We start from the raw sequence: 121,896 nt of genomic DNA, 5'->3' as shown, positions 1-121,896 counted from the left end.
AGTCGCACATATGCAGTGTAAGAGGTACTCGCTATTTTACCCTCCATAAACACTAAAAGTGACCGCAGATTGTAACTGGTATTCCCCTAAATCACGAAGCCTGGGATGTGTCCTGTGTGTTGTTGGCGAATGCATTCCAGAACAGACCGCTCACCAGGTCTGTGCCTTATAGGTGTTCTTCGATGAATCTCATACAGACAGAAGCAACAATCTGAAACGAAAGTTCCTCCATTTAACTGTATAGTCGTTTATTTTATTGCACAATCAAGATTTCCGCCCTTGGCCGTTTAGATGTACCACGATGTTGGGCATGATCAGATTTCAATGAAAGAAATCACATCTAAATAGATTAAATTTTCTCATATAACGCAGGGTTCACAGTATAAAAAACGAGAAAACATTCACAATATGCCTGGTAGGAGTAAAACAAGCATGTTTACTATACAGTGAATAATTGTCCTATGTGTGTGTGTGTGTGTGTGTGTGTGTGTGTGTGCGTGTGTGTGTGTGTGTGTGTGTGTGTGTGTGTGTGTATGTGTGTATGTGTGTGTGTGTGTTATCACAAATGTTTGTCTTGTTTCTGCTAGACACTTGGTGAAAGTGGTTTTGTTCCAGCATTATATAAGCAAATTTAACTTATTTCGATGAAGACTTTGTTTATAAAAGTCCTAAGATGTCCAAATTTGTGGTACCTGAAAATGGTCAAAGGCCAAAATCATGATTGTTAACTCTTTTCGTCCGAACAGGCCTCAGAAGGGTCAACGTAACCGAACGACCGCAGTGCCATCCTCAGACGAAGGCCTCAGTGGATATGGATACGGTAGGGCACGTGGTCAGCACACCACTCACCCAGGCCAAGTGGCTCCATTCAATGAAGTAGCTCCTCAATTGACCTTACAAGGGCTGAGCGCATCCCGCTTGGCAACAGCGCTCGACAGAGCTCCATGGTCCTCCGTCCAGATGCTAGCCAAGCTCGATAGCGCTTACTTCCGTGTCCTGACGGGAACCGGTGTTACCACTGCGACAGGGCCGTTGGCAAAATCAAATGGTGGAACATCCATTTAAAAAGTTTTGCCTGACTATGGCAGCAGACCAGGGTAAAATTAAGAACCTACTCTGATCACTGAAGACATCTTCCAGCCGACTGTTTCACAACACCAGAGAAGCCGTTCATCTCTATGTCATAGTGTCAGTAGCGAGAGGCACACGTCATACTGGTCCTGCTGCAACTAAACAGTTTCCAGCGGTCCTTGGTGACGCATAAGGTAGAATATGGGCCCAGGTTTCTCCCCTGGATGAATTTCGGCCGGCCACTGCTGCTCGATAAGTGCGTCGTAATTGAAGTGTGTCTGTACTGCGCGGACCTGCAGAATCTGGTCTGAAGGTCAAACAAGATTTCACAGACCAATGTTGAAAGCAGAGACGCACCATTGATACACTGTGCCCAACATGTGCAGCATCCGTCGATTCGTCCGTCCAGTTCCTACAGATCCACAATGCGATGCCTTAAGTTGTTCAACAGGCGTAGATACTTCCCTGCGGCGGATGGTTGTACTCCTGAATGAGTGTTCCAAGCACTTTTCGCCCTTAAATCCAGCACTGTCACTAGATTCAGAGCTAAAGCAGAGGGGCCACAGGCTGCTCTCTCGTCAGCGCCCACTGATTGCTGATGACCGTTACAAATAAATCACTAACACTACAAGCCCTCAGTAAGCACATGTTATATTCTGGTGTCATTGAGCAAAGCCCTTGAAGATGTTGCATCTTTCTTGGAATTGTAGTTTGGCTTGAACCCCGGCTTGAGCCTTAGGGAAATGCTAAAAATCCCTTACTGGTAGGCGTTTGTTGATTGACGTCAGCTATAGTACGAAGGCCTACTTCAGTAGAAATAACCAGATTTAAGCATGCAACTTAGGAATGTATTACAGTTCCCACGTTTCTTTACTACAGGGGCCACCAGGACGTGATTAAGACAGTTTAAATCGCACTCTGACGCGCTAAGGAAGTCCTTTATCCTGAGTTCCATACATGAATGCAACGAGAAGCAGCCCTAATACACAGCACAACCACAAGTACAGAGATCTGCAAAGCGTGGGCATCTAACGATCTAACGATTGATCCTATGAATGATGCAAGTACGTAAATCGAAGTTATACAGCAATAGTGAAAACAGTAGAAATGTAAACAGTTCATACCTGAAGCCGGAGTCGTGTGTAGTGCAGGTGCCGTCGTTGCTTCTGGTGAGTCATCAAGACCTCCTTGAACCACCAGTGTTGATCCATCAGAAGGCTGTGTTGTCACTATTGGTGTGTATGTTTCTAACTCCGGCGTGCTTGTAGTTTCTAGAACTGGCGATTAAGAGACTAGATATTGTACCAAATAAAACGAATAATATTGGAATTGTTGAGCAATAGTCATCAAAAGACGTTTGCAAGATACTAGATGGTTGTTGAAACCATTTACCTAAAACCATCAGGCGAAAATGTTTTTCTGCCGAGGAAGGTTCACCTTCCAAAAACAAATGGTGAGGTGCCAATGATTGCTGCCAATCCGGCTTTGCATTGACGTATTGTCTCTTTTTCGATTTCGGGATTTGTGACACTCTAAACTGTATTTAGATGGTTGCGGATATGAGAATTTAATGTTAGGAAATGAATATTTCAGAAGTAACATGTTTACGAATAAGTTATTCGTGCTAGTATTAATCAATTTCTTATGTATCTCGACTAACAACTTCCTCCCCGTTCGACATTGGTGGCACTACCTTCAAAAGGAATACACAGTCGATCACCAGTGATGTGTCGCAAGACTACACTGGTTTAGCGGCTTGATTTGAAAGACTACAGGCGGTTGTAAGTTCACCCTCACAGCAATCCTTTAACTTATAAGCCTGTCATATGTCTATCTGGCTATGCATCCGCTAAATTAATCATACCCTCTGACTGTAGTTGCTGTTCCTAGCCTGCACTGGAGGTTATCACTTTAGTGAGAATCTTAGGTAAAATTTGAATACTGAAATAATGTTATGAAATGGTTGCCACGTAAATTATTGACGGCTGATTAATATATCGACGCAGGATTAATCTTGTATAAAAATGTCAAGAATTTATAGATCATAAAACACAAGTAATGGAAAAGACAAATAAATCATTCACGTATGGCAACACAAATAGAAACAACAAATAATTAGCATTCCAATGGGTGGCGTTTGGTTGGCAAAGAGTACGGTTTATCTGTTTAATCTATTTGTCCTGGCTCAAAACATGGAAAACGCAATTTAAAATTATCTAACGCTGAGTAGACTTTGAGGAATTCGTTCTACCCAGAAGTTATTCTGTATTAGTGCAGCTGAGAACAAGTGTCCAGACTGTTATTATGTTTGCCTTAACAAGCTGGAGCAGCAATATTATACCTCTTTCTCGATGCTTAGCGCTGTCTCATGTCACGGTTGTGGCGCAAGCGTCTGCAGAGTTGCGATGTGCGTCGCTATAATCCGTTATCCCTTGCACGAAATATGCAAAGTCGTGGGCAATATCTATCTGATGGCGTCCTGCAACCTTCCAGCATGTGACGCACCTGTTCTCTAGTAATACCATTGGCCAATTTGACTCACTGATATAGCAGTGCACACAAAGGGATCAAACGTCAAGGTGGTAGACCTGATGGGAATAAGATTATCCTCGGCAAAGCGAGTTGTCCAAGGTGACTGATGTCTAAATGGTGCTGATAAGACGTCACCACATGCTCCCCAGTCAAGTCGAGTGACCATGTGAAGTCACCTGTGTCCTAACTACAAGCGATTCACAACAACAGTCAAAACCAGCATCTCCTCTCCAGACTGGAGTCTGAATCAGAAACACCATTTCTCCATTTGTTCTTTTCCATCAAACCTCGGTAAATTTAAAAGCGCATCCACGCAGCTCCCCCCACAAAGATTTTATGCCAATCACAAGACTCCACAGCTACCATGGCTTCTCTCTAGCTCATTTGCTCTACCTTCCAGTCAATCCTAAGCAAAGGTAATGATATTCTTTTCCCTGCTGGAGAGGCAGCCAGTCACTGACAAATTTCAGTACCGGGAGGAGAAGATGTTACGCTCCCGAACTGTCTTCCCACAGCCACTTCAAACAGTGTGTTTTTATTTTCTCATAGGTTTCAAGTGATATATATTGCAGATGGGCTGATCGTTACACATGTCCCGCCACGGACCTCGTCTAAACTGTGAGAAATGCTTTTGTTTCCCAAAACAGACCATTTGAAATCCACCATAAATTTTGCGTTCCATCCTAAAATTAGTCTGAAGGCCTGAGGCTTTTGCAAAAAACTCGGTAGGCAGAGGGACAATGACACCTGATGGCTCCATAGATAGCGTCAGATCCGCGGTGAACATCGAAACTCGTGAATCTTTATGTTTGTTAACTCTTTACACAAATTGGTATTTACGACACTGTCAAAATGCCTAGGCTAGGGGCCTCACTTCCCTCCGGCACCCCCGTCCCTGACGTGGCCAGAAACACCTAACAGATAGATCCTGGTAGCCAGTTTTTCGCCTCTTCGGACAGAAGCATTCTCTGCACATCGGTGCTAGAAATTCTTGGGAACAGCATTCTATCCCTGGTAAGTGCTTTCAGGTGTTCGTCTCCCTAACAGCTGCACATGGCTTCGAAGCCACAAATGTCTACAGCAAGGTGCTGTAAAACGCTATTTCAAAGAGAGTTACCATATACATACCGAATCCATTAACAATGTACATGCTCCCATCAATGACTGCACATGTTGATAACTTCCTTTCGTCTCAAATATATATATATATATATATATATATATATATATATATATATATATATATATATTACGGTGCCATATCAGAATTAAAGAAGAGTGTTGTATATGAGAATAAGTGAAAGACTCACTTCCCCTCTCTCAGTGTCCGTGGTGTTTACCATTGGCCGCAGCTCTTTTCTCTTTGTCCAAGATGCAGTATTACTTGTTACACAAACATACGGACATTAATTCAGTATTTGGTTCAGTAGAACGTATTATTAAGAAATAAAACCTAATATATTGAGAAATTTTTCCCTAGTGATGTGTGCCTTGTAGTGACACAGCGAAGTCAATGGAGTTACATTAAATGTGTTGTGTTATACTTGTTCATAAAGTGCAGGGGTTTCTTTAACTCTCTTCACTTACGTTTTGAATTTTGAAGAATTACATTCCACGCAGACTGCTTGCTCCTTTTATAGAATAATTTTGCAGCGCATTCACGTGGGACGTGGGAATCCTAATAGAAGTTCGAGCCTTCAGGGACTCGGCATTTGTTTACTAAGTACGGGCTTGGCTATTCCGGGATTCTTCAGCTGGGAACTGGTAGGCACCACCAGTTCCCTTTCACCATAAGCTCTGAGCACGTTTCAGCGAACACCACAGGGCGCGGTGATAGAACGTGTTTGTCTCTTGGAATGGGGATCTTGGCTTGACCACCCGGATCGTGAGGATGGTAAAAACATCTATACAAAAACCCTCTATCTCAACGTGTGCTGCGCACTGATGAGATGCATGGCTGTTACGGTGCATCAGTCAATAGCGGGCGACTTCAGAGGAACCTGCCGCAGCTCAGTTGTATAACGCTACCCAGACACGAGGGGCTCTGTGTGGGTGGACTTTCCTCCCTAACTGTTCATGGGAACACCATGAAGAATAGATTTCATTCTTCTAATCCCAAAGGTTCGGGTGGGTGTTGGGCAGTCTTACCACCCAAATCCTAAAAAGGCCTCATGTGGCTAGTCCACTTAGATCATCTCTGACTATCGATGACAATATCCACAATAATAGACCACTTCCTGTATGGATAGTGTTTATGTTGTTATCAAATGTGTCGAGGATTCTTTAGAAAAGCTGACGCCATTTTATGTCCATAAAGCACTCAAAGGACTTGCTTGGCCACTCAAATCTATCAAGAGGCTACAGAATGGTACTCTTCTGCTGGAGACTGTGAAGGCTTCCCAAGTACAGAACCAACTGAATGCCAAACTACTTGGGGAATATCCCACCACTAATGAGTTTCACATTGGGTTAAATAGTGTTAAGGGTGTTGTTACTTCCCAGGACATTATGGGTATCGATAGGAGAGAACTACAAGAGGAGTGGGCAGTTGCACTGGTGATGGACGCCCAAAGTCTTATGAAGAGGGTTGATTGGGATCTCCATAGGTCAGCATAATTTATTCTGACATTCAGTCATCTCAGGTTGCCAGACTATATTGAAGCAGGATTTCTTCACCTTTAGGTCAGACGGTACGTCCCCAATCGAACGCACTGCTTCAAGTGCCAATGCTTCTGTCATACCAACACGGATTGTAACAGTTGGGTTACATGTAGCTGATGTGGCAGCATAGCATACGAACAGGGTTTCCAGTGCACTGCGCCACCCAATTGTGTTAATTTCTCCCAGGTCCATCTAGTTTGGAGTACGGATTGTCCTGTCTGCACTCAAGAAAAGAAGATTCGGGAACTGAAAGTCACCTGTACTCTAATGCAAAGGAGGAATTTAAAACCACTCAGACACCAATTTTCGTCAAGTCTTTCCCCTCCATGTTGATGCAGCCTGTCCATCCAGAAGGTCAGTGTTAGCACCAAGACTGTGACTCTTAAGTAGGGCACATATACCTATAAATGTAGTTAACATCCTGTACTGCGGGTCCCTATCGCTAAAGTATTAAAGTATTAGCCCCATCATTGTCAGAAAACCCTCACAGCAGACACTGGATGAAGTTCCACATGGTGTTTCTCTTCCATCAGCCTTGTCAACGTCCCCCAAATCTAAGCTGGGGTCGAAGGCCAAATGATCAAAGCAGTTCGTTCCGAAGCCAACAGACCGTGCTCTCGTCTGATGGATCTGACAGAGATAATCTCATCGCTGCTATGACCCTTGATGTTTGCCCAAGTGTACCAGCGAGTCCCTCAGGTGATCCCCTTTGTTGCCTTATCGCCATCGCGATATATCAAGAAGGGGAAAGACAGAGTAAATCCTCACCTTTAAAATGGCTTCGATACTGCAGTGGAATATCAATGGGTTCAGGACTCATGTGGAGGAACAGAAACTCCTAGCACAGGCGCGCCCCTTGTGCTTGTGTTTTGAAGAAACTCATTTCAAAGATAAAGACGTCCCTGTGATACAGTGTTATATGCTGTACATCAAGGATGACCTACAGGAGCCAAGGGAAGGGTCACCATGTTCGTCCTGTGCTCTCTCCCTGTCTACTGACCCGCAGGTAGTTACAGTTGTAATTCATTTCCATTAGAGTTTTACAGTTTGCTCGTTGTATGTACCTCATGATGCTGTAGCCTCTGAAGCTCTTACAGCTCTTGTGAAACAACTCCCCAACCCATTTCTCTTCGTGGACGACGTTAGTGGCAATCACGTCTCGTGTGGCTCGACCACTAGTTGCCCTCGAGGTCGTGTTTTGGAGAGCCTCGTGATGTCTCATGTGATGCGCATTCTCAGCACAGCTCCTCCCACTCATTTCTGTTCAGCTAAGGGCTCATTGTCAGCCACTGATCTCTCTTTCTGGCTGCCCACACTCACAGGCTCTGCTCAGTGGTAGGTCACTGACAACCTTTATTCTAGCGTAACATTCCAAACCGCATCCCCTTACTGGATGGAGCCCCACCTGCAGAGAAGCCACTGACATGAAGGGTCAGCATAGCTAATTGGAGGCTCTTCCGACAGCTGGCTGTGTTTGAAAGCTGCGACAGCGTCCAGGAATGGGTGTACCACATCACACGAGTGGTCCATCATGCCGCTGACCAATCAATTCCGCAGTCCCCTGGTCATTTTAGGACGCAACCTATGCCTTGGTGGACCAAAGACTGCCCTTTAGCCATTCGGAACAGTCATGTGGATTTCAAAGCCACCCTTCGGCAGACCATCTTATGGCCTTTAGAATGGCGAGAACCAAAGTCCGACGTATGATTAAGGAGAACAAGAAACGGTCATGACAAGCGTTTCTGGTTTCCATCAAACGTTCCACTTGTCCTACGAAACAATGGGAAGAAATCAAGAGTATTTGTAGTAAACACAGTCGTTCATCAATAGCAGCAGTGCTGGCACGGCGATGTCTCCAAACAGCGCCCAAAGACATTTCTCAGACTGTTGTTGTCGTGGTCTTCAGTCCTGAGACTGGTTTGATGCAGCTCTCTATGCTATTCTATCCTTTGCAAGCTTCTTCATCTCCCAGTACCTACTGCAACCTACATCCTTCTGAATCTGCTTAGTGTATTCATCTCTTGGTCTCCCTCTACGACTTTTACCCTCCACGCTACCCTCCAATACTAAATTGGTGATCCCTTGATGCCTCATAACATGTCCTACCAACCGGTCCCTTCTTCTGGTCAAGTTGTGCCACAAACTCCTCTTCTCACCAATTCTATTCAATACGTCCTCATTAGTTATGCGATCTACCCATCAAATCTTCAGCATTCTTCTGTAGCACCACATTTCGAAAGCTTCTATTCTCTTCTTGTCCAAGCTATTTATCGTCCATGTTTCACTTCCATACATGGCTACACTCCATACAAATACTTTCAGAAACGACTTCCTGACACTTAAATCTATACTCGATGTTAACAAATTTCTCTTCTTCAGAAACGCTTTCCTTGCCATTGCCAGTCTACATTTTATATCCTCTCTACTTCGACCATCATCAGTTATTTTGCTCCCCAAATAGCAAAACTCCTTTACTACTTTAAGTGTCTCATTTCCTAAAGTAATTCCCTCAGCATCACCCGACTTAATTCGACTACATTCCATTCTCCTCTCTCAGACGCTGGTGGAAAATTTGGCACTTACTGCTACAAATGGCAGCTAGGATCCGGCGTCTCGTCCCTACCATGCGACTGCAGAGAGGAGAAAGTTTTACTTTAGAGCCAACGATTCCGAAACTTACAACTACCCTTTCTACATGTGGTAGCTGGAGTCAGCTATGTCCAAGACTCGTGATACCACATCCAGTCAAGATCAGATCCGGTACTGCAAGCTTAGAAATTAGCCAGTAGCATCGAAAGAAATCATCCTTGAATGTTTTAATCCTATGTGGCAGACGGGTATTTTCCCCAATTCGTGTAGAGGGACAATTTTGATACCTCTCCTCAAACCAGGAAAGGACCATACATATCCCAGTAGCTATTGGAATATCGCCATAACGTGTAGGAAAGATCCTGGAGGAAATGGTTAACGTCACCTGGTCTGGTTGTTAGAGACCAGACATCTCCTTAGTCGCTCTCAGTGTGGATTCCGGGGATTTCGGTCCACTGTCGACCACCTGGCTCTGCTAGAGGCGACTATACAGCAGTCTTTCCTAAGCAAGCACCACTGTGTCGTATCAGCATATTCTTTGATATCAGTGGAGACACTGTATTCTCACACAACTGCGTCAGTGGCGCCTTCGTGGCCACCTCCCCATTCTCATGCGGTCCTTCCTGTCTCACTTCTAGGACCCGAGTTGGTGCCTCACTGTCAGATCGATTTGAACAGGAGAAATGTGTCCCTCAGGGCATTTTTTTAAGTGTTACCCACTAAGCCATAGTCATCAACAGTATCACATTTATGATATGGAGTCCAGTACAGTGCTCCGTACTTGTGAACGGTTTTTCTGTTTTCTGTTCCTCCTCGGTGTTGCCACAGCGACTTGCCAGTTGCGACTTACACTGCGGGGTTAGATGAGTGGATTGCGAAGACAAGTTTTCAATTTTCTGCAGATAAGTGTATGTGTGTGTTCATTTTAATGGTATTTTTACTTTACCTGTAATGTATGCGAGGGACTCCATGCTACATTTTAGAGATTCAATGCAATTTCAGGGCCTTATTTTTTTACCACAGTTTGGCGTGTCTGCCACATCTGAGAGAGCTGAAAGCCATATTTGTTTCTCAACATAGTCACCCTGGCGATGAATACGCTTCTCCCAACGAGAGACGAGTTTGCCGCCACCGTCAGTGTACAATGTTTGAATATTATTGTCGGAGCATAAGCACACCTTAGCTCGTACTGATTCGACAAACTGAAAGTAAGTCTTCGAAGATATTCTTAAACCACTGAAAATAGATGAAAATTAGATGGGGCCAAACGTGCTCTCTATGGAGGATAATCAGTGACAGAGAACGCTTGTATGTGGTCTGACATTGTCATGCAGAAGGAGATTGTGTTCGATGTAAGGATGAACTCTCCGAATTCGAAACTCGACTGCAGCATGGTGTTTCTCACGCACCCACACAGTTACGTTACACACCACCATGTTACACGCTAAAATTCCATATCCTCTCGCATCAGGGGAGTGCAAATATGCAGACACGGGAAATGAAGATATAAAATCTTAATAACATGAGTTATATATAAAAAGCTGCAAGGTTTTCACATAAAAAATTCTGAGGCCTCATCACAGCTCCCTTGTGCATTCTGCATGCCTTTTCCATTTCGGGTGGGTATTTTGTCCACATCTCCACTGATTTATAGTTCGAAATCAGAATGATTGCACTGTTTAATACTTCCTGATTTGGTGCATCACCTGCGTCTTTACAATCCGAAACATGATGTTAATTCTCCAGAAATACTTCAATATCAGATATGCTCAGTAGTGTGTCTGAGATTTCATCATCTTGCAAAGAGGCTATTATGTTGAGAAAAAACATAATGTTTAAGAACTCTAAAGGGAGGATGATAATGACGTGAGAAGAAGTGAATTTGTAAAGTGATGTGGTTACAGCAAAAACACAGGACTGGCGTTCCCCCATCCCTTCTTTCCACGGAAATAGACATTCTGTTGTTCAAAACAACGTTGACATCATTTCTTTACACCAGACATACTGTAATTTTTCTTCTCTGTGAATATACTCCAATAAGGGGTAAATAGTCATTATTAAAACATTATATTTTAAATGTTGTTAACGAGCAAGAACCCTTGTGAGTCAAAATATAATCAATACCTTACGACTGTTAAATTCTGACTGTAATACTGGATCGCCTTCGTCCTCCACATCGACGACAATTACTTCCTCTATCACATCATCAGACAACCCCTTCCCTCGAAGAGGGCTTCAGTGGAGTCTTCCCACAGATCTGCTCGCTCCTCTAAATTTAACGGTGGGAATGCCATTGCATTCATAATATTATCACCCTTGTCTTTAAAGTCACAGAAGGTTGGTTTGATTTTCTATATACTGAGACAATCCTCCCGACGGTCATTTCTTTTTCTGATTGTAATACTTCGTTCCTTCAGCCAGCCTTAAGGTGTTTGCATTGCTTTATGCCTGCATTTCCCTGAACATTTTTGTAATTCCTTCTCTTTTCGGTCACCTGGAATTTTTCTTCGGTTGCACAAGGTTTCTTTACAGTTACTTTCCTTGTACCTATGACTGTCCGATATTTATGACTGTCCATTTCAAAGATGCCAACTCCTATTCAATTGAACAGCCTACATTGCTATTCCTCATCACAATATACACGTCTTTAGCTAACTTCAAACGCTTCTCATTACTCCTCAAAACTTCGGTATCGGACATGCTTCCAAACAGATACTTTTGGACGATGCTCTTAAACTTCAGTCTACTCTTCATCATTATTTAAGAGTGTTCTGAGTCTACATTTGTGCATAGGTTCGCCTTACAATACACAATCTGATTTCGCTCTAGTGTGTTCCAGCTGTAATCTTCCCCTGTATTTTCCAAGTATACTACCCCTTCTGACTTTTGAACTGATTATTCGCTATCAGAATTTGAAATTTAGTGCAAAATTTCCTCCTCTGTCATTACTACTGTCAAACTCATATTTTTTCGCAACCTTTTCATCTACTCCTGTCTCTAAAAATCACATTCGAATCGATTACCATTATTATACTTACATGTTTCTTTATATACTGCAATATGCCTTCAATATTCTCACGAACTTCCAAATTCTCTTCATGTACAGATTTCACTGCTAGAAATGTCACCTGAACTGTGGTTCTGGATTGCTGTCGAATCTGTAAGGAACAACCGTATTACTGAACAACTCACAGTACCTCCCTCTTGTCCTACCCTCAGGTTATACTATTTTCTGCTGCTGTTGGCATTACCCTACAGTCGACTCACCACACATCCTTACGATCTTTCCATTCCACTTTACTCATCCCCACTATATGTAGACTGAGACTTTGCCTTTTACTCATGCCCACCTCTCTTTTGTCAGTTCCCACCCGGATATCCAAATTGGGGTCTAATCAGGAATCTTTCACCAATGGAGAGATAATCTTGCTATTTTTTTCCGTTAAATGCCACATGTCCTATAGATGCACATTATGTGGTTCTAACACAGTTGTTACTGTTGGTCTCTGCATCGTCATGGTGATAATTGCTGACCGTTTCGGCTTTTAGGAGAAATGTCATGCCCAGTGGCAAAGGTTTGCCCTGAGTCACTGTCCGCCCATCCGCCATCTTTAACGACGCAGTTGACAGACAATGGACACTTTCCTGCTGAAATTTATTCAATACTGAAGCTGTGGCGGGGTTTTAACCCGGACCTTGGATGTTTCGATTACTAGCTAAAACAGTACGAATACTTGTTGGACTCCATTGCCAGAAGTATCACAACAATTATTCCCTGTAATTATCAAATCGGTCGTTACTGCACGGCGATCACTTACTTCAAACTGATACATTTACCCACAACCATGTTGTTGTAGTTGTAGTCTTCAGTCCTGAGAGAGGTTTGATGCAGCTCTCCATGCTACTCTATCCTGTGCAAGCTTCTTCATCTCCCAGTGCCTACTGCAACCTGCATCCTTCTGAATCTGCTTAGTGTACTCATCTCTTGGTCTCCCTCTACGGTTTTTACCCTCCAAGCTGACTTCCAATGCGATATTTGTGATCCCTTGATGCCTCAGAACATGTCCTACCAACCGGTCCCTTCTTCATGTCAAGTTGTGCCACAAACTCCTCTTCTCCCCAATTCTATTCAATACCTTCTCATTAGTTATGTGATCTACCCATCTAATCTTCAGCATTCTTCAGTAGCACCACATTTCGAAAGCTTCTATTCTCTTACTATCCAAACTATTTATCGTCCATGTTTCACTTCCATACAAGTCTACACTCCATACAAATACTTTAAGAAACGACTTCTTGACACTTAAATTTATACTCGACGATAACAAATTTTCATCTACATTCCCTTCCATTTCCAGAATATTGTCCTCAAGTACGTCGCCCTTGTACAGACCCTCAATATACTCATTCCATCTTTCTGCTTTCCCTTCTTTGCTTAGAACTGGGTTTCCATCTGAGCTCTTGATATTGATACAAGTGGTTCTCATTTCTCCAAAGATCTCTTCAATTTTCCTGTAGGCAGTATCTATCATACCCCTAGTGAGATAAGCCTCTACATCCTTACATTTGTCCTCTAGCTATCCCAGCTTAGCCGTTTTGCACTTCCTGTCAATCCCATTTTTGAGACGTTTGCATTCCTTTTTGCCAGCTTCATTTACTGCATTTTTATATTTTCTCCTTTCATCAATTAAATTCAATATTTTTCCTGTTACCCAAGGATTTCTACTAGCCCTTGTCTTTTTACCTACGTGATCCTCTGCTGCCTTCACTACTTCATCCCTCAGGGCTACCCATTCTTCTTTTACTGTATTTCTTTCCCCCATTTGTGACAATTGTTCCTTTAAGCTCTCCCTGAAACTCTGTACAACCTCTGGTTCTTTGAGTTTATCCAGGTCCCATCTCGTTAAATTCCCACCTTTTTGAAGTTTCTTCAGTTTTAATCTACAGTTCATAACCAATAGACTGTGGTCGGAGTCCACATCTGTCCCTGGAAATGTCTTACAATTTAATACCTGGTTCCTAAATCTCTGTCTTACCAGGATATAGTTTATCTGATACCTTCTAGTGTTTCAGGATTCCTCCATGTGTACAACCTTCCTTTATGGTTCTGGAACCAAGTGTTAGCTATGATTAAGTTATGCTCTGTGCAAAAATTCTACCAGACGGCTTCCTCTTTCATTTCTTTGCCCAATCCATAGTCACCTACTATGTTTCCTTCTCTCCCTTTTCCTACTCTCGAATTCCAGTCACCCATGACTATTAAATTTTCATCTCCCTTCACTACCAGAATAATTTCTTATATCTCATCATACATTTCGTCAATTTCTTCATCATCTGCAGAACTAGTTGGCATATAAACTTGTACTACTGTAGTAGGTGTCGGCTTCGTGTCTATCGGTACCACAATAATGCGTTCACTATGCTGTTTGTAGTAGCTTACCCACAGTCCTATCTTTTTATTCGTTATTAAACCTACTCCTGCATTACCCCTATTTGATTTTGTATTTATAACCCAGTATTCACCTGACCAAAAGTCTTGTTCCTCCTACCACCGAATCTCACTAATTCCCTCTATATCTAACTTTAACCTTTAACCATAACCCATGAAATTTTGTAACGTATTCACGGAATCACCCGGTATACGCACTGAAAACTTTTCGAGATTGCCAATTACTTGGAATCAAGATGGATACCGATTATCCACTCTCATGTATAGTCAGTGACAGTACCTTCTTCTTGATACGTTGTGTTCCCCAAAACACACCAACTCTATGAAGGGGACTGGTGGGAGCGAACTCGATGTTGACTAATGGGAGATAGATTGTAAGTTAACTTCCCATGCACAGATTACTGTAAAATCACATGAGTCAGCTCAGAGTGCACAACATACTACCCACGAACTGGTGGAGCGATCTTATTAACCTCTACCGCTGGTTAGACCAAAAGGGACAGAAATGTAGTTGCCGGATATATTCATACGATAATGCAATGACTACTTGAATCGCTGTGTCACAGTCACGGTGGATTCATAATTTAATGTTATCACTGATTTGATATTTGTATAATGAAGTGAACTATTTGTGTTAATGCTTAACTGATGTGTTATACGACACAACAACGATGGTCTTGTTACTCGTATTTTGCTGACCATTATAGTCCTTTTAATGTTTGTTGGATGTGATGGGTTACGAAATGTTGAGATATGCAAGGTATATAAATCGGAGCTGTTGCTGCGTCAGTAAAAGGGGCAAAAGAAAACAAAATGTGTACCTGGTGCGGGAGTTACTGGTGCTGCTGCAGTTGTCGTTACTTCTGGGGCAGAAGGTTTCAATTCTGACCCAGTCGTGGATGAAACTGTGGTAACTACTGTTGGCGTTGGTGTTGTTGGCTCTGCAACAGGGGATAAAGTGTGTACTTAGCAAACATAAGACTATGAACTGTGCTGGAACTACAAGGTAATTACAAGTACATTGTAAATTGCCTCGAACTCAAGCCACTCGTAGGATCACTTGCATAAATTTATGTTAATCCAGAAAATGGATGGTCAGTTACGGCTTCCATAATGAGGAGGTTGCTGGAAGGGACTACTGTTAGTAGCAGTTTCATTTGACGTATCATGTGCATTTATCTGTAAAGTCCAAACCGTGTAAAGTTTCTCTATTAAAATTGTTTGTTAGCATTTGTATTTATATGATCTCATTCTACATAATAGCATACAAATGAGTGGACCTTGGTAAACCCTGTGAATTGGAGAAGCGATTTTGGCAGTTGCCGGGCCCCAAAGCGCTATCCGCTACTTCTGCTGATTTATTCGAATTCCTCAGTAGGCTACTGTTGTTCCTTGTTCCTTACGTTTGATGTTTTTGTAGATACTATGTGCACTTAATCACTATGTGCAATGGATATCATATTTTCTGTCTGTGTCAGGTGTTAATTCCTTTTGCAGTGTTCTGATAGTAACGCACCCCTTGTTTTAAAGACACTGTTGATTCTCAAGCATTAGGTGAGGCAACCTTAGGGACTGAAACATGATTTGCACTTGGGCCTAATTTTCTTAAAGCAAATGTTAGCAAGGATGCAAATTTGGCAATGAACCGTTGCGTTCTGTAATAAAAAAGCGTCTGCGATGATGTAAATGATTTAGCCCCTTGTAGGATTACATGAGAACGTTGATATTGATACCTCTGTAGTAACACAAGTTGAACAAGTTCATAGGGATCATTCCTTCCAGTTTTCTTCTACAACCGACAATGCAGGAATGCAGGAATATTTTATGCACGGTTTTAATACATTTACTGAGTTCAGCAGTTGTCATCACGAAAAGTAAGGCATTAAATTGTTACTGTAACATGTAAGTTTTTAAGTAAATAAGTTAACCTGGCAGTTTTCATTCCATAAGACTTTTGACACATGATGGAGTTGAGCTACCATTGATCATGGAGACAAAGTAACATGATTTAATGCGTTGTGGACTGGAACCTGGAACCCTATGTTTCACAGGTAGTATCCTACATTTCCTGCAGGTGAACACGAATTGGTGAACACCTTTGGAATTTTTATATATATATATATTTCTTTCTTAAATTATAAGTCATCCGTCTTGTGACTATTTTGATGCGGGCTGTCACAAATGCTTCTCCAGCGCTAAATTATTCTTCTCATATTATCACTTCAACGCTATATGCTATTTTTAATTTTTTCATAAATTCGACTATCTTACACCAATTGACATTGTTGTATGCTTTTCTATGTCGACACGTCCTATGAGCGAGTCTTCATTTTTCTTCAGTCTTGTTTCCATTATCAAATACAACATTCAAAAAGTCGCTATGGTGCCCTTACCTTTCCTAAAGCCAAACTTAACGTCACCTAACAGATTCTCAGTTTTCTTTTTCATTATTCTGAATATTAGTCTCGTCTGCAGCTTGGATGCATGACCTTTTCAGTTGATTGTACAAGATATTTAGCACTTACATGCCCTTAATTGCGTGGATGATATTTTTCCTAAAGTCTCATGGTGTGTCATCAGAATCATAAATTCAACACATCGCCCTGTACAAGGTTTTGTTTGTTTTGGTTAGTATAGCTAAGTGTCGGATAGACCATGAGTGACAGAGCAGCTTCTGTTCCTGCTGCTAAGAAGGAGAGTACACCATCCGTTTGTTGCATATTTTTACGAGCTTCAACCGGGAGCGACTGCACTAATAGGAACTGTCATTGCTGTGAACATATGCATACTGAGTTCACAGCTCCAGGCTGCACTGGCTTCCGTCACACAGCTTGACGCTGGTGCCAAGGGGCATAACTGTTGGGGGTTAGATGCGGGTACGCGAGAGACTTCAAGCAAGTCCCACGTATCCCCCATTCGGTCCACTGCTGTGGACCACCCTGTTCCAGACGAAGCTTCTCGGCCCGCAAGGTCAGGGCGTTCACAGAGGGCGGGCTTGCTGGTAGTTGGGAGATCCAGTGTTTCGCGCGTAATGGTTCCCCTTAGGAACAGGGCTGCCAAGGAGGGGAAGGAAGCCAGTGTGCTTTCAATGTGCATACTGAGGGAGTCATTCCGGATGTGGAAAGGCTGCATCCGGGTGCCATGAAGAGTACAGGGTGCAGCCAACTGCATATTGTGGCTCATGTCGGTACCAATGATATACGTTGCTTTGAATTGGAGGAGATTCTCTCTGGTTTTCGGCGGCTAGCGGAAATCGTAAAGACTGCCAGTCTTTCTAGCAGGATTAAGGCGGAGCTCACTATCTGCAGCATCTTCGATAGAACCCACTGTGGTCCTTTGGTGCTCAGCCGAGTGGACGGTCTGAACCATAGGCTCAGACGGTTCTGCGACCATGTAGGCTGCAGATTCCTTGACTTGTACCACCGGGTGTAGGATTTCCGGGTTCCGATTAATATGTTAGGAGTCCCCTACACCAAGGATGCTAAACGGGTAGCGGGGGATGTGTGGAAAGAACTGGGCGGTTTCTTAGGTTACAGGGCCACAGGGAACCACACAATCAGTGACCATCTAAAAGGGGGCAGGTAAAACACAGAAAGTTAGTTGTATAAGCGATCGGTATTGTAGTTGTAAATTGTAGCTGTGTTTTGGAAGAACCAGAGCTCCAAGTCCTAATAGAAAGCACTAACGCTCAAATAGTTACAGGTACAGAAACCTGGCTATAGCCGGAAACAAGTTCAGGAGAAATTTTTTCTAACGATCTAACAGTGTTCCGAAAGGATAGATTAAATGCAATTGGTGGAGGAGTATTTATTGCTATCAGAAGTAGTTCGCCTTGTACTGAAATTGAAATAGATAGTTCCTGCGAAATAGTAGAGATAGAGGTTATATTGACAATCGGACTAAATTACTAATAGGGTCGTTTTACCGAACCCCCGACCCAGAAGATACAGTTACTGAACAGTCCAAAGACATCGTGAGTCTCGTTTCAAATAGGTACGCCTCTCATACAATTATAGTTGGTGGTGACTTTAATCTACCCTCGATATGCTGGAAAAAATCTACGTTTAAGGCCGGCGGCAAGCATAAAACGTCATCCGAAATTTTACTGAATGCTTTCTCAGAAAATTATTTTGAACAATTAGTTCATGAGCCCACTCGATACATAGATGGCTGCGAAAGCATACTTGACGTCGTAGCAACAAATAATCCTGGACAAAAAGTGAGCATCGAGACGAATACAGGGATTAGCGAGCACAAGGTAGTAGCAGGTCGGCTGAATACCGTAACTCCTACAGCCATGACAAAGAAACGCAAAATATGTCTGTTTAAAAATGCTCTTAACGCCTTTCTAAGAGACAGGCTGCACTCCATCCGATCTGATCATGTAAGCGTAGAAAAGTGGTGGAATTATTTCAAAGAGATAGTGTCGACAGAAATTGAGAGATATATATCACATAAATTAATACGACGGAACTGATCCCATGGTACACAAAACGGATCAGATCGCTGTTGCAGAAGCAGCGAAAAAAGAACGCCCAATTTAAAGAACGAAAATTCTAAAGACTGCGAAACTCTGCTGAAGTTCGAAATATAGAGCGTACTTCAATGCGAGATGCTTTCAATAATTTCCACAACCAAACTCTGTCTCGAAATCTGGCAGAAAACCCAAAGGGATTCTGGTCATACATAAAGCACACCAGTGGCAAGACGTAATCAATTCTTTCACTGTGCACAACAACGGTGAAGCCATTGATGACATTGCCACTAAAGCAGAGTTCTTAAACACGATTTTCCGAAACTCCGTCAGCCAAGGAGAAGAAGTAAATATTCCTGAAATACAATCAAGAACAACTGCCAAGATGAGAAACATAGAAATAGATATCCTCGGTGTCACAAAGCATCTTGAATCACTTCATAAAAGCAGGGCTTCCGGTCCAGATTGTATACCAGTCAGCTTCCTCTCAGAGCATGCTGATACAACAGCTCCACATTTAGCAATTATATACAACCGCTCTCTCACAGAAATATCCGTACCTAAAGACTGGAAAATGGCTCAAGTCAAACCAATACCCAAAAAGGGAAGTTGTAGTCCGTTGAATTAGAGGCCCATATAACTATCGTAGATTTGTAGTAGGGTTTTGGACCATATACTCTATTCGAAAATTATGTTAAAACGTTAAAAATGCCTTCCTTGGATTATGTGTCAAGTTAACACTGTCCATTTTCCACTATTCTGCACACATTTTCCGCTTTCGAATTACGAAATTCATAACCTAACATTAAACATTTTCGTGACAGGAATATGCATTTCACGTCATTCAAGAGAAAAAAATAAAACATATATTAAGACAAATTACACCTGACGATAGACCCACAGTGTCCGAAATGCATCGTGTAGTTAATAAAACACGAAATGTTGTGACTGAAGGCGTTGTTTAATTCATACCTAAAATATTATGAAGTACCTCGGAGAAAACGATTTATTGACATGTAGTCAGCACGGATTCAGAAAATATCGTTCTTGCGAAACACAAATAGCTCTGTATACTCATGAAGTAATGAGTGCTATTGACAAGGTATGTCATATTGATTCTGTAGTTTTAGATTTCCAGAAGGCTTTTGACACCGTTCCCCAAAAGCGTCTTCTAACCAAACTGCGTGCCTGTGGAATGTCGCCTTAATTGTGCGATTGGATTCGCGATTTCCTGTAATTACAAGAGTAATTACCACCAACATATCTCCCATTAGTTAACATCGATATTGATCTCACCAGTCCCAGAGATAGAGGTGGTGTGTCCTGGTGATCTCAGCGTATCCTGAGAAATGTACTGTCATTGACTATACATGACAGTGGATAATCGGTATCCATCTTCATTCCAAGTAAAACTTGATGTTACAAAGTTTAGAGGGTGATGGTGGTGTGTAAATGTATCAGTTTTGGGTAAGTTATCCGCATCCAGCAACGACCTTCTCGAAAGTAATAGACGATAGTTGGTCTGATACCTCAGACAGTGGGGTCCAAGACGTATTGCTACTGTTCGATCTATTATGGTAGGGTAGACAACTTTCAGAGGTGACAGTGCGGACCAAGACAAGAGAAAATATCTACGAAACGTGGGTTCTAAGGTGTATGCTTTAAGAGTAATTACCACTTGCTCATCTTCGCAAGTGGGAAACACATCTCGTCTATTGAATAAGTGCTCATCACCCTTGAGGTGTAGAATTTAGTGTCCATGTTTAATAAACAATTTGTATCTACTTGTAGCAAATGTGATTAACAGTACTGAAGATGGACAAGCGCTCAAAACTCTTGAGGTATGCTTTCAGAATTAACGTTACCAGACGTTTTATCTGGTTTTTGTCCATACGAACATCTTTAGAAGTTTTCTATCCTAAAATTGTAGCAACAACAGTACCAGTACATTTTTTCCACACATCCCCCGCTACCCGTTTAGCATCCTGGGTGTAGGGGAGTCCTAACATATTAATCGGAACCCGGATATCCTACACCCGGTGGTACAAGTCAAGGAATCTGCAGCCTAAATGGTCGCAGAACCGTCTGAGCCTATGGTTCAGACCGTCCACTTGACCTCTCAACTACACTACACTGTAAAATCGCAAGAGTTGCCTTGGAACTGCACATAATACAACACAAAAATAATTGGAGCCATTTTATCACCCTCTACCGCTGGTGAAACCACTAGGGACGGAAATGTAGTTGCATAATCTCTTCATACGATATTGCAATTGACTATTTACACAGTCATGGTGAATTCGTAATTTAATATTATCACTGATTTTATATTTGCTCAATTAAGTGAACTATTTGTGTAAATGGTTAACTGATATGTTACACAACACAACAACAGTGGTCTTGTTACTCGTATTTTGCTGACCATTGTAGTCCTTTTAATGTTTCTTAGTTGTGATGGGGTATGAACTATTGAGATATGCAAGGTATATAAATCGGAGTTGTTGCTGCATCAATAAAAGTGGCAAAAGAAAAGAAAATGTGTACCTGGTGCGGGAGTTGTTGGTGCTGCTGCAGCCGCCGTTACTTCTGGGGCAGAAGGTTTCAATTCTGACCCAGTCGTGGATGAAACTGTTGTCACTACTGTTGGCGTTGGTGTTGTTGGCTCTGCAACAGGGGATAAAGTGTGTACTTAGCAATCATAAGACTATGAACTGTGCTGGAACTACAAGGTAATTACAAGTACATTGCAAATTGCCTCGAACTCAAGCCACTCGTAGGATCACTTGCATAAATTTATTTTAATCCAGAAAAAAGGTGGTCAGTTATGGCTTCCATATTGAGGAGGTTCCTGGAAGGGACTACTGTCAGTAGCGGTTTCATTTGTCGTATCGCCGGCCGCGGTGGTCTAGCGGTTCTGGCGCTGCAGTCCGGAACCGCGGGACTGCTACGGTCGCAGGTTCGAATCCTGCCTCGGGCATGGGTGTGTGTGCTGTCCTTAGGTTAGTTAGGTTTAAGTAGTTCTAAGTTCTAGGGGACTTATGACCTCAGATGTTGAGTCCCATAGTGCTCAGAGCCATTTGAACCATTTGTCGTATCATGTGCCATGTATTTTCTGAACCACAGGAGTATTTCGAAACATAGAGACGAAATTCGAGAAATAAGAGGTTAGATTGAGGATTTCTTGTTGGGGATGATGCTGAGCTTTATTTTCGATTGTGAATTATTTATTGGATGGAGAGCGTTGTGTTTGCCACATCTGAGAGTCCTGAATCCCAGAACCGTGAAACCACTGAATATCTTAAAGACCCTTAGCTACATGTCTTGGGGAGCGGACAGGTCGCGTCCCGCCAGTTTTATTGGGCTGACGTGCGTTCGCAGCTGGACTACGGTGCATGATGTATGGATCATCGAGGACTTCCTACTTGAAGATCATTGACGCTGTCCACCACGAGGTGCTGTGGCTGGCCACATGTGCTTATAGGACCAAGGCCGTACCCGGCACTGTGCTGAGACCGGGGAACCGCCACTTACCAACTGGCGGCGGCTCCTCCTTCTGCATCGGGAGTATAAGTTACTTGCAGCACCGACCTCACTAGCACAGCGTACGTTACTTGTCTACCTTTGGAGGCCGGCCGCGGTGGTCTAGCGGTTCTAGGCGCGCAGTCCGGAACCGCGCGACTACTACGGTCGCAGGTTCGAATCCTGCCTCGGGGATGGATGTGTGTGATGTCCTTAGGTTGGTTAGGTTTAACTAGTTCTAAGTTCTAGGGGACTGATGACCACAGTAGTTGAGTCCCATAGTGCTCAGAGCCATTTGAACCACTCTACCTTTGGAGCGCCTATTTTCCAACTGTCCATGAGCCACAGTGCCGTTTGGGATCCGCAAGCAGCGTGCGCTGTGGTCCATCGGTGGTTGGCCAGTACGGCCCCAAATCCAGGGTTCTAACAGTCTGCCGCCCTGGTTACTGGAGAAGTCCAGAGCGATGTCAGATTTGGTGCCGCACAGGAGGGATACCACTCTAACTGCCGTTTTTAAAGCGATGTTTTCTGCCGTTTTATCTGAGCAACACGACAATGGAGCTGTTTCAGCAGATGAGTCGAAACAGTGGGTTTCTGTTGGTTGTTCTCCCAGAGCGTGTTCTCAAGGTCCGACTGCCTCAAGAGTTTACTGTCGTTGATGCAGAATTGTCTGCGGCTTTCGTGCAGTGGAGCAGATGAGACGTTCTTCCAGTACTAAATTTCTTGTCTGTTCCGATTCTCTACGTACACTTGATTTGTTGTAACGTTGTTACCCAGCAAATATAGTAGTCCAGACCATCTAGGATCCCCTCCTCCAACTACATCGACTGGGGAAGTTTCTGGCATTCTGCTGGACACCAGGAAACATCGGCACTGAGCGCCCATAAGCACCAATTCACACACAGTAGATGTTCGGCAGTAAAGTACAAAGTTTCTGTATGAAATATTTGTTTCACCATCGCAGTAAATTAATAAATTTATTAACCCCACGGTACCAACTGTATAAATGTTTGCGCTCAATTGTCACATTGAATTAGAGTAGATTACATAAAGTCTTCGTTGCATATACCCAAATATGTGATGGTTCTCGTGGGTGTGGGATGACACAGATTCATGATTAGTGGTATAGTTTGCTAGTATGGTTATTTGGTTCATTACGATGGTCATTAAGAATCAACTTTACCTTATGATTCTGACCTACAGCTATCATGAGCTAACCTGCACCAGCCTCCAAGTATAATAAATGTTTCCTTTTTCTCCAGTTTCAGTTTATCACTTTGTACATGTAAAAGTGAAATACAATTTCCAGTCACAAAAACGTAATTACCTCTCAAAAGTATGAATATACTCCACAAGGATACACGCTTACTTCTGTTAACCTAATGTGCCCTTCACAAGTACGAGATCGCCCAAGAATTGTCACGAAAACATTCCCCACACCATAACACTCCGTAATTCTGTCTGGACACTTCCGTCTATTTTTTCTGGTTCTCTTCGTTGTACACATTAACGGCCTTCTGCCTAATGTAGCGTAATGGGTGATTCAGCAGAAAAGGACATCTGTCACTATTCAGTAGACGTCCAAATGCGGTTTTGGTGTGCAAATTCCAGCCTTGGTCGCCGATGAACAGTAATCGGCATGGATGCTTGAACCTAGCATTTACTGAGGCGGGCTATACGCAGCAACGTTTCCTGAACGGTTCTGGAAGAGACACTGTTGATAGCCCTGGACTCACTCTGGCCGTCAGTTGCTGAACATATGCACGTCTTTTCTTGCTTAACACAACTCTGCAGCCGTCGTTCTTGCCCGTCATCTAAGGCCGTGGTACACCACAGTTGCCTCGGCGGGAATTTCAGATATCGATATTTTTTTCCATACACGATGTACTTTAACCACGGCTTCACGACAAAGGTATAAGAACTTAGCCGTTTCGAAGTGTTTCGATTCTTAGCCTCAAACCAACGATTATGTCCTTTTGGACGCCAGATAAACTGCTCCGTTTCTGCATTACGACAACGACTGCACTGCTAACTGCGTCTGCCAACACAGTTTATATCCCCTCCCCCCCTCCACCACCCCTCACTGCTAGCGCTGCCACCTGCCGCCTGTAAGTGGCTATAGCACACTGACGCCACGACGTACATGGCAGTGGAAACATTAGTGTTAGTGGAACGTGTACTATTACCAGATGTACATTGACGCCTTACATAGCAGTGGCACCATTAATATGAGTGGAACATGTATTATTACCGCATGTCCATGGATAATTAAGCATCATATCCCAAAGACTGCATAAAAACCTATAAGCAACAGACAGCTTACTAAGTATCGCAGCACTAATGTTTGAGGATCTGACATTATGTGATATAGAATTAATCGGTACCAGTTTAGTTAACGATGAAATACAGACCTCGAAGTATGCACAGTGGGATAACTGATCGGTAAGCCCTAAGTGTCTCTCTAATTATAAATGGAAAATAATACACAAACGCATGCTCTGTTATTTTGTTTAACTCTTTCAGATCCTCTGCCTACAACTGTGTAAATAAAATTTTACAGCGTCTGAGCTGCGACAGAAGCATTGTTTCCCAATGGAAACCTGAGGTATACATTTGTGAATTTTCAACATTTTCACCACGCGCAAGTGCTGTCAGCTATTTAACATCTCTATGAAAATGTCAGCGAGTCAACATAGCAGTGTACAACAGCTCATGTCATCAGTACACACGGACGTGGTTGATTCGCTATATTCCAGTAGATAATCGAATATTGGTATCGTCATTTTGCATTGTATTTATTGACTGAAGGTTTTGGTGTTTAATACAACAGATAACATTTCGTAATTAATTTTTTAGTTCATAAAATGAAGCCAAGTGTACAAAGTATGTTTTGAAAACGGTTAAATATTTTTGTATAAATCTTGCATCTAAAGTCATTAGAAAATCACCTAAGAGCATCACCACATAAAGAAAAATTTTCCTTTCTCTAGAAAACATTCAGGTGTGGAAGGATTAAGGAGCATTAGTCAATCATGCACAGAATGTTTCAGTAAATATTCTTCAGTCTCATAATGCTTGACACATCATCAGAGACTATGTAGAATCAGATAGTCATTTCTGAGCTAAACAGGTTAAGAAACCTGAACTGTTTAGCTAGTTCACAATGCCATAATCATGAGGGCTAACTTGTACTTCAGCCAATGGTGGCAAAAGTCGACTCACTTTCAGCCAGAAGTATTTATATCCTTCTGCTCTCGACATTAGCAGTGTAACAATACAGTATCTGTGTGCGCCGTAGCTGTTGGAAAGATATTGTCATGTCATGTGAAATCAGTGAAACTATGTGTAGCATCAGTAATATTTGAGGGTAGTGGAATTCATTCCTTCCTCTGCACCATTTTCCTTGCATCTGAACCATGTTTTTGGATTAAGTACACAGAGGTGTTTAGTTCCAGATTCACCAAACCCCACCCACACCAGTAGTATATCATTTTACGATACTTTCTCACTTCAGACTTTAAAAGAAATCGGATTAAAACAATGACTAAGAGGTGGAGGCAGGTCAGAACCTACATATGTAGTTGTGATTCTTTATTAACGTGAAAATGGAGAAAATTGCATCGCCGTCCAAGTTTTAGATCATGAGGTACTACATTTTTGACTGACCCATGCACAGATGAGGACTCAGAACTGTATTAAATAATGATGAAGAGTAGACTGAAGTATGCCGGCCGGTGTGGCCGAACGGTTCTAGGCGCTACAGTCTGGAACTGCGCAACCGCTACGGTCGCAGGTTCGAATCCTGCTTCGGGCATGGATGTGTGTGATGGCTTTGGGTTAGTTAGGTTTAAGTATATCTGAGTTATAGGGGACTGATGACCTCAGATGTTAAGTCCCATAGTGCTCAGAGCCATTTCAACCATTTACATCGTGTGATGTTCCATCATTCCATCTCTTGTCTATAAGTGAGACGATGAGGACTGCGCGGTTTCTTAATGCCTCAGTGTTGCGAATATATTGTTTTACAGGAACTTGGTCATAACGGATGGTTAAGGTTTTCTTTGTCCTCTGAAGAATATCGTGTTTCTTCTTCCTTGCATCCTACACTTTCCTGGTGTTTTGGTCTTAAAGCCCCACATCATAGAATGCAAAAATGATACTTCAAAGAATACAGAAGTGTTGTGGCAGCTTATAATTATAAATACAAGCATGCATAGCTGTTTCATTCGTTGTGGTTGTGCTGTGTTGATCGGAGTTTGGTTATGCATATGTGTGATCTAGAAATTCTGAGGAACACGTTATTAACTTCTGCAATTGATGTAAAGAATGCACCACATAAACAATTAAATAGCACTGGACCTCAACAATTTGATAATAATTCACGATATTTATTTCCTATTAATTTACAGGTGCCAGAGTATTGTTGTCTTAGGGTAATTTATCGGCGGAGCTAATACCTTACAGTGCAGCATACTGCAGCAGCACTGTGGGTTAGGAAAGTGAGTTTAACAGATGGAAAATATATGGACGGACTCAGAAGACGCAGTACCAACAGGCAACTGTGCCTTGCACATGAGTCATGTAGCCCTATTAGACTTATCCTTCCAAGTATCTCCCATAGTGCTTTATTGATTGTGATTTGGGCAGTTAACTTCTCTACATACAAGGCAATGTATTTTTTGCGAGTAGTGCTAATCTTGCCGCTGTGCCCGAGTGATTCTAGATGCGTCAGTCTGGAACCGCGCTACCGTAACGGTCGCTGGTTTGAATCCTGCCTCAGGCATGGATATGTGTTATGTCCTTATGTTAGTTATGTTTAAGTAGTTCTGCGTTATAGGGGACTGATGACATCAGATGTTAAGTCCCGTAGTGCTCAGAGCCATTTGAACCATTGAACCAAGTAATGGTAACTCTCTATAAAATTCTAAAGGTGGCAGGGGTAAAATACAGGGAGCGAAAGGCTATTTACAATTTGTACAGATACCAGATGGCAGTTATAAGAGTCGATGGGCATGAAAGGGAAGCAAAGGTTCGGAAGGGAGTGAGACGGAGTTGTACCCTCTCTCCGATGTTATTCTATCTGTATATTGAGCAAGCAGTAAAGGAAATCAAAGAAAAACTCGGAGTAGGTATTAAAATCCACGGAGAAGAAATAAAAACTTTGAAGTTCGCCGATGACATTGTAATTCTGTCAGAGACAGCAAAGGACCTGGAAGAGCAGTTGAACGGAATGGACAGTGTCTTGCAAGGATTATATAAGATGAACATCAACAAAAGCAAAACGAATATAATGGAATGTAGTCGACTTAAGTCGGGTGATGGTGAGGGAATTAGATTACGAAATGAGACACTTCAAGTAGTAAAGGAGTTTTGCTATTTGGGGAGCAAAATAACTGATGATGGTCGAAGTAGAGCGGATATAAAATGTAGACTGGCAATGGCAAGGAAAGCATTTCTGAAGAACAGAAATTTGTTAACATCGAGTATAGATTTAAGTGTCAGATGTCGTTTCTGAAAGTTTTTGTATGGAGTTTACCTATGTATGGAAGTGAAACATGGACGATAAATAGTTTGGACAAGAAGAGAATAGGAGCTTTCGAAATGTGGTGCTACAGAAGAATGCTGAGGATTAGATGGGTAGATCACATAACTAATGAGGAGGTATTGAATAGAATTGGGTAAGAGTTTGTGGCTCAACTTGACAAGAAGAAGGGACCGGTTAGTAGGACATGTTTTGAGGCATCAGTGGATCACCAATTTAGCGTTGGAGGGCAGCGTGGAGGGTAAAAATCGTAGAGGGAGACTAAGAGATGAATACACTAAGCAGATTCAGAAGGATGTAGGTTGGAGTAAGTACTGGGAGATGAAGAAACTTGCACAGGATAGAGTAGCATGGAGAGCTGCATCAAACCAGGCTCAGGACCGAAGACCACAACAACATCAACAATGCAAAATCGAATTAATTTTTAATACGAGAGGTATTACTGATGTCTAGGGTCATGACATCTATAGACTGCTGTGTAATATTGCACAGACACGCCGTATTTTTGTTATGGAGCTTGTAGTGGTGAGGTTTTTCTTTCTTGTTTTTTTGCTTCATTTATTGGTAAAGCCCAAAATGTGTATAATTTCTCTCATGAAATTGTTTGTGAAAATTTCTACTTCCGTGATCTTTTTGTACAACCTCGAATACTAATGTCTGGACCTTGGTGAAACCTTTGTGTTTTAGACACGATTTTGACGGCTGCCTGGTCCCAAAGCACAATCCGCTATTTCTGCTGATTTATCCGCATTGCTAGGTAGACCACTGGTTATGCGTTGTTCTGTAAGTTTGATGTTTTTGTAGATATTATGTGCAGTTAATCACTATGTACAAGGTATATCATATTTTCTGTTTGAGACACTTATTAATTCCCTTGCAGTGTTGCAGCACTAACGCACCCCTTGTTGTTTTAAAGCCACTAATGATGCCCGAGAACTAGGTAATACAACCTTAGGGACAGAAACATGGTTAGCATTAGGGCCTACTGCTGATACAGCAAATGTCCCCAAGGATGCCAATATTGGCCATGAACCCTTGCGTTATGTGATACAAAAGCGTCTGTGACGAAGTACATGATTATTCCCCTTGCAGGGTTAAAGGAATGCGGTGATGTCGAGACCTCAGCGGCAACACAAGATAAAACTCTTAGTAGGGATCGTCCCTTGGTGTTTCTTTCAACAACAGCAAGGAGGCTATATGAAAGAATATGGAAGAATTTTAAGCACTGTTGAAATATATGTATTGAGTATAGAGGTTGTCAGCACGAAAAGTTACATGGGCTTCAAGTCTTACTGTAAGATGTACGTTTTTACGTAAGTAACTTAACCTGGCAGATTTTATTTCTTAAGATCGGAGACACATGATGGAGTTGAGCTAACAGTGTTCACAGCAACAAAGTAAGATGACTTACTGCATTATGGACTCGAACCTGGAACCCTATGTTCCACAGGCAGTATCCTACAATTTCCTGTAAGTTAACGCGAGTTACTAAAAACCATTGGAATTTTTATAGACATATTACTTTTTAAATTTATCTGTCATTTGTCATCTGTCTAGTTTGATGTGGCCCATCTCGAATGCTTCTCCACCGCTAAATTGTTCTTCTCAGAGTATCATTGAAACCTTACGTCCTATTTATACTTTTTTCAATTTATAACATCTTACACCAATATACTTTGGCGAATGCTTTTTCTACTTCGATACGTAAAATGAGCGTCTCTTAATTTTTCTTCAGTGTTGCTTCCGTTATCAAACACAATGTGTGAAATGTCTCTGTGGTGCCCTTACCTTTCCTAGAACCGAACTTAACGTCACTTAACTGATTCTCTGTTTACTTTTTCATTATTCTGAATACTACTCTTGGCAGCAGCTGGGATGTGTCAGCTGTTCAGCTGATTCTACAATATTTTTCGCACATATCTGCCCGTAATTGTTTCCTAAAGTCTCATGGTAAGACGCTAGAATAATAAAATCTACTCAGCGACTTGAGTAGATAATTGTTTGACATTTCCGAAAACAATTTTAGAAATTCCAATTGAATGTTAACTTTCCATTGTGCCTCATTTGATCTGAAGCTATCAAGAGCTCTTATAACCCTACTACAGTGTTTATTATGTACATCCAATCAAGATCATGGGGTTAAAAAGCCCCATTTTGTTTCAGGTAGATTCACTTCTACACACTTGTGTATTCAAATCATAAATACAGTTCTTATTTAGATAGTTCAGTGTATTACTTCTTCAAACTGCATAATACAATAGTACAGTATCATAACCATATATTACAATGATTTGCGTTTCTGTTTTTCTACATTATTCCTTTTACCGAGAGTGTTTACACGTGTATCTAAGATGTTCCCTGAAAGTCATATATTTTTGGCACTCATCGGACTGCATTGAACTTTAATTTTCAGTTCTTTTTTTCCATAAAGACTACGTCTCCCTCTCTTCTTACTCCTAGCATCAATTTCTTCTTTCTGCAGTGAGTCTATCAACATTTGATCTAGGGAAAGGTCCTCGGCTCCTCATTGTCCAATAAATCTGTTGCTTGCAAAGCTTTTGGGGGAACTGTTTTCTTCACTTTAGCTTGTTTGCTTTTCGTTGAAGGCGGGTGGGCAAGGGGTGGGGCGTAAGTAGCGAGAAAGAGTAATATTTAGATATATTGATGATATCTGGGAACTCCATATTGTCTAGTGTGACGACAGCTCCTATCGTAGCATTGTAGTGTTAATATAAGCTTTCATTTGGTGTTATCACTGACATCGTCATCGTAAAGCAAAGTGCTATGCAGACTAACATATTTGTTTTATCTTTCTGAGGAATGCTTCAAGCATTGTGCCACTAGTGAAAATAAATGTTGATAAGCGTTTATTTTAGTGTGAAGTAAGGCTCGTTTTCATTTACAATGAGGGAAGTATCATTCAGGGCGCTGAAAGCCAATACCTCTGGTGTTTTGTAAACAAAAGAGACAGTATTAACATCTTACATCTTATTCTTGTCTACATATTTCATTCTCAACATAGCCACCCTGGCGACGAATACGCTTATTATTGATACCGTCAGTGTAGAATGTTTGAATTTTTCTGATGGAAACATAACCACACATTTCCTCAAACCTATTCTATAGTATGAATATGAAGTTCTCGAAGGTGTTCTTAAAGTTTTGGAATGAGATGAAAGTAAGATGGGGCCAAGTGTGCTCATTATGGAGGATAACCAGTGACAGTGAAGCTATGGCACTGAATTCCTGCAAACGTCATAGCGCTTCTGTGTGGCATGACATTGTTACGCTGAAGGAGAGTCTGTTCTATGTGTGGATGAATTCATTGAATTCTAAACTAGATGGCAGCGTGGTGTTTCTCACGCACCCCCACACTTAGGTTACCCACCACCATGTTACCCGCTACAATTCGGTATCCTCTAGCTGCAGGGGAGTGCAAATATGCAAACACGAAGCATGAAGATATAAAATGTTAATAAACTTAATTATATATAAAAAGCTGCAAGGGTTTCACATAAAAAATGCTGAGGCCTTTTCACCACACCCTTGTCCATTCTGTATGCCGCTACCATTTGAGTAAGTATTTCGTTTACCACTCAACTGATTTACAGTTCCAAATCAGAATTATTGTACTGCTTAACGTTTGCTGTTTAGGAGTATCAACTGCGTCTTCTGGTGAAGATATGGTGTTACAATGCGAAACATGAAGTTAATTCTCCAGAACTACTTCATGAATATCACATATATTCAGTAGTGTGTCTTAGGTTTCATGATCTTGCCAAGAGGCTATTATATTAGGAAAAAGCATAAAATATATGAATTCGAAAGGGAGGGAGGAAGTGACCTGAGTAAAAGTAACTGACATTTTAAAGTGATGTGGTTACAGCAAAGACACAGTGACTGCCTTACTCCATCCCTTCTTTCCACGTAAATAGACACTCTATTGTTCAAAACAACGTTGACATCATTTCTTTACAGCTACCGTACTGTAATTCCTTTTATCTACAAATATACTGCAACAGGCTGCAAATAGCCTTTATTAAAACACTATATTTTAAACGTGGTTAACGAGCAAGGATCCTTGTGAGTCAAAACAGAGTCAACACCTTACGACGGTTAAATTCTGACTGTAATACTGGATATCTTCTCTGTTAAAGGCCACACGTTATATAGATACACATTATGTGGCTCTAATACAGTTGGTTCCATTGGTTTCTGCATCGTCATGGTGTTGATCCTTGCTGACTGTTCCGTCCTTCAGGAGCAATTTCATGTCCCAGTGACAAGAGATTGCCCTGAATCTCTGTCCGCTCATCCACCATCTTTGACAAGGCCGTTGACAGACGATGGACACATCTTATGTCCAGTAACTACGGCAAACCATTGGTGATGAATTTTATTTAAAACTGAAGCAGTGGCTAGGTTTTAACTCGGACTCTGGATGTTTCGATTACTACACTCTACCGCCAGAACTCTAGCCCGCTATCATCTTATCCATAATTAACCTACACAATCAGAAAATGGAGAGGAGTCTACAGGTGCACTATAGAGAAACAGTCCAAAGCGATGAGTTCCTCTTATTTATGTCCACAACATTACTGAGATGAGAAACGTTTCCTCACGGTAGGAGAGTGCTCTGAGATCGACACTATAAATATGCGTGTAGCGTTTTCCTTAAAACCTCTCTGATTGGTCATCTCCATGAAAGGGATACTGATTACGAGAAGGGAGGTAAGTGATGACGTCATAGAAAGGGTTTGGCATGTGACGTCATGTGTAAGGTACAAAGCGCAGTACAGTACTTACGCAGAGTGTGTCCGTTATGATGTTACCTACACTCAGGGGTGGCAGAGAAGAGTTAAGTTCTGACTGTAACACAGTATCGCTTTTATTCTCAACACCAACGACAATTTTTTCCTCTATCACGTCTTCAGACAACTCCTCCCCTCATAGAGGGCTTCATTGGACTCTTTCCATCTATCTTCTCGCTCCTCTACATTTAATGGTGGGAGTCCCATTGCGTAATTATTGTTGTCGACATTGCTATTAGTTTTTATGAAGTTTGATTTGACTTCTCTATATGCTGAGACAATTCTCCCGACGGTCATATCGTTTCTAATTTCATTACTTCGTCGCTGTAGCGATTGTTAAAGCGTTTGCATTGATTGATACGGGGTTATTACAAATGATTGAAGCGATTTCACAGCTCTACAATAACTTTATTATTTGAGATATTTTCACAATGCTTTGCACACACATACAAAAACTCAAAAAGTTTTTTTAGGCATTCACAAATGTTCGATATGTGCCCCTTTAATGATTCGGTAGACATCAAGCCGATAATCAAGTTCCTCCCACACTCGGCGCAGCATGTCCCCATAAATGAGTTCGAAAGCATCGTTGATGCGAGCTCGCAGTTCTGGCACGTTTCTTGGTAGAGGAGGTTTAAACACTGAATCTTTCACGTATCCCCACAGAAAGAAATCGCATGGGGCTAAGTCGGGAGAGCGTGGAGGCCATGACATGAATTGCTGATCATGATGTCCACCACGACCGATCCATCGGTTTTCCAATCTCCTGTTTAAGAAATGCCGAACATCATGATGGAAGTGCGGTGGAGCACCATCCTGTTGAAAGCTGAAGTCGGCGCTGTCAGTCTCCAGTTGTGGCATGAGCCAATTTTCCAGCATGTCCAGATACACGTGTCCTGTAACGTTTTTTTCGCAGAAGAAAAAGGGGCCGTAAGCTTTAAACCATGAGATTGCACAAAACACGTTAACTTTCGGTGAATTGCGAATTTGCTGCACGAATGCGTGAGGATTCTCTACCGCCCAGATTCGCACATTGTGTCTGTTCACTTCACCATTAAGAAAAAATGTTGCTTCATCACTGAAAACAAGTTTCGCACTGAACGCATCCTCTTCCATGAGCTGTTGCAACCGCGCCGAAAATTCAAAGCGTTTGACTTTGTCATCGGGTGTCTGGGCTTGTAGCAATTGTAAACGGTAAGACTTCTGCTTTAGCCTTTTCCGTAAGATTTTCCAAACCGTCGGCTGTGGTACGTTTAGCTCACTGCTTGCTTTATTCGTCGACTTCCCGGGCTACGCGTGAAACTTGCCCGCACGCGTGCAACCGTTTCTTCGCTCACTGCAGGCCGACCCGTTGATTTCCCCTTACAGAGGCATCCAGAAGCTTTAAACTGCGCATACCATCGCCGCATGGAGTTAGCAGTTGGTGGATCTTTGTTGAACTTCGTCCTGAAGTGTCGTTGTACTGTTATGACTGACTGATGTGAGTGCATTTCAAGCACGACATACGCTTTCTCGGCTCCTGTCGGCATTTTGTCTCACTGCGGTCTCGAGCGCTCTGGCGGCAGATATCTGAAGTGCGGCTTCAGCCGAACAAAACTTTATGAGTTTTTCTACGTATCTGTAGTGTGTCCTGACCATATGTCAATGAATGGAGCTACAGTGAATTTATGAAATCGCTTCAATCATTTGTAATAGCCCTGTACTTGTATTTCCCTGAACACTTTTGTACTTCCATCTTTTTTTGGTGAATCAAAATTTTTCTTATTTTGCCCAAGGTTTCTTCTCATTAGCTTTCCTTGTACCTACGACTTTCCAACGTCTGTGACTGTCCACTTCAGAGATTTGGACACCTCTTCAGTTCAAGGGCCTGCAGTGGAATTCCTCTTCTTTATATCCACGCCTTTAGCGAAATTCAAACGCGTCCCATCGCACCTCAGCACTTCAGTGTCCCACATGCTTCGAAACAGATTTTTTTGGACGATTCTCTTAAACTTAAGTCTACTATTAATCGGTATTTAATATTGTTCTGAGTCAACATCTGTGCATGGTTTCGCCTTACAGTACTGTATTTAAATTCGCTCTGGTGTGTCCTAGCTGTAGTCTTCCCCTTTCATTGGGTACTTTCAAAGTATACTACTACCTGTGACTCTTTAACTAATTATTTACTATTATAATTTGAAATTTAGTGCAGAATTTCCTCCTCTGTCATTACTACTGTTAAGCGCATATTTTTTCGTAAACTTCTCATCTATTCTGTTACCTGCAACCACATTCCAATCGACTATGAGTATTATATTTTCGCTTCTCTTTATGTACTTGAATATCCGTTCAATATCCTCATGTGCTTCCACTATCAATTCACATGCAGCTCGCACTGCTCGCATTTTCACCTAAACTGTGGTGCTGGTTTTGCTGTCGAATCTGATGAAACCAACCCCATCACTATACCTCTCACAGTAACTCCCTCCTGCATCTTGTCCTACCCTCTCGTTCACTAGTTACGGCTGCTGTTGACATTACCCTACATTCGTCTCACCAGAAATCTATACGTTCATTCCATTTCATTATACTGATCCGCACCATATGTAGATTGAGGCTTTGCCTTTTTCTCATGCTCACTTCCCTTTTGTCAGTACCCTCCCGGATTTCCAAATGGGGGCCTAATCAGACCTCTGAAAGTTTTCTACTCAACGATTGTAGTTAAAGTAATACCAATATGCCTTGCACTCCACTGAAAGAGGTATCAGAACAACTGTCGCCGATAATTTTCGACATTGTCGTTGTTGGACGGGGATCCCTTCCCACAAATTGATTCATAAAAATGGTTCAAATGGCTCTGAGCACTATAGGACTAGATTTCTAAGGTCTCAGTACCCTAGAACTTACAACTACTTCACCCTAACTAACCTAAAGACACCACACGCATCCATGCCCGAGGGCACGTGGTTCCAGCCCGAAGCGCCTAAAACCGCTCGGCCACATCCGCCTGCAAACTGATATACAGGGCGTTTCAAAAAGAAAGAGCAGATTTCAAACATTTATTTCTCAAAAACTACAAATGATAGAAACACAATTCAAACGTTTCTTGTCAGAGAAAGGTTCAAAGTTTTTCAATGGTCCGCGCAGAAGTTCCATGCAAATCCGCAGTGGCGCTGGCGTTTGTTTGTAGGAAAATGGCGACGACACCACAGGAACGATCATTTTGTGTGCTGCAATTTGCAAAGTTAGAGTCCATTGTTGGTGTGCAACGTGCATTCCGCCGTCAATTCAACAAACAGCCGCCTCGTCATAAGCAAATTTATGAGTGGCATCACAGATTCGTAGAAGATGGTTGCATCTGCAAGCGAAAAAGCACGGGTCGTCCACGCACATCGGATGAAAATGTCGAGCGTGTCCGTGCAGCTTACGAAAGGAGCCCTAGAAAATCCACGGCACGAGCAAGTCACGAACTAAACATGTCTAAAACAACGGTATGGCGCGTTCTGAGTAACCGTCTGCACATGAAGCCGTACAAACTGCAGTTATTGCAAGCATTGCGTCCTGACGACCACAACAAAAGGTTCGAATTTTCAACTGCAATTCTACAGGACATGGAAGAGGACAATTTTGCCGAACGATTAATTTTTTCAGATGAATCAACGTTTCACATTTCTGGTAAAGTTAATCGGCATAACGTACGAATTTGGGCGAGTGAAACTCCGAGGGACGTTATTCAACATGAAAGAGACTCACCAAAGGTTAACGTCTTTTGTGCAATTTCGGTAAACAAAGTTTATGGACCTTTCTTTTTCATGGAGAAAACTATCACAGGAACCATTTACCTGGACATGTTAGAAAACTGGCTATTTCCTCAACTTCAGGAAGATTCAAATCACTTCATCTTCATGCAAGATGGCGCCCCACCACACTTCTCTGAACCTGTACGACGGTACCTAAATAACACCATTCCAGGACGGTGGATTGGAAGAGCAGGAGCACAAGATCAATGTCATCGTCTGTGGCCTCCCAGGTCACCAGACCTTACTCCCTGCGATTTTTATTTGTGGGGGTACATAAAGGACTGTGTTTATGTCCCACCTATGCCCGCTACTCTTCAAGAGGTACGACATCGAATTGTTGCGGCCGTGAATTCGGTAACTAAAGACCAGTTGCGTCGTGTGTGGCAAGAAATGAGATACCGGTTTGATATTTGTCGTGTAACAAATGGTGCTCATATTGAGGTACGGTTTTGATATTTGTTGTGTAACATTTGGTACTCATATTGAGTGAAGGACCGTTGGAATTGTGTTTCTATCATTTGTAGTTTTTGAGAAATAAATGTTTGAAATCTGCTCTTTCTTTTTGAAACGCCCTGTATATACTCTTCTCCATCACCCATGAAAGTCTGTGACTTCATCAAGGAATCACTCGGTAAACGCACCGAATTCTGTACTAGAATCCAAATTACTTCAAATGAAGATGTCTACCGTTTATCCACTCTCACGTATAGTCAATGACAGTACCTTCTTCAAGATACTCTGTGTTCCCCAGGACACACCACCTCCATGAATGGGACTGGTGAAAGCGAACTCGATGTTGACTAATAGGAAATAGTTTGTAAATTAACTTCTCATGCACATATAACTCTAAAATCTTATGAGTTAGCTCAGAGCTGCACAACTGCACGAGTAGGTGGAGCGATATTATCAACCATACCGCTGCTTAAACTAATAGGGACACAAATCAAGTAGCAGGACATCTTAAAACTATCTTGCAATTGGCCATTTAAAACGTCGTGTCACACTCAAGATGGATTCATAATTTAATGTTATCACTGATTTGATATTTGTAGAACGAAGTGAACCATTTGTGTAAATCGCTAACTGATATCTTACGCAAGACAACAATTGTGGTCGTGTTATTTTCGTTACCACTGTCGTCCTTTTAATGTTTATTAGAACTGACTGGGTATCACATATTAAGGTATGTAAGGTACGTAAATCGGAGTTGTTGCTGTATCAGTAAAAGTGGCAAAAGAAAACAAAATGTGTACCTGGTGCAGGAGTTGTCGGTGCTGCTGCAGCTGTCGTTACTTCTGGGGCAGAAGGTTTCAATTCTGACCCATTCGTGGATGAAACTGAGGTAACTAGTGTTGGCGTTGGTGTTGTTGGTTCTGCAACAGGGGATAAAGAGTGCAGTTATCAAACAAAAAATAACGAACTGCGTTGAAAGTACGGGGTAATTTCAAGTACATTATAAACTGTTTCGAAATGAAGCCACTCGAAGGATCTCTTGAACTGATTTTCTCTCGCCGTGAGTTTCTGTGCAATTTCACATCTGTTTACGCTTAACACAACTCTGCAACCGTCGTCCATCCCTGTCATCTAAGGCCAGTGGTACACCACAGTTACCTCGACGGCAATTTCGAATATCGCCATTTTGCCATTCACCACGCACTTTAAACACATCGTCACCGGAGCAGTTCAACAACTTTGCAGTTTCGGAAGTGTTTCCATTCTTAGCCTGAAACCAGCGATTATGCCATTTGGGACTCAGATAAACTGCTCCGTTAGCGCATTACGACAAGAACTGCACTGTTTACTGCGTCTGGCAACACAGTATATATACCCCCGCCCAACCCCCACCACTGCTAGCGCTGCTACCTGCCGCCTGTAATTGGCGGTTTGCACACTGACGCCGTATACAGCAGTGACAACATTAATATGAGTGGAACGTGTATTATTACTATATGTACTTGCAACTTGGTTGCAACACAGCGTTGAGTTGTCCAATGTTCACTGTCACATTTTTAATAATCCCAAATACTGCGTTAAACCCTTCAAGTTACAGAAATCTTGCTAAGTATGGTAGCACTAAAATTTGAGGATCGACGTAATGCGATATAGAATTAATCAGTACCATTTTAGTTAACCATGTAATACACACTTCACCGAGCGAGGTGGCGCAGTGGTTAGACACTGGACTCGCATTCGGGAGGACGACGGTTCAATCCCGCGTCCGGCCATCCTGATTTAGGTTTTCCGTTATTTCCCTAAATCGCTCCAGGTAAATGCCGGGATGGTTCCTTTCAAAGGGCACGGCCGACTTCCTTCCCCGTCCTTCCCTTATCCGATGAGACCGATGACCTCGCTGTCTGGTCTCCTTCCCCAAACCAACCAACCTAATACACACTTCGAAGAATGCACAGTATAGATAACTAATCTCTAAGTACTTGCTGCCTCTCTAATTATAAATGGAAAACAATACACAAACGAATGCTGGGATATTTTGTTTAAGAAGCATTAGGCCATGATGTATAGTATGTTTTTTGTGAATATTCATCTGTCTCATTATTGTTGAAACATCATCAGCGGCTATGTAGAATCAGACAGTCATTTGTGACTGAAACTGGTTCAGAAACTCAAACTGTTTAGTTAGTTCACAATGCCATTATCATGGGGGCTAACTTGTGGTTTAGCTGATACTCCCTCTGATTCTCGAACTGATTATTCACTATTAAAATTTGAAATTTAGTGCAAAATTTTCTTATCTGTCATTGCTACCGTTAAGTGTATATTTTTCCTTAACCTTTTCATCTGATCCATTCTCTCCATCCACATTCCATTATTATATTTTAATTTCTCTTTATGTACTTTGATATCCGTTCAATATCCTCATGTACTTCCACTATATCTTCATATGCAGCTTGCACGGCTTTCATTTGTATCTAAACTATGGTTTTGGTTGGTGTCGAATCTGATGAGACCAAACCCATCAATGAACAGATCACTGTAGCTCCCGCTTGTCCAACCCTTACGTTATGCTATTTTCTGCTGCTGTTGACATTACCCTGCATTCGTCTCAGCAGCAAGCCTTACATTCTTTCCATTTCACTTCACTGATCCCTACTGTATGTAGCCTGAGCCTTTGCTTTTTTCTCATGCTCACTTCCCTTTTGTCAGTTCCCTCCTGGATATCCAAATGGGGGCCTAATCAAGATTCTTTCACCGATGGAGAGATCATCGTGATATTTTTTTCTGCTGAAGGCCACTTGTCCTATAGATATACATTATGTGGCCTTAAAACAGCTGTTCCCATTAATATCTGCATCGTCATTGTGTTAATCACTGCTGCCTGTTCCGTCTTTTAGGCGCATATTCATGCCCGAGGGGCAAGAGATTGCCCTGAATCTCTGTCCGCTCATCCACCACCTTTGACAAGGCCGTTGACAGACGATAGAGACATCTTATGTCCAGTGCCTACAGAAACCATTGCTGATGGGTTTTATTCAAAAATGAAGCAGTGGCTGGGTTCTAACCCGGACGCTGAATGTTTCGATTACTGGGCGTAGACGCTACCGCCAGCCCTCTCACCCACATTCATCTTTTCTGTAATTAACCTACACAGCCAGGAAAGGGAAACGTGGCTATAGGTGCACTGTAGAGAAAAATTCCAAAGCGGAGAGTTCCTCTTATTTATGTCCACAATATTACTGAGATAAGAAAGTTTTCCTCCTGATAGGAGACTACACTGCGATCGATCCTCTAAATATGAGTGTTGCTTTTTCCTTAAAAGCTCTCGAATTGGTCATCTTGAAGCAAGGAAAATTGATTAGGAGAGGGGAGGTACATGGTGAGGTAATAGAAGGGGATGTGGCTTGTGACGTCACGTATAAGGTACAAAGTGCAGTACAGTACTTACACAAAATGTTTCCGTGATGATGTTACCAGCTCTCAGGGACGGAGGATAGGGGTGAAAGTACCTATGTGAGGTAAGGGAGTCTGGTCAGGAAACAAAGAAGTCGAAAGTTACAAACAACAATCACTGCTACTTCTGACAGTTGAAAATATATACTGGTACTATTGTTTCTATAATTTTAGGATTGCCAACTTCTAAAGATGTTAGTATGTACCAGAACATAAAGAAATGACTGGTAAACATGAGTTTTGAGCACTTGTCCACCTTCAGCTCTGTTAAGCTCCAAGCCCTTTGCTCTCCGTGTTTTGGGAGAATATAATATATATAAAGCAAGAAATAATTATTTACTAAACATTGACTCTATAACGTACACCCCAAGGGTGACCAGCACTTATTGAATAGATGAGATGTGCTTCACAGTACCGAAGATGAACAAGTGGTCATTGCTCTTTAGGTATGCGTTTTATAACCCACATTTACTAAACATTTTCCCTTCGTCCGTACAGCCATCTCTGAAAATTGTCTACCCTACAATCATAGCTAAAACAATACCAATACGTCTTGGATTCTACTGTCAGAGGTGTCAGAACAACTATCTTGATTAATTTACGACTTGGTGCCGCATGTTTGGGGAACCACTGCCTCAAACTGATACATATACCCTACTCCATCACCCATGAGAGTTTGTAACATTATCATGGAATCTCCCGGTATATGCACCTAAGAGTGTTTGAGAAAGCCAATTACTTGGAATGAAGATGGATAACGATTATTTACTCCCGTGTTTAGTCAATGAGAGTACTTCTTTTCAGGATACGTTGTGTTCCCCAAGACACACCACCTCTCTGAATGGGACTGGTGAAAGCGAACTCGATGTTGGGTAATGCTAGATAGGTTGTAAGTTAACTTCCCATGCACATATTACTCTAAAATCGCATGATTTCGCTCAGAGCTCCACAAAATATTAACCACGAGTAGGTGGAGCCAGATTATCAACGTTTACCGCTGGTTAAACTAATAGGGACAGAAACGAAGTTGCGGGATATCTTCATACGATGTTACAATTCACCGTTTAAAACGTCGATTCACACTCACGGTGGATTCATAATTTAATGTTAACACCGATTTGATATTTACAAAATGAAATGAACTATTTGTGTAAATGGTTAACTGAAATGTTATACAAGACAACAAGTAAGATATTGTTATTTTCCTGATAATTGTAGTCAATTACTGTTTGTTGGATCTGATGGGGTATCATCTGTTGAGATATGCAAGGTATGTAGATAGGAGTTGCTGCTGCATCAGTAAAAGTGGCAAAAGAAAACAAAATGTGTACCTGGTGCGGTCGTTGTCGGTGCTGCTGCAGCTGTCGTTACTTCTGGTGCAGAAGGTTTCAATTCTGATCCATCCATAGATGAAACTGTGGTAACTCCTGGTGGTGTTGGTGTTGTTGGTTCTGACACAGGGGATAAAGAGTGCAGTCATCAAACAAAAGATAATGAACTGAGTTGGAACTACAAGGCAATTAGAAGTCATTATAAACTGTTTCAAAATCAAGCCACTCGAAGGATACCTTCCATAATTTTATTTTAATAAAGAAAAATTGTGGTCCGTTATGACTTCCATAATGAGGAATTTTATGGAAGGGACTACTGTCAGCACCAGTTTCATTTGACATATCATGTGCTATATAGTTTCTGAAACACAGGAGCATTCCGAAACGCTTAAATGAAATTCGAGAAATAGCTGATTAGACTGAGAATTTCTTGATAGGGATGACGCTGAGCTTTATTTTGGGTGGGTAGTTATGAAGTGGATGGAGAGGGCCGTGTTTGCCACACTTGAGAGTCCTGTATTCCAGAAACCTCAAACGACTGAATATCTTAAAATCTCTTAGCCACAGGTGTTGGGGAACGGACAGGGCACAACTCCGCCAGTTTTATAGGGCTTACGTGCGTTCACGGCTGAGGTCTTCGTACTTGAAGATCATTGACGCTGACCACCGTGGGGGCTCCGGTTGGCCACATGTGTTTATAGGAGCAGTCCCATACCCAGCCCTGTGCTGAAACCCGTTAACCGCCGTTTACCATCCCCTGGCGTCTCCTCCTGTTGCATCAGGCGTGTACGTTCCTCGCAGCTCCGCCTTCACTCGCGCACCACACGCTTCTAGTTTGCCTCTCGGGTTCCTTTTTTCCAACTGCCCACGAGCCACGATGCCCTCTGGGATCGGCATGCAGTGTGTGCAGAAATCCCTTGCTGTCGGTACAGTATGGCCCCAAATCCAGGGTTTTAACCGTCTGCCATCCTGGTTACTGGAGAGGACCAGAGTAATCTTAGATTTGTTGCGGCACACGATTGATAGCAATCCTACTCCCATTTTTAAAGCGATCTTTTCTAAAATTGTATCTGAGCACCACCACTATGTCGCTGTTTTTACAGGTGACAGAAACAGTGGGATTCTGTTGGCGGTTCTGTTATTCTCCCCGAGCGTGTTCTCAAGGTCCGACTGCCTTAAGCGTTTACTGTCTTTGATGCAGAATTATCTGCGATGTTGCGGGCAGTGGAGCAGATGAGACGTTCTTCCAGTACTAAATTTCTTATCTGTCCTAATTCTCTAAGTACGCTTCATTTGTTTTAACATTTGTACCCAGCACCTAAAGTAGTCCATACCGTCCAGGATCCCCCTCCTCCAACTACATCGACGGGGGAAGAGGTGGCTTTCTGTTGGACACCAGCGCCCATAAGCACCTTATCCGACAATATAAAAATTCGGCAGTGAAGTACAAAGTTAATGTATGAAAACACAGTTTCACCATGGCAGTAAATGAAGAAATTTACTAACTGCACAGTACCATCTGTTTAAATGTTAGTGTTAATTGGTCACATTGGATTAAATTAGATTAGATGCAGTATTTCTTCCACAGACCCAAAAATGTGATGGTTACCGTGTGTGTGCAACTACTGAGATTCAGGATTAGTTGTATATGTTGCATGTACGGTTGTTTGATTCATTACGATATTCATTAACACTCTACGTTACCATATCGTTTCGACCTACAGCTATCATTAGCAAACTTACACCAGCCTCCAACTATCTCAAGTATTTACTTTTAATTTCAATTTATAGGTTAGTGTACACGTAAAAGTGAAATACAATGTCCAGTCCCAAAAATATGACCACCTGTCAAAGGGCTAAATATAGTCCCCAAGGATACATGCTTACTTGTTTTAACCCAATGTGTCCTCTAGAAGTACGAGATCGCCCAAGAAATGTCATGAAAACATTCCCCTTACCACAACGCTCCGTTATCCGTCTGGATACTTCCTATCATTTTTTTTATTTTTTCTTGACTGTACGCATTAACGGTCATCTGACTGATGTAGCATATAGCGTGATTCAGCTCAAAAGGGCACCTGCCGCCACTCAGTGGACGTCCAAAGGCGGTTTTGGTGTGCGAATTCCAGCCTGGTCGCCGATGAACAGTAGTCAGCATGGGTGCTTGATCCAAGCATTTAATGTGTAGGGATACACGCAGCAACGTTTCCTGAACGGTTCTGGAAAAGACTCTGTTGATAGCCCTTGGCGGACTCTGGCTCAACACTTCCATGTCTGTTCACGCTTAACACATCTCTGCAGCCGTTCTTCATCCCTGTCATCTAAGGCCCGTGGTAAACCACAGTTGCTTGGCTGCAATTTCGGATTTCGCCTTTTTTTCATGCACAATGTATGTTAACCACATCGTCACGAGAAAAGTTTAAGAACTTATCCAATTAGGAAGTGTTTCCATTCTTGGCCTGAAACCAACGATTATGCCCTCTTGGACGTTAGATAAATTGCTTCGTTTCCGCACTACGACAACGACTGGTCTTTTTACTGTGACTGCCAACCCTCTACTGCTAGTGCTGCCACCTGCCACCTGTAAAGGGCTATTCCACACTGACGCCAAGCAGTACGCAGTAGCGGCAACATTAATGTGAGTGGAACTTGTATTATTACCACATGTATGTGAAACTTTATTCCGCCTCCTCTAAGTGGCTATTGCATGCTGACGCCGTATATAGCAGTGACAACATTAATTTGAGTGGAACGTGTATTATTACCACATGTACATGGAACACGGTTGCAACACAGCGTCAAGTAGTCCGATGTTCATGTCACATTTTTAATAAACTGGGATAATTAAGTACCATATGCCAAAGAGTGCGTTAAACCCTCCAAGGTAAAGACTTGCTGATGATTGTAGCACCAGTGTTTGAGAATCTGACAGTATGCGATGTAGGAGTAATCGGCACCAGATTTGTTAACCATGGAATACACACTTCGAGTAGTGCACCGTGGAGATAACTGATCGGGAAGCCCTAGCTGCCTCTATAATTATAAACGCAAAGCAATACACAAACGTATACTCAGATATTCTGTTTAAGGAACTGTAGGCCATGATGCACACCTTGTTTCAGTGAATATTGTTCTGTCTCGTAATTCTGGAAACATAATCGGTGTCTAAGTAGACTCAGATAGTCATTTCTGACTTAAACAGGCTCAGAAGCCTGAACTGCTTTTTTAGTTTACAATGCAATAATCATGGGGGCTAACTTGTGGTTTAGGTAATGGTGGCAAAGTCGATTGACTTTGAGCCAGAAGTATTTATATCCAGCTGATCCCGACATTACCAGTGTAACAATACAGTATCTGTGTGTGCAGTAGCAGTTGCAAAGCTACTGTCATGTCATGTCAAATCAGTGAACAGATTTGTAGCGTCAGTACTGCATGAGGGAAGTAGATCTCATTCCTTCCTCTGCACCCTTATCACCGTATCTGAACCGTTTGTTGGGATTAAGTATACAGAGATTATTTTTTCCTATACCACCCAACACAACCGCCACCGCGAGCCCGAAAACTCCTTCAGGATGTCGTGAAAAAACTGGTGTATCCACACAATGGTTGGGTTGAGACATAGCAGTAGTATATCATCTCAGACCACATTCTCATTTCAGAGTTAGTGAATTTCTAGACTAAGATAATGATCAAGAGATGTGGTCAGGTGGGAACCTACATTGGTGGTTGGGAATTTTTATTAAAGTGAAATTACTGAAGAGTGCGAGATACTTTACATTTGGTTGAGCGTAAATGTCAAACTTAATGGTAGCTTGCTGCCACCACACAAACGCAGAAGGGATTGTGTGTAAGCTAAGAGCAAGTCCTCCCATATGTACTTCAGAGATCGGTGTCAGGAAGGCTGGCATAAGAATACTAGCAGGATCAAAAATTATGATATGGCGTAGTCTGCAGGATTGGACAGCCCTTCGGTTACAAACTGATGGAAAAGTCGACGGCAGTGCCGGATGGAAGGGAAAGATAGTTCACCCCAGAATTACTTATTGTCTGCGTTCATCAGTAGGAGAAACTATGTCATGTACCATTGTGTGAGTATCTTCCCTGGACCCATCAAGTTAGGCCATTGTGTTATGAGAAAGATGAATAGTGTTAAAGTGGATTTCTGACGTCACTGCAACGTAGAAATTTAAGCAGTGGGGGCGACGAGCCAATGTTAAGACTGAACGAGCCTGGTGTTGGATGACGTTGGACATGTGACTAACAGCAGTTCCACAACTATGGCATAATAAGCTTTACTTTCACTCATGTCGGGTTAACAACGTGCAATCAATTCAGTGCTCAACTTGACATCTCTGTTGGTAGTGCTGTCACAATTGTTCACTAGTTGGGATATTCAAAGGTTTGTTCCCGCTGGGTCCCTCGTTGTCTAACCGAACACCATAAAGAGCAAAGGAGAACCATCTGTGCGGAATTGCTTGCTCGTCATGTGGCTGAGGGTGACAATTTCTTGTCAAAGATTGTTACAGGCGGTAAAACATGGGTTCATCACTTCGAACCTGAAACAAAACGGCAATCAATGGAGTGGCGCCACACCCACTCCCCTACCAAGAAAAAGTTTAAAGCCATACCCTCAGCCGGTATAGTCATGGTTACAGTCTTCTGGGACGCTGAAGGGGTTATTCTGTTCGATGTCCTTCCCCATGGTCAAACGATCAACTCTGCAGTGTATTGTGCTACTCTTCAGAAATTGAAGAAACGACTTCAGCGTGTTCGTAGGCACAAAAATCTGAACGAACTTCTCCTTCTTCATGACAACGCAAGACCTCACACAAGTCTTCGCACCCGAGAGGAGCTCATAAAACTTCAGTGGACTGTTCTTCCTCATGCACCCTACAGCTCCGATCTCGCACGGTCTGATTTCCATATGTTTGGCCCAATGAAGGACGCAATCCGTGGGAGGCACTACGCGGATGATGAAGAAGTTATTGATGCAGTACGACGTTGGCTCCGACATCGACCAGTGGAATGGTACCGTGCAGGCATACAGGCCCTCTTTTCAAGGTGGCGTAAGGCCGTAGCATTGAATGGAGATTACGTTGAAAAATAGTGTTGTGTAGCTAAAAGATTGGAGAATAACCTGGTGTATTTCAATGCTGAATAAAACAACCCCTGTTTCAGAAAAAAAATGTGTTGCATTACTTATTGAACTGCCCTCGTATTTAAAAAGCTGCAAGGGCTTCACATAAAAAATTCAGAGGCTCTTTCACCACTCTCTTGTACATACTGTATGCCGTTACCATTTCAGGCACGTATTTTCTGTCTACCACCCAACTCATTTGTAGTTCGAAATCAGAAAATTTAGCACTGCTTACCATGTGCTGTTTTGCTGTATCACCTGCGTCTCCTAGTAAAGACATATGCTACAAACCGAAACATGACGTTAATTCTCCTAAACTACCACATCTACATCAGATATGCTCAATAGTGTGTCTGAGGTTTCATCATCTTGCCAAGAGGCTATTATCTTGAGAAAAAACGTAAAATATCTGAATTCTACTTGGAGGAAACAAGTGACCTGAGGAGAAGTAAATGACATTTTAAAGTGGTATGGTTACAGCAAAAAACCAGTGACTGGCGTTCCCATATCCCTTCTTTCCGCGGAAATAGACACTCTATTATTCAAAACTTGATTTCATTACCCCTGCCATTCTGTAATTTTCTTTCTCTATGAATGTGCTCCAATAAGGGTTCGACAGTCATTACTAAAAGACTATAATTGAAACGAGGTTAACTAGCAAACAATCATAAAAATAGAATCAAAAACTTACGTCGGTTAAATTCTGACTGTAATACAGGATCGCTATCGTCCTCCACATCGACGACAATTTCTTCTTGTATTAGATCTTCAGACAACTCCTCCGCTCGTAGAAGGTTTCAGTGAACTCTTTCCACCTATCTGATCGTTCCTCAACATTTAGCGGTTGGAGTCCCATTGCATACTTCATGTCGTCACAGTTGCTTTTAATTTCAACGCAGGTTGGTTTGAATTCTTTATATAGCGAGACAATTCACCCGACCATCATTTCTTTTCTAATTTCACCACTTCGTTCCTGCAGCGATTCTTAAAGTGTTTCCGTTGCTTTATACCTGTATTTCGCTGAACATTTTTGTACCTCCATCTTTTTTCGGTCAATTGAAATTTTTCTTCTGTTGCCCAAGGTTTTTTCACATCAGCTTCCCTTGTACCTATGACTTTACAACATCTGTGACTGCCCATTTCAGAGAGTCGACTCCTCTTCAATTCAACAGCCTGCAGTGGAATTCCCTCATCGCTATATCCACGCCTTTAGCGAAATTCAAACCCGTCTAATTGTACCGCAGTAATCCCACATGCTTCAAAACACATCTATTTGGATTATTCTCTAAATTTAAGTCTACTCTTAATCGTTATTTAATACTGTTCTGAGTCTACATCTGTGCATGGGTTCGCTTTACAATAGAGTATCTAATTTCGCTCTGGTGTGTTCCAGCTGTAGACTTCCCGTGTCATCGGGTATTTTCGAAGTATACTGCTCCCTGTGGTTCTTGAACTGATTATTTGCTATTACAATTTGATATTTAGTGCAGATTTTCCTCCTCTGTCATTACTACTGTTAGGAGCATATTTTTCCATAACCTTTTCATCTATTCCGTTACCTGCTACCACATTCCAATCGACTACGATTATTATATTTTCATTTCTCTTTATGTACTGGAATATCCGTTCAATATGCTCATGTATTTCCACTGTCCATTCGCATACAGGTCGCACTGCTGCCATTTTTACCTGAACTGTGGTTCTGGTTTGTTGTCGAATCTGATGGGAATAACCCTATCACTCAACAGTTCGCAGTATCTCCCTCTTGTCCTACCCTCTCGTTCACTATTTTCTGCAGCCGTTGACATTACCCTCCATTCGTCCCACCAGATATCCTTGCATTCTTCCCATTTCACTTTACTGATCCGCACTATATGTAGACTGAACTTTTGTCTTTTTCTCATACTCACTTCCGTTTTGTCAGTTGCCTCCCGGATTTCCGAATGGGGGCTTAATCCAGAATCTTTCACAAATGGGGAGATTATCATGCTACTTTATTTTCTGCTAAAGGCCACTCGACCTGTAGATATACATTAAGTAGCTCTAATATAGTTGTTCCCATTAATTATTGCGTGGTCATGATATCGATCATTGCTGACTGTTGCGTCTTTTAGGAGCAATTTCGTGCCCCAGTGACAAGAGATTGCCTTGAATCTCTGTCCGCTGGTCCGCTATATTTGACAAGGCCGTTGATAGACGATTGGGACATCTTACGTCCATTCCCTACGGCCACCATTGTTGATGAATTTTATTCAAAACTGAAGAAGTGTCTGGGTTTTAACCTGCATAAAAGATGTTTCGATTACTAGACATAGACACTACTGCCTGACCAACAGCCCACTATCATCTTTTCTGTAATTAACCTACACTGTCAGGAAAGGGAAACGAGGCTATAGGTGCAGTGTAGAGAAAAACTGCAAAGTGGTGAGTTCCTCTTTTTTATGTCCATAACATTACTGAGATGAGAATGTTTTGCTCGTGATAATTGAGTACGTTGCGATCTACATTAGAAATATGTGTGTTTTGTTTTCCTTAAAAGCTCTTAGACTGATAGTATTGAAGAAAGGGATATTGATTAAGAAAGGAGAGGTAAGTGATGACGTCATAGAAAGGGATGTGACTCGTTAGGTCATGTGTATAGTACAAAGCACAGTACAGTACTTACAGAGAGTGATTCCGTGATGATGTCACCAACTCTCAGGAGTAACAGAGAATGGTGAATGTACCTATTTGAGGTAAGGGAACCTGGTCAGGAAACAAACAACTCGAAAATTACAAGTGATAACCATTGCTACGTCTGACTGTGGAGAATACGTACTGGTACTGTTGTTGCTACAATTTTAGGATACACAACTTCTAAAGATGTTCGTATGGACCAGAACAAGATAGAAATGCCTTGTAAACATGAGTTCTCAGTGCATAGCTCAAGAGTATTGAGCAGTGGTCCATCATCGGTACTGTTAAGCACATGTGCTGCAAGTTCTTTGCTGTCCATGTTTTGGGAGGATATAGAATAGACAAAACAACAAACAAGTTATCTACTAAACACGTACTCCGAAATGTACATCTCAGTACATGAGATGTGTTTCACTTTAGCGATGATGAGCAAGTGCTCATTTCTCTTAAAGTATGCGTGTTAGAACCCACGTTTATTTAACATTTTCTCTTGTCCTGGTCCGCAATGTAATCTCTTAAAGATATGTACCCGTTGCTGGACGGGAATCTCTTGCCTCAATATGATACATTTACCCTTCTCCATCACACATGAAACGTGAAACCGACTACACGCCCTTCTCAAAGGTAACGATTTGGTGCACCAGTCAATGCAATTCAGATTTATTGTACCACTCGGATTAGATGTGTGATTTCCAAGCAGAGTTATGAGGAATGGGAAGGTACACATTCATTCAAAGGCCAATCTATAAACATTACACGAGATCCAAATACCTTCTTTACATATCTACGCGAAATGAAAGGATAGTTGCAAAATGTAGTGTAAACGAACACAGATTGAGATTCTGGATACAAATGCAACTACCATTTACTGAGTATATGAAGTTAATATTTTGTCTACCTATACAGACCAAAGAGTCTAAGAGTTTTTTAGAGTAACCTCTCGATGTGTAACTCAACTGTCTCAGTGCATGAGAGATAGTATGCTGCAAATGAGTTACGAATTGGAGGAGTTCATCCACCCATGGCGGACTCTCCCCTTCAGTATGACAGTGCTGTGAGGTCTTGAACCATTCGACGCCTTGTGTCCACTGTCATAGATCGTTGCACATAGCGACCCAACTTGTCCGCTTCCGATTTTCATCTGCTTCCAATGCATTAAGAACATTTTCGAGAACTACGTTTTGATACTGTTGAGTTGGTTTAAGCAGAAATACGGTTATGGCTCCGCCAAAAATACTCAAACATCGTAAAGCGTCCGTCTCAACAAGCTGGTCTCTCATTGGCAGAAATCTGTTTGTCACTAAGGCGACTGTATTGAGAAAAAAATTGCAAACAAAAATAAAGATGTAAATTGTCAATACTATCTGCTTCATTTCTAAAGGTCTAAGAGTCTTCACATAAGTAATTTCGAGGCAATGCCTTTCTGCACCTGGTATGACACTTCTCGCATTATAAATGAAAATAAGCGTTCCACCCGCCAAAAATATTGCTGACCAGAGGGATTCCTAATTATTTATCCACATTTGCTTTCACAAAGAACACAATGCTTGTATGATACGCAAGAAGGAAAAACAAATATGCTATTCTGCAAAACATTCTGGTTTACGATGGAGATGTCAGTGATAACACTAAAATAAAACCTTACGTAAACTAAGTAAACTGTAGAAAATCATCCATGTCAAGTAAGAGAGAATGCCGAGGTAGTGAATTCCGTTTCCCAAAAAAATTTTACTGACGGTAGAATGTAGTATGGTTCTTGTTACAATAACAGCATGGATGTCGATTTGAAAAATACCGAGATGAGTGATCACACAACAGAAAAATCAACGGGACCGAGTGGAATACTTGTACGATACGTAGTGTTACTACAGAATAATTTTGCCCTCTTTGTTGTATATCATATATAAAAGTAGGGATCTGCGGTATCAGTGACCTGTGCTCGTCCTGAAAAGGAAACTTATTAACATGACTTCAATGAACAGATATTAGCAATTTGTGCATTCATTGAAATTGGTATGATAAGTGATATTATTTAATGTCTAATGTGTTCATTCTTCTGTCTGGCTTTTAGTTAACTGAGATGGTTTCCGCTCATTTAATTTTGGCATAATTTTCATGCAACAACTTCATGACTTGTTTCACGGATTAATTCATTATGACTTAAAATTTCAATACATATTCTAGTGCCATGCTGTAAGATGGAAAAAACAAGTATTCAAACACATATTCTGCCTTTAAGTCAATCGAACATTATTACTGTCGCCAGACTGATAGCACTAATTTTAGGATATTACAAATGTTGTGGGTTTTAGATTTATTTTGTAAGTAAATGACAGTGAATTCGTCTGTTTCGTGATTTCATTTTTAATTCCTGTTGTGGGAGCATCATAAAAGGTAAAATTTGTTGAAACATCGAGAAAAGAATTGTCGTCGGAGGTGCTATACTGGAAGAGCGACACTGTATTAAGTATTATTGTACTGCCTTTCTTGCTAACAAGTGGGTCTTTCAGATGTTATATTTTGTATCTTCATGTATTTACACTTGTAAATATGTATGCTGTGCCAACAATAGCGCCTGGCGCTGCTAGATTTGTCCTTGCAAGCTTATTACGGTGCTGCTACCGCTGCTGGCAGTCATTTTGCGTAGCAGTGTGATTTTGTCTGATTTGATGTTATGGTCAAAACAGCGAAACTGCCAAACATGTGTCCCACTGAGATCAGAAAAGTCGCAATCGCACTGTACTACGCAGTGATAAAATTTGCAGCTCGGGGAAGCCAATTGGCTGGTCAATTAATGGAACTTCTTAAGAAATTACAATTAACGTCTGTTAAAGGGTGATTATGAAATTTCAGAATCACACGTGGCTATGTCAGCAGCCCATATTGAAATCCGACAAAAACAGAATTCTTTGTCAAAAAAAATTTGAAAGACATGGCGTGGTGGCTTCAGAAATTTCAGACGAGGAAGATGTGTTGTCGGCTGAAATTTCAGAATAAAAGATGGTATGTCGTCTGAAATCTCTAGCCCTCGGTCTCTCAAAAGCAAGATGCTATGTTTTCCGAAAGTTCAACGAAAGAAGATGCAATATCGAAAGAATTACCTGCTGAAATTTTAGCAATGATTCTTCGCAGGGAGATCTATGAGAGGCTACGCAGGAATTAATGGACGAAGTCATCGAAATTAAAGAAGCCCAGTCTACGCTCACTGGAACAACTTAACAGTTATCAGATAGGGTGAATAGGATTGCTGCTAAACAATCTGAATTACAACTAAAAATGTTTGCAGGTGAATTAGTTTCTAGGATGTCAGACCACTTCACACTGACCTGTGGTGTAACACACACAAAATTTCAAGAAGGTATCGACAGAATCACAATCGATATTTCTAACAGTCGGGTAGAAACCGAATTGTGAAATTTAACGCAAAAGTTCGAGCATGATTTGTCATTGTCTTGTACTCCTCACAGTTAGCAAATATAAAATGTGAAGGAAGAGTTAGTCGAGGTACGAACCGAAGAATAAGACAGCCATCAGTTGAAAGAAGTCCAGAAGACATTTATGCTTCTGAAATAATGTAGTAGCGACCACAGTGTGAGCCATTCGTTCAGAAATTGAACGATTCATTGCATAATATGAGAGCTGTACTATTTTCACTTCTGACTATTTTCACTTCTATGCTACTAGAGGAGAATTTGGTCAGACGCACCCAGTTTCCAGTGTTTATGCCTGACAAAAGAAAAACCCGCCCAGCTAAATAATTCGGGCACATCACAGAACACTGCCACATTCGTGGTCAGACGCTCAGAAAATAGACCTTGTGAGGAGCTTCATTCAGGCTTAAGTCTTGCTTAGTCGAATACTCGTTTACGCAAATCTAGGAACACTCTGCAAAGAGGTTCCAGTCCAGAGCAATTTCATGAGCATTTGGGAAGATTGAGGAAGTATTTGGAAAAGTACATCGATAAAACAACATACTGGATAACCCCCTGCCCCGCTATGATGTGTTAAGAATACTGAAGGCAGTTTTGCCTATCTACGTAAGAGAAAAACATCAGAATGTAATCTTGATGGATTCATGAATCCTTGAATCCATTGATATGATTCATTAAGATGCAAGAACAGCAACAAAACACGTACGATTTACTAACAGCAATGGCGACGATTATAGTTATGAATCGAAATTACTGTGTAAATCATATTGTTCAGCATAATGGAACGAAGAATAGTGCAATGGCATTAATAGTAACAATCACGATCACAATATTTACTCAAGCAAACACTAGCAAATACCCCATGACCATAGGTACAGTCTAAACTATGTGAATGGTAAGTCACATTCAGCGACATAAGCAACACCGAGATCATCAAATTGATCAAGTCTTTTATTATCAGGCCCCTAACAGAAATGTGGTGTGTAATGACAATCGCCTGTCCTCATCTCTTATGTAATGAGCAGCACTTTAGCGTGTCAAAGTCAGCAATCAGTGCATATGTAGACAACATTCCGAGAAGTATAATGCTAGATATAGGTGCAGTAGTTAATGTATTGTCCATTGTCTTCATTAAACGAGTGTGTGAGAGTATGAGGGTACGAACCTCTGCCCTAAGCAGCTGCAAGCTACTGTGGGTAAAATGGTGGGCCCACATATTTGTACTTACTAATCTGGAAAATGCAGTAACTCCCTGCACATTCTTAGTATTTTATTATTTGGTGGTGAGCCGTATTGTAGTTATGGAGTTTCTTCGGGAAAGTGCTACATCTATCAGCCTTTGATCTGGAAAATGCCAATCTGTATTTGCTGGTGTAGGAGTGAATGCATAATTATGGAAATCAGATGTTGGGCATGGAAAATATTGCGGAGATCTTAAAATAACGTCAATAAGCAGTGAGACTAGCTGCACAAATAGGCAGTGACCTTAGATAACTACTGTTACGTGTTTTAAGGAACAAACTTTTAACAATATAAATAACTTAACACGTCGAAGCAGTGATCAGGGCTCCGACTTACAAGAGTTTTGCTAAGTTGTCAAGAAAGATCCGTTATAATCCGAAGTTGTAAATGTCACCTCAGTGTCATACCTCATGAAACATTATGCCATACGTCTTACTGCAGTCCCGTGGTCACACTATCTGCAGTCACTAGAGTAATGAGAAAAACAGTATAACGCTAATAACTGTACACTGGATGAATTGTTACTCCACGAGCGACATAGGAATGGAATTTTTTGATCCATTGCCAAGGCTTCCCAAACATATCATTTCTTTGAAAGGAAAGGTAAGACGAGTCTTCGTAATGCTGATGGACAAACATGTTCAAAGAAAATAATTTGACAGAAAGTTTCTAGGAGTACAGAAATGCAATGTAGCAGAGATGGTCTTAGCCAGGAACCATTCTAAGATCTTAATGCCTAATAAGAAAAATGAAATACGGGCTTATTTACTGATCTATCCTGAAACAAGTGGAATCAGTGGTTTGTACCCTCACTAGGATCATTAATAATGTTCCACTAATTATGTTTCTTATGTATAGCAGAGTTGCATGGACATGTTACAGGTGGAGTAAGAAATCAGATATTCTGTTGAAAGAATATAATGATTTGTAAATAGTTATCACCAACAATTTAGGTTTGCTTTCTTGTCATATAGTTACCGTGTTTTCCATACAGATTAACGAATTTTAACGCATAAAGTACATTTTGAGTTTGAAAGCATAACTGAAGTCAGAGCTTAGCACTCGTAAATCAGTGTAATCATAGTCTCAATTACTGACAAACAAACAGTCTGTAAACACAAACCTTGAACAGCTTTAAGAAAACAGTATGTTCTGTACACAGGAACCAAATGTGTGTGTAAGTGGAGATGTAGTATGGAAAGTGTGTCACATGCCATTGGGGATATAATATCAGGTAAAGCCAAGGAATCGGAAAAAAAACCTTGGTTTTACTTCCTGTCCAGGACAGAGCTGTAGGAAACTAAGATACGGATGTGAAGTGTGTTCGATCGTCGTGTTATAAAACTACTGCTTTACACGTTGTTCCAAAATTTGTTGGCGGAAAGTGTAAGTTCCGATTTCCGAAGTTTCTTAAATGACATATTTATCTATTTGGATGATTTATCTAGCAAAAGCTGTAACAATATCCAGTTACAACTACATTAAATATTAGGACGACGACAGCACTAAGAAATGAAGCAAAGCAAGTAACAGAGATTTTTCACTCTGCAGCCGAGTGTGCGCTGATATGAAAATTCCCGGCAGATTAAACCTGTGTGAGAGACCGAGACTCGAACTCTGGACCTTTGCCTTTCGCTGGCAAGTGCTCTACCAACTGAGCTACCCAGCACGACTCACGACCCACCCTCACAGCTTCAGTCCCTCCAGTACCTCGTCTCCTACCTTCCAAACATCACAGAAGCTCTTCTGCGAACCTAGCAGAAGTAGCACTCCGGGAAGAAAAGATATTACGGAGCCATGACTTAGCCACGGCCTAGGTGATGTCACCAGAATGAAATTTTCACCCTGCGTTCCCAAGGAGAGCTTCTGTAAAGTTTGGAAGGTAGGAGACGACATACTGGAAGAAGTAATCTGTGAGGACGGGGCGTGAGTCGTGCTTGTGTAGCTCAGATGGTAGAGCACCTGCCCGCGAAAGACAAAGGTCCCGAGTTCGATTCTCGGTCCGGCACACAGTTTTAATCTGCCAGGAAGTTTCAAATTGAAAATATGTATTTTGGTGCAAAACATAGTACTGACCGATGTCAGTGGCCTTATGAGGTCACTAACAAGGGGACAGTCCGAAGCACCAGTAAAGAATAAAGAGATACACAAAGTATACGAAAATACTGAAGGGATGATTCAGCATGGAAACCTAATAGTCATGGGGGACTGGAATGTCGTTGTAGGGGAAGGAGTAGAAGAAAGAGTTGTAAGAAAAGATGGGTTTGGTTCTAGGAACAAGAGAGGAGAAACCCTAACTGAACTGTCAGGTATACAGAGTTAACAAAACTGTGCAATACGTATCTCTTCGTTTCAAACGATTTTTCTTTTAAGAGGTGAAATACCCCGCAAAAGGTAATTTGGCAGTTTACGTTTACAGGGAATATCTTTGAAACAGTGATACATAAAAAAATGTTTTTCATATAAGAGTTGAAATGTAATTAATGTTCTGGAAAACAGTACAATCAACTTCCGTAATAATTTTAAGTTTTCCGAAGAATCCCACCAAAATTTATTAATTTTGAAAAATGAAACTTTAGTTTCAATGTTAGTTAAACAAACTTTCAAGCCACGTAAATCCCTGAGTAATTAAGCTGAATTCCGAAATACTATTTTTGGAGAATAGGCATAAACCATGTGCAGTGTGAGTATTTTCGAGATATCTAATAAAATTATTTGAACATTCATTACTACATTTGTATTATTTTTAAATGGTTACTTTGCATTTAACATTCACGTTTTCTTTCTAGCTTGCAAAAGGCAATGGAAATCACGGAATTAAAGAAACATGATGGGTGTCCACATGACATGATGGCTGTAATTGAAAAAGTGTCATGACGATCTCTCCGTTGGAAAGGATTCAGGACTAGTCCACTATTCAAATCTCTCGGAATGGACTGCCAAGGAGGAGATGGTCATGAAAAAGAGATTGAATAACTAACGAAAGGATAATGTTCTACGAGTCGGGGTGTGGAATGTCGGAAATTTGAACGTGGTGGGTAAGCTAGAATATTAGAAAAGAGTAATGCTAAGTCTTAGTCTAGATGTAGTGGTGGTCAGTGAAGTGAAAAGGAAAGAAGACGAGGATTTCTATTCAGATGAGTAGAGGGTAATATCAACAGCGGCAGAAAATGCTGTAACGGGAGTAGGATTCATTAGGAGTAGGAAAGCAGGGCAGAGAGTGGGTTAATGTGAACAGTTCAGTTCAAATCAGAATCGATAGCAAACCAATACAAACAATGATAGTTCAGGTATACATACCGACATCGCACAGAAGTATATGAAGATACTGGACGGATAATTTATCACGTAAAGGAAGGTAAAAATCTTATAGTCATGGGGGACTGGAATTTGGTTGTGGGAAAAGGAGTAGAAGGAATGGCTATTGGACAATGTGGGCTTGGTACTAGGAATAAGAGACGAGAAAGACAAATTGAATACCGCAATAAATTTCAGCTAGTAATAGCGAATTCCCTATTCAGGAATCGAAAGACGAGGAGGGATACTTGGAAAATCCCGTGAAGTACAGGAAGATTTCTGTTAGATTACGTATTGGTGAGGCAGAGATTGCCAATCAGATACTGGATTGTAAGGCGTACCGAGGAGTAGATACGCACTCGGATCCCAATTTAATAGTGATGAAGAGCAGGCTGAATTTTAAGAGACTTGTCAGGAAGCACTAGTACGCAAAGAAGTGAGATACGGAAGTACTAAGGAACGAAGAGATACGCTTGAAGTTCTCTGAGGCTACAGTTACACAATAAGGAATAGCTCACAAAGCAGTTCAGTTGAAGAGGAATAGCCAAGTATAAAACGGACAGTCATGCGTGCCGGATGGAAAAATATACGTACAAAGCATTTAACTGAAAAGAAAACATGCGTAACAGCTTATTGATGAAAGAAGGAAGTTCAGGGAAATTAAGGAATACAGAAGTACAAATCACTTAGGTATGAAATAAACCGGAAGTGCAGGGAAGATAAGGCGACATGGCAGAACAAAGTGTGTGAAGAAATCGAAAAAGAAATGATTGGCAGGAAGACTAACTCAATATACATAAAAGTCGAAATAATATTTCGTGAAATTAAAATCAAAGGTGATAACATTATGAGTGCAATGGCAAATTCCAATGTTAAATGCTGCGGAGAGGGCGTATAGGTGGAAAGAGTGTACGGAATGCCTGTATGAGAGAGAAAATTACTCAGATGACGTGATAGAAAAAGAGATAGGAATCGATATAGAAGGCATTGGGGATCCAGCATTAGAATCACAATTTAAAAAAGGTAAGGAAGAATTAAAGTCAAATAAAGCAGCACTTAATATCAAATAAGGCAGCAGGAATAGATAACGGTCACTCACAATTTCTAAAAAATATCATTGGTTGAATTAGCAACAAAACGGTTATTCACCATGGTGTGTAGAATGTATGCGTCCGGCGGTATACTATCTAGCTTTTGGTACAATATCATCCACACATTTCCGAAGATTGCAACACCTGACAAATTCCAAAAATTATCGCATAATCAGCTTCACAGCTCATGCACTCAAGCTGTAGAGAGGAAAGGTAACGGCAACAGAGAGGAAGTTCTGAGATTGCGGTTGATGATGGAAGCAAGACTAAAGAAAAATCAAGACATTCTTAGTAGCATTTGTCGACCTGGAAAAACGTTCGACAATATAAAACGATGGGTTATGTGCGAATTCTAAAGTAAATAGGTTTAATGTAAAGGTAAATACGTATGTAATAAATGTGCAAGAGCCAAGAAAGAACAATACGGGTGGAAGACCAAGATCGAAACGCTTAGATTAAAGAGGGTGTATCACAGGGTTGTAATCTTTCCCACTCACGGTCTAATCTATACATTGAACAAGCAATGATTGAAAAGTGGAGTTAAATCCAGTATGTAAGGATATCAATGATAAGATTCGCTGATGACGTAGCTATCATTAGTGAAAGTGAAGAAGAATTAGAGAATGCGTTGAACCGATAGAACAGTCTATTGAGTATAGAATAAGACATGAGACTAAATCAAAGAAAGACGAAAGTAATGAGAAGTACCAGAAGTGAGAACAGCAAGAATGTTAACATCAAAATTTGGGGTCAGCGAGTAGACGAACTTAAGGAATTATGCTACCTAGGCAGCAAAATAATCCGTAATGGATAGAAGAAGAAGGACATAGAAAAAGCAAACTAGCACTAGCGTCAAGGGAATTCCTGGCAAAGATAGAAGTCAATTAGTATCAAACGTAGACCTTAATGTGGGTAAGAAATTTATGAAAATGTGCGTTTTGAGCACAACGTTCTATGGTAGTGAAATGTGGGCTGTGGAAAAACTGGAACAGAAAAAAATCTAAGTATTTAAGATGTGGTGCCACAGAAGAAATGAATTTAGGTGATCTGATAAGGCAAGGTATGAGGTAGTTCTCCGCAGAATCGGTGAGGAAAGTAATAAATGGAAAACGCTGACAATGAGGAGAGACGCTATGGCAGGAGATCTGTTAAGACATCAGGGTATAACTTTCTGGGTACTAGAGGGAGATACAGAGTGTAAAAGCTGGAGAGGGAAACAGTGATTAGGATACACCCAGCAAATAATTGAGGACGTACGTTGCTATTCTGAGATGAAGTGGTTGTCATAGGAGAGAAAAAGGTTTACCGTTTCACATATATGAATTTTGTAAATTGGAAAGGTTCAGTAACTAACTGTTACGATAATAATAACAACAACAATAATCTACAAGGAAATGCTTACAACATAACATCATGTTTTATACCATGCATGTAAAATGAACTAAGTTCTTCACGTAATATACACGACATAGAAAACATAAATCGAAATTCAATGGGATTTTAAACTGTCACGGGTGGTTCTCTAAATATCCTCGTTCGTATTTGGCGTACTTCGGTATAATGGTAATCCTTCGCGAAGAGAACTGATTATGTAGCAGTGAGCACCTTCATTGTATTATTCCTCAGGTGGAGTTTGACTTCATTATCATTGAGCAGAACCAGATCTGAAAAAATTCTCACAAAGTTCTTCCAACATCGAAAGACATATACACACCAAAACTATACCTGTGCCATCGAGCCCTTTGGGATCATCAGATGTTTCTTGTCCTCGGATACGACTCTCAAAACGATTCATAAACGGTTTTCAAAACAAACATATTTTTTTTTGGAAGATATTCTCTCTAAACACAAAATGACAAATCGGCTTTTGGGATGTGTTTTTCCCCTAAAATGTTAAACTGAGTACAAAAATATACATTTCTCAATATTTTTATCCCTCTACACATTCGCCACGTTTCATTGTTGTTGTTGTTGTGGTCTTCAGTAATGAGAGTGGTTTGATGCAGCTCTCCATGCTACTCTATCCTGTGCAAGGTTCTTCATCTCCCAGTACCTACTGCAACGTAAATCCTTTTGAATCTGCTTAATGTATTCATCTCTTGGTCTCCCTCTACGATTTATACCCTCCACGCTGCCCTCCCATACTAAATTGGTGATCCCTTGATGCCTCAGATGTCCTACCAACCGATCCCTTCTTCTAGTCTAATTGTGTCACAAACTTCCCTTCTCCCCAATCCTATTCAATACCCCCACATTAGTTATGCGATCTACCCATCTAATCTTCAGCATTCATCTGTAGCACCACATTACGAAAGCTTCTATTCTCTTATTTTCCAAACTATTTATCGTCCATGTTTCACTTCCATACATGGCTACACTCCATACAAATACTTTAAGAAACGACTTCCTGACACTTAAATCTAAACACGATGTTAACATATTTCTCTTCTTCAGAAGCGCTATCCTTACCACTGCCAGTCTACATTTGATATCCTCTCTACTTCGACCATCATCAGTTATTTTGCTCCCGAAATAGCAAAACTCCTTTACTACTCTAAGTGTCTCATTTCCTAAACTAATTCCCTCAGCATCACCCGACTTATTTCGACTACATTCCATTATCCTCGTTTTGCTTTTGTTGATGTTCATCTTATATCCACCTTTCAACACACTATCCATTCCGTTCAACTGCTCTTCCAAGTCCTTTGCTGTCTCTGACAGAATAACAATATCATCGGCAAACCTCAAAGTTTTTATTTCTTCTCCCTGGATTTTAATACCTACTCTGAATTTTTGTTCTGTTTCCTTCACTGCTTGTTCAATATACAGATTGAATAACATCGGGGATAGGCTACAACCCTGTCTCACTCCCTTCCCAACCACTGCTAGCCTTTCGTGTCCCTCGACTCTTATAACTGCCATCTGGTATCTGTACAAATTGCGAATAGCCTTTCGCTCCCTGTATTTTACCCCAGCCACCTTCAGAACTTGAAAGAGAGTATTCCACTCAACAATGTCAAAAGCGTTCTCTAAGACTACAAATGCTAGAAGTGTAGGTTTGCCTTTCCTTAATCTAGCTTCTAAGATAAGTCGTAGCGTCAGCATTAACTCACGTGTTCCAACATTTCTACGGAATTCAAACTGATCTTCCCCGAGGTCGGCTTCAACTAGTTTTTCCATTCGTCTGTAAAGAATACGCGTTAGTATTTTGCAGCTGTAGCTTATTAAACTGATTGTTCGGTAATTTTCACATCCGTGAACACCTGCTTTCTTTGGGATTGGAATTATTATATTCTTCTTGATGTCTGAGGTTATTTCGCCTGTCTCATACATCTTGCTCACCAGATGGCAGAGTTTTGTCAGGACTGACTCTCCCAAGGCTGTCAGTAGTTTTAATGGAATGTTGTCTACTCCCGGGGCCTTCTTTCGACTCAGGTCTTTCAGTGCTCTGTCAAACTCTTCACACAGTATCAATCTCCCATTTCATATTCATCTACATCTTCTTCCATTTCCATAATATTGTCCTCAAGTACATCGCCCTTGTATATACCCTATATATACTCCTTCCACCTCTCTGCTTTCCCTTCTTTGCTTAGAACTGGGTTTCCATCTGAGCTCTTGATATTCATACAAGTGGTTCTCTTTTCTGCAAAGGTCTCTTTAATTTTCCTGTATGATGTATATATCTTACCCCTAGTGAGATGAGCCTCAACATCCTTACATTTGTCCTTTAACCATCCCAGCTAAGCCATTATGCACTTCCTGTCGATCTCATTTTTGAGACGTTTGTATTCCTTTTTGCCTGCTTCATTTACTGCATTTTTATATTTTCTCCTTTCATCAATTAAATTCAATATTTCTTCTCTTACCCAAGGATTTCTACTAGCCCTCGTCTATTTACCTACTTGATCCACTGCTGCCTTCACTACTTCATCCCTCGAAGCTACCCATTCTTCTTCTACTGTATTTCTTTCCCCAACTCCTGTTAACTGTTCCCTTATACTCTCCCTGAAACTCTGTACAACCTCTGGTTTAGTCAGTTTATCCAGGTCCCATCTCCTTAAATTCCCACCTTTTTGCAGTTACTTCCGTTTTGTTCGACAGTTCATAGTCAATAGAAGGTGGTCAGAGTCCACATCTGACCCTGTAAATGTCTTACAATTTAAAACCTGGTTCGTAAATCTCTGTCTTACCATTATATAATCTACCTGAATCCTCTCAGTATGTCCAGGCCTCTTCCATGTATACAGCCTTTTTTCATGATTCTTGAACCTAGTGTTACCTATGATTAAGCTGTGCTCTGTGCAAAATTCTGCCAGGCGGCTTGCGCTTTCATTCCTTAACCCCATTCGATATTAACCTACTACGTTTTGCTCTTTCATTCCTTAACCCCATTCCATATTAACCTACTACGTTTCCATCTCTCCTATTTCCTACTACCGAATTTCAATCGCCCATGGCTATTAAATTTTCGTCTCCCTTCTCAGTCTGAATAATTTCTTTGATTTCATCATATATTTCTTCAATTTCTTCGTCATCCGCAGAGCTAGTTGGCATATAAACTTGTACTACTGTAGTAGGCGTGGGCTTCGTGTCTATCTTGGCCACAATAATGCGTGCACTATGCTGTTTGTAGTAGCTTTTCGCCCTTCTATTTTTTATTAGTTATTAAAGCTACTCCTGCATTACCCCTATTTGATTTTGTATTTATAATCCTGTATTCGCCTGACTAAAAGTCTTGTTCCTCCTGCCACCGAACTTCACTAATTCCCACTATATCTAACTTTAACCTATCCATTTCCCTTTTCAAATTTTCTAACCTACCAGGCCGATTAAGGGATCTGACATTCCACGCTCCGATCCGTAGAACGCCAGTTTTCTTTCTCCTGATAACGAAGTGCTCTTCAGTAGTCCCCTCCCGGAGATCCAAATGGGGGACTATTTTACCTCCGGAATATTTTACCCAAGAGGACCCCATCATCATTTAATCATACAGTAAAGCTGCATGCCCTCGGGAAAATTTACGTCTGTAGTTTCCTCTTGCTGTCAGCCGTTCGCAGTACCAGCACAGCAAGGCCGTTTTTGTTAGTGTTACTAGGCCAGATTAGTCAATCATCCAGACTGTTGCCCCTGCAACTACTGAAAAGGCTGCTGCCCCTCTTCAGGAACCACGCGTTTGTCTGGCCTCTCAACAGATACCCCTTCGTTGTTTCATAAAGATCGTTTATAGACACTTTGTAATGGTCCCTTGTAAGTCGCCAGATCTGCATAGATCCATAAGTAGCAGCTTCAGAACGCTGTAAATAAAGAACTGCCGTTCAGTATGACGCCAAACGAGACTGGAATTTGTGGAAGAACGGGGAAACATAATGTAAGCAAAACAAATTCATCGATCATGTTACCACTCAGTGGTGCTGTAAGCGTCATAACTTAAATGAGTTCCGCTACGATGGCAGTTTCATACCAGTACGACGAATACGGTGTTAGCTGCACATTACACCATTCGTCTGTGGAAGGTGCATAACCGCCCAAGTTTCAGATTCAGCAGCTGCGGCACTGTTTGGTAGGAAAGCCCATACACCGCATCAATGTCGTACTACATCAGATGGGAAAGAAACAGTTTTAACTGTCCCGCATTCAAAATCCACAAAAACCAGCTATGAAATTGGTATATTACTGTCTTAGGTCTCGGAAGACATATTCAATGCGCTGTCTACCGTTTTCTGCCACAAGCTGAAATCGAGAATCAGCATGTTCCACAATATATCGAAATATATCAGGCTTGACGTTCAGATTACGTTGCGGAATTCGTGCCTTCTGTTCAGCTATGTTTGTAATTTAAGCACTGAACACAATACCTTTCAGATAACTTCACAGCCTGAAGTCACACGGATTAAGATCAGGTGATCTGGACAGCCAAGTTCTAGGGAAGCGACGGCTGATAATTCTAGCAATTCCAAAATGTCTCTGCAGCAGCTGCTAGACTGGCTGTGCAAAGAGCGGAGAAGCACCATCATGCTTATAAATGATCCCATCCATCCGTGTTGAGCAGTTCTGCGTATTGGCATGTACTTAGAGATGGAAATGGGTTTCGCCTGTCCACAGTATGTTTCATGACCATTCATCGTCCACTTCCATGTGAGCAAGATATTCTAGAGCACACGTTTGTCTTACTGGCAGGTCATCATGAAGGAACTCCGGGACATGAGTAATTTTGTATGCATAGCAATGCTGGATGTTTCGTGGAATCTTATGAACAATACTTGGAGGCATATCCAAAGTTCTGACACTTCCCCGTGCACACCACTGCTCTACCCCTCATTGAATACTATGGCCACATCTTCTTCTGACGTCGGATCAAATCTTTTCCTCCCTCTGCTACAAAATTCTTCAATGTAACCTGTATTTTATAATTTCGTAATCTTTTTCTCCAGACCCTTGTCAGACAGAGAACTAACGCCTTACTTCTTACCCTTATTTTCTGCAGAGCTACTGGTGCATAGTCACCGTTCGTGTAAGAGAGTGATGCCACGATCTTCTACTGAAGCAGTCATGCCGAGCGTCTCAGAAGCCAACTGAGGAACAGCTGTGTGACCCTCCTCTCTTATTTCCTTTCGTGCCTGTGTTAACAGTAACTGAGGCATCCACAGCGATTTAGGCTCCATCGTCATCGCCATTGCCGTCATCCAGATGGTGCAAACTCCGATGATGACCCGTAATTAAAAGGCCGAAACTGGCCAGAACTTAACATCGGCTGCGATCTAGACTGCTGAAGGCAAATACCCACCTAATTATAAAAATCATGGAAAAAAATGCAGAGGAGGTGTGGATGGATTTCGGGAGCGTTTGGATCAAACGGCAACAATTATTTAAAAAAATCGTAATAAAATTCTAATTAGAAACACTAATGTCATCTTAGGAAGGAAAAAGAGGTACAGAGATGTTGTAGGGAAGTGAGCAGCACTTGCGGAGTTATGTGGAAATCATCATTTTTAGCATTTATTGCATTAATGTGGTATTTACAGGTAATCACGCTGTAACAGCATGCGTTCTAAGAAATGATGAGTTCACAAAGGTACATGCATCACATTGGAGCAACCGAAATAAAATGTTCAAACGTACCTACGTTCTATATTTAATTTAAACACCTATCTGTTACCACCTGCTCAACTAAAATTATGAGCCATAAGTTTGTGACTATTACAGCTTCATCTATCACAGAGCGAAAAAAGTGGTCAAACTAAAACATTCATATTTCTTGACGTACTACACGAATATGTAATAAAAATGTGGGTTCGTATTTAAAAAAACACAGTTGATATCCGTTTGACCTATGGCAGCGCCATCTAGCGGGCCAACCATAGCGCCATCTGGTTTCCCCCTTCAAGCTAGACGAGTTTCGTTCTTTGTAGTTTTTTCGTTTGACGCTTATTTCGTGAGATATTTGGCCCGGTCACGATCCGTGTACCACCCTCTGTAATTGCCAAGGTAGCCGAGAGCGCTAATGCACTGCTTCCTGGACTCGGGCAGGCGCGCCTCTCCCAGATCGAATCCGCCTGGCGGATTAACGATGAGGGCCCGTATGCCGGCCAGCCTGGATATGGTTTTTAGGCGGCTTTCCACCTCGCGCTAGGTGAATACTGGGCTGGTCCCCACGCCGCCTCAGTTACACGACTAGTAGACATTTGAATACGTTCACACTCTTCCATGGCTTCTACTAGACACAGAAAGCTGGGGTACACTAATTCTGTCCCGGGGGGGGGGGGGGGGGGGGGGCAGGAAGGGCATCCAGCCAACCTCTGCAACTAACACTGCCAAATCTGTTGTAACACAGCCGTCCCTGCGTGATGCGTGACAAAGGCCCCAAGATATAATTTCTGTTACAATTATTTTATATTTTATTCACAGTGCCCGTTTCTACATTAGAAGTGGCAGTATATCTGTATAACTATCGCATTCACATTTGTAAATTTTATCATATTTAAGCTCAAACATCTCACACATTCGTCATTATTGTCATCACAATGTAATTCCGCAAGAATTTTCATGCATTTTCTATCAAGAGAAATGAAATGGTTGGCACTTTCCTTACAAATAAGAGAAGAAAAATTGACTTTCCAGAAATATTCATAAACACTTCTACTTGCTTATGTGCAAGTTGTAAGTAGGCTGTTTAGGTTTTTTTATTGGTAACGCCACCTCTGTATGAAAATCACTGGCTGTGCTGTGTGCAGTCTGTGGCTGCTTTGCATTGTTGTAATACTCGCCATTGTAGTGTTGGACAGCGGCAGCTGGATGTGAACAGCGCGTAGCGTTGCGCAGTTGGAGGTGAGCCGCCAGCAGTGGTGGATGTGGGGAGAGAGATGGCGGAGTTTTGAAATTTGTCATGAACTGCTATATTTATATATGATGATATCAAGGTAAATACATTGTTTGTTCTCTATTAATATCTTTCATTTGCTAACTAGCCCTATCAGTAGTTAGTGCCTTCCATAGTTTGAATCTTTTATTTAGCTGGCAGTAGTGGCGCTCGCTGTATTGCAGTAGCTTGAGCAGCGAAGATTTTTATGAGGTAAGTGATTTGTGAAAGGTATAGTTTAATGTTAGTCAGGGCCCATTCTTTTGTAGGGAATTTTGAAAGTCAGATTGCGTTGCGCTAACAAAATATTGTGTGTCAGTTTAAGCACAGTCTTTTGTAATTGTTCAAAGGGGACGTTTCATATGTCGACCCTTAGCCGAGGATACCTCACTGGAATCTTCTGAATTTTTTCTTGTAGTTTGTGTAATTAGTGTAGATTCTGTTCATTGCTAGCGCGTAATTATAGAGAGAATTTCCTTTGTAGTTGCAGTCTTTCATTGTTGTACAGTAAAACAGTTGTGGCATGAATGTAGATTTGCACCAAGTATTTCGCAGCTGCGCTTGCAATTAACTAGGTATTATTTTCAGTGCTATGTTAATGTGTTCTCTTATTTTTGATCTTCAAATTGTGTTTTTCTGTGTCGTCGTGTGAAATATTGTGACAATTATGGCGTGTGAAAAACGTAATACTAGGCTCCAAAGTAAACTGAGAAATGACAGTGAAGACGAAGGCAGTGTGTTAGCGCCGCAGAGTAATGAATTAACTAATGTTCAAAGTAGTAATTTGGTAATTGCGCATAAGGAAATGGAGCGGGCGGCAAACAACGGTGTAGACAGTGAAACACGTAGTGAACAGGGAAGCGTTATCGATCGATTGGTCGGCAACAGCTCGCCTCAGGAATCGGGAATGACAGAACACAATATTGCAAATACTGCAGACTCAGGTTTTGGGTTCTCACCGTTTTCTCAAATGAGTCAAGACACATTTTCCGCTTTTCAAAATGTGAATGTTGCCGGTGCAACTTCACTGCCGAAAAGCACTGAGGAACATGTTTCAGACACCAGTGCATTGTTATTACAATTAATGCAACAAATGGGACAAAAGCTTGAAAAGTTAGACACAATGGAACAACACCAGAGACAAACACAGCAACAGCTAGACACAGTGGAACAAAATCTCAAAAAGTTAGACACAATGGAACAAAATCAGAGACAAACACAGCAAAAGTTAGACACAGTGGAACAAAATCTTAAAAAGTTAGACTCATTGGAACAAACTCTTGAACAAACACGTGAAGATTTAACTACTGAGTTACATAACATTGAATCGAAATGTCAAAAAGTCTGTAATGACGTAAAAACTCAAATTTGTGAGCATTTTCAACCTATTTTTTCGCGGCATGAAAATGCATTACAGAATCACGAAGCAGCCATAAAAGAACTACAAACTATTGTTCATGAAAATCATGAGACCTTGCAAGCTAAATTTGACTCAGTTGCATCTACCGATTCGGTTACGCAACTTGCAAAAACTCAGGAAAACTTAAAGGACACAGTAGATACTCTGAAACTTGGTTCAGAAAAACACACTGAGGAAATAAGTACACTATCGGAGAAAGTAGCCGAACTTTTGGATCAGTTCACTAATTTATCTACGAAGGTAGATGATAATCTGATTGACGCAAGACCGGTAGTCTTTAATGACACAGAAGAGTACGAACAAATAAGAAAATTCAAACAAAATCAGAATCAAATTAATACACAACACCAAAGAGAAATCCGGGAAGTACAAGATCAGCTGACACAGGTAATACAAGAATTACGTATTTCAGAGGACACTGGCGCTCCAACACGGGAAGAGGGACTTAGAAACACGGAAAAGCCGCAAAATAATAACACAGGGCATTTCGGAAGTTATGAAAGAAATTGGCAATGTGCACCGAATTTTGAGATTGAACAGCCGACACGACGAAACAATGACCGACATGCGACTCGCCGACATGATGATTTTGACTATAAGCTGTTCATTACTACACGTAAATTCAAAACATTTAAGAATTCTGGCAACGACATTCATCCACAAGCATGGCTCCATCAATTCTCTCATTGTTTTCCTCCCAACTGGTCGTTGGAACACAGATTAGAATTTATGTGTGGCTACTTAGAGAATGAACCAGCTGTAAGAATGCGATCGGTCATTCACAATTGCCACAGTGAAGGAGAATTTTACCATGCCTTCCTCTCAGCATATTGGTCTCAAGCCACACAAGACCGCGTAAAACATGGTATCATAATGATGAAACATTTCGAACAATCTGAATTCTCCAGTCTTGTGAAATATTTTGAAGACATGTTGCACAAGAATCAGTACCTGTCAAACCCATACAGCCCCTCAGAACTCATCCGCATTTGCTTAATCAAATTACCTGAACATTTACGACATATTATTTTGGCAGGACGTTGCAAAGACGACATTGAAGCTTTTCAGGGACTGTTACAAGAACTGGAAAGTGACACTGACAATCGCAGAACGCAGGAACACAACAATTACAGATCACATCAGTCGCAATTCCGCGATGAAAGAAATAATAACTGGACGCGACAGGGCTATTCTTACAACGCAAATCGTGACCAAAATAGACACCACCCATACGACAACCGTTGGCAGAGTAATAATAGTTACAGAGAAAGATCGCATTTCCGTAGTAATGACTATCACAGAGACAATCAGAGAAACAGACAATATGGGAACCAAAACAAGTATTATCAAGGGAGGCAGAATAACTTCAGACGCAACAGTTCGGCGCAGAGTTACGATTCAGGGAGAAATTCTCCACCACATGACCGACAAACAAGAAACTATGTAAACAACCGACAAAACGACAGACGTGAATTTCATCAGAACTGGCGGGATTCTAACAGAGCTGGGCCCTCTCGGCAAGGCGAATTTGTAGAAGTTAGGTCTCCTAATCCCAATAACAACGCGCGGCAACAAAGAGACAGACAATGACTCGCGCCGCAGGCACCCACGTGCGCCGGCTGGCTCAGAGAAAAATAACATTGACGCTAACCCTGTGAAAAATTCCAGTATTCTTTACCGACGTATACTGCATGATAATTGCGTTCAAGCTGAAATTCTGAGTACTTTGAAGAGTAAAAGATTGTACCACATTTCACATGTAAAACCGATTATTGAAAGATAATCTGCTTTTTAACTTTGTCTTTGCCATAAAACTTTTCACTTCACATTTCTAGTATGCTTTGTCAGATTTAGAATCTGTTAACATGTAACAATGTTTGAAGTGAAATATGCAATCAAGAACCAAGAGAACTTATTTAAACAGAAATGACGAATGCATTGTTATAGTGAACAGACGTCACAGTGTTATTGTGTGTGTACATTCTTGCTTGTTTGTTGCACGATTACGTAACGACTATAAGGTTCACATACTTAGAACATTTACCAGTACTGCTAATGAGATTTTAATGCAACATTTTGGTTTATTTGAAAATACATTCTGAATTTAAAGTGCTTTCTGAGAGATATCAGATGACACAGAGGTTAGTTTATGTGACAACTACACGGTTTTATCACGACGCTACTAATGAGTGACAATTTACAATGTGGCTTTTGCGGTGTATCTGTTTTATATCTGCACAGTTTTCTGTTTTATTCTGGAAAGAAAAACATGTTTTAGTAGTAACTTTTGTGGTATAGCAACAATGAGACAGCCTTTTTCATGGCACAACAATACGTTACTGTACAGTACTTTCTTCATCACGCCAATAAGCATAATAACTACGATATCTATACGCAAAGCATTTCACTTTTGTTTATCATGAGGTAAGTACATTGACTTCAGCAGAACTTAGCTTTCGGAGGACGATAACTACGACACTTCCACAGAATTATCTTACAGCAAGACGCACATTTAGCGCTACAGTACACGTATTTGAGTGATCAATTTTATACTTAAAACATTTATTTTTAAAGATATTTGCAGTACAATGATACAAAGGTTTTCAGTGATACATTTCATTTCATTGCTGTAATCTGTAACACCTGAGGGTATAATTACATTAATCCTCAGGGGGTTACACGCTTACTTTGTGTACCATGTGTGTGGCAACCACAAGGAACCCTAGCTAATATGGTATTTGCTTATACAACTTTACACATCTGTACCATATTTCTCTAACACACAAATTACACAGCTATCTGATCATTTAACTGAGAGATAAACATGTTTTTTACTACGTCAGTGACACATGTTTACGTAATTACACCGTTGGATAACTTCACACTTACGAAATTGTATTTTGTCTGTACTGTGTGAACTCTTCATATTTTTTCGGAACCATTGTGATACTATGAGAGCTTTGAATGATGTATTTGGTATGGATTCATGATTTTTAAAGTACGTTTGAGGCAGATGACACTTTTGACATGAGCAGAGAATTTTTTTAATTATTGGAGGAAGCTACGACGATTTTGAGATTTGACTGAGGTGTTATGATGTTATTTTTACGACGACGATGTGTATTATGCTGCTGAGGTATGTTTATGATTAATAGGCTGAGGCTATATGAGTTATTTGATTATGCTTCATATTTATAATGACGAAATATTGACGAGTGTCGATGGATACGTATATGTATAATAAGGTAAGGAGTAATGAATAGTGGGTAGGGACTCTTGACTTGTGAAACAGGATGTTGGAAACCAAGAATCGTACTTTAAGAGTTATGAAATGTGTGTATATGCGTGAATGTATCACAATGCTGGCGAAAATTTTTTGAACACTGTTATATTTACAGGATTTTTTTTCTACACATTTGTTACGCAAATTTTCGACTTGTGAAATGTTTATATGAGACTGTCACTTTAGCGGAAACTGCTGTCGTAAATATGTCGGTAAGAAAGGTAAGTGACCGTGACGTAATGCGTTGCGAGCGGCCAGGTGTGCCAGTTGCCTGGAGGAAAATCCATTATTGCGAGCCCTTTCCAGCGGCACAGGTAGAAAAAAAAAATAAAAAAAAGACGCCATTAACCTCGCTTCTGACATCGCAAAAACGACACGGTCGAACTTGAAAACATATGATTACACTGGATGCCTAATGAAATGACGAGAAATATTTTTATGTCTATACACCTGATTATGACTACTGTCTCTCTAGTTGAGAGATTTTTCTACTAACTTATGAAATGCCACATGGCTATTGAACGATGTTCTTATGCTTTGCTGTGTACATAGTTGCTTATTTCATTTGATATCTAGTTTCTAGCTGCACTGCTGCATTGGTTCAAATAAAATTTTATAGATGTACTAATATAAATATTTTCTGTCTACAGATCCAGTAAATAATAGTTTTGTGATATATTTCAAAAAAATGAGGGAGCACAAAAAGATATTTCCCTTCACAGGAACTGCATACATAATTTTCTTTACAATATTTGGTAATTTATTTCATAGAGTAAGTTATCATGATGCATCACCTTAGTGTTAAGATGTGACATAGGTATTAGACATGGCCATTTTTAGTGTAATATTTTTTCTGCTTGAGCTTTGTCATGTTTAGGTATATCATTTTCTGCTGCTGTTTGCCAGGCATAGTGTTGCTGAATTTTAATTTGTGTTACTCTGCTAAGCCAGATTTTTTTTTTTTTTTTTTTTTTGCGCATTGCCTCATATTAGTTGTAATGTTGAATTGCTTGGTAATTTAGATTTACTGTAGCTTGCTTTGCAACTTTCCATTTTTTTGTCATTGCTGTTTGTGTTAATTTGTTATGTGCTGCTGCATTGCCTCGTTCCTTAGTTTAGTATCTGAGCTCAGTAGATTTAAGTTAGCTTAAGAGGAGTAGACTATATAAGAAACTAACTATGATGAATTTATAAGAAATGCATTGAGAAGCTATCAGAAAATGGTCTGGCAAAAAAAAAAAAAAAAAAAGGATACTGTACAGTGGAGAAAAAATATTGACAGAGGATGTGAACAGAATACAGAAAGCAGGCTGAGATAGGACCTTTTGGGAATAATGATGAACGAAGGGAGATCTCCATGCAAAATACTGCAGTAAAACAAACCCTGTCCTTTCCTTTTGTGTTATCCCACTATGTGTTTGTGTACCCTTGTGTAGTTGTTTTCTTCCTGTCTCTGGGTAATTTTATAGAATTTTTTTCTTCTTTTAATATTAAGCTACATTCACTATGATGAGGAATACTGTTATCCTCGAATATAATTGGCATTAATAATATGTTATTTACTTTGTAAAGATGTTAGATATTATTAATTCTGTTCTGTTTAATGCTCATGTGTGAAGTTGATGTTTCGAAAGTTACTCTGATCTTTTATGTATGTACTCATGTCATAATTCCTGTAACACTGATGTATATGTTATTTCGATTCTTTTGTAAAGCCCATATTACTACAAATGTTATCTGTACTATTATGTTCTTTAATGATGTGTTTGTACCTTTGTAATTGTATTCTTATGTTATTAAATTGTAATTGTCACCAGTTCATGATATTATTAACTTGTTAGTTACATTTCACTGCACACGTTTCTGTTGGTCATAGTATATGGACAATATGTGAGAAGTTGGGACTGTTAGTGTTTGCACGTGTGTTACTAATTCAGCAAGGGACTGGATAACAGCATTGCTGGTTCTAAGGACAGTTCCGAAAACTTTGTGAGTGCACAAGTGGTGGTTTATGGACTTGCTATATTATCCGCAAGACTCTGCAATGGTGATTGTGCACCTGCACAGTCACAACAGATGGCTGCTGGCTATCTCTACAAGGACTACAGTGGGTCTGCATCTATGATGACCCACCAACGCCATTATTTCTACAAGGACTACAGTGGGTCTGCATCTTTGATGACCCACCAATACCATTATCTCTACAAGGACTACAGTGGGTCTGCACCTCTGGTGGCCCACCAATACCATACTCTCTACCAGGACTACAGTGGGTCTGCTCTGTGATGACCTACCTACCAATATTCTTCAAAACTTCGAATGACTCTGCTGTGGGTTTGCTATGTTGTGGCCCATTACCTGTCAGCATGTCAAGAGTCAGCACTGTCTTTCCGATGGAAGGACACTACTTCATCAAGACTGCATGGAAATCCACTACTTCTGTGTGCATTTTCTTTTACTGCTCAGACTTTGAGAAAAACTCTGCATTTTTACTGTGATGAACAATCTGGACTGTCTTTATGGACTGTGAGAAATTTTTAGCTTTTGACCAACATTGTATCAATAAGTGTGTGCATTTGATTTCTTTGTTATTGTAATTTTGAAAAAAAATTTTCAAATCTGTATTGGCCACTGCCCAATCCAATTTGTAAAATTTTTTGTGGGGAGCATGGGGGCTATGTAAGTAGGCTGTTTAGGTTTTTTTATTGGTAACGCCACCTCTGTATGAAAATCACTGGCCGTGCTGTGTGCAGTCTGTGGCTGCATTGCATTGTTGTAATACTCGCCATTGTAGTGTTGGGCAGCGGCAGCTGGATGTGAACAGCGCGTAGCGTTGCGCAGTTGGAGGTGAGCCGCCAGCAGTGGTGGATGTGGGGAGAGAGATGGCGGAGTTTTGAAATTTGTCATGAACTGCTATATTTATATATGATGATATCAAGGTAAATACATTGTTTGTTCTCTATTAATGTCTTTCATTTGCTAACTATCCCTATCAGTAGTTAGTGCCTTCCATAGTTTGAATCTTTTATTTAGCTGGCAGTAGTGGCGCTCGCTGTATTGCAGTGGCTTGAGCAGCGAAGATTTTTGTGAGGTAAGTGATTTGTGAAAGGTATAGTTTAATGTTAGTCAGGGCCATTCTTTTGTAGGGAACTTTGAAAGTCAGATTGCGTTGCGCTAACAAAATATTGTGTGTCAGTTTAAGCACAGTCTTTTGTAATTGTTCAAAAGGGGACGTTTCAAAGTGAATTAATTGGTCAGTCAATAGCAGAAGGCAGCCAGGAAAGATAATATCCTTCGTGTGTGGTTGATCGATCCCGACAAAGTTATCATGCCACCACTTCACATTAAGCTGGATCTTAAATTCATCTCCTCGTTCACAAGTCCACCCCGAAAATGTTGGTTCAGACACTGACAAAGATGGCGGACGTTTTCACCAGGACTTCTCGGTAATAGAGTTACGTTTCAAAGGTCTATGGAGTAGATGTAAATGTCGTGTGACTAGGGCCTGTAGTAGGGTAGACCGTTCGCCGGGTGCCAGTCTTTCGATTTGACGCCACTTCGGCGACTTGCGCGTCGATGGGGATGAAATGATGATGATTAGGATAACACAACGCCCAGTCCCTGAACGGAGAAAATTTCCGATCCAGCTGGGAATCGAACCCGGACATTTAGGATTGACATTCTGTCGCACTGGCCATTCAGCTACCGAGTGCGGACGATTGATGGAGTGTACCAGTGTTAGCTGACTACTGCTGGACAGTTCTGCGTGACATGCCAAATGCTGCGCGCAAACTCAAGTCTATAGCAAATAAATTCAAACCAAAAGTATCCTAGATTACGGAAATTTCTACCGTGTCTGTGGATTTTATCTTGGAATAGATATGTGTGATGTAGCTCAGTCTCACGATTTGCTTAGCTAATGCCGTATTCATTGGTAGCACATGTAACAATAACTGTTAAGTGAATTAGTACTGAGGGAAGGTACATCTAAAAAGCAGTGGGTGATAGAAATGATTTCCATATTTTGAATCATCGTGTTTCTCTAGTCTTAGAGCAGACGTTGGATAGCAAGATATTTGAAAATTTTTACAATCTGTTTCTGAGAGTGATTAGTCACAGCCACAATAAAACATATATGGCAATAAGCTACTGCAGTGCATCTGCAGCCAGTTCCACAAGAGAGTGTAAGCCGTAATTTTAAATGTAACGAAGCGACATCTCTGGTAGTGTTGTCAAATCTATAATCAATGCGCTTTTACACAGTGTACGGACAAACAGTGTGAGAGTTGATTGTTTTGTTTTGTCAGTTGCAGTTTAAAATGGGAGCAACATATCCGAAGCGTCACGAGACAGTGTTCCATGTAGATCATCCAAATGAACCAAAGCTTTCATATGGAGCTGCTACAAAAAGTTCTTAGAAAGTCAAATACATTCGTTGCGAATTGGGTCAAACGATATTTAGAGGTTGGAAACGTGGATGTTTTACCGGAGAGAGGGCTAAGGTCCCAAGCTATATTCGAAAATGGCGGCTGTTGGATTAACTATTAGGTAATTGTGCAATTGGTAATAACATGTATTTTCAAGTAAACTTTTACTTATAATAGTGTGTTTTATCTCATACAAATAACGTGGTACACTTTCTTGTGGAACTGTCTGTACATTCTCTATGGCAACTGTTACACAGAATTCTTTATATATAATTAACTTCACATAGAGTTCTCAGGGGCGTGTAGTAAATTATTAGCCAGTCGTCACTTATTCATAGAATCCACAAGATAAAAATATACGGTCACCATTAAACCGGTTTCTCTTTCAGTGGCTTGACTGTCTGCAGACTATTCTTGGATTTGCAGAATGAATTTCCGCTTCAGAGAGGCAGGAGCCCCGCGACTCTCGAAACTGTTCCGTACACATATTTAGTCTGCCAGGAAGTTTTAGTCTTGACATTACTAATCCGATGTGTTTAATATCACACATTAGAAGAACGTCGTTGGTTAATATACTACAGACTTGTGCCTGAAGTACCTGAGGCCGTTGTGGGTGGTGGCTCTGGTGCTGCAGTTGCTTCTGACGTGCGGTTCGGACATCCCGCTTGTGCTGGCGGTGATATCTCTGCAGGCGCATTAGGTAACAGGAGTTGACTCAGCAGTGCTGGCGGATTTATTATTGGACTGGCTCCAATCAATGGTCTCAGATTTGGGAGTACACCTGGAGATATAAATTAATGTTGATGAGGCAAATAAAAGTACATAGAAAAGTTACAGTTACGGTTTTAATACATATAGCGCAGATGCTGTCGCAAAGTTCGTAAATCTTTCGAGAAAGCCATACTTAAAAACAATCAAGAACTGCTCACGGCAAAAGCCTTTACTCACTATCAGTATCGACCTACATGGGGTATGATAAAATTGTTATAAATTGTCGTCATTAGGAGGCAGTACCTCTTGGTGGTTCTTAAACATCACTTTCTTCCATCAGGTTTTCAAAATTAATTTCTTCTCGTTGACCTGTTTCAAAGGGTTCGCATTCATTATTTAGTTTTAAATTATACTGTCGTGCAAAACCTAAGGAAAAAAGTAATTTTTGCGTGATGTGTCATTGCGAAGTAACATAGCTCGATGAGACTTGAACATAGAGAGAACTATCACCGCACAATTGAGAAGCTAGCTGAAAGAAAGTACGCCGTGAGACGAAACACAAGTGACACTTTTATTCAAAGGCAATAATTATAATGATGTGCCTCGGGTTTATGAGGGTTCTCTGCGCTTTATGAAAGGCAACTGTCTCACATCCTGGCCACGTGGTTGGTAAGGAGTTCTTACGGCAGAACTTCCCAATCTTCCACTGCATGGTTGACAGCTGCTGGATGGTCTTTAATAAAAATTAAACAGCTCTCTTAATCGGGTAGACCCATTTATTTAAAACTAGCTATGCGTTTCAGTATGTGTAGACCATCTTCAGAGCACGTTCTGCAGTAAGAGTATATTTAGAGACATAGCAGGATGATTGTAGGATGTCTAAACAAGAGCTGCAAATCTAAAAATCACAACAGTAATTAACTGGTGATATACCCAAAGGTGACACACAGCAGGTGTTCTCCGCTCCACTATCTTCCACACGATGGAGACAATAGCCAGTCAGGTACAATGTGAAGAGACGCATGACAAAAGATCTATACCTATGTGATTGTAGAACAAAAGTATAATTACTAGTACAATTACAATAGAATGTACTGCAGTATAAAGCACATTGTTGAAAAGGTTATGATGGACATTATTTAAAGTGAACCAATGGCAACAGGTTGTACTAACAATAGCAGCCCTCCATAGGTCCTTGATACTGTTACATGTGTCGTGAGACCACCAAAGATAAACGAGGAAACGCTGACGGTAGATAAGGCAACGGCTTGTAGAGCATTGGCTAAGAGCTGTATTTCGTTGACACAGAATGATAGGTACTGAGTGCCCATGTTGTGCCAGTTATCGACAAACCTTCTCGATTATCTTTCCTAGCCTTCTGACTCACGTAATAACATCAAGTCCCTATAGAGAGCAGCTAGTGTTTGCAGAACCTGTTGCCACTGTTTAACTGTTTATAATGTTATTCATAACGTTTTTGGTGAGCTACTTTATACAGCAGTAAATTCCATTGTAATTATACTAAGATTTATACGTTTTGTACTCATATTCTATACTACAATGAGGTATGTGCTGCTCTTTTGTCACGCTACACCTCACGTTGTACCTGATTGGCTACTGCTGACGTCAGACGCTAGACGGAGTCGGAGCCTCCTCTGCTTAGCCCGTAGCTTCTTCACGTTGTCCAGCAGCTAACATCCATGTTTCACACATACGATTCCTGCTCCGTGTCATCGTCTCCGCCTGCTGGCTTTTGGTATATCATCAATAAATTACTACTTTTCTTTTAGTCTTAAATTCAGTTCTCGTTTGGACATCTACATCTACATCTACATCTACATTGATACTCCGCAAGCCACCCAACGGTGTGTGGCGGAGGGCACTTTACGTGCCACTGTCATTACCTCCCTTTCCTGTTCCAGTCGCGTATGGTTCGCGGGAAGAACGACTGTCTGAAAGCCTCCGTGCGCGCTCTAATCTCTCTAATTTTACATTCGTGATCTCCTCGGGAAGTATAAGTAGGGGGAAGCAATATATTCGATACCTCATCCAGAAACGCACCCTCTCGAAACCTGGCGAGCAAGCTACACCGCGATGCAGAGCGCCTCTCTTGCAGAGTCTGCCACTTGAGTTTATTAAACATCTCCGTAACGCTATCACGGTTACCAAATAACCCAGTGACGAAACGCGCCGCTCTTCTTTGGATCTTCTCTATCTCCTCCGTCAACCCGACCTGGTACGGATCCCACACTGATGAGCAATACTCAAGTATAGGTCGAACGAGTGTTTTGTAAGCCACCTCCTTTGTTGATGGACTACATTTTCTAAGCACTCTCCCAATGAATCTCAACCTGGTACCCGCCTTACCCTGTAAGTCCCTAAATTTACTCTCATTGCAGTGCAATAAATTTCTGTAGGTTTCACACTTGGCATTGGCCGCTTATCTATTTTGCAAATTTTGTTTGTAGAAACGAAAGCAAAAATGAACTGTATTTGCACTGAAGTATTGAAAAAATTTCAATCCCATGTATTCGCGAAAATACATTTGAGATTATGAAACAGTCGTGCAAAGAAATATGTATTTTGTATGAATGTGTTAGTGTCTTTAGCACGGTTTTGTAATCGTTTCCATAGCAACGTCTCTTCATAGCTCTATAGATGGCTATCGCTTTCGCCGACAGCCGTTTGCGCTTTGCAGCTGAAAGTAGTCAAAAACACTGTCAAGTTTCAGGGATTTCCTTAAATTGGTTCGACTGTAAGAGTGTCTCAGCACTGAAGAACAAGTACATTAAAGACTTCATGCATGACATGGTGTTTTCACGCGTCTCAGTGCTTATAACGGCATATCTCCGATCTACGTGTCATACAATGATAGAATTTTGTAGGTACGTTCAGTGCCATACGTAAATACTGTCAGAAAAATTTGTTACGAACAGAGATAATAGAAAAGAAGTAATGCATTTAAACGTCACGCACAATACTGCAGTTCTTCACACAGCTCCGTGATTATAACATTTTATCTCCCGAACTATGAAAGATAGATGATTCCTACCCTCACAGCGATTATTGTCTGACAGTAAGAGATATGTGTGACCAGTCTGGTTGAAATCGATCCAGGGATTCAGGAGGAGATGTGGAAAATACATACACAAATACATATAACTATCCGTTTTTATAATATGTATGGAATAAAGGCCATCCGGCAGCTGTCAGTGGAGCTTATGGGCGAGTAGACCGGTGTGCCACAAGAAATTTTAAAACTCGAGGCCAGTATTGATGCACGTTGCAGAACACGTCTGGTCGACCGCGCTGGTTACACACTCTTTTAACAACCGTTTCTTGGCAGCTGCAACGTCAAGGACACCGTTAAAAACCGCCGTGAGTTCAGTGTAATTATTGCCTTTGAATAGAAATGTGGTTTTTGTTCATCTCATTGCATATTTATTTCTGTTACTTTCAGTACTATAGTGTTGTAATTCTCTCTGGGTATGGTCCAAGTTTAATTGAGCTATGTTACTTGGCAGTGGCACATATGAAAAATTAACAGCGTTCTTAAATTTTGCGCACCATCGTATATAATACTCCAAGTAAGAGCCGTGCTGTGTGGTTCTTGTTTCCAGTTAACTTCCCCTTTCCACATTCTATGTTTATAGAGTTCATATGAATGTACGTGATTTATACACTATGTCTGACGCACTTTCCAATTAAATACCAGCAAACAACAGATAGCGACTATGTGGATTGCGATTTCTAAGAGAAATTTAAAACTCTCTTAAAGATTTCAATTGAGTGCCAGACTGAGACTCGAATACGGAGTGTTATCTTCCTCGGAGAGTGGTCCATTCACCTGAACTACGCAGCTACGCCACTTGGAAAACCTAAGGGCAACCGTTTACAAAGCTGGTAAGGTTATCGTTTAACGTCCTGTCGATAACGATGTGTATTTTCCGTTGAAACCGTTTAACAAGTAGAGCTAGGCTATTTTTGGAAACTACGAGAATCCTAATTCTGGATGATCGGACTGGCATTTGAAGGGCCATCATGCCAAACGCGAACCTAGATGTTTCACCACTGTGCCAAGTCAGTTGCGCGTAGGCGTACCTTCTTCTTGCTTTGTACATTGCTCAGAACCCTGAAGTATGCAAACGGACGAACTGGGCAGAGGAAGGGGTGATTAAACTATAACGCCTAAGTTAATCAGTATGAGAACTTTCTCACTCCTCAGTGCAACCTCCAAAAAATAACCAGAGGAATCTGCAAATGAATGAAACCCATTAGAATCATGCATTGTATGAGACATCAGTATTGCACGGAAAGGCTTTTTGTAGAAAAATAATTAACAGTTTCGGATCTAGGAAGTGCATTTCTTCCAGTAAAACGCAGTTATATTTTGACAACAACAATGAACCAACGCTATTCAGAAGAATTTTTACATGTTTTCTGAAAAACTGTTGGTAGTTTTACATTAACAGGAAAAGGCAATGCAGAAGCACAAGTGCAACAAATGACTGCCTATTGCGAATGCTGCTACAAGTATTAGTTTTTATTTAATTTCAATGCTTAATTTTTAGGCGGTTTTCCACATCCCCACTAGGTGAATATCTGGTTGGTCTCCACGTCCTGCCTCAGTTACACGGCTCGCAGACATTTGAAAACGTTCGCACTATGTCATGGCCTACACTAGACGCAGACAGCCAGGGTACAGTAGTTCCATCTCGGGGGTTCGGGCTGATGACATGAGGGGCATCTGACCACCCTCTGCCACTAACATTGCCAAATTCCATAGTCACAAGGGCGAACCCCGTTGGAGTGGGACAAAGGCCCAAAGAAAATTATGGTGATTTAATCTCGACGTTTAGGTTATCGATCTTAGGCCACCGAGGATTGTCTACAGACATAGCCTCGGTGACGTAGAGGTCATGCTCACAGAATCGAGGAAATACAAATTGCAGACCTTTTCTTTCCAAATATATTGCAACGAAAATAAAACTAACTGAATCCAAAATGTTCCATGTAGATGACCAACTGGGATGAAGGAAGCGAAAAAATCCTTAGGGATGCATTCGAAGAGAGAACGTCAAGCTCAAGAGAATACGATAGGAGAACACAGAGACACCGTAACAGAAGTTTGGACGTCGTGCAGGAAACTACGTTTCTGAGCATACATAATTAAGGAAACTTTATTACTTCACCGTACGTCGTTAGCCTTAGACATCAGCAGGGATATTAACACGGCAATAGTAGCATTCGTCTGGAAAAGGCAAACTTTAACGACACGTTAATTACGTTGAAACTTCCACGAAAGAAATGCGATATACGATTACCAAATGACAACTTAAAACATAACCAATAAAGAAAGGAAAACTCCGAGGATTATGATGACCTAGGTAATAAAATCACTAAATGCCTAATTAATGAGACCCCCACAATGTCAGTTACAAATTTCAGCTCTGTATGATGTCCTTTACTGAGTATACTTAAAAAGGAAAAGGAAAACAAAAAGTGTACAGAAAGGTCGTGACTAATATGATGCGTATTCAACTGAAAGTTGATGGGTTTTATGAAAGCCATTATCTTATCTGCTCCTGACATGTGTCAAGACTGCAAGCATGAAGACACATCCGAACATAAAATCACATATTACCAGTCGGCTGAAATATGGAACTGCAGTGAAGGCAGTGTAGAAAAATTAACAACATGGTAAATAGTAGACTGAAACACAGGCTTCAGCTAAAGATCCAGTTTCAGAACGCTATAGAAAGAGGTCCACGGCTCAGAATGACGTAATATTCGAACAGCACATTTCGAAGCAGGAAGAAACGTCTAAGAAAAAAATAAAGAAAATTTCACCAATTTAAATGGGAGTATATGGCCACCAACACATGCGAGTCTTACGGCTGTTCCTACGGTTTCTGTCCGAGATTCTCAGCACGTTGTCTCACTCGGGGATCGCGCGCTGCTGGTAAAACTGTCTTACAAGAACGCTGACTGCTAGTCAGTAGCCCTGCATAAGTTCCGGGCACCCAAGGGTATGAAGAAAGCCATTGATCATATGTTTGCTTAGGATCTCAAGGAAATGATTACAAAATTCTAGGAGACAGGTTCTTCTGAAGTGAAACGTGGCACAGGAGAAAAGCATTTGATCCGACGCCTGTTGAAGACGTAGTCACAGCATTGCAGGAGGGGTCGAGAAAACGTGCAAGCGTGCAGTACACGGGGAATTGTCCGAATGTTGGACATGGCTGTGAGCACGATGCATAAAATACTACGAAACATCCTGAATTGCTACACACACAAAATCAGCCATTAGCTGTTTAGTTCCAGTCCAGGTATGATGTCTGCTGTGGATGTTTTGCTTCTTTACCATTGTTGTACAGGCACTGTGAACCACATGACCACAGAAATCTGCCGCATGCGTCTTATTGTTGACGCTCGTATATAATGCGGGAGGTGTAACATTGGAAGATAGGCACTAGGTACCTCACACCGATTAAGAATGAAATTTCTTTTCTGCAACTTTTTGCTGATTATTTCGATACAAATCTCCCACGTTCGGGACTTGCCAGAAAAACTAACGTCCGCACTGTACTTTCATGCTTACATGGAAGTAGACAAGGAGTCCCCATGGAATATTCTGTGGCCAGACGAATCAGATTTCAATCTCTAAGGACATGTCAGTACGTAAAACTGCAGAATATGGCCAACGGAGAATCCTCACATACAGCAGCCAGTGCCACTCCATTCTGCAAAGGTGGTTGTGTGGTGGTCATTGTCGGCATCGTTTATCGTAGAACATATTTTTCCAGGAGATCTGTCTTGCGGATCCTGTTATCTGTACCGTCAATGGTAAACGCTATGATAGTCTTTTGCCAACCAACGTCATTACGACACTTCGGCAGCGTGGATCTGTGGGTAGGGTCATTTTTATACAAGATGGCGCTCCTCCACACGCTGCACAGCCAGCGAAGCGTCTGTTGTAGAGGCATTTCGGAAATTCTAGAGTTATCAGCCGTCAATTCCCTGCCACCTTGCCGTCCGGATCACCTGATGTTAATCAGTGTGACTACCGGCTGTGGAGTTATCTGAAAGATGTTGTGTTCGGTGCTGCAGTTACGAACGTAGCTGAAGTGAAGGTACGCATTGTGCTACGCACTCGATCTGTTGCGAAACATGCTGTTTCTCGGTTTCAACTTGTGACAGAAAACGGTGGACGTCATACACAACTTGTATTGCGCCAGTCTCACGACACTTATAAACCGACGTAATTTTGTTATTTATGTGGCTTTTTGTCCCAGGACAATTAAAAAAAAGGTTATTTTGTTTTTATGTGCGGTTTCTGGCTACAGGAAAATTAAAAACCGATTTCTCCCATCCGGTGGGATACTACTTTGATGAGCTGCATGATTTTCCTCATGGGCTTACCTAACTAACAGTGCCACAACTGTTGACTGCCAGAGTCCTGCAGTAATTCACACTGAACAGTACGAATGGTATAATGTGCAGCTCAAACCACAGCCGTCGTATTTGCGACTCATCTGTGGGAGATCCCATTTATGTTGAGACCCATACAAGACCATTATTTCGTAAAAGGTGCGTATTTCTTCCTTTCTTTTTCTCTTGTTCAGTGACGTTTCTCCCTGCGTCATTAATATGCTGATTGAATACATGGAGTATTTGAAGTCATTCTGTTCAGTGGTTCTCTCTCTACAGCGTTTTGAAACTGGAACTTTAATTGTGGACTCCCTGTATTAAACTGGCAACGGCCTTGCCGCAGTGGATGCACCGGTTCCTGTGAGATCACCGCAGTTAAGCGCTACCGGGCGGGGCCGGCACTTGGATGGGTGACCATCCAGTCGCCTCGTGATGCCAATTGAGGAGCTACTCGACCGAATAGTAGCGGCTCCGGTCAAAGAAAACCATCATAACGACCGGGAGAGCGGTGTGCTGACCATGTCCTCAATCAGGATGATATGGCGGTCGGATGGCCCGATTGGCCACTTGTGGCCTGAAGACGGAGTGCTTCTGTATGAAACTGGTCCCTAGGTGCGCTGTCAATACCAGAGGACACATAATGCATGAAATCCGGTGAATAGCCGGCCGCAGTGGCCTAGCGGTTCTAGGCGCTCAGTCCGGAACCGCGCGACTGCTACGGTCGCAGGTTCGAATCCTGCCTCGTGCATGTATGTGTGTGATGTCCTTAGGTTAGTTCGGTTTAAGTAGTTCTAAGTTCTAGGGGACTGATGACCACAGATGTTAAGTCCCATAGTGCTCAGAGCCATTTGAACCATTTTGAACCCGGTGAATAATCTCCGTTTGTGTCCCGATCTCTATGGCAAACTACACTCATTGAAAGCATATATTTAATCCTGGCCTTCGTATAATCGAAGTGTCTGTTTATTATCAATATATCATTTTCGTCCCTATGCAGTTTTACTTGTTGTTGAGTCGATGGAACGAGCTTAGCAGTAATGGTATTAATTGGACGTTTAGAACGTAAGTACCTGAAATTTGCCGCACACGTAAATCAGAAATTTCGGTTTATACAACTTAGGTGAATACAAATTTTTAACTGTAGTTATGCGCTTATTGTTACTTTAATCACAAGGTATGGTCCAATCTGACATGTCGAAAACCGAAATTTTTCATACAGGAAGAATACTCAGAAAGAATTCACTCTTACTGTAAGACTCTTAGCTACTAAGGCCCACTGCAAGTATTTTTTAAAACTTACAGTGGTTAGTGCAGCCCTTCCTGTTTGGCGTGCCTGTTGCCGAATAGGGAGATGCAGCCATGACAGGAGACATTATCGCCGCGTACTTTTTCGAAATGTTTGCGAACAGAGTAACTAAGACGAGACATGGGTACCAGTCCGCTGTTCACCTTGTCGGATGTGGGAAACCACCTAATATCTACGTCCAGGGTGGCCGACACACCGGCCTTCGTCGTTAATGCGCCACACGGATTCCATCCGGGGACGGTGGGCTAACCCGAACACCGAAACCGACGTGTTAACCCGCCAGTCCATCCGGGTAAGTATCAAAATAAGAGACAAAGGGATGCAATTTCATCAGAAATCGCTCAGCACAGGAAAGGCAACTTAACTAGATGGGACTTGGCTCTGAGCACTATGCGACTTAACATCTGAGTTCAAGAGTCCCCTAGAACTAAGAGCTACCTAAACGTAAATAACCTAAGGACGTCGCTCACATCCATGTCCAAGGCAGGATTCGAACCTGCGACCGTAGCCGTCGCGCGGTTCAAGACTGAAGCGCCTAGAACCAGTCGGCCACAAAGGCCGGCTAGATGGGACTCCTACAAGGTTATACAAAGAGCGTGTGTAAGATGTCTACTGCAGGTCGTTAGAGGGACGAAACTGTTCCAAGTAATTGCAAAGAAAAAAAAAAAAAAAGAAGTGGGAGTAAATAGTAGATGCGTGTAGGTCTCGCGCTCCGAGGGTTACGTACGAAACTTAATTACGTACACAGATAGTTCATTCAGCCTGGCAATCAAGAAATTTTCCAGTCATCGATATTGGTAATGGAAAAATATTAAAATACGAGTATTGACATATGTGGCCATATCTATTGATTACATTGCGCTAGAAGCTTAAATATCTTACATCGCCAAGGAACTGTAGACCTTAGTAGGTGACGTAAACATCAGCTTGATACGTCAACCTGTTCTTGAGAAAAAGGATTCTTAGTAGTCGGACAGACAGACGCATAGCTAAGTGATACCATAAAGTTTCGGTTTTTACCAATTGGGGTACGAACACCAGAAACACGGGTCGTTCCTGTTTCGAAAAAGTATCTTAGCGCGGACGCAGAAAACTAAAAGCCTATTACTTGAAAGTCAGTACGTAATTGAATTGTGAAACGCGCCTCACGTCCTTGTCTATAGGAATCGGTATGGGTTGTACAGACGATGCTAGGGTGAAATACAGCTCGCTCTATTCATCCACGAGACTTTAAAAGGTGGTGTATATCGGTGCCCGGTTTGATGGCTTCTTCCTTAACTTGCAGAAGGATGTCGATAGAGTTCCGCACTTTAACCTACTGAATAAAATATTAGCGTAGGGAATATCGGAACAGCTATGTAATTGGGTTAACGAGTTCCTAGTAAACAGAACACAGCACGTCACTCTAAAGAAGGGGAGAGATTTTCAGGTGTAAAAGTAACTTCGGCAGTACCCATAGGGAGTAGTATAGGAACACTGCAGTCCACAACACATCTAAATGACTGAGCGGTAACGTCAGAATTTGCATCAGGATTTACAGGGATGACATTTTACACATAGCAGTCCCAACAGACAGTCGCGAAATGAGTGAAGAGTTGGAGATGATCGTGGCTTGGGTGCAGCGATCGACAGTAAATCGCAAATATAAACGAATGTAGTGTGCTGGACATAAACAGAAAGAAGCTTCATTACTGTATGATTACACCACTGGAGAAAAATCATTGGAAGCAATTACTTCCACTAAATATCGAAGGTTATGCCTACGGATTGATTTAAATTGGAAGAGTGAGTTAAACTTGAATGACCACATAAAACTAAGAGCGGGTAAGGCTAAGGCGTGAATCAGATTCATTGGAGGAATCCTCGGTTGCTGTAACCAACCGACAATAGTGGTACCTTACAAGACTCACGTTCAAACAGTACTTGTATATTGCCCAGTCTGGAATCAGAGGAAAAAGAGAATATCCAAAAAAGAGAATATCCAAAGGTTTCTTTTAAAAGCGTGAAAGAGTCACGGCGACGCTCATCCAGTCCAATAGCATACGCTGTATAAGAGAGGCGTTGTGCATCGCGATATGGTCTCCTGTTAAACTTCCGAGAGTGTGCATTTGAAGAAGAGGCAATGAATAACCTATATTCGTCCAACTTAACGTATATCTCGCGGAAATGCCATTGTAGTAAAAGTAGTTGGATTTGAGATCTCATGGGAGCTTTACAACCACGTCTTTCCAGTTGACTATTCGTAACTAGAACAGAACTGGAAACATGGGGTGTGACACTGATTCACACAGTACTGTCTGGCGGTCTGTGGAGTATTCCTGTAGCTCTAGCTACAGATGAACTGGTTATTAGTAGACGTATATCTATGCCACTATACGTCGACAATGGTTTGACCTTATATAAAATCACTTCACTGAGCAAACGTAGCTGCGAATCGTTATCTCAACATAAGCAGCTTCCTACTTACACAGAGTGTATTGAGGAACTAAACGCCGTGAGATAGACACAAACGTTTTACCAAAGACATAAAAAATGCTGTTTTACAGCTTGCCTTCTACTTAAGACTGGCTTATCTAGATATCTATTTCGCTTGAATGCCTGAGTGGCAATAAGGACCAGCAAAAAAATGTTCCTATCAGAGCTCAAAAAAGGCGAATATCGCTTTCAGATCTTCTGGCTACGACTGCGTACACCAACTTTTACTGTGTCTTAGCTGCAACAGAATTACTTTTTCCCGATGGAAATGTGAGGTGAACATTCGTGAAGATGCAGCGTTTCATCATGCGCAAGAGCTGCCAACAGTTCGGCATAACTATGACAATATCAGCAAGCCAATGTAGCAGTATGCAACTGCTCATGACCACCAGAAGACACAGCAGTGACTGGTTCGCAATATTCCACTGCATAACCTAATATTTCGTATGGTAATTATTGAATGTTCAATCTACTGTTTATTAGAGTAGAGATTATTTCATTATTAATTATTTTAGTGCATAAAACGAAGTCAAGTGCAGCAAGCATATTTTCAAAATGGACACACATTTTTTTTTTATAAATCTTGCATCTATCATTGTTAAAATAATCACCTACAGTAAATTAAACAAGAAAGTTTACGCCATAATTTTAAATGGCTCTGAGCACTGTGGGACTTAACTGCTGAGGCCATCAGTCTCCTAGAACTTAGAACTACTTAAACCTAACTAACCTATTAACATCACACACATCCATGCCCGAGGCAGGATTCGAACCTGAGACCGTAGCGTTCGCACGATTCCAGACTGTAGCGCCTAGAACCACTCGGCCACTCTGGCCTACAATTTCAGATTTAACGTCCACAGTGACATCTCTTCTAGTGATCTCAAATCCGTAATCAATGAGATTTTGCACAGTGTAAATATAAACAGTGGGAAAGCTGATGGTCTTGTTTTGTTGGTTGCAGATTAAAATGAGTGCGAAATATCAGAAACGACACAAGGCGGTGTTTCTTGTAAATCTTCCAAAGCTTTCATACGGAATTGCTCCTAAAATACTTATAAGTCGAGGACATTCGTTGCAAAGTGGGTCAAACTATACTTAGAGGTTGAAATGTGGATGATTTCTCTAACCCCCGCCCTCTGCCGTGCCTTCACCATTGTGTCCTTCCTACCCTCTATCTCTAAACCTTTCATCTTTTTCCCCAAGGTCGCTTCCGTCGACTCCCCCACCTGGCTGATGCTCTCTCTCCCTCCATTTATCTCTCCTGTCAACTTTGATCCTCACCTCCCCCTCCCTTCCTCTGTCCTTTTCATGGGCTCCCTCACACCCTTCCGTTTTTTTTACCAGCCTATCCTCTCTCTGCCTCCCTTCTCTCCCCTGAGTCCTTTTGCATGTCCCTCCTCTGCCTTTCACCATTCCCTCCTGCATCTGCCATGCACCCCCCCCCCCCTCCTTATGAGTCCTCTCCATCTGTCGGTTCCAGCCCCCCTTCGTTTTTCCTCTCCACCCCCCTCTTTTCCCGTCATCTGTCCAGGACCCCCCCCCCCCAAACCATCAGCCCTTGGCTGTGGTGTGTCATCTTCATGCCGACTTTTTAGTGCAGTGTTTCCAGTGAGTGTTAAATGTTGTGCGTCTTTTCTGAACTATTGCGAACAGGTATCATACTGTTCCTTGGTGATTTTTTATATCTCTTGTGAACAAAAACCAGACTGTCTCTGTGTTTTTTAATTGTCTGTCTACTATTTTACCTGCCTGCTTCCTGTGTATTTTATTAGCATCATTGTTTTATATTTTAACCTTCCACAATATTCCGCCATTTTACAATTTAAGTCACTGTTTTATCGCCTGCTTTTATTGTTTCTTATCTTCTTCTTAAGTTTTAAAAATTCTGTAGACCGAAGAGCAGCGTACTAAGCTGCTGCCAGCCTGCCCCCTTCCAGGGGAATCGAAATTCAATAAAGGAAAAAAAAGAGGGGCTGATGATTTACCGGCGAGAGGGCTAAGGTGCCAAGCTATAATCGAAAATGGCGGCGATTCGATTAACTGTTAGGTAATTGTGGAATTAGTAATAACATGTATTTTCATGTAAAGATATTTTTATAATAGTGTCTTTTATTTCGTATGGATAACAGCATACAGTTTCTTGTGGAACTGACTGTATGAGCATTACCACATAAAACTATTCCTTCCCCCAAGAATATATATATATATATATATATATATATATATATATATATATATGAGAGGGATATATTCGTCTTCATTAAAAGTATCTGACTGAAAATGTGGCATCAGCTACTTCTTTTTGCCATTCTGAGCTGCTTTAAAAGTTTCCAAAAGCCTTCATATGCACTCTTTCTACCCTTCAACTCACCTCTCACTCCCACAAGCTCCACGAACTGCAACCTGCCCACAATAACTAGGTCAATGCTGTACGTCTCTCATACCCACCCAATCTGACTTGCCCATCCTCGCTCACTCATTCAACTGATCATACATTCATTATATCTTTATGTCTCTGTGTTTATAAACACTGTCTCACAGCTCACGGCCACACTCTTCTTCGTCTTGTCCTACGAGTATTGTCTCCTCTGACTGTTACTGCCTCCCTCCTATTCTATCTCATTAAGACCTTCTCACATCAGGTGTCTTCCCACTGTCACTATCTCCCTCTTCCTCGCTGTTACCGTCGTAGAATCGGTCTCTCATTATCACAGGCTCTCACCCACTTCCACTTTCCCCCTCTCTTTATTCCTCTCCAAATGGCACTATTTCCATCAGCCTTTTCTTAACATTGCTCTGTCACTGTCAACTGTGTTCTACTGTCTAATTCCCCCCCCCCCCCCCCCCCGCCCAGTACTTTCTGGACTTGCATTTGGGAGGACGACGGTTCAATCCCACGTCCGGCCATCCTGATTTAGGTTTTTCGTGATTTCCCTAAATCGCTCCCGGTAAATGCTGGGATGGTTCCTTTCAAAGGGCACGGCCGACTTCCTTCCCAATCCTTCCCTAATCCGATGAGACCGATGACCTCACTGTCTGGTCTCCTTCCCCAAACAACCCAACCCTACCCAGTCCTTTCTGTTTTACTGCCATTGTCTTCTCGCTCTTTCTATACGACAACCTTTTTCTACCATCTTCCATTTTTTATAACTCTTCCGTCTCTTTCTCACTGCTACTGCCTCTTTCTCTCTCGGCATAAATATGCGCGAATACGTTCGCACGACGAAGCTTTGGGAAAATTATTGAACGTGTTGAGGCAGGTAGAATGATCCATCTGGTGCTCCACTTTTCAGTCAGAGTCTTTTAATAAACAGAAGCATATTCGCTGTTTTTATGTTTCTATAGGAGGGTTTTTTCCGCTGGTTTCCTTCCTGTCCCCTGCTACAACGGGGTATGTCACTCATATGAAAAGATCTTCATCTATCAGCAAAATCTTGGTAGTTCATTTATGTGAAATTTAAACAACGCAAAACTATATAATTTTACATCTGAGATCAGGTTTTCCATGCACAAAAGCTTTTCATGTCCTTCAGTAGCACAAGAAGTTGGTGTCCCCAGAATCCCTTCTGGTGATAATGGAGATACTTTACAGTATATTTCTCCGTGCTAGATCACTTTACAAACAATGTTTCCGCCTCTTAAATACCACTATAAAAGAATGTATAGGTACGTATGCGACAGCATACGCTAATAGTGTGTTCCAAAATACCGCATACTTTTGCGTGTGTAAGTAGAGTAGTTTGGAACCTCTGTACCACGGAAACGGATAGGAACATCAACTAAATTTTCACCTTCTGTCGTGATGGAATGTTAGGAAGATATGGTAAAAATTACAGCCATTTGCCATGCATAATCGTCTTGGAATCCGCACTCGGTTTTGGTACTCTAAAATCATTTAATGGGGTGTTTCCCGACAATGGATAACGATTTTTGAAAGCAAGAAGATGGCACTTCAATATAAATGCACAGAGAATGTATTGTTAAATTTTGAGCAATTTGCGACGGCTATTTCTTGTTTAGCTTTCGCCTCAACCGGATTTTCAGTGCGTTCTCTACGTTTAGAAGGTGGATAACTTTGAACCGTTGTATCTCGGAAACGGATACAGATATAAAGAAAACTTTCAAGGTTGTTCGAGATGAGGATATTAGGTACATATAGTAAATTTTTCAGCCATTGGGTATTCATAACCGTGTTGGAATCCGAGGCTCGGTTTTGGTAAGCAGAAACTAGGTTTATCAGACCACCCATGTATTAAATGGTGCCCCGATAAGCTCATTAAAGCGCACCGTACACCACATGTAATGGAAAGAGTACCAATCGGCTTACACCATTTGCCTACGCTTTAAGAAGTGTGTAATATTCAAGCTTTAACCCTACACTGTAGGGTAATTACTGTAGAACGCACATTCTGTTATGCATACAAAGGATCCGTAGCCTTAGGGTTACTAGAACACTTCAACCCACCATTATATAACCAACAGAGGCCGGCATATCAGTCCAGGGAAAACATTTATATGCGCATCGTTTGGGAACGTATTAGGTAGCTTAGGCTGTCACATGCGTGGCGATACGTTTTTTCATGGTGCCATTAATGAGAAAGTAAGAATTTACTCCTATGGTTTGAAGAAAATCCCTTTCTTGCAAATATACTACTGCAATCAGTATTTTGTGCCGATTGGTTTCTTTAATTCCAGCCAGTGTGCACAATAAATTGTCGTCAGGCTACCTATTTCCATACATAACAGCCGTTTTCAGATCAGATGAAAACAGCAGAGGCCGTACATTATTCTGATATAATTTAGACATAGTGGCGTCATCAAAAAACATAAACTAAATTGGGTAACTTTTCATCTTCGATGATGACAATTTGTTTTAAGCAAATTAGGAGACTGTAAGGTTCCCGTCCAATCAATCGCATCTGAAGATACTCATTGTGGACCGAAATCGATAGTTTATTGGGATCATCGACTGGCATTAAAGAAACGATGTCAATACTTTCTGGATCACTTCAAGCCCTTTGTACGGTGCTAATCATTCAAAGGTGCTATATCTCTACTCAGTCTTGAGGAAAGCTTTTATAATAATTCAAAGTGTCAGCCTAAGCAATATTGTATTATTTACCTGTGCCGTTCTTATTTAACTTGCTGTCGTCGATCCCCTGAAACAGAAAACAAAACCTGTCAGATTATATTTGTTTGGTAAAGTCCTATAGAAATTTTATTGTTAGCAAAACTGTGATATGGTTAAACAGTGATTGTACAGTTACATCTTCTGTAGTTAGCGGTAGTTTTGCCATGATTAAAAAGAAATATAAACGTAGGGGACTATAAAAATTGTGTATTTATTACGACATATTAGCACATAATACTTGAATTGGTATAGTAGACAACCGTAGGGCTCTTCGAAACTGCGAAATTAATATTGCATGTACGTCACACCTTTCTTTTGGTCGTCCATTTTTATGACAATTTTTTGTCGGAAACAAGAGCTATAACGTCAAAACCTGGTGAACTCCTGTTCAGTATTATAAATTTGAAACTCTCTTTATTAGCATCGAACTGTAAGCAAAATCATACTTCCAATACACTTCTTGAAATTTGAAACGTGAAAGGAAACAGTGAATCTGAACACTGAGCAGTGAACAAATATACGGTACACAGATAACGTTGAAGCTTTATTTTGATTGGGCTTTAAATTAACAATGAATTGTGCGAATGACTTCAGATATAATACAGAATGACTTGAATCGATGTTGTATGACAATGCGAAATAAGATTTAATCAGGGAATACCATACGATTTATCATACACACGACAATCGAAATAGGGGACAGTACCAAATTTAAACATGCAAAACTGGATTGTAATAACGTAAAGAATAAGCGTACACTCGTAACTTTAAAGAAAAATGTATGAGGGCGTGCTGAAAAGTAATGCCTTAGACTTTATGTGTGTAAACTTTCAAAGCTTTTTAAATAAAAAAAACGTCAGTAACTTTGTGTGTTCTTATTCTTGATGTCTACATATTCATATCACAACAACGTTATTAAATTTCTGCATATTCGTTCTTGATGTCTACATATTTATTGTTCAACGTCGTTAATCTGGTGATGACCACATTTCTCGCAACGAGAGACCAGTTTGTTCACACCGTCACTGTGGAATGTTTGACTTATTTGGCGCGGCACCAAACTCATATCGGGTTGCACCGCTTGATCACTATCAAAGTAAGGTCCTCAAAGATGTTGTTTGAGGTCTGTAAACACATGAAAATCGGATGGGGTGAAGTCGGGACTGTATGGAGGATAATCGGTGACAGTGAACCCAAGAAGCCGTAAGGTTTTTCAGTTGTCGCAGCGCACGTCTGTGGTATGACATTGTCATGATGAAGGACAGGGTGTTCCATGTATCCACAAACACTTTGAATACGAAACTCGATTGCAGAATAGTGCTTTCACCGCACCGGAGTAATTACCTGACACATCTTTATGTTACGTGCTACAATTCGGTGTCCTCTAGCGGCTCAGAGCTGCAAATATGTAAACATCTTTATTGGTTGGTTGGTTGGTTTGGGGAAGGAGACCAGACAGCGTGGTCATCGGTCTCATCGGATTAGGGAAGGATTGGGAAGGAAGTCGGCCGTGCCCTTTCAGAGGAACCATCCCGGCATTTGCCTGGAGTGATTTAGGGAAATCACGGAAAACCTAAATCAGGATGGCCGGACGCGGGATTGAACCGTCGTCCTCCCGAATGCGAGTCCAGTGTCTAACCACTGTGCCACCCCGCTCGGTAAACATCTTTATTCTTCCAGATGCAGATGTGTTATTTAAAAAGGAGGAATTACTTTTCAGCTCGCTCTCGTACCTTTCGTCAGATAAGTGAAGTAATTTTTAGATGATTGCATTTTACAGGGAGAAAAATGCGAGTTCTCGTAATCTGTAAGACGATATCCGTTTTTCATGAACTTAGAATCCACACGAAATGGAGCAATATTGATAATAGGTTCAACACTCAATGCACGTGTGCAATAGTTTAGTTTTCAAAACTGTTGGGATATTAACATTCTAAAATTTTAAACTGATAAAGTTACGGCGATAATACTCTGATGGTCATGGAAAAAAGTAAGGGGTCATTAGACAGTAACCACTGAAAATGTAATTGTAAATGGTAATAAGGTGGTTGTCGTCCGAATGACTTCTGTGAATTTCGACTGTAGAGGCTTCAGGATTGCAAACGTCAAAACCAAGCAAAAAGGACAAACAATCATTTGATACAAGTTTTGTGTTTAACTTGTATAGATCGGATGGGCTTGAATCTTAATGAAACTAAAAAGATATCTGGACAAGCGTGAAGTAAGTGTCATTCAGGGTAAGGAGAGGTAATTATCAACGAATTTAATTCTAGTCTACACATACGTGGGTAGAAGGTAATAATAAGAAATACTTTTCATGCCAGTTGTTATAAATGTAGTTTTTAAGAACATATCTCGTGGTAGAACTACGGTCTGGTTAAAACTACTTTATAAATGGGCACAAACAGTTCTGACCACAAAAAAAATTATTCAGATGGTAACCGGTTTCGGTCAGTTTTTTGCCATCTTCCTAACTTCATACCATGATTGTATACGGCGACGGTGAATGGAGTGGGGTTGTAGCTCCAAAAATGTCAACAGCTCAAGATATAGTTTCTTTTGGTGGACGGTTTGAATTTATGGTAGGAATCACGGTGTTGTAAGCACTTAAATAAAAAGGTCGTTGAACCTAATTTGCTTGTTTATCTCGTACATTAAGTGTAATTTTCCCAAGCCAACTAAAGCCACCAATAGCGTGCCTAAGTTTGCCTTGCATATTTTCGTGATTACCAGTAATTTTATTCTTAAATCACTGAAGTTGGCCTAAGTCTGCAGACGATTCAGAGACCTTTAGTTCAAAATCAAGCCGAGACAATGATTGGGCGGAGGGACAGCAACCTGTCCCGCAGGCAGAGTTGGCGCCGCTTGCACGAACGCCAACCTGCGCACCTGCGGGCCGAACTGGCCCTCAGCAAAAAGACTGAGTGGCTCTCGCCACGCCCGCTTCTAACTAACTCGACTGCGGAGGACTTCCTGCTGTCGGAGGAAACACAAAGTGTGTGCATGTGAAGAAACAGAACTGCCGAGAGGCGCCCTCTCAGCCTCGGTCCGTTGCAGTTCTTTACCTCTTGGCCAGCTAACACGCGATGCCATATTAATGGTACATGTGCTTGTGTCCGTCTCTTTGGATACATTAGTTTACTGTTACGTTCACCTTTAGCCGAGTCGTTTGAGGTACAAAGCTCGTAGCACTCACTTCCGCATTTATGCAGCAAATACGCGATTTGGACCGCGATCAATTAGCTTCGCAGGATTTGCAGTGCTAGAGCGGCTATCTTTGCCTCTCTGTCTCCGTCTGCTTGCTCGGAGCACGTCTTTACTCATGGCTCATTATCTTAGTTTTTAATTCTGTTCCTGGAGTTGCGTCTCTAATTTATCGCATCAGTATTCATTTTTGGGACTGGACCATGTACCATTATTCATTGAGCCTGACTGTTATTCACCTGTAGTCTACCCCTCTTCCCTTCAATAGTCAGCTAATTGTAACAGCCAATCTCAATCCTACGCCATGTCTCCGCAATATCCTTTGTTCCAGGAGTGCTAGTTGTGCAAGATTCGCTGGTGAGCTTCTGTGAAGTTTGGAAGGTGTGAGACGAGATACTGGCGGAATTAAAGCAATGAGGAGGGGGCTAGAGTAGTGCTTGGGTAGCTCAGTTGGTAGAGTACTTTCCCGCGAAAGGCAAATGTCCCGAATTCAAGTCTCTGTCTGGCACACAGTTTTAATCTGAAAGGAAGTTTCAACATTACTTTTGATTTTATGTATTTATCTATGAGAAATGCCTGTTCGCTATAGATTTCAGACAGTTGCATCGGAGCTCGAGAAGATGCTCACATCAAGCGATGTAAGCAATTGGACAAAACATTCTACCGAAGAAATGCTAAGTTCTCCTACAACACTGTGACATCAGACGAAACTTGGGTATATTCTTACCAAGCGAAAGCCTAACTGTAGTCAACTGATTGGCTTTTCCGAGGTAAGAAGAAAGCATTAAAACTGGCTCGTTCCCGAAGTTCTTCCTATGAAATGATTTATTCCTTCGACCCCCACCATTCCTTTAGGGCAATGGTCACCGAATATTAAGATTTTAAGATGTGCTTCATTTTAAAGGACGTTGGTGAACTCGACCGTGAGCTAAGTAAAGTTGACGGCTTACCTTAGGGGCACAGGAGTATGTCGTGCGGCTACTGTGGGGTTAGAGGATGTGAGATGGAGATTGTTTTATTGTTTGTCTTCCAGTACCGAAAATTCACAGAAATGCGCCACAAGTACCGATCAGACAGTATGTTCTAAATTTTTATGCGGAAGCAAACACCGATTTGTGAAAGTGCAATTTAGAGGTAGTCATCGTGAAATGCGGTAAATATTGGTAGGAGGGAATATGAAACTGATTTAAGGGTGTTGCAATAAAACGCAACGAGTCGAGGAAAAACGACATTGAAACATACAGTAAACATTTGTGGCCATGTTTCACAATGCACAATTCATTTAAATGTAAGTAAAATTATTGTAATTAATGAAATGAATTAACCTTCCGCCCACACTTACAACACAACCCTCACTAAGACGGACACCGAGTTCGAGAGCTTGCGTCCGGTGAGTTGGACAAGTTTTTGCCGGGCAGAGAGTCTTTCGTATTGTGTCTGATGGAAGAGATGAAAATCTGGATGGCAGTCGGAACTGAACGGCTATGGTGAGTGGCTTTTGCGTTGGAACCTAGCTACCTCCTGGAGGGCAACTGGTCATCATTGCCGACACACCATTTTTCTTGTGTGAGCGCTGGCGGCCGGCGTACTTTGTGCAGGGTGGTGCGACTGTTGACGTGTCGCGCTGCGCCAGCCTAGTCCTGCCCTGGCCGTACTCGTTGGCGCAGTGCCCGGATTCCTCTCCGAAAATTTGGTGCGACTTAGCAAAGCCTCCTCGTCGTATCCTCTTCTGCACTACCGGACCAATTCACCACAGGATTTTGCCTTCTTCGGGTTCCTTGGACGAGGAAAGAGCCCCTTTCCGCTTGCTCATGTTTATGCTGAACATTATTTCTATGTTCTGCAGAGACTTGCCTCCTTTCCCTGATGTTTGTTATGTTTGAAGAAGCTTGGCGCCTGCCTCCCACTTGGTTTTTCAGACTTTTTGGTAGCGCCATGACCCCATGTTTTACATTTAATGTATTTTGAAAGTGTTTGTAACATCCGCTCAACAGTCTCCTGTGGCGAATTGTGGGTTACGTCTAGAGTAAATGTTTTCGAAAAGATTTTTGGGCTGCCAACTTTAAGTAAGGTATAGCCTATTGTTTTGGTGATCTAAAATAAGGCCTAAAGGCCTGTGCCGGATTATAAAACACATTTTTTCACTTTGTTAGCCTTAAGAAAAGTGATCCGCTTAATCAGTGGAACTGACTTGTTTCTGGCAGCCAACAAGCTCTTTTCCGCCTTAGATACTAGAAAGCTTGCCTCTGTTAAATTATATCTAAGAGTGTGCGAAAAATACTCCATGAGGACAACTGAGGTTCTTGGGAACCTTTGATTTGATCATTAAGCTAAATGGTTCAAATGGCTCTCAGCACTATGGGACTTAACATCTGAGGCCATCAGTCCCCTAGAACTTAGAACTACTTAAACATAACTAACCTATGGACATCACACACATCCATGCCTGAGGCAGGATTTGAACCTGCGACCGTAGCAGTCGCGCGGTTCCGGACTGAAGCGCCTAGAACCGCTCGGTCACCACGGCCGGCCCATTAAGCTAAGTGACCCTTCGTATACCGTGGGTGGTGGAAACTAGTCTGCAGGTGGCTTCTGCATTTATAAAGGTTGTGGTGATATATGCTCCACACTTAAGATACTAATAATGTAGATCCTCGGCCGGCAGCAATTCCCGGTTTAAGTGTGTACCCCGCTCGAACTGTTAACGTTAAGTAGCACCGCGAGAAGAGCTAAGATTCTATTGCGCTTAAAACTTAATATTAGTTATAAGGCAGCTTGTTGTCATGAGGCAGTTGGGGGGAGGTGGGAGGAGGGGGCGGGAGGTGAGCTGGGTACGCAGGTCTATCTCGAGTCCGTTGAGCTGCCTGTGGGTTTGTGCCCCAACCTAGTGTGGCGCTACCAATTTGTTGTATTTTAATTTTCATATTATGGAGTGCCTAGACATGACTTTCAAAGTTAATTATTAGTATTTTGTTGAATTGCAAATTTTTCAAAAGCTTTAAAATATTTGTAAAGTATTCCGCTTCTGGTGTTGTTGTGGTCTTCAGTCTAGAGGCTAGTTTGATGTAGCTGTCCCTGGTACTCTATCTTTTAAAACTTCTTGATCTCCCAGATACTACTTCAACCTAAATCTTTCTGAAACTGCTCAGTGTGTTGATCTATTGGTCTCCATGTACGATTTCTACCCTCCACGTTTCCCTCCAGTACATAATTGCTTATCCCTTGATGCGTCAGCACCTGTCCTACCAACCGATACCTTCTTCTAGTCATGTTGTGCCACAAATTCCTCTTCTCCCCAGTTCTAAAATGGTTCAAATGGCTCTGAGCATTATGGGACTTAACATCTGAGGTCATCAGCCCCTAGGACTTAGAACTACTTAAACCTAACCAACCTGAGGATATCACACACATTCATGCCCGATGCAGGACTCGAACCTGTGATCGTAGCGGTCGCGCGGTTCCAGACTGTAGCGCCTAGAAGCACTCGGCCACACCGGCCGGCAGCCTCAGTTCTATTCAGTACCTCCTCATTACTTACGTGATCTACCCACTTAATCTTCAACATTCTTCTGTAGCACCACATTTCGAAACTTTCTATTGTCTTTATGTCTAAACTACCTATTACCCATGTTTCGCATCCGTACATGATATACTTTTAGGAAAGACTTCCTGACACTTAAATATATACTCGGTGTTAACAAATTTCTCTTCTTCAGAAACGCTTTCAATGCCATTGCCAGTCAACATTTTATATCCTCTCTTCTTCAACCATCGTCAGTTATTTTGATCCTCAAGTAGCAAAACTCGTCTACTACTTAGCAAAACTCGTCTACTATTTTAAGTGTCTCATTTCCTCATCTAATTAGCTCAGCATCACTTGATTTAATTCGACGGCATTCCATTATCCTCGTTTTGCTTTTGTTGACGTTCATCTTATATCCTCCTTTCAACACATCGGCCATTCCGTTCAGTTGCTCTTCCAGGTCCTTTGCTGCCTCTGACACAATTACAATATCATCGGCAAACCTCAAAGTCTATATTTCTTCTCCATGGATTTTAATTCCTACTCCAGATATTTCTTTTGTTTCCTTTACTACTTGCTCAATATACAGATTGAACAGCGTCGTGGATAGGCTGCACCTCTGTCTCACTCCCTTCTCAACCACTGCCTCCCTTTCATGCCCCTCGACTCTACAAGAGCTACCATCTGATTTCTGTAAAATTTGTAAGTAGCCTTTCGCCCCCTGTATTTGACTCCTGTCACCTTCAGAATTTGAAGGAGAGTATTCCAGCCCACAATGTGAATAGCTTTCTCTAAGTCTACAAATGCTATAAACGTAGGTTTGCGTTTCCTTAATATATCTTCGAAGGTATGTCGTAGGGTCAGTGTTGCTTCACGTGTTCGGACATTTCTACGGCATCAAAGCTAAGCCGTGAATTATTAAACTGATAGTTCGGTAATTTTCACACCTGTCAACAACTGCTTTCTTTGGGATTGGAATTATTATATTCTTCTTGAAGGCTGAGGGTATTTCGTCTGTCTCATACTTCTTGCTCACCAGATGGTAGAGTTTAGTCATGGCTGGCTCACCCAAGGCTACGAGTAGTTCTAATGGAATGTTGTCTACTCCCCAGGCCTTGTTTCGACTTAGGTCTATCAGGGCGCTGTCAAATCCTTTACGCAGTTCCATATCTCCCATTTCATCCACATCTACGTCCTCTTACATTTTTATAATATTGCCCTCAAATACATCGCTTTTTTGTAGACCTCTGTATACTCCTCCCACCTATTGATTTCCCTTCTTTGCTTAGAACTGGTATTTCATCTGAGCTCTTGATATTCATACTGGAGGTTCTCTTTCCTCCAAAGGTCTCTTTAATTTTCCTGTAGGTGTTATCTATCTTATTACCCCTAGTGATATATGCCTCTACATCCTTACAGTGTCCTCTAGCTATCCCTGTTTACCCATCTTATGCTTCCTGTCGATCTCGTTTTTGAGACGATTGTATTCCTTTTCGCCTGCTTCATTTATTTACGGTAATTTTTATATTTTTTCTTTCAGCGATTAAATTTTATATCTCCTCTGTTACCCAAGGATTTCTAGCAGCCACCGTCTTTTTATCTACTTGATCCTCTGTTGCCTTCATTATTTCATATCTCAAAGCTACCCATTCTTCCTCTAGTGCATTTGTTTCCCCCGTTCTTGTCAATCGTTCCCTACTGCTGTCTCTAAAACTCTCTACGACCTCTAGTATTTTGAGTTTATCCAGGTCCCATCTCCTTAAATCCCACCTTTTTGCACTTTCATCAGTTTGAGTCTATAGTTCATAACCAATAAATTGTCGTCAGAGTCCATATCCGCCCCTGGAGACGGCTTACCATTTAAAACATGGGTCCTAAATCTCTGTCTTATCATTACATAATCTATCTGAAATATTCCAATGTATCTATGCCTATTCCACATATACAACCTTCTTTCGCGATTCCTAAACCAAGTGTTGGCTATAATTAAGTTATCCAGTGCGCAAAATTCTACCAGGAGGCTTCCTCCTTCGTTCCTTAACCGCATTCCATATTCACCTACTACTTTTCCTTCTCTTTGCTTTCCTACTATCGAATTACAGTACATGACTATTAAATTTTCGTCTCCCTTCGCTATCTGAATAATTTCTTTTACCGCATGATACATTTCTTCAATCTTTTCATCATTTGTGTTGGTGGTTGGCATATGAACTTGTGCTGTTATTGTAGGCGTGGGCTGTATGTCTCAATAAAGCGATCACTATGCTTTTCGTAGTAGCTTACCCGGGACCCTATTTTCTAAATCATTATTAAACGTACTCCCGTTTGATTTTGAATTAATAGCCCTGTATTCACCTGACCAGATGTCTTGTTCCTCCTGCCACTGAATTTCGCTAATTCCCACTATATCTAACTTTAATCTATACATTTCCGTTTTCAAATTTTACAGCCTACCTGCCCGTTTCCACGTTCCGATCCATAGAACGCCAGTTTTCGTTCTTCTGATAACGACGTACTCTTGAGGAGATCGTGCGCGGAGATCCGAAAGGGGGACTATTTTACCTCCGGATTGTTTTAGCCAAGAGCACGCCATCATCATTTAACCGTACTGTAAAGCTGTATGTCCCTGGAAAAAAATACGTCCGTAGTTTCCCCTTGTTTCCAGTCGTTCGCAAAACCAGGATAGTAAGGCCAGATCAGTCAACCATACAGACTGTTGCCTCTGCAACTACTGAAAAGACTGCTGCCCCTCTTCAGAAACTGTGCGTTTGTCCGGCCAGTCAACAGATATCCCTCCGTTGTTGTTGCACCTACGGTACGGCTACCTGAAACACTGAGGCACGCAAACTCCCACCAACGACAAGGTCCATGGTTCTTGGGGGGTCGCTTCTGGAATTTCGCGCCTAATGGCTTTTCTTAAGGGTGGAACCTCAAAATTAATCTTACATTTTGTTTTAAGGTGAGCCACCAGGGAGACAACCAAAGACCCTCTTGCCGGCGTAGAACGTGCTCAACTGGTGGGGTGTGAGCTATTGAGCTCGGCGCACGGCTCAAACACTTTGTCACTCAACTTTGGGTTCAAAAATGGCTCTGAGCACTATGGGACTTAACATCTGTGGTCATCAATCCCCTTGAACTTAGAACTACTTAAAACTAACTAACCTAAGGGCATCACACACATCCATGCCCGAGGCTGGATTCGAACCTGCGACCGTATTGGTCACGCGGTTCCAGACTGAAGCGCCTAGAACCGCACGGCCACGCCGGTCGGCCACAGCTTTCGGTCGCAGAGGGTGGTGGAATTATAAAACAGAGAATAGTCGACAACAAGTGTTCCGACTGATGTCGAAATACTATAGTTAGTCTATTCCTGGCTCGTAACATGCCAATTTATGTAGATTACCAATTAATAATAATATGGGTACGTATGTGGTCTGAGATGGCGCACCACTATCTCGGTATTGGCTGTTTGCCAAATACTTTAGGCGCATGAGGGATGGAGTTTGCTGACTGGTTGAGAACTATTAGTTATCTTCAGATCGTCGATGATATTAGAAAAAAACAACCGAAGACTTTGTATCATTCTTCATAATGACAAGGCCAGGTTTAACACTGCATTCCACACAGATAGTTATCTAGTGAAGACAAACATTGAATTTATGCCGTTTTCTCCTTGTTAATTGCCTAATTAATTCTTTTTCTTTACGTGAAGCAAAGAATACAGGTGTAAGGAGATGTTGATGTCTTTGACAACCATATTTTGGAATTAGTATATTTATGATACGGATAAAGGTTATTCGCTGTTTTCAAATTCTATCGTTTGCAACTGAATTTTTTGAACATATCACGTTTTGTCTATTCCCACGAGGCATTGTTGGTGGTCGATAATACAAAGAAAATTATTTATGTATATATATCTTCTTCAGCAATCTGTAGTGTTACTTGGCAGCACTTCTAAAATACCTAGTTATTTACAAAAAGGCGGTTCTCATTTACCATCTACATTCATTAGAGAGGGTACGTGATAAATCATAATCGTATAATCGTAAATACTTTGACAATTAAAATTGTTGTCAGGAATTACTATAGATTACCTAATAAAATACGTGTAGTTGAAGAATTATCTTTATATTATACGCCACACATCCTGACTATGAAAAACGGGACGTACATCGGCAACGTTTTTCACCTTGTAAGTCATTCAAATCTACCTTTTTGAGTGCCGTGCCGAGAAGGAAAACGAGAGGATGTGCAAATTTTTTATGGTAATAGTAGTCGATGAGTTTGCACACATTTTATCCTTCTAACTCTTTTTCACCTTAAAGCCAATTACCTTCTTTGTACTTCTTATGACAGTTGTAGGTCAGCCTATAGTACAATGAGTTAGCTCGTAGCAGAGCAGTCAGTGCCAGGACTGAGCGAAAAAGCAGGTTTGAGAGAGGACGGCGAGGGCGAGACTTACTGCTGATGCAAAGGGTGCCGTTCCACAAGAGGCCACACAGACTGTGGTCGGCCGCTTGCAGAGGACAGTTTTTGCCCCTTAAGCCCCAGGTTCGGCGAAGACTCTCAACAAGTATTGTCGTCGCCGTTTCACTGCACTGTCAGGGGAATGAGCGTTAAGCCGTCGGCACAATGACCACGCTGCCGAACGTCAACGTTAAGCGTACCGAGTTCAACGTGCCGCTGAACGCTCAGGAACGATGCAAATTGTCCATACGATATATGTGCATCAACGAGGTACGCGCGGTCGCAACGCGCTCGAATGGCATTTGTCGCCTGTATCAGGCTCGTAAATCACACTGTTTACGAAATAGAGGCGTAAAATTCCCATGTTAGCTCTATTAGAACGTACTTTCCTCCCTTGTCCATATGCTATCCAGGTTGTTCTGCCTGCAGTACACATAAATAAAAACTTCATTATCCGTGAAAATATTACTGGGCAAAAAGCAAAGTACCATGTTCACTTAGTAAGGACATCAGTTTATAAAAGTTCCATTATAAATAGTGCGATACAAATTTACAAAAGTTCAGATTAAAATTATTTCGTCGTTATCACATTTTAGTAAAACCATAAGATCTTTCATATTTGATCACTGTTCCTTCTCTGTAGAGAAATCACTATATGTGAATTACAAAACTAAAAAGAAAAAAGGGCAAAATATCTTACTGCAAGTAGAGCAAAGTGCCACGTAGATTAAGCCATTAGAACAAACTCACCCCTGAAAAAGAGCGCCCTTATACTTACATAAAATCGAATATTATAGGGTATAATTATATTACACCAATAAGAAAGTAATAGAACCTATTAAAATGTGAAGGTTAGAAGAAAAAATATTTGAAATAAGTAGTATGCGAATCACCAAACCTTCATATTTCCGCCATCAAACAGACACACTATCCAATACGCTAACGCATAATTATATACGTTAAAACTGTATCTACCTTGTTACATGACCTGGAAGCCTTAACTGCAGATATAACACTAATTGAAATATAAATACAACAAATTTTATCAAGAACAATGCGTTTTTAATAACTGACCTACTCTCATAATACGTACGAGGTACATCCAAGTTCTAAGGCGTCCGATTTTTTTTCTCCGGACTGGAAAGAGATAGAAACACGCGCATTGTTTTAAAATGAGGCCGTGTTCATTGTCAATACGTCCCAGAGATGGCAGCACCATACGGCAGATGGAATTTTACCGCCAGCGGCGAGAATGAGAACTGTTTTAAATACTTAAAATGGCGACGTTTTCCTTACTTGAACAGCGTGCAATCATTCGTTATCTGAATTAGCGTGGTGTGAAACCAATTGAAATTCATCGACAGTTGGAGGAGACATGTGGCGATGGAGTTATGGATGTGTCGAAAGTGCGTTCGTGGGTGCGACAGTTTAATGAAGGCTGAACAACGTGTGACAACAAACCGAAAAAACCTCGGGCTCGCACAAGCCGGTCTGACGACATGATCGAGAAAGTGGAGAGAATTGTTTTGGGGGATCGCCGAATGACTGTTGAACAGATCGCCTCCAGAGTTGGCATTTCTGTGGGTTCTGTTCACACAATCCTGCATGACGACCTGAAAATGCGAAAAGTGTCATCCAGGTGGATGCCACGAATGCTGACGGACGACTACATGGCTGCCCTTGTGGCATGTTGCCAAACAATGTTGACGCGCAACGACAGCATGAATGGGACTTTCTTTTCGTCGGCTGTGACTATGGATGAGACGTGGATGCCATTTTTCAATCCAGAAACAAAGCGCCAGTCAGCTCAATGGAAGCACACAGATTCACCGCCACCAAAAAAATTTCAGGTAACCGCCAGTGCTGAAGAAATGATGGTGTCCATGTTCTGGGACTGCGAGTGCGTAATCCTCACCCATTGCGTTCCAAAGGGCATTACGGTAACAGGTGCATCCTACGAAAATGTTTTGAAGAACAAACACCTTCCTGCACTGCAACAAAAACGTCCGGGAAGGGCTGCGCGTGTGCTGTTTCACCAAGACAACGCACCCGCGCATCGAGCTGACGTTACGCAACAGTTTCTTCGTGATAACAACCTTTAAGTGATTCCTCATGCTTCCCACTCACCTGACCTGGCTCCTAGTGACTTTTGGCTGTTTCCAACAATGAAATACAATCTCCGTGGCCGCACATTCACCAGCCATGCTGCTATTGCCTCAGCGATTTTCCAGTGGTCAAAACAGACTCCTAAAGAAGCCTTCGCCGCGGCCATGGAATCATGGCGTCAGCGTTGTGAAAAATGTGTACGTCTGCAGGTCGATTACGTCGAGAAGTAACGCCAGTTATATCGATTTCGGGTGAGTAGTTAATTAGAAAAAAAAAATCAGAGGCCTTAGAACTTGAATGCACATCGTAAGTTACAATAATTTGTTTTCATGAATATGACGTTTCTTGTCATTTTATTACAACGAATCGTACAATTAACAGCGGTTTTTCAAGAACTCCCCAGTTTTCTGGTACTCAGAAACGGCATCTATTCATACGGGCTTCAACTGGAAGCCAATATGGCGCCTCACAACACTGCGCCGAAATGGCATGGCGTGCAAGTGACGTAATTGGCGTTCTCCCGTCTCATTGATCAACGTTCAACCGCACGTTCAGAATATCTGACATGGTGGATATAGCTCTGCACGTTAGGAAAGACTTTCCAACGTGCTACCCAGGCTGTGACGTCAGAAAATCGGCACGGTCAACGCTCAACGTTCGGATGCACGGTCCGTGTGCCGACTGCTTTACGCAAGCCACGCTGGGGAGGGGGTTCTGTTGGAAGTCAAAGTCTCAAAAATTTCGGCAGAGGGACGATGGAATTCCTCCTCCTCCCCCCCCCCCCCCCACTCTGACGGCTACTGTTTCATTTTACTCTTTATAGAGAAATTTTGAATCTAGCGTGAGAACGTTGTGACTACAGTAAAGTTAAGAAAGAGAAATGTTCATTGTACTAAACGCAACGACGTCAAAAGGGCTGAAGAGACGCTTCCTTGGCAAGCATATAATGTAACAACACACAGTAATGGTCACAAATGTGTTTCGTTTTGTAATACAGACTCTGTGCACTTAGCCCTGCTCTATGTTGTTAGAGGCACGCAGGAAATGATAGAGAATGGGGGGATGTAAAGTTTCAAAGCCAGAATCTGAAGTCTTTCCTTCGCTCATTTCCTTCCAATTACACCCTTCAGCCGTCTCCTATTTTCGGAGACAGACACACTACTTTACGAGATAAATAAGCACATCTCTGTCTGTCTGCCCTGGTAACGGACAAGACGTACTTCTGCTTCGAAATTAGCAAGTGAAGGCGGCCCATCTGCCTTAGTACACAGCTAAGCACACAGTTTTCTGTTTAAACTTGAGTTCAGGCAAACTAAGCTCTGTTACCCCCTCCCGGCTAGCCATGAAATCTAACGCGCTGCTTCCCGAGTAGGAAGGCGTGCCAGTCCCCATCACAAATCCCCCCGGCAGATTAGTGTCGAAGTCCAGTGTTCCGGCCAGCCTGTGGATGGTTTTTCAGGCGGTTTCCCATCGACCTCGGTGAATGTAGCTGGTTCCCCTTATTGCGCCTCGGTTATACTATGTCCGCGATAACTGCACAAACACTGTCTCCACGTAAGCGTACTCTACCACCCTGGATTCAGTGTGGGGCGGCGGTGGGGTGGGTGGACTGCTGTGACCTGTTGTGGGGTTGTGAGCCACTGAGCGCTATGGCGGGACGAAGCTTCTTCGTCGTTTCTAGGACCCCGATTCAATACAAAACAAAGCTCTGTTCATAACTGCAAGACTTGACAGTCTGCTGGTCTTGATCGCGGGAAGTTGAGAGGTCTCAGGAAAACGTTCATTTGCTGATCCATGTTACGTGAGCTTTGACTCTAAGTGCGTCTTTATTCAAGAACTTCACTCAGGTACCTTTGTTTTACTCTTCCGTGAGAAACGATTCTTCATTTTCTGTTGACCGAGCGAGGTGGCGCAGTGGTAAGCACACTGGACTCGCATTCGGGAGGACGACGGTTCAATCCCGTCTCCGGCCATCCTGATTTAGGTTTTCCGTGATTTCCCTAAATCGTTTCAGGCAAATGCCGGGATGGTTCCTTTGAAAGGGCACGGCCGATTTCCTTCCCAATCCTTCCCTAACCCGAGCTTGCGCTCCGTCTCTAATGACCTCGATGTCGACGGGACGTTAACCACTAACCACCAACCAACCTTCATTTTCTGTTGACTTTTGCACAAGTTCACCGTCGTTCACTTGAACTTATATTGTAATGATTTTATCTTTCTTTCTTTCTTTTTCTTTTAAATTTTCAAAGTATCGCTCAACTCCGGCATCGTAGTTAATTCAATAGAAAAAATTCTTGACAATTACTCTCGGCTCTTTAGATTTCTTTTCATTGAATCCACAAACCATTTCATTAACGTCTGTAATGCACATCCCTTGTTATTCTTGACGACAATTATTCTCGTGAACGAGAGGTACGAAATCTATTGGTTTCTACACCTCCTACTCTTCCTAGTTCAAACACAAGTCAGGTAATGCCACTAAATTGATTCTTATTTTTCTAATCTAGCTTACGCTTCGTGTTCAGCGTGATCAACAGTTGTTGAAGTCATGTTCAGTGTCCATTTTTATGCAGTGAGTATTAACGCTATTCATTTAAAGAAACATTTTGTTTCAAGAAGCCACAACATTAATTCCTGAAGTTTGTATGTTATGAATGCAGTTTAAGGAGGAAACAATATCAAGTGACATAGGTCACATGAGATTACAGACAGGAGCAAGAGTAGTTTGTGTTAAACACCAGGCTTTAACTGTCACAGGGTCAAACCATTCCTTTAGATGTTGTGTTTCATTTCCCTGCACGGCTTTATCAGACGTTCTACCTGAGGGGAGCTGTGCGGCATTTCACATACGCACACACGATTCAGATAACCATTCCAACCGGCATTTTGAACCTATTACGAATAATCGGAAACGATTGTTTGAAACAAAATAAGAAAAGAGTTGCAAAAGACGGATTTTTTGATACCCGTGATAAAAGTAAGTCAAGATCGAACTTAGAGAGACACTCCTAAAGAAATCACACTATTTTTGTAAAAATACAGTTTTCATTCTGCATGTGTGAAAGTTTTACAGTGTGTAGATACATCCTTCCCGCTTGTTTCCAATCTTATTTCAACCTTTTCCCGTGAGTGGTACCGTCACGACATGTCCCCAAGATGGCTGCTACACTTGACGTTCGTTATAAGCAACGTGCTGTCATAAAATTCCTGTGCTGTGAGAACGAGACAGCGGGAAACATCCATAAGAGGTTGAAAAAGATGTTGATCGCAGTACACTTAGTCGGAGGGCAAGCAGGTTACTTGATGAAAGCGGGCACGACAATATCGGAGATTGCCATCCTAGCAGCAGGCCACATACTGCACACACTCCAGACAATGGGCAGAGAGTTAACGAATTGGTGACTGTCGACAGACGCATCACAGCGAACGAATTGTCACGCTACGTTGGGATTGAGGAAGGAAGTGTTTGCAGAATACAGAAAGTGTTGGCGTTACAAAAGGTCTGTGCCACGTTGGTTCCCGGAATGTTGACAGTGGCTCACAAAGAAGCAAGAAAAACGGTATGCAGCAAACTTTTGGTAGAGTTCGAGAATGGTGGAGAAGAATTTCTTGGAAGAATTGTGACAGGTGATGAAACATGGGTCCATCATTTTTCACCAGAGACGAAGTGGCAATCAATGGAGTGGCATCATGCAAATTCTCCCAAGAAAAAAATTCGAAACCTCACCTTCTGCTGGAAAAGTTATGGCTACGGTGGTTTCGATTCCGAAGGAGTCTTGCTTGTGGACATCATGCCAAGTGGAACCACCATAAATTCTGATCCATATGTGGCGACACTGAAGAAACATCAAGCTCGACTGAGTCGTGTTCGACTACATCGGCAAAAGCAGGATGTTTTGCTGTTGCACAACAATGCACGGCCACATGTCAGTCAAAAAACCATGGAAGCGATCACAAAACTCTGATGGACTACACTGGAAAACCCGCCTTTCAGTCCTGACCTGGCTCCATGTGACTACCATCTCTTTGGGAAACTGGAAGACTCTCTTCGTGGAACAAGGTTTGAAGATGATGACTCCCTTGTGCACGCTGCCAAACAGTGGCTACAACAGGTTGGTCCAGAATTTTACCGTGCGGGTATACAGGCGCTGGTTCCAAGATGGTGTAAGGCAGTTGAGAGGGATGGTAATTGTGTGGAGAAATGAAAATATTGTTCCTAAAAGATGTATCTACACACTGTAAAACTTTGAAACATGTAGAATAAAAGATGGATTTAAAAAGAATAGTGTGCATTTCTTTTGGAGTGACCCCCGTACCAACGTAACATGAGTAGAAATAAATGTTTCCAGAGATGTTTCGAGCAACGACCAGAGTGAATAAATTTTAACGGCTTACGAGTATATCTAGAGAGACAATGAAACGGTGTGTGCCAAAGACGTCTTTCTTCTTTATCTGTAGAAATTAAAAAGACATGTTATTATAAAGGACTGTGCTGATAAATCACTTCTACACTTCAACATACCAGCGAGGCCAGCTGCAAAAGTGTCCACTGGAGCAACATGGTGTCACAAGCGGCCCCTCCTTCCTGCCCTGCCCCGTGCTCTGCAGAGAGTGTGTGTGGATGTGGTTAATCGGAATAGCCAGCGGCACTCTCTCATTTAATTAAAGGCAGAACTGTGGAGGGGGATATCCACATTTACGTCTGATGTGCAACGAACAATGAAATGAGCTACGGACGTTTATTTCTTGGGAGATGTTACGAGCGTATAATTTCCTGAATGGCGTCGACTAAATGCCAAAGCTACGACATAAACTTTTATCAAACGTCAGGTTCTTTAATCTTGTAATAGGCCACCTACAGTCATTATCTAGCAGATAGTTAATCTACACATAACTGAAAATATTGAATCAGTATAGCGATTTGCAATTTTTTTACGCGAAACGTGTTCTTCACAAAAAATTTAGTAGTTTCGTAACTTTATCGGTTTTCCATTGCTCATTAGCTGCTTCACAATTCGTTGAATTCCTTCTTTGCATCTAAATGAATGGCAGTTGGTTATTTACCATACGCCTTTCGCTTCTTTTATTTGTAAAGCATTTCACTGGCCCAAGACGCATGTTTGCTTTATGTACATAATAAATGCTTGATATAGTTATTACCACTGTGATAGTATATTATATGTTCTCTAGGTATTTTCCTCATTTTTAGATTAGAAACAACTTTTTCAGCACAAGTATCGTGAGGTTAAATTGTCATTTGTTGTTACCTACGACTTCAGATGTCAGTGCATGTATGCTGTCCTGAAGATGTGTATAATTACTCTGCAAGTTCCCAACGGCCCATTTTCGGCGTTTCCTGGAGCACATATACTTTAACACTTATCTCCACCTTCCAATGTGTACTGAATGTATGTGATTACAGTCTGCAGTGTTGCCAACTGTCGTAGTGCATTTACTTTCCAGCTTTTGATTTCGTGTTGCGCTATTTATATGTGGTTTGAGATTTGTTGTTGTGTATGTGTCTGTGTCTATTTGTTATGATATGTGAGTCTGTTATACATCGTATGAATGGACTGGTTGTGTGTGTGTGTGTGTGTGTGTGTGTGTGTGTGTGTGTGTGTGAGTGTGTGTGCGTTTGTGTGTGCCTGAGAGAGAGAGAGAGAGAGAATGAAAATTTATTATTTTGTCTCATTAAAGCTACATCTCTGTTTATCAGATTTTTAGTGGTGATGAGTATTTATGTATCAATTTGATCATCAATTATTTTGTTGTTCATTGCAAGGGCTCTTTGTACATGAAAGTTTTAGTGTAATGTCTGTAGGTTTTTACTGTCATTGTTCACACTAGTAATTACATGTCCTATTCCGTGTTGGGTAGTTGAGGTCCACGTTTCATCATGTTTCACCAAAGATAAAATGACTATTTTCATACATCCAGCTTCTTATATGGTCTTCAAAGCCAGTTTAGAATTTCATCCCCGATTCTCATTCTCCACTATCTGACTGCGGTTTGCCTGCTCCTTGATATTTATCTTGTTTGTCTACCTCTGGTTGTATGTGTGATTGGAGTGTATTTTCTTTTCTGTAAGCTATGTGAAATCCTTGTTTCTTCAGTATATTTAGTATTCTGTGTGTTAATTTGCTAAAGTGCACCATTTGTCCTTCTGTCTGGCATGTCAATAGTGGTACTGTTTTATGTTTCTATGGGTACTGTATAGTGATTTTTGTATTCTCTAATTGTTTTAATTGTGTTGCGAATTTGTGGCTGAGTCTTTGTACTATATGGTTCTTTAATCATTGTTTTTGGATCATAAATATATTTTTTGTAAGCATTTGTCATAGTTCCATCACTGAGTGGGACATCATTCAGTCTGTGTGAGATTTGTCAAGGGCCGCATCTTTTGGAATTTGTGATTTCTTCGACGTGGCTTGTGTAAATTTGTCTGTTACCGTTAGCTTTTTGAAGATGTCAAATATGTGCTTATTGGTGCCTCTCTTTATTGTTATATTAAACGACTATGCTTCTTTCAGGTATTTTCTTATATGGTGAACTGAATGGTTTTGATCAATACTGTAATTTAATCTCACGAAGTGTGTGTTGCAAACATGGTTTCTAACATTAAAAAGAAGATAAATGTTGTTCTTGTGGTCTTCATTCCTGAGACTGGCTTGATGCAGCTCTCCATGCTACCCTATACTGTGCAAGGTTCGTCATCTCCCAGTACCTAGTGCAACCTACATCCTTCTGAATCTGCTTAGCGTATTCATCTCTTGGTCTCCCTCTACGCTGCCCTCCAATGCTAAATTTGTGATTCCTTGATGCCTCAGAACATGTCCTACCAACCGGTCCCTTCTTCTCGTCACGTTGTGCCACAAACTCCTCTTCTCCCCAATTTTATTCAATATGACCTCATTAGTTATGTGATCTACCCATCTAATCTTCAGCATTCTTCTGTAGCACAACATTTCGAAAGCTTCTATTCTCTTCTTGTCCAAACTATTTATCGTACATGTTTTACTTCCATACATGGCTACACTTCATACGAATACTTTCAGAAACGATTTCCTGACACTTAAATCTATGCACGATGTTAACAAATTTCTCTTCTTCAGAAACGCTTTCCTTGCCATTGCCAGTCTACATTTTATATCTTCTCTACTTCGACCATCATCAGTTATTTTGCTCCCCAAAAAGCAAAACTCCTTTACTACTTTAGGTGTACCATTTCCTAATCTAATTCCTTCGGTATCACCTGACTTAATTTGACTACATTCCATTATCCTCGTTTTGCTTTTGTTGATGTTCATCTTATATCCTCCTTTCAAGACACTGTTCATTCCGTTCAACTGCTCTTCCAAGCCCTAGGCTGTCTCTGACAGAATTACAATATCATTGGCAAACCTCAAAGTTTTTATTTCTTCTCCAAGGATTTTAATACCGACTCTGAATTTTTCTTTTGTTTCCTTTACTGCTTACTCAATATACAGATGGAATAACATTGGGGAGAGGCTACAACCCTGTCTCACTCCCTTCCCAACCACTGCTTCCCTTTCATGCCCCCCGACTCTTATAACTGCCATCTGGTTTCTGTACAAATTGTAAATAACCTTTCGCTCCCTGTATTTTACCCCTGGCATCTTTAGAATGTGAAAGAGAGTATTCCAGTCAACATTGTCAAATGCTTTTTCTAAGTCTACAAATGCTAGAAATGCAGGTTTGGCTTTTCTTAACCTTTCTTCTAAGATAAGTCGTGAGGTCAGTAATGCCCCACGTGTTCCAATATTTCTACGGAATCTAGCTCGCTAGCTCGCCTCCACGTGGTGCACCCCGGGTAACGCTAAATGAGCTAGCACATAATGGCAGTCAGACAAACCGTGAAAGGTTCTCCTGACTACGCAAGTAGACACAAAAAACGTCCTCCTAAGGATATGCCAACAAGGAAACTTGGACCTACGGTCCGAATCTGCCATCTCAACATAGAGAGCATAAGCTATTCTAAGTGCCAATACTTATCAAAACTACTGAAGAAAGACAACATTGATCTGATCGCCATTCAGGAAACACATTGTAGTACTGAAGTACAACTGCGGAAAAGGGGCAAAATACCCGGATTTGAATTACTTGGTGCCACTTACCACCACACCCATGGTGTTGCAACCTACATCAGACATGATATAGAAAATGCCTCCCTTATCTCCACGTCGTCAGGTGATGGAATCCATAAAGTCACAGTAAAAATTGGGAGCGTAACCGTTACAAATATTTATAAACCTCCAACCACTCCATGGCCAAGATCAGTAATTCAGGCTCAACCTCACCCAGCAATCTATCTGGGAGACTTCAATAGCCACCACAAACAGTGGAAATATAAGGAGTGTGATGCTAATGGTGAAACCTTGGTGAAATGGGCTGAAAATGAAAATCTTAACCTTATCTTTGATGCGAAAGACCGTTACACATTCAGATCAGCTGCCTGGGAGCAGGAATACAACCCGGATCTATGCTTCACCTCAACTGACGGAAATAACCAACCACTACCAGCTACCTGTAAAGTCCTGTGCGACTTTCCTCATAGCCAGCACCGACCAGTCATTATTGAAATTGGCAGCCAAATCCCACTGGTGACTTCCATGCCTTGCCCCAGATGGAATTTCAAGAACGCAAATTGGGAAAAGTACTCTCGAGACCTTGATAAATGTCTAGGATGGATACCACCTACCCATAAAAACTATAGAAGATTCATCGGAGCAGTAATAAGCACTGCCACGAAGCACATCCCTAGGGGATACCGACAAGAGTATGTCCCAGGGTGGTCCAAAAACAGTGACGAGCTCTACCAGCGCTTCCTCAAGACGGGCGACAAAGAACTGGCCGATGACCTTCTCCACAGTCTTGATACTGCAAGACAACGTAAATGGACAGAAGCAATGGAGAGCCTGAATTTCCAGACTTCAAGCCGACAAGCATGGACCCTGTTAAGGAAATTAGGAAGTGGAGCACCTATTCAAAGACAGACAGCAAACGTCTCCCCAAACACCATGGCATCTCATATAGCGGCCACGTCCAGAGCCCCTAGTGACAGAGCACACACGATCAAGATAAAACGAGAACTCAGGAATCTGAGGAATAAGGCGACAGAAACTGAATACGCTCTCCCTTTCTCACTCGAAGAAATAGAAACAGCACTCAAAGAGGTCAAGCCAGGGAAAGCACCAGGACTCGACAGCATTAACCCAGAACTCCTGATACACTGCGGTAAATACACAAAACTCTGGCTGGCGAGATTCTTCACCGACATCATCCAAACCGGTAATGTGCCTAGTGACCTCAAAAGATCGAAAATAATAGCCATCTTAAAACCAGGGAAACCAACAAACTCACCGAAGAGCTACAGGCCCATAGTACTACTGTCAGTAATATATAAATTGTTAGAAAGGCTCATCTACAATAGAATCTGCCAGAAAATACTCAATGCTATACCAATCGAACAAGCAGGTTTCAGACCAAACCGCAGCTGTGTCGATCAAGTTCTCTCACTCACGACGTACATTGAAGCTGGGTTCCAAAGAAAGCTTAAAACCTCTGCAGCATTCATAGACCTGTCAGCTGCCTACGACACAGTCTGGAGAGAAGGCATGATTTATAAGGTCCTCCGCATAATCCCATGTAAACTAACAGCTCGCCTACTAAACAACATGCTGAATGACAGAACGATCCAAGCCACCATGGGTTCAGATATTAGTTCACCGAGGAAATTAAAAAATGGCCTACCTCAAGGATCGGTGCTTGCACCACTCCTCTTCAATCTCTACATTGCAGACATACCGGAAACAAGATCAAAGAAGTTTGGCTACGCCGATGACTGGGTCCTTGCAACGAGAAGTCAGTCATTTGAAGGGGCAGAGGAGACCCTAACAGCTGACTTGGAGAAGATGGGAGAATATTTCCGAAAATGGCACCTGCAACCTAACGCCAACAAAACAGAAGTATCATGTTTTCACCTAAACAATAAAGCGGCTAAGAGGGAGCTCAGAATAAAATTCGAGACCACATGGCTTACCCACAATAAAACCCCAAAGTACCTAGGTGTGACCCTCGATAGAACACTCTCTATCAAAGGTCACCTAATGAAAACAGCAGAGAAACTAAAAACAAGGAATAACATTATACAGAAGCTCTGTGGAACGACATGGGGAGCGGCAGCTACTACGTTACGGACATCAGCCTTAAGTCTCGTCTTCTCAGCTGCCGAATATTTTGCGCCGGTATGGCTAAACAGCCCCCACACCCATAGAATCGATGCACAGCTCAATAACACAATGAGAATGATCGCTGGTGTAATAAAGACTATACCCGTGGAATGGCTCCCAGTACTAAGCCACATAACACCCCCTAACCTACGCCGAACAAACGCTCTTATAAGAGAGTACAAAAAGATAATGAGCAATCGGAATCTACCCATCCATGAGAATTTTGAAGATGCCACCCAAAGCCGCCTCCGCTCCAGAAGGTCACCCATCAGAACCGCAATAGCCACATCTGCAACAGAGGAAGAATTCAACATAACCAGCGCCTGGCACCAAGAATGGTCCTTAAAGAACATCAGCAAACTTCCATGTATCTCCCAGAAGCCTCCAGGTTTGGACTTCTCACGCAAAACCTGGGCAACTTTAAACAGAATTAGAACTAAGCATGGCAGATGCGCCTATTCCCTCTACCAGTGGGGCATGACAGAATCGCCGCTATGTCAATGTGGAGAAAATCAAACTATCCAGCACATAATAGAAGACTGCCCCAGGACAGCCTATGATGGGACTCCAGAAGATTTTCTGATAGCGACTCCAGAATTAATTGCATATATTAACTCATTAGATGTTTGTTTGTAATTACTTCCAAACTACTATAACTTTGTTTAACTACTGTAACATGTGTATTATGTGTAATTTTGTATAATTTTGTGTAATTCCTTATAACTATTGTAATAACTGTAAGAATATCTAATGCCAAATTATTACAATTTTGCATATTGATTGTAATAACAATTGTGTCTAAATGCCATACGCTAAATAAATACGGAATCCAAACTGATCTTCTCCGATGTTGGCTTCTACCAGTTTTTCCATTCGTCTGTAAAGAATTCGTGTTAGTATTTTGCAGCTGTGACTTATTAAACTGATAGTTCGGTAATTTTCACATCTGTCAACACCTGCTTTCTTTGGGATTGGAATTATTATATTCTTCTTTAAGTCTGAGGGTACTTCGCCTGTCTCTTACATCTTCCTCACCAGATGGTAGAGTTTTGTAAGGACTGGCTCTCCCAACGCCCTCAGTAGTTCTAATGGAATGTCGTCCACTCCCGGGGCCTTGTTTCGGCTCAGGTCTTTCAATGCTCTGTCAAACTCTTCACGCAGTATCGTATCTCCCATTTCATCTTCATGTACATCCTATTCCATTTCTATAAAATTGTCCTCAAGTACCTCGCCCTTGTATTGACTCTCTGTATACTCCTTCCATGTTTCTGCTTTCCCTTCTTTGGTTAGAACTGGATTTCCATCTAAGTTCTTGATATTCATACATGTGGTTCTCTTTCCTTCAAACGTCTCTTTAATTTTCCTGTAGACAGTATCTATCTTACCCCTAGTGAGATAAGCCCCTACATCCTTACATTTGTCCTTTAGCCATCCCTGCCTAGCCGTTTTTCACTTCCTGTCGATCTTATTTTTGAGACGTTTGTATTCCTTTTTGCCCACATCATTTACCACATTTTTATATTTTCTCCTTTCATCAATTAAATCTAATATTTCTTCTGTTACCCAAGGATTTCTACTAGCCCTCGTCTTTTAACCTACTTGATTCTCTGCTGCCTTCACTACTTCATCCATTCTTCTTATACTGTACTTAATACCCCACTGCTGTCAGTTGTTCCCTTATGCTCTCCCTGAAACTCTGTACAACCTCTAGTTTAGTCAGCTTATCCAGGTCCCATCTCCTGCAATTCCCACCTTTTTGCAGTTTCTTCAATTTTAATCTGCAGTTCATAAGCAATAGATTGTGGTGAGAGTCCACATCTGCCCCTGGAAACGTCTTACAATTTAAGACCTGGTTCCTAAATCTCTGTCTTACCATTATATAATCTATCTGATGCCTTTTAGTATCTCCGGGATTCTTCCATGTATACAGCCTTCTATCATGAGTCTTGAACCAAGTGCTAGCTATAATTAAGTTATGCTCTGCGCAAAATTCTACCAGAAGGCTTCCTCTTTCATTTCTTACCCCCAATCCATGTTCACCTACTATGTTTCCTTCTCTCCCTTTTCCTACATTCGAATTCCAGTCACCCATGACTATTAACTTTTCGTCTCCCTTCACTATCTCAATAATTTCTTTTATCTCATCATACATTTTATCAGTTTCTTTATCATCTGCAGAGCAAGTTGGCATATAAACTTATACTACTGTAGTAGGCGTGGGCTTCGTGTCTATCTTGGCCACAATAATGCGTTTACTATGCTGTTTGTAGTAGCTTACCCGCACGCCCATTTTTTTATTCATTATTAAACCTACTCCTGCATTACCTCTGTTTGATTTAGTATTTATAACCCTGTATTCACCTGACCAAAAGTCTTGTTCCTCCTGCCACCGAACGTCACTAATTCCCACAATATATAACTTTAACCTATCCATTTCCCTTTTTAAATTTTCTAACCTACCTGCCCGATTAAGGGATCTGACATTCCACACTCCGATCCGTAGAATGCCAGTTATGTTTCTCCTGATAATAACGTCCTCTTGAGTAGTCCCCGCCCGGAGATCCGAATGGGTGACTAATTTACCTCCGGAATATTTTACCCAAGTTGACGCCATCATCATTTAGCCATACAGTAAAGCTGCATGCAATTGGGATAAAGATAAAAAGAATACAAAATGTGAAATGGTAGCAATAAACACTACATAATTTCTTTATTACATACAAAGTACAGAAATACATTAAAGCCAGTCAAGATGACTCACAAATAAAAAAAACACACTTATGAAGAGAATGGAAAATCAGCCAACCAGTTGCAAATAAGAGTTTATTAGCCCTTCACCATCAGCAAACCAATTGCAAATAAGGGTTTATTAGCCGTTCACCATGGTTATGGTACTTTAAAAATATGTTCTTCAGAAGTGGTGACCTTATTACATCACATAAGGCAACTACTTTTGAAGAATATATTTTTACGAAAATCGAAACCATGGTCAAGGGCTAATAAACCTTTATTTGCAACTGGTTGGCTGATTTTTCAGCTTCATCACATTTACACAGTTGCTGTGCCACAGCCATTTTATGGTTTTTAAACACATATAAGGAAAGCAAATTGCTGTTCACTTAGTGCCAAAGACCGAACACAACTCTATATATAATTTTTTCCGCTGAGAAGCGAAGAGAAATTTATCAAATGACTATTACACACATATGAGGCATTTATCTTAAAGTCATACAAATGTTTTAAGAACATTCGTATCAGACTCCAAAGCACCACCCAACACATCAGATTCAATCAAATGTGCAAAAGAAATAATGTAATGTCATGGTATGTTGGTAGCGCAAAAAAAATGAAATAATTTACAGAAAAAGCTTGTTTAGAAAGTGATATCAAATTGATTTTCTCCAAGAAATTCATGACTAATAAAGAGTTATATCATGTACCTTTCACTTTATATGCGTTTATCAACAACTAAAAGGCGATAAGTAACATAATACAGAAAATTACACACATTACACCAAGAAGACTGCTGTACATATCAAACAAACTCATGCAAAATATTGAAACACTTACTAAATGTACTGCTAGAAAGAAGAGCACAACAGATGAAACTAGATCCATCACCAATAATTCTACTCAAAACTACTAAACCAAAGTAACAGAAAAAAGTACATAGCAATTAGAAAAATGGCTCAAACGCAACATTAGCACAGAGCTACATGACCACTACATAGAAAATCTGACTGTAAAAACGTAAAGCATTCTCATAGAAGAAGAGAAAGCAGAAAATAACACTGCAAATTTTGGGCTGTTGCCGGAACTAGTTAATAAGCGAATAAGGAACATAGCCACATTGTCAAAAAAGAGTAAAACAGGGTATCGCAATCAGATAACACTACCTTTAAGAAATTAAAAGGAAATCATTCACTTAAATAACATCGTAGTCACCACATATGATAAATGGAACACCACAAGGGTTATTAGTAAAGATAGATATACCGAAAATATCAAAGAATTCATCACCTCTAACACTATCACAAAACTGAAATCTGATCCAGTACCATGTTTCCAGGTGCATTTCAGGAACAACCTCAAAGACTGAAACATGTATTCACAGATGAACAAAAAGAACGACTCACACAGAAGAAGAGAAAAGCATGAACACTCCGAAACCAAACGAAAATTCACAAATCACATATTCCAGTGATGAGGGTTATTAATTGTAGAATGAACCACAATACCATGTGGAAAAGTACTGAAATAAACTCATAATGCTACACTATGATATGAAGTGCTGTAAAACAGTCAAAATCATAAATTAACTTATAATATAAGTAAAGGACTTAATCATTCTACAAACAGGATCACTCTTTTGTTTTGGCACAGAGAAGATGTAAACCGCAATAACCAACATATAGGCAATGAAAACAACTAAATAAAACCCACTAAGGTACAAAAAAACACCTGCAGATAATATCAGAGTGATAATCAAATTTTTAAAATAATCAAATACCAAAATTAGCTCCAATTTGAAAAGAAACTTTACTTAAAAAAGATGGCCTATAAACTGCACCAGCAATAAAAGGAACAATGGCAAACATATTCATCATCCAAACAGAAATTACAATATTTGATTCAATTACAGCAAAGGGAAAATACAAAATTATTTACTGACGCAAATTTGAGGATGATACAATCTATGTGGTAGATGAGAGAACAGATAAAGTAGATCAAGTCCGCAGAGATATAAATAATATACCAAAATACATTAAATTCAGCAAGTAGAAGGACCTCATGATCAAATAAATTCCCTTGGTAAGACCATACAGTGAAACACCAATAAGCACAATCTCAGATCTTCAGTAAGTCAACAGCAAAAGACAAAATGACACATGGAAGGCTAAGACAACCACAAAATTAAAAATTAGCAACACAATGAAAAATGTTACATGGACTGAATAATTTCACAGTCAACAAGGGAAATATACAAGTTCTCTATTAAAAAAATACATTTCCAAATGCAATAGTTAGTTAGTTAGATCTTTGCTTGTGCCATTGGTCAAACACACGGTACGGTAGCCGAACGTGATGTGGAACGTGTCAAGTGCACAACAAATGCACATATGAAAAAAAATTTTTTTTAGTATATACATACATATACACTCCTGGAAATGGAAAAAAGAACACATTGACATCGGTGTGTCAGACCCACCATACTTGCTCCGGACACTGCGAGAGGGCTGTACAAGCAATGATCACACGCAC

The 121,896-nt window shown here is 41.3% G+C and overlaps 1 protein-coding gene across 1 annotated transcript; it reads right to left on the bottom strand.

Moving 5' to 3' along the window:
* Window positions 1-657: 657 nt before the first annotated feature.
* Window positions 658-110,945, bottom strand: LOC124623015 (integumentary mucin A.1-like). Its single transcript, XM_047148806.1, has 9 exons — window positions 110,907-110,945; window positions 93,076-93,112; window positions 76,626-76,808; window positions 41,665-41,784; window positions 37,681-37,800; window positions 21,321-21,440; window positions 15,124-15,243; window positions 2,196-2,348; window positions 658-692 (listed from the first exon to the last, which is right to left on the bottom strand). The coding sequence occupies exons 1-9, from the start codon at window positions 110,943-110,945 to the stop codon at window positions 658-660; spliced, it is 927 nt and encodes a 308-aa protein (XP_047004762.1).
* Between the last annotated feature and the right edge of the window lie 10,951 nt (window positions 110,946-121,896).

Source organism: Schistocerca americana, chromosome 7, assembly GCF_021461395.2.
Source record: "Schistocerca americana isolate TAMUIC-IGC-003095 chromosome 7, iqSchAmer2.1, whole genome shotgun sequence".
NCBI lineage: Eukaryota > Metazoa > Arthropoda > Insecta > Orthoptera > Acrididae > Schistocerca > Schistocerca americana.
The sequence above is the reverse complement of the archived record's forward strand: the minus strand, read 5'-3'. Positions and strand labels throughout refer to the sequence as shown.

What these genes read in the sequence shown, in the direction of transcription:
- LOC124623015 (XM_047148806.1), bottom strand. Translation starts at nt 110,945, where the DNA reads ATGTTGCTCCAGTGGACACTTTTGCAGCTGGCCTCGCTG. An exon ending in GTTAAATAAGAACGGCACAG is followed by an intron (nt 76,809 to 93,075) that starts GTAAATAATACA and finishes TTATATCTCCAG; the next exon opens with GTGTACTCCCAAATCTGAGA. An exon ending in ACCACCCACAACGGCCTCAG is followed by an intron (nt 41,785 to 76,625) that starts GTACTTCAGGCA and finishes CCCCTGTGTCAG; the next exon opens with AACCAACAACACCAACACCA.